Source organism: Lemur catta, chromosome 19 (genome assembly GCF_020740605.2).
Source record: "Lemur catta isolate mLemCat1 chromosome 19, mLemCat1.pri, whole genome shotgun sequence".
Lineage (NCBI taxonomy): Eukaryota > Metazoa > Chordata > Mammalia > Primates > Lemuridae > Lemur > Lemur catta.
Genome location: NC_059146.1, coordinates 10,785,968 through 10,930,146, shown reverse-complemented (window position 1 = coordinate 10,930,146; position 144,179 = coordinate 10,785,968). Strand labels below are relative to the sequence as shown.

The 144,179-nt window shown below is 33.0% G+C and overlaps 1 protein-coding gene and 1 pseudogene across 1 annotated transcript; both read left to right on the top strand.

The window, feature by feature from the left end:
* The first annotated feature begins 75,560 nt into the window (after positions 1-75,560).
* TECRL (trans-2,3-enoyl-CoA reductase like) lies at positions 75,561-143,396 on the top strand. Its single transcript, XM_045532443.1, has 12 exons — positions 75,561-75,863; positions 93,849-93,900; positions 106,241-106,285; positions 109,729-109,832; positions 119,337-119,452; positions 123,719-123,824; positions 125,067-125,139; positions 132,806-132,849; positions 138,712-138,769; positions 141,294-141,379; positions 141,903-141,948; positions 142,804-143,396. The coding sequence occupies exons 1-12, from the start codon at positions 75,630-75,632 to the stop codon at positions 142,929-142,931; spliced, it is 1,092 nt and encodes a 363-aa protein (XP_045388399.1). The 5' UTR covers positions 75,561-75,629; the 3' UTR covers positions 142,932-143,396.
* LOC123624875 lies at positions 86,360-86,456 on the top strand (annotated as a pseudogene).
* Positions 143,397-144,179: the final 783 nt, after the last annotated feature.

Below are 144,179 nucleotides of genomic sequence, written 5' to 3'. Positions count from 1 at the left end.
AAATGGCCTTGTCATAGTAATACGATGTGAAGGGTAATAACTGGAAACATTTTCTACTGAGGGTTCCTGCTCCACAAAGGCCTCTCAGCTCTGGTATTGGAGGCTCAGTTCCAGACAAGAAAATTATCCCTTGAGCAAATATTTGGCACCGTCAGCCTAAGGAATATTCTTTGAATGCAGTTTCACAGTTTGAGCTTGAGTTCCCACCCATAGAGGGCAAACTGTAAAGCCTGGAAGAGTCAGCTATGAGAGTTTGAAAGTTTGAAGTTCTGTGCCATTCAAGTGAGAGCTGATTCTCATAAAATTTTTTTGTATTTCATCCTCATGCTATTTATATTACAAAACATATGTTGTATTCATTAGCCTTTTAAAAATTCCAGAAATAACATATTTAATACAAAGTTGGATTTAGGCGGTTATACTTCTAGATATATAAAAAGAAAACCTTAATATATCTTTTATTTGGCCCTAGAATACGTGCAAAAATAAGAAGTCTTATAAGGAAAGACAAAAAAGTTTATACGTGTATCATTTTTTGAAGAAAAATATCAAAGTAAGATAACACTAATGAAAATGAGAAACTTAACAAAGTTTTTCCAGTCATTAGCATGGCTGGAGCTCTGGATTTAAGAGTATTATTTATAATACCTGATAGTGATTTGTCCAATTACATATTAACATTCTTAATTTATAGAGATAGATAACATAATATTTACAATACTATATCCTATTGATATGTTAAATCAAATCGATTTAGCAGCTAAGAGAAATGATGCTACAGTTGAAAATTTCTCTTTTGGCAGGAGCTTTATCTCCATTATCTTAATGTTGATAATGCTATTTCTCCCCTTCTAGAGCCCCAGAGAGTAGACATTTCTAATATTATTTCATATTCTTTAGCAGCAGAATATCAGGTAATGCACTATTTCTGAAGACACTCTATGGATTTTCATGTGCTTAAAACAAGGGCTATTAGTTTTAGTGCTCTTGAGTAAAGTGATTAAACATAACTCTCAGCATGCATTTTGTGCGAGAACATAAGGAGCAGTGCAGTAATCTTGATAAGGCACTAGACATATTGGAAGCAATAGATATTTTCCTCTGAGCTCAATACAAGGCAATGCAAGAGCATCTACAGAGAGTGCAGTCCATTAAACAGTGATAACCTAATTCACATTCAGCTCAGAAATTGGGTCAGGATGCAATAACTTTTTACAAAATTATTCAATTTTAAATTGAAAAGAGCTAAAAATGCCACTATGTACACACACACACACACACATTCCCATTTTATTGATGTCTGGGCTAAAATGAGTTAAAGATGAAAAAGAAAGGGTACATAATGTGACAATGACAATCTTAAACATTGGGAACTGAAGAAAATTTCACATATCTGTTGTCCAGGCCCCTAATTTTATAGTTGAGATAAAACAAAGCTCAGAAAAGATAAAGGAGAAGCTTAGGATCACACTGTAGATATTGTTCCTAGAGAAGTCTTCAAGTCATTAATGTCACAGACGTTAGAATTAAATTAGTGTGATTCAACTCCTGCCTCAGCTGCTAACTGTATCTATGACTTTCAAACAGGTAATTAAGCTTTTTTGTGCCTTTATTTTCTCATTTGTGAAATGTGAATGACAGTATAGTATATATTTCATAAAAGTGACCTGAAGATTAAATAAGCTGATACATATCAAGTGCCTAATGCAGTGATTAACACACATCAAGTGCTCAATGTGTTTGTATATGTGTGTATGTGTATACACATATAAAATATACACACATATCTACAAATCTATATATAAAGTTTCTAGGGGGTGAATCACTGAAAAATATTTTGTAGATTTTGTAGATATGCTACTTCCTTCCTAAATACCTCAGCTTCATCTTTGGCAAACTATAGCCCTTAGGCCAAATGTGGCCCACCATCTGTTTTTATAAATAAAATTTTATTGGAATAAATCCATGTACACACACTTATGGCTGCTTTTATGCTATAGCTGATTTGAGTACTTGCACATGTAGCACACGAAATTGTGAATATTTACTACTGGGTCATTTACAGAAAAGTTAGAAGACACCTGCCCTAGAACAAGGGTATTCTGTTACACAGTAACACTAACATCATCATATCAAAGGAATTTAACGTTAATATAATATTGACTAATATGCAGTCCATTTTCAAATTGCCCTAATTTTCCACAATATGTTCTTCCAGCTATTTTCCCATGATTTTTCAAATCCTTTCCTTTCTATTCCTCGGTAACCAGTGCTCTGATTCAAAAATTTCACATCTGTTCACAGTATTTTCTCACTTAGAATGGGCCTCCATCTGATATGCAGTCATTTTGTTTGTGTTCCACCCCTTTGAAGGCTCCACATTTTCCGCTTTTTCAAGCAATCTCCACATGACGCATTCTGTTCCTGAGTAGAAACCAAAACTGATTTACTTACATTCAAATTAAAGTTTGTAGTTCGCTACGGTTTGATTGTATAAATTGGAATCTATTGGAATCTATAGGCGGTGGGTTTGAAAACAAAATTGTTCAAACAAAATTGTGATAAACTTAACTAATTTTGATCTTACCACTAGCTTAGCTTGCTTAGCTTCCTCTTTGTTCCCCCATAATTTTGTTACTTTCTATATCCCCATATAACTGCCTAGTGGCCTTTATCCATCCTTCCTTTTTTTTTTTTTTTTCTTTGAGACAGGGTCTCACTCTGTCTCCCAGGTGGGGGTGCAGTGGTGTCAGCATAGCTTTCTGTAACTTCAAACTTCTGGGCTCCTGCCTCAGTCTCCCATAATGAGTAGCTGGGACTACAGCTGCACACCACCATGCTGTGCCAATTTTTTTTGGTAGATACGGAGTCTTGCCTCTGTGTTTCTCAGGCCAGTCTCGAACTCCTGATCTCAAGCGATCCTCCCTCCTTGGCCTTCCAAAATGTTAGGCTTATGGGAGTAAGCCACTGCACCTGGCCCCTCCTTAATATTTTTTCCCTTATTTTTTTTGTGGATTCAGTAACTCCTACTTCATTAACATCACATATTCCTCTTATTTTAGACAATTCTAATATCTCTTATTATAAGTAGAAGTGAGTGTGTGTACAGGTGATCGTGTGTGTTGTGTTTATCTTTATAGTTTCCATTTTTTATAGGAAGGAGAATCATTATTTTTTAGACCTAGACAGAAACTTAGAGACAATCTAGACAATCTAGTATGGTGTTCATAAAATGAGATTCACATACTGGAGTGATGGGAGCAGAGGGGCAAATGGCACCATTAGTGAAGTGTGCTGTGTAATAATTGAGGATGGTAGACATTCATTCTCATCTATGGACCTCAATTTACACATTTGGATATTAAAATATTTGAAGTAACATTCTTAGAGTCTTATGAAAATTTATTATTGAGTCTTTATTCCTTAACTCATTTAATTTGCTTTATAGAAGAATTAATTTTTAAAAACTCCCATTAGAGAGTCTACACTCTATGTAAAGGTAGATATATGCCTTTTTTCCCCAATTTTTCCAGTTTATTGTAAACTCCAATAATACTAACCCCAAAGCTACTTTTGTAGAACTTGGAAGCTCAACTGAATAAAAGGATTGCCTTCTAGGTAACATTCAGGATTCATACTTGTGAGTACTGGCATACAATTAAAAAATGTGTGGTTTAAATTTAATGGCTCCCTAAAGGGGAAAATGATCTCAGCTCTACTAATAGTCCCTATTTTAATATAAAATTTGATAATAAATTCTAATTTTCTCATCCATGTTCCAGAAAAGCTTGATTAAGGAAAATTACCTACAGAAAGATGGTTCCTCTATGTAATCTCATTTCAAGTTTTCCCTATGCTACACAAAAAAATGGGAGTGGGGTACTAGTAGGGCCAGAATATCAAAGCAAAATATCCCAACTTATCTAATCATGGGAAATTAACTTCTCTAGCTACTGCTGATTCATCTGAGCAGCCTGAAATTCCCAAATGAATATCTCACAACTTCTCTACAAACATGTCCTCTTGCTTGGCAACTGTCCCAAACCATTTTTCTTATTTTCTCCATGGGATTTCTTGGTGATGTCTCCTGTTGCTTTGTCCTTAAAAATGGCTTCTATGTGGCTGATACTAAAATATTATTATCAATTTTTTCCTATCCATGCCTTCTGATGTCCACATTTAGATCTCTTGCTACCTTTAAAATAAATAATCATTCTCATCAGTTTTCTGATACCAGTGTTGTAGTCTTTTCAATAGGAAGAGTAATAAAAGAGCTCTTACAATTTTACCTTGCTTTTCTATTACAGTTTCTATGCCCTTAGTCTCAGTCGCAAGTTCATGGATATGCTTTTATGTTCTGGAGATATTAGAGAAACAAAGATTAAAAAAATAAGAAAATGTCCAGCTTTCAAATAAGTTACTGTTTTGAGGCTAGAAAATTTAATAAGTAATTAAAACGAAATATGAAAGTTGCAGTAGGAAAACCAAGAATAACATCATAATATATAAGTGGAAGGGCTAAACTAGGTTAGAGGTCATTAAAGTCTCCCTGGGAATTGACATTTAAGAATTTCAGATGTGGAGGATGAATGAGATTTACGCAAGTTAAAAGAGTATAGCAAGAAAAGGGTGTTTCAGAAAGAGCAAGCATGTTCAAAATCTCAGAGAAGAAACTGGAAGATATGTAGGATTACTCACAGCTCTCTTTTTAGAAGTGTGTGGAGAAATGAGACAGGAATAATAGTAGGGTCAAATTTCCAAAGATCCAAGGAGCCATATTAAAGAATTTATATTTTCCGTCCAAAAAAATAAACTACTAAATGATTTTGGTTTCCTCAATAATATGAATTTATGTTTACAAATAAATTGGTCTGGCTCTAAGATAAAGAATTAACTCTAGAGAAGGACATGTGGAAGCAGGAACACCAATCAACAGTTGTTACTGTACCCCATGTGAGAGAACAGTGCGGCCTGCCACAGAAGTACTGGGATGGTCATGGAATTGGACCCAAGAGATGTGAATAAGAAACATTCATCAATAAAGTTTGATGAATGTTTAAATGTCTGAAAACAAGAAGGTACAGGAATAAGGTATGTTTTTTTTTTAAGTTTGCGGTTGGGTCACTAGGTTGGATTTTGTTCCTATTTAACACAAGGATCCTGGAGGGAAAGGTCACAGGTTTAGGACTGGGCTGGAGATGCAGGATGAGTGACAGTGATGATATATATGTAGGATGTCTAGAATGAGAAGCAAACATTGCCTAAGCTAAGTCCTCTGAAATATAACAAAATTTAAAGGTCGTGCAAAGCAAGAGAAACCTTCAAAAAAGGAAGAGGGTCCCGAGAGATAGGATGGAGATGAGGGGATTACTTGGTCATGAAAACCATCTTCAGATAATGAGGAAAAAGTGGAGGATATGATGCTTTATATGGACGGAGTAATCTGAAATGGCAGAGAGGTGAGAATTAAGGAAACAAATATGTGGATTTCCAAGTAGAGTAGAAGGCATAGCTATGGTACTGGGGATTCTAAATTTAATGCAGACTCAATCTACATCTGTTCCGCTAAAATAGAATGACTCACAGACTAGTATAAGCAATGCAGTTGAAAAACATGCATGTAGCAAATGAAAGGGCTACAAGTACAGCAGATCTGGGTTCAAGTCCAAGAACTGTTGCTTCCTACTTTTTTTTGGGCAAGTTATGTGACTTTTGTGAGCTTCATTTTCTGATGATTACTACATTTCATTAAATTACGTGAACATTACATTAAATCCTGATTTTAAAGTGAGGAGCACTCAGTCAATGTTTGCTGTTTTTATATGCTCTGAATATAAGCCTGGGCCACTTGTTATTTAAAACTGTGTGTGGTCCCACATTCCAAGAGAACCAGTCAACAATCCAAATAAATTTTAAAAGAACTGTAACACTTTCATCTGCCTTACAAATTATCCTATATAACCTACTGTAATATTTTTTAAAAGTACTTTTTAATAATTCATTTTCTCCTCAGTATTCTTTCACTCTCAACTTGCTGTGGACGTCTCATATATGCTAAAACACCCTCGTTGTCTCTGACAGCCTTGATTAACACTGTAGTTTCCCTAGGACCTCTATGCATTACTTACTTCACTAACGTACAGTAATGGTTTATTTCATCCTCATCCTATAGATTTGCTCCATGTGTCTTTTCATTCTAGGACTCAGGCTGAGGAGCAGTTTCAATCTGGAGCACGTTGTTCTTTTGGCAAAATTAAAGAACGAGCTTAGAACTTGTACTCACATTTGATTGGCCAAAGCAGGACACATGGCTAACTCTTCTCACAGGAAAACATTATAAATCACATCGCATTGGGTAGAGATGCATACTCTTACAGGGAAAAAGAAATGAATCATTGAGAACAGTCCCATAATCTAGCACAATCGGAAACAAAAGTTTAAAAAATAAGGTTGGACAAATGTTATAGTCAGCATCCTTCAAACATTGATCAATCTCAGGCAAGCAGAAGTAAGCAATTACCTTATAAAGCAGAGATGTAAATTGGGCAGGGAAAAACTTGGGGACACTCACATTTTAATAAATCTTATTCCTGATATAATTATTACTAATATCAGGATCAGATATTTAAATGACAATGGAAGAAGAAATATTTGGAGATATCGTTGGCCAACATTATCATTCATGGATGTCTTATGTCTTTCAAAAGTTGGATGAGATACTTGAAATTAGCAGAAAGAGTGATAGATTTTGACAAGCAGGCTGCTATAAGGCATTACTGTCCTCTGCTCTGTGTATAGTCTAAATAAAAAGGTTCAGAACTAATGGTTTATTCCATAGATGGAATTAAAATGCTAATTCCTCTGAAGCAGGAAGAACGAAGTCATTACTCAAAATCGGAGCAGATTTGGAATCGCAAGATCTGAATTTGAGCATCACTTCTCCACGTCATGTAACCTAAGCACTAAATGATTTCTTTGTCCTTTACAAGTTTAAAGTTCTCCTGCCCTTAGAGTCAAGGCCATATTTTATCTATACAGTATTTGTGAGTTTTTGATTAACTTCTTCTACAAAGTCCTTGCATTTTCTAAGAACTTTTGCCTATATATTTTCAATCTAATGAGATTCTGTCATGGTTTTACCTTCTGATGAATATTTTCAGTTCCATTTAATAATCAATTTCTATCTTCTAGAAAGAAGAAAACAAAACAAAAACCAGAACATTAAATTTCTACTGCTCTGTATTTGAAACACCTTAAAAATAGTTTGCTGTAAGCTTCAGGTAGTTATATTCAGCCTTCAGACTTCATTGTTTCACCAAATGATATGATAAAGTTTGAATGTAATCTATGTTGAATTATAATTCATGAAAAGCATCAATCATTAAAATGAAACAAATTTACTTTGTAAATTAATTTAGTAAAATCTAATGTCGTCTAGGAGTTATTGAGCTTATGAGTCATGAAATCTTTATATCATAAATCTGTAGTAATCAAATCTGATTCCCCAAAGAAAAAAGACATTTCCATATGTCAGAAAGAGAAAGAAAGAGAAAGAAGAAAAGGAAGGAAGGAAGGAAGGAATTATTTTCTCTGATTGAAAAAGTTAAAAAGTAGTCTGAATTAAAGTCAAAATTTTTTTAAAAATTGATTGGCATTGGATTAACTCTGAGCTCTCTCTTTTTTCTACAATGCTATGGGGAATCACATAAGGATTGGGGAAAAATAGTTCAGATTTTTAAAAAAATGAAATAAACTAGCATAAGTGTCTGTAAATATTTATATTTACCTACCTTTATATTTTGCTATATTTATTTTAGGGAAAAATGAAGGAATACTTGTTTTTATTGCATGATGATAGACATTAATATTAATGGAAAAATAAGCACACTTTATGTAGAAGGAATACTGTAGAAAAAATTTCTTATGGGATTTTATATTTTATACCTTAATTATATGAATTTATAACTTTGAATTCACATGTACAAGTGGGGATACTGGAACACAGTTACTTTGACAAAATATAAAATTAAGCAGCTTTGCAAATCTGAAGGGAAACTTTTTAAAGGAAATAACTGAACTTATATGACTAAGAGATTTTTGCCCTGATCCAATGTCAGCTCTGTTTTTATAACTTATTACAATACTGGATACAGATTAGGGAAATAATCATCCTTCAACATTGAAGATAGATTTAAAAAAATCAAGGTTTTGTGTTTCTAGAGTTATTTAAATTTAGAGTCTTTCAATTGTGCATATTTGAAAAATATTTTGACAGGCTTTGTTCTCAATTTCACTGACATTATGGAGACACTAAAATAATTTTTCAGGTGATGATCTGAATTACTCTACCTTATGCAATCCAATATTGTCCAAAAACTAATTTTAAATCATAGATCTTTTAAAAGATAAAATAGGACTTTTATGCTTTTTTTTTGATAAATGTTCTATACAAATTCATTTTTTTATTTCTAGTTGTTCAGGCTTCCTTTTCACCACTACACAATGGAAAAGTGTCCCACTGATTGGCAAAGAATGCACACTGATGAATACCATTATGCCATACATTATGCAAAAGCCAAGCTGCCTGAAATATTCCTGTAATGTGTTATTGTTCTCTTTGACAAAGAAATAAACCTAATGGTGAATGCTGCTTGATTTTCATAATATTTAGCAAGGTCATGGGATTTTTTTTTTTTTACTGCTTCTGATTTTAGATTTTATCAACACATAAGTTTTATTTTAAATTTTTCCCCATTATATAGAATAACCATGTAAATAGTTTTAATTTATATTTGATTGTATTTCCCTAACACTGTTCATATGGTAGCCAACAGTGTGTAATCTTTTAGACTTTGTAGTCCTTTAAGAACTATATTTTTGCCCTTTGTGCCTTATGAATGAGACAATTTTTAAAATATATATGTGCTTCACTGTAAAGTTTCATGCACATGCTTATTTCATTATTATATGGCATTGAAGCCAGTAATTATTTTTTGTGAGTGGTGAGAGATATGGATCCTGTTTCAATCTTCTACATGTGGCTATCTAATTTTCCCAGCACCATTTATAGAATAGAGATTCTTTTCCCAAGTGTATACTGCTGTCTACTTTGTCAAAGATCAGATGGCAATATGTGGATGGTTTTATATCTGGGTTCTCTGTTCTGTTCCATTGTTCTCTATTTTTATACCAGTACCATGCAACCAAGGGGGCTTCATCCAGGGATGCAAGGGTGGTTCAACATAAGTAAATCCGTAAGTGTGACTCATGACATGAACACAAGCAAAAACAAAGATCATATGATCATCAGAATGCAGAAAAAACATTCAACAAAATTCAGCACCCATTTATGATAAAAAGAAAAAACTCTTGCATAGATGAAAAGTATGTCAAAATTATAAAAGCCATAGAGGACAAACCCACAATCAACATCACACTGAATGAGGAAAAGTTGACAGCATTCTCACTCAGAACTGGAACAGGACAAGGATGTCCACCGTCACCACTTCTGTTCAACATAGTGCTGGAAGTTCTAGCCAGAGTAATCAAGCAAGAGAAGGAAATTAAGGGTATCCAAACAGGGAAAGAGGAGGACAAACTATCGCTTTTTGCTGATGTAAGATCTTATATCTAGAAAACCCCAAAAATTCTGCCAAGAGACTCCTGGAATTGATAAACTCAGCAAAGTCTCAGGCTGCAAAATTAGTATATACAAATTAGTAGCATTCCTATGCACCAACAATAGTTAAGCTGAGAATCTAATCAAATACTCATTGCCTTTCACCGTAGCCACAAAGAAAATAAAATACATAGGAATATATTTAACGAAGGAGGTGAAAGATCTCTACAAAGAAAACTATGAATCACTGAGGAAGGAAATTACAAATGATATAAACAAATGGAAAACCATACCATGCTCATGGGCCAGCAGAATCAACACTGTTAAAATGTCTATATTACTGAAAGTGATTTACAGATTCAATGGAATCCTCATCAAAATACCAACGTCATTTTTCACATATCTAGAAAAAATAATTCTACATTTCATTTGGAATCAGAAAGGAGCCTGAATAGCCACAGCAACCTTAAGCAAAAGGAACAAATCTGGAGTCATTACCAGACTTTAAGCTATACTACCAAGCTACCATGTCACACTTTTTACTACAATTTTTCCCAAACAGCTTGCTGTTATTACAATCTCTAGTTGTAATTCAGTCTTTAATTCTTAAAAAGGTGATTTAAAATGTTAGTATTCATATATTCATCATTTAATATTTTCACCTTATTTATAATAATGATATTTTATCTGCTATTTCTCTTGTCAGTTTCTACACATTTTCTGGTTATTGAAATTGTGAGCTCAAACAATTGTCCAAATGAAAAATAACTCTTAAGAAAAAGATTAAATTCTTTAAAAATAGATTAAATGAGCAAAAATCCTTCCCTATTTTGGCTGAATTATCTGTAAGATTGCTTCAATCAATAAAAACTTTATTTAACCTATACAGGCATAATCATTGACAACTAAAAATGATAAATTTAATGACAAACTAGTGAAGAAATGGGATATAAACAGCACAAAGTCACTCTATAAAGATGATTTTATAAAATATCCTTCCTAAAGGATTTGCAAAATGTTGTTCTTATGAATATTTTTAAACTTTGAACACTACAAATGAGGAAATGGATATTAGAGTCTCATTAACTTGACAAAAGATTTTGCAGTACATGTTTCTTTGCCATGAAAAGAGGGACTGAATTCAACTTATCTTTAATGGTACATTTTTTGTGTGTCTTCCTTTAACTTGATAACAAAGCTACAGAAAGATCAGTGGACTGACACAAAAATAGGAATTGCGAAAAAGGATATTTTATAATAATTGAAATATATAGTTAAAATTTTAATTCATAAACTATGGACATCATTAATTGCTACTGATATATTTTAACTTAAGTGCATTTAAAACCGTGACATTTTAAAATTGTTTTTTGTATACTCTAGAATGACATATAATAGAAAAAGTATTAATCAATTTTGAATAAAAATACAATAGAGTAATATCTATTTCTGAATAAAACTTATTTATTATATTTACAGATAAGTTAGTAACATAATTTTGCCATTTCTGTTCTATTTGTTAGTGACGTTTAATTGTCAGGCCCTTAAGATATTAATGATTCTTTTTGGTTCTTAGCCTACTATCCCCTTTATCCAGGATCATGGTAATTAAGCCCTGGGAAAACAAAGTAAAAAAAAAAAAAAAAATGCTGACCAAATGCCAGTCTTAATTGTTGGGGTATGCATCTACCATATAATTTTTCTAATTTATCATGAAGATGCAAATGAATTTCAGAATTGATTTTATTTTTGATTAAACTCTTTATGCACATCATTATGCAAATGGATGGCCTTGGGTTAAAGGCAATTTGCCAATATAGTACCACTGAAACAGGCAGAAGCAGCATAGCATATTGAAACTGGTTTATGCAGGTATTATGGATATGGCCCTGGGCAATTATCTGGTAAATTTGTCTTTTGCATACAGTCAATTAGAAATTTCAATACCAAAAATAATAGAAAAGTAGAGAGCAAGACAATTACTCAAGTAATCTTAGTTGAGTAAAAACAATTACTTTTGGAAAATTGTTTGTTCTTCAGTTCTAAATTTAACTTAGTTGGCTGGTAATTTGATTTATTGAGCATATTAGATAAGTGGTTCATCCATATTAATTTGAATTTTATATATATGTATATGAAGGATATATATTATATATAAAGAATGTGTATACATATATCAGGGTAATCTTATAGAAATTAGTTTACCATTACATTAGTAGTGGGTGTTCCAAACTGCAGACACTCTAGCAGAGAAGACAACCAGCATCAGAGCACCAGAAAGTGCAATAACTCTGTAAGGGGAGACCCCACAGTGGGGAAGCAGAATAGAGGATCACTTAGCTTCCAACAGCCTCTGAGCCATTCATTAGCTACTTTAAAAAGATACATCATTTAGAAGACAGCTACTCCACTGCCCAGGTCACTGAATCAGTGACCTAACTCTATATCAGTGTTTCTGCCATCCTAATGCCCTCCTACCGAGTTCCCTCACTGATGCAACCTATAATCCCACTTTTTATTTAGAAAATAAAATATTAGGGCCAGGCACAGTGGCCCACACCCATAATCCTAGCACTTTGGGAGGCTGAGGCAGGAGGATCACTTGAGGCCAGAAGCTAGAGATCAGCCTGAAAAAGAGAGAGATGCCATCTCTACAAAAAATAGAAAAATTGGCCAGGTGTGGTGGCATAGCCTGTAGTCCCAGCTACTGGGGAGGCTGAGGTGGGAAGATTGCTTGAATTCAGGAGTTCAAGGATGCAGTGAGCTATGATGAGACCACTGCACTACAGCCTGGACGACGGAGCAAAACCCTGTCTCTAAACACACAAATACATAAATAAGGAAAGATTACTTGAGAAATTTGATCCATCATACAGATACTGGAAATGATTAACTCCATTATATTCTAAAAATAAATTTTAAATATAGAGTAAAAAGACTGCAATGTTCTCACTTGTAATTCAGATGAAACTCATATTTACTGAATCGCTACTTTTGTGCTAAGAATCTTTATTTTGAGAATTTTATTTCATTTTCACAGTAACACTGAGAGACAGAGTCTAATAATTACCTAGACAGGGAAACCCAGTTTCAGAGAAGTTCAGTAATGTATCAGAAGTCATGCAAGTTAGTGAGCTGGGATTTTTTTGCCCCAGGTCATCCGACCCTGAGTCCAGAGCTTCTCTACTATTTCATGCTAAGGAGCCACATGGAACAGACCAGGGTGTAAGTGCTATGGAATAAGGTAGTCCTGGATGCAGATCAGTTTAAAAATCCATTAGCCATGAGACCATGGTGAGCAGCTTAATCTCTCTATGCTTCTGTGTCCTCTATAAAACAGGGAAAATGAAACCTGTTATGAGGAGTTGTTGGAAGTACTATATGACTCTTTGTGACTTAAACAGAATCAGGGAAATACTTTACAGAAACATGTGTTTTTGTACAGTATGATTGCTTTCATAGCCTCAGTATAGAAACAGCCCAAATGCTCACCAAGGGCAAGATTTTCTTTTTAAGGGAATATATTCATATGATAGAGTAATATATAGCAATAAAAAATGAAAAAAAAACCAGCTAAAAGAACAGCATGGATTATCATTAAAAAACACAACATTGAAGAAAAGAAGCAGGACACATAAAGGTATGTATTATATGTTTCCATTTTATAAAGTTTCAAATTGGCAAAACCAAACCTACCTTGTATGAGGATGCATATATAGGTAGTTAAAGGGAGCGAATACCAAAAAGATATGCTATGATTACCCCTGTCAGGCGCAGAAAATGTTAAGACCTGTCAGATACTTTTGGCAGAATCTGCACTTCTGATAATATTTTGTATCTTAATCCAGGAAGTTGTTAAATGAGTGTTTATGATAACTTGTTAACCTGTATATTTATATTTTATACTCTTCTGTATGCCTCTTCTCTGTCACAGTAAAAGTTAGAAAAAATAGAATTAGAAATTGGAAATGTACAATCTTCATAAAAATAAGACACATGACAGAACCAAAATATTTTTCACTGATCATAATCAGTGAGGTAATTCTGCTGGAGTGTCAACTCTAGATATAAAAGTATTAGGTAGAATAATTTTGGCCTTAGTTCTCTTGCAACCTGTATTTGTTTGATAAAGGACTTTTGAATGTCAATGAGTTTATGGAAATCAATTTAATTAGATTCTAATAATAAAAGTACAGCCAGCATTTAAGTGACATATCATATTAACATTTATTAAGTAAGCTTCATAAAAATAGAAATTCAAAATATGCAAATTTAATAGTGCAAGTCATGTTAGTTTTTAACCATCTGGCTTTTGTTTGCCAAAAATGAAAAAAAGAAAGTAAAAAGGAAATAAGTGATGACAGATTGCCAATGGAAAATTATAAATATTGTAAAATATTTATTAACTTTTATTTTTCATTTGGTTAGAGAATAAGCCACTAAATTTAACTTAGAAACTAAACATTCTAAGAGTCCCAACAGCCCTAATTAGTTGAAGAAACTGAACTTTTACCATATAACCTTCAAATCATCTCTTTGAATTTACTCTTTGCTTCTAAATCTTGCTGTTTTCCCAAGTGTTTCATGTGTCTCATTTCATATCGTTAATGAAACAACTCAATCAAGCCAGGTTTGTACGTGAGTAGATTTAGGCTGAGGCAGAACTAAAAGCCAATCACTTCTCCTCTATTTATTTTTATTTTCATTAAAAATAAAACATTTTATCACTTCTGGACAAATTATTCAGTTTGTTTAAAAAAAAATGTTGATTAGAAAGTAGAGATGCTTTAATGAATTTGATTAAATAAAAGGGAGAAATCACTTAGATAATGATAGTAGTATCTATTTTTATAGGATTTGAATTTGAGTGTGGATACATATTATAAAACAGCAACAACAAAAAGAAAAGAGTGGAGGCTGAAAAAGTAAAAGAACAAATTTTTCAAACAGATGGCATCACAGATGTCTGGGACAGTCATTTACAGGCCAGTCTATAAGAAGATGAATGTTAGCTTCCTTCTTAAAAACTACTTAAGTTGAGTGTATGGTAATATTTATGAAACTCAATTATTTTTAACTTTAGGGATGTCTTGTAATTGATTGCAAAAAATGATCACAAATCATATCTTTCTTTATATCCAGGCCTTTTGGTTGTTCCTCCCACACTGACTCTGTATAGGTCATACGGCTTCCTTTGGTCAATGGGACATCAGCATTTATGACATAAGCAGAGGACTGACAAGAGCTATGCACCGGGTCTTGATGTCATTTGAACCCTGAGAACCATGATGAACATGAGGCAGACAGTATGCGGGAGGACGAGAGGTCAACTGGAGAATATCTGAGTGTCCTGTTCTAAAGTCAGCCAGCCCTCACCTGTCCTGGTAGCTGAGGACAGATGCATGAGTCATTCTCAGTTGAGATCAGCTGAATTTGGACTAGATCAAAAGGACTGCCTACCTGAGGCTAGCCCAAATTTACAGATTGCAAAATTTTGACCTAAATAAATGGTGGTTATTTTAAATGTTCATTATGCAGCAAAAGCTAATTTATTTAAGCATTTAAATGTATTCTTCCAAATGTGGTTGGAAAAATAAATTATCTATAATTCCATGTTATTTTCATATTCTCTAGACATGCTTACAAGATGGGTAGAAACAAAAATTGATAGGAAGCTCCTGGCACTTTGTCTATTATTAAGTGAGATAAAGGCCTATGAACACTTTAATGACACAGAGTTATTCATTGAAAGAAAGCTCTGGAGCCTGCTATGCAACTCAAAAATGCCATCTGAACATACCTGCTGGCTCCTCTCGATCTGGAAGTCATGCAACAAAAGTATACCTTTGTTCACACAGAAGGAATCTCCTTCTCATCCCAATTTGGAAGAGGGGCAAGTATGTCACAGCACGCCTTGATGCTGACCTTTGCCAGCAGCTCCAGGTGGAAAAGTCAAACTCTAATTGTTAAGGGCTTTATAATCTTTGAAAGCAGATTGCTCTTTAATGAGTGTCATGATACTGAAAAAGAAACTCACTTTGCATTTTTTTTTCTTTTATGCAAAGAGGTTAGGGCTATTGATGATATATGCAACAAGTAATTTAATTCCTTTAGAAGAGTTAAGAGATAGAGGAAAGAAACTCAGAACAATTTTTTTCCATGATACTTGAGGTGCACAAAAGAGTGATCTCTAAAGAAATTTTAGAGATGAAGAAACAAAAAGGAAAGCACCAAATATGGAACAATTTAGATAGTATTTTGGAAATTGATTTTTGTATATGGTTAAATTTTTCTCTCATATGAGATGATAAACTCACCATTATTCCTATTTACCAATCACTAGAATCAGAGCAGTATATTAAATACAGTGATGGTATATCACATATCAGACATCCTGAAGTAAATGGTTTCTAGAATAAAATTTAAAAGTAAGATGTTTCCTGTTAGATATGTGATTTGGCAAATTTTCTAAATTTATTTGTGCCTATTTAATACCTACAAAATAGAATGTATAGAAGTATTTTCTTCATAAGATTCTTAAAGGGAGTTGATGTTATGCATGTAAATGTCTTAGAACAGGTCATGGTATAATGAAAGCACTCAACTAAAGTTTTGTCTTGGGAAGTATTGTTGATAATTATTGTACTCTCAATCTAAAAATTTAATAAGTGACTTAAGATGCATATTTATTCTTTTGACATATATTAATTTATATATTATATACAAAATCCTTAAAATTAGTTATTAATAACTATGGATAACAATATTATAATTTTAAAATCAATTTTAAAAGACTTTTCCATTAATTTTATGTTTTAATCAAATTTTGAAGTCAGAAAAAACAGCTATATTTTCTCACTCAGTAATTTGCTTTTTGTTAAGGTAAAGCAGTACACTGGAGTAGCTGTAATGTACTGATGCACTGGGTATACAAAGGGAACTATTGTTGCCTGATATTTGTACAAGACTTTTGGTTAGGGTTAAACTATAACTCCTAGCCAGGTGTTTGTCTCTTCATTTACATTAAGGGCAGAAACCCATTAGATGGTTTTTTAAAGGTGACAGCAATTTCAGTCCTTGAAATTTAGGAGAGTCTGGAAGATAGAAGAACCTGATCAATGAAAAGCAACTGGTGACTATAAGGTGACAGTGGAGTGTTGGAGCTGGCTCACACGTGGTCACAAAAACTGATTGTGCTCATCCCTTCCCAATCCAGGTTCTATGACATCAACTTAGCAGCTTTAAATTATCCATCATAAGATTATCTATACCTTGAAAATTGGGAAATGCTACAAATCAATCAAAGCAAACTTCTACCCCAGTAGAACAAATTAGTAAACATTTATGGCACACTACTTAGTGTGTTTCAGTTGGAGTCCAGACAGGAAATGTTGATCACTCTAGATGTTTCAGACAGAGAAAATTAAATATAGGCAATTGAATACACAGGTGATGAACAAGTTGGAAATTAGAATGGGCAATGATAGGGCAGACCAGATATTAACAATAGCAGGAAGTTCTTGTCATACTTAGGGTAAAGCAGACACTGGGAGGAGGAAGTGTTGTCTGTGCCCTCAAACTCAGATAACCTGGAGGAAGCTAGGTCACAACAGTAGCTTTCTGGAGGAGCTGAGTCCACCACAGCAGTGGCTCTGCATCAAGTGCTAAAAACACATCGGAAACACAGCCACTATTTAGGGTGATGCCACCACAAGAAGAGAGAGCAAGAAATACAAGACTTCTCTCTTTAATCTCCCTTAGATTCTCTTGCCAATGCTTTCCATTGACTAAGTCCAAGTGGAAGCCATCTTACAAAGAGCTTTGTGAAGTTGGGTCTTTCAGGTGTTATCCTCCTCGTCTACCTGCCCCAATACAGAGCAGAGTAAGTGTAGAGTGAGAAATGGATCTGAAAGCACACAAATTGTCTGTACAGAGTTCATGAAAGAGAGTTTATCACAAAGAAATACTGAATGAGCACAGTGAGTCACAAAAGTTGAAGTGGATCAGTGACTTGGTGTACTACAGAGCAGCTGATCTACAACATGAGCCAGAGTGTACAATCTAGCAGACCAGGAGCTGTGAATATGTGTGTGTGTGTGTGTGTGTGTGTGTGTGTGTGAAACAGAGTGTACTGAAATAACTATCAAAACAAACTCTTAACATTGCAGTTCCAAAGCAGCCTTTCTATTGAAATACTTTCACAACCACATTTACTACCGGCAGTGGGCTTAACAGTGAAAATATTCCCATTTCATGATGCTTGAGAAAGCTCAAACATCATTAGTTTTCATAGTACGGCTAGAGTAAATCAGCAGAAATTCTCCCCTCAAAGGAGACATAGGCCTTTTCAGGGCAGTCCATACCAGCGTATTTGTCATCAGTAAAAGACCCTAAAGAGCAGTAGTGTTACAAGACATCTCAAGTGTACTAGAGACTCACAAAAGGCATAGATTCCAGAAAGAGTAAAGGAGTTTGAAAGTAAACAATTAGATGGATTTAGGGGTATAGGAAAGATGCCTGTAGGGTTATAACAGATACCTTTGTTTATGATAGAGTCTGTATACAAGGCTACACATTTTTGAAGAACAATATTTGATGCAAATCATGAGAAAACAAAATTAGAGTATTGATAACAATGAAACTTTTTTCCTCCAAACACTAGTGAGGTCTGGTCTTTAGATACCGAGGTTACACTGAGATGGTTAAAAACGTGCATAAGGATAATGCAAATCTAATAACGAGTTGCTTCTAGAATAACAGAGTAATTTCGACAATAGGTTTTGGAATTTAATTGCACTGGAAATCATTGTTTTATATATATTTGAAGTTTTACAGTGCAAATAATTGCTATCATATGCGCACACACACACACACACAAACACATACACACACATAAGCTAAAATAGATCTCTTTAGCCTTGTCTCTGTAGTGGCTAGTATATTTCACAACATTAGCTAACATAAGATTATAACTATAAATAATAATTTCAAGTAAATTCAGGGTACATCTTATTATTGCAATTTATACTGTTGTCAAAAGAGCTGAAATGTGACATACTGTTATAAATGCTAAATTTTTTTTAAATATTTCCAACCTTACAGGAGAATTAAAGGGGATGTGTGGTTTGTTATTTGTTAGGCAATACGAGCCAGATGGTTGGTACTAAACATTTACTCTTGGGTGTTCAATGTGATACCAAGGAAGAGGAAAGCAAAAGACTGTGTCTCTCAAAGAAAAACAAGGTTGAGCACATCCACAAAAGATTGAGATCAGTCTCCTTAAGAGACCCCTTGTTACCCATTTGTGCTGAGTACTACTTTAAAATCTTCAGAGTTAAATTAACCTTGTAGCTGGAAAAAGACGTACAAGTTTGTTTGAAAACAAGAAATGGACACAAAGAGTGCAAATAACCAAGATGAAACTTCTCTCAAAAAATACATTAGCTCACCCACCCCTTTGTAGAGACAAATGGTTCATTTTTTTTCCTTCTCACCTGAATTCTAAAATAGTCTGTTGGAATCTGGTCTAACTCACCACTAAAGATAGTATTTAGTTCAAGTTAGGGTGCTACTACCCCACTTATGTATGGGGCCACTTTATAAATTTGTGCCTTGATATTTCTGGACCAGTTTTATCTGACATTTTGTGAAAGGCAGTCATTTGTGGTATTTTAGCTTGTTGCTTTCACATAGAAATGCCCAATAAGCATATTGTCTAAATCAGTTCAATAAATAATTTTCCTCTATCATTTCACTTTCACTAAAAACTTATTTAGAATTTCTTTTCCAATATTTTTATGATGAAAGTGTAAATATGTATTCAGGCTTTCAGGAAAATGATTTTCACATAAACACCCCTTAATTTATTTTATTGTTTTGGCCTTGCCACTTATATAAGTCATTGACTCCTAACTCCCTGAGTCCCAGTGCTATCCTGGAGATGTTTTTTCCGATATCCAGGTTGCTTTCCCACAATGAGATGTATAAAAAGTGTATGTTTAAGACCCATTCTTTATCTTTCCATGTTTGTTTGATATTGATATCCAAGGGAATATAAAATAATGATGTTTGGTAGAGTTTTGAAACAAGAGAAATTCCAATTTGGAAAGAATCTGCTACAATTAAAACAGGTAATGTAATTTATTAGTTATAATCTGCCTCACCCACCAATGGTGTAATTAGAAGATTTTTAATGAAATGTCATCATCTTTAAAAAGGTGTTTCCCTAATTTGAAGGCAGTAGTGAGATCTGGTGTGGTGAGATATAGAGAAAGAGAGGTTCCCCAGCCACCTGTAGCATTGATAGAGATGTAGATCAACCCAGCTCTGAAATATGGAACTAGATAAGCCTGAAGATAGGAGGCAGATTTATGAAGGTGGAGAAGAGTTCATGTAGTGGATGCCACAGTGTGCTACCAGATTGATGCTTTAATATCTAAATACTCCTTTCTTCAGCTGCCAGGAGTTTTGAGTGCTGAGTCTTCCCTGGGTTACTTGTTCCTACTGAAAAGAGCTTCTAGCTCCTTTACTGATGGCTGTACCCTTCTCTGGGATGACTCATTGAACTCAGACTGCAAAATCTCTTTCCTTTTGCCTCAGTTCTGGGAAACTCAAAAGGACCATTCTAGTTCAAGCAGGATTTTGGATCAGCTGAGACTTTCACTGGAATTGAATTGCAGTTCAATGTCTTTCTTTGCCTATGTTCCCTTTTCTCTAAATGCACTCCCCAGTATACTTTCTATAGGCTACACTCCATCTCAAACTCTGTTCCTTAGTATGCCAACCTAAGTGGGTTCAGGAAGGGGCAGCAGAACAATTCATGCCACAGTGACCAAGGAAAAACTCTGGTTTGAAAAGACGTCTCAGTTTTGGGTTTTGATCTAAATCATTAGCTTTTGGCTAAAAATCCATCCCTACTTCCCCAACAAATCCATTAATGAAATAATGCTTTTTGAGTGAACTTCTTTACCTTGTAAAATGCCAATAATTGCCGATTCCAGTATTGCCTGGAAAGAGAAACTCTGGTTTCCAAAAGATGATAGTCATATTTGGGTTACATACATTTCAGAAACCAGTCTATGTCCAGGCACGAGCATTAGAATTTAGCCCATTATTGGGATGAAGCATGTATTTAAATAATCCCTTAAATACATTTGAAAAAAGTAATCAATAATCCACCTAGTAACCTGATTCAATTACTACTAGAAAAAAGGAAATGATGAAATATTTGGCCTACGAGTTTATAGTCTAGCAAGGGAGATAAGGTTTGTATACAACTAATACAAGGCAGAAGACTGATAAATGTTGCGAAACATAAACAGCAATAGGGTCAGACAAAAGAATGATTATTTCCTGCTTAGAAGATCAGAGGAAGTCTTGGGGTTTCAAAGGTTGACACTTGAAAGTGGTAATAGATAAGCTTGGAGGGAGAGAGAAATATTGAATTTTCTGAATGCTGGATAACAATTTAAATATTAATTTGAAATTAATTAGCTAGAATATGAGCTGGGAAGAGCTGTTGTGGAAGGAAAGATGATTGGTTGTTAAGTTTGTTGTGGGATCTGGCATCAAAGTTAAATATTCAACAAAATGGCTTTCAGCGTTGGGACAGCAGAAAATACATTTCTCACCCTCCTGTTCTGAAACAAAAGGACAGCTGCTACAACCCAAGCAAAATAGTCCCTTCTCCTTAATTTCCAAGTTGTCTTCCTCTTTAAAATATGTTGGTAGAAACCTGTGCCCAGGCACCAACAAAATAGTGCCTAGTCAGCAGCGGTAAGGGAAGTAGTTGCTGATTGTACTCTGGAAGCTTTGGAGAAGGAGGTAGAGCACCAATTTGTGATTAAGACTTCCAAAATTTAGGCACCCTCTCTTTCTGTGTTCCTAAACACTTCCTGCTAAAGAGGTGAGGAAGACCATTTGTCTGTAACAGCATGGGTCAAGGGGTCTTAAAACCCCTTGGAGCTGACTTTATTATTTTAATAGTTCAATTTTTCTCCTTTACATCTGACTCCCAAAATACTTTGTTTCTTATTTTTATATATAAGTGAAATATCATCATTTATATGAAGTGTGCCTCATTTATGCTAATTGATATATAATAAATATAACCTACATCAGATTACCATTGCTATACATTCTGCCTAAATTCAATACTATAATCTATTAATAAGCAATTTCATCTTTCCTTGCATATTTATTACAGTTATTTGCCCATACATGTATATACCACACACTTATCTTCCAAATTAAAATATAGGAACTTAATTTATATTACCTGAATACAATAAATGTGTGACGATGGATAAAACATTTCAAGAGCTAGTATGCATTTTAACTGACATGTTAAAAATATCAGTTATGGATTAAAAAATACATATTCTAGCATCTTAAATGCCTTCTAAGACATAGACCTAGGAACTCATTCCAAGCACAATTGAAAGCAACCTTTCTGAAGTTAAGAACAGTAGCAGTTTAACAGCTCACAATAATGCCTCTTTGGAACAAGGCAATTAACCACCACATCCAATAAAAACTGCCATGGGAATTTAGGTAGGTAAAGTGTAATTAACTAAATTAGAAGTAATGGAAATACTACACTTAAACAGTAGTAACACTGTATAGAGATTTGATGTACTATGGTGGTTTGTGGTCCATTTGAACTCCTACATACAATTAAAAGACATTTCCTCTAAAAAGATCAAGGGAATTTTATCAGGGAAAATTGCTGAAGCTTGCCAGCTCGTCTCCTAATGAGCTTTAAAATGTCTATATTGTACATGTGCCAATTGCCCCATTTTGTCCTCAGGCAGGTGGCTGATGCCATGCTCGTCACCCCATCTAGATGATAACAGTGTTGAAGTGGAAAGTCACATTGTCCTTTCAATCTAGTCCGAGATCCAAACTCTTGCAGTTAGTAAATCTCCAGTAGGTGCAAAGAAAATAACATTCAGGATCTAGTTAGACAGTGAAAGACACAATATTAAATCAATTCCATCCCTTAGAGTTCAAATTAATATTTAGTAAAATCAACATGTATGTTTTAGTTATTCTTGAGGCTAACAATTGCAAAATTATTACCTTTGAATTATAGCCTTTAAATTTATTTTAATGCAATCCATAATAAAAATATATCTAATTCATGCAGAAGCCATATTATAAAAGTTGGACTAAATTTTTTACTACATTTATATTGGGTTTTTCTTTCCACATAGAATTTACTGTGGTTGTTGGAATTATAAAAATAAATTTGTGAAAATATATTAAGGATTTTACTCTTTTAACAAACTTGCATGAGATGATAAAGGATCAGAAAAATAATCTTTTGCATCACCTCATGAAAAAAATCAGTAGAAAATAAACTGGCACAAGAAAGAATCATGCATTTAAGATGATTCCATACGTAGACTTTGCATATTAAATTTATACCAAATTCCGATCCTTTTCTATATTTAGGTCTGGGTCTCTTGTTCAGTATTTAGAGATATTTTCAATGCTTGGAGCTTAAAATTTTTGTTGTGTTTTTTGAATGACAGGTATTACTAACATTGATGTTACACTACTGCCATCTTGTGAGTGCTCAGGATTCTACTACTTCTTTAAAAAGACTTATCAAATCGCACATACAGATAGATTGTAGGGATTTAATAAATTACTTTTGATGACATAATACAGAGGTTAATATCCAATAGTACTGTGAAATAAAAAATAAGGTTTAATTAGGAAGGGCTTTAAATAATTTCAATATGAATTTTACACGGAATTACTCAGCTAATTAGCAACAAATGTTAGTTATCTGTATATATACATACAAAAATATAAATTAGCTTAAATTAATACATGTTACATAAGATTTTTATATGCATAGCCAAAATTTTGAAGAGTACATCTTATGAAAAATAATAAAATAATAATTTTCTCATTTTATTCTAGTGGCACAGTAAATAGCTGGTTGGTTGCAATGAAGATCAAAGGTACATAAAATTGTTTATTGTTGAATATTGTGCATATTTTAGGTAATCTAAAAGGTGTGGTTCTTTGTGAACCAGTCATGTGAATTGTTCATGCAATTCAATTTACAGGTAAATTAAGAAAAAACTTTCAAGCTATAGCTATTAAGAAGCAATAATCTAGCACTTTCCCCAAAAAAGTTGTTCATTCTCCTGAAATATTTGAGCTGCATTGAACTAATAATATTTATCCTTTTAGATCTCAGAATTATCTGATAATATTTATCTTAATATATCCCCAATTTGAACGGAAGACATATATTCTAAATTTTTGTTATATTTCACAAATTAACATACTTCAAGAAAAAAATGTGTTAACATACACAGAATAATCTTTCTTTAGTAGAGATAACACTAAATTAAATCAGGGCATGGAAATTATTTTATGTCTTTGCATAATTTGACAGGACAATCCAGATAATTCAGAGATCTGAACTTTAACTTTTCTCAATATTTGGTCAAAAGTTCCAAATGATTGGTTAGAATCATTGTATATTTGCTTATCTTTAAGATCAGGATATTAACTTACACTAAGAAATCATCAGTTTTTTATTAATGACATTATAAATTATTTTCCTGTATTAAAAAATCAGTGATACTCTTGTCCACTAGTTTTTACTCATAAATTCTGTTTGTCTCAAATACTACATCTTTTTTATAAAGTGATCTTGATTTAATATAAAAAGAAAATTAGGGTTTTAAAAGATAAATTGAATTTAGTTTGTGGTTAACCTAAATTAAAATGCTATTCTTTAGAATAAAGAAATAACTCAACAATCAAGTACATTTATTTACTCTACTTGCATGAAGGAAGAAAAAAGAAAAGAAAGAAAAAATAAGAAATGATGGAAGAAGAGAGAGAGAAAGGGATAAAGAGAAAAAATAGGAAGCCTTTAAAACCATTAACAGAAAGACTCTCATTTGCTTTTTGCCACTTGCATTTAGATTATATTTACATATAATAGTCTAATTACTTTTCAAAATTATTATGAAAATAAACTCTGCATCTAAAACACACTTTTGTTTCACCAAGGTATTTTGTTTTTGTTATTTTTATTTTTCCAGAGGAACATCTAGAGGACTAGAATCAGAGTGAAAAATGTTTTTCTGGAGCAGATACTGGAAATTAGCATTGAGCCAAATGACTTTAGAGAGAAAAGCACAACCACATATAAGGTTGGCTATTTTAAATAAGTGATTTAGAACTAGAGTGAACATAAGGTTTAAACCATTACTAGTATTAGAAAAATTGAGAAAATTTAATGCCATACAATTTTCTCTTATCAAAGGGTGCACCAAAAGTAGTTATCAATGAAATGCCTAGGTGCAAAATTGCCAGAATTGCATCTTACTTTTCTCAGTGTAGGCTTTTTTCTTGTGTTCAATTAGCTAAAATTTATTTCAGTTTTTCTTTCTTTTTCATTAGGCTGTGAAAAATAATGAGTATACACTTCTGGCTCTCTTATTGAACTGTCTTATAATGCAGAGTTCTTACAAAAAGATTAATATAGTTTTGAAGATAGTTATAATTTTTTTACATTAACATAGAAATGCATAAAATTGATTAATATATAACCAGTAACATAACACAACACAAAACCATTGAGATTTCACCTTGCAACACTCAAGAAACAAATAACAGTTGAAAAGAAGCATCACCACATTTAACTACTGCTAAAACCATTTTATTTGTTTATCAAGGAGAAAACCTTGCCTTCTTAAGCTTGTTTTCATTTATAGTTGACAATTAGATAGGTAATTCTGATTTTGTGTATCATATCAAATGTTTCCCATTATATTTCAAATAAATCCCCATTCAGCTAAAATCTGCCAAAATTGAGTTTGTCATTTGCAACTAACGGAGTTGAAGGATTTCTATGCATGACATTCTTGTACTTTTAAAATTAATATTCCTGATTTTTACCTATTTTTTATTATACCGTTATAATTAACAAATTATTTGTAAGAGAGCCATTTAAACAAATAACTTTTTTGGTAGATTCAGCCTAACCTAATCACTACTCCCCAATTTCCTACTGGTTTGTTTTCACTAATTTAAACAATTTTCAAGGAATCCCATTTACTGTGGAAATAATTCCATGTAAATGGCCACTTTCTTCAGCCACTGGATCTGTTTCTCACTATATGAAAACCCCAAGTTGGTAATTTGACCTCTACAATTACAGTGAGGGGCAAGAAAAATATATGGAAGGATAATTTATATAAGATGGAGTTTTACTCTCATTAGAGCCTTTGGAACTATCTGAAAACATTTGAATTAAGCAAAAATCCTTCTTAGAGTACATTACAGAACCTATTACTGTGCCTATGATTGAACAGGCTGATGAGTTTTAACTATGCTCCGCTGCCTGATAACTTCCTTGAATGAAATTTTATCTTATTTTTGCAAAGGCTTGAAATTACTTCCGGTAATATGTGAGGCTCATCAGTTTCTGTTTATACTTCTTTAATATTTAAGCCTGCGATGGGCATCAGTGCACTGAACATCCTACAGAGGCTTACAATCTCATTTACATATTGACTCAACCTGGACTGGCATTTGTGATAATGATCCAAAGACATTTATGTTCTTTGCAAAACTCCCTAATAAAACATTGACATTTGTTTATTTGGAAGGCTGCACTTTATGGTGTTTTAATTATTGCTGTACATTATTGCCTTTTTAATTACTTGAGGGCATATAACTTAGACATGCTATGGTTCTTCATACAAAAAAAAACACCAAATGGCAATTATCATTGTTACTCAAACATTGCAGACATGGATTTTTAATATAATTTACTACCTCCATTGCTGAAAAATTTCTTGATAAGCATTTATAGACACTGCAACTACTTCAATCTTATTTTTTTCCAATGCATTTCATTGAAAATACTAGTCCCTGAACAGATAATACATTCTTCTATGCGATTTTTGCACTGGGTATACTATGGGGAAGTATCATAGTGATCACAAAGCTAATTGCCTAAACTAGCAATAAGTAAAAATAGTTGTTTATGCATGATGCACTCTTTTAAAAGATTTAATGTGATTTTACTACTAATTATATAGGTCAAGACAGATGTTAGGCTTGGATTTTTTGGATACAACTAGTGGAGCAGCGATAAAAAGCTAGGGAAAATAGGAAACATGTTTCCAATATAGGCAAATTAAGTGATTAAATATAAGCCACAATTAGAGTATCAATATTTCATTACTGCTCAAGTCTCACCAAAGGAATAGAAAACAGAAACAAAGGATTGTTGGTCCATTTGGATCATATTACTAACAATTTTTACCCATGTCACTTCATTTGAATTTATATATTAAGAGAGTAAGAGTCTCACAAAATTAAAATACTAGATTAAGCACCCAGTAGCAATAGTACTGTAAACATTGTAGAACATTGAGAAACTCTGTTCAACCCAAAGTTATAATTCACTGCAAAAAAATCTGGAGACATCAAATGCTACCAGAACTGTTTCTGCTAAATCCTTAAAAGTCAACGCTAACTTACAGCATCTGCCACAAGTCCTATAAAGCCATGTCCTTCTGGAATCACAGTGGTTTGTTCTCCAACTTAGAATATCAAACATTATAACCAAAACATCTGTTATCAAAGGCTTCAATTTCCATTTCTGTCTAGATACTGAATGTTCCTACCTAAAGCTGCAATCTTTGCACTGCTTCCTTGTTATGGTTCTAATGGATTTTTGATGAATTAAAACAACTACTATTATCATCTTTTGTCTGTTGATAGTGCTTGCCTTGATGTCTATTTTTGTTTAATGTTAATATAGTCATTCAAATTTCCTCATCATTAGTGTTTGCATGATATAATTTTTCATCCTATTCTTTTAACTTTTCTATGTCTTTATATTGAAAGTGGATCTCTAATGTGGGCCAGGCACCAATCTATGAAAACAGACTTTGGTATGAAGCCCGGAGCAAAGTTTTATTTGTTGAAACATCCCTTATGCAAAAGTAGGAAGATGAGGAAGCAGGAACCTGGACCTGGGGCATTTTCTACTGCTAGTCTGTCAAGGAGAAAAGGCCAGAATAGGAGAAATTCCTTTATTCCTCTTCCTAAAAATGACTTGAGTTTCTAGCATCTCAGTGTGGGATTCTATGTGGGTATGGTCACTGATATATTAGACTATTAAACAATTTGTTTCTATAAAAAAAATTTCACTCTGTCTTTTTATAAATAATACAGTTCAAAATTATCTGATTTTAATCAGAGTGTTTTTCCATTTGCATTTAATATAGTATTTGATGTGGTTGTGTTTAAGTCTGTCATTTTGCTATGTTTTCTATTTGTCTCGTCTGTTTTTATTACTTTTTCTTTTTTTCTAGTTCCTTTGAATCAACCAATTATGTTATTCTGTTTTTTCTTCTTCTAAATTATATGTATTTAATTTTAGTTATATATATTTGTTTTATTTATACATGTTTATTAATTTATTCAGTTATTTAGATATCACATCATGGGTTATAATTTGCATCCTTAATTGTCACAATCTACTTTTACTTAATATTATACTACTTCATTTATAATAATTTTAAATAATATACGTCCATTTATGCTGCTCTTATTCTTTGTCCGTTATTATGCACTTTACTTTTCTCTGAAACTCCTGCTTTCCTCTTACAAGAACCCTGTGAATACATTAGCCTCAGCCAGGTAATCCAGAATAACCTCCCCATTTTAAAATCCTTAACATAATCACATTTTCAAAGTCCCTTTTGCCATACAAGGTATCCTTAGGATTCGGGAATTAGGATGTGAATTTTTGAGGGGGAGGGGATTTGGGGAGTGTGTTTTTGTGCTTACCACAGATTCAAAAAGATAGAAAGATAATATAAAAAATTTACACTTGGAGATATGTTTGAAATGCTTTCCTGTTGTTTCTCTCCAATCAATTTGAGTTATTAGTCATTAAGCCAGACCTCTGTATAGATCTGAAGTTTTTAGGAATTGCCATATAAAACAATCTTAAAACACATTATGTTGCTCAGTTAACAAAGTCTATTTTACTTCTTCTGGATATATTACTAATTGAATGTTTATTTTCAAATTTCATTATATTAATATTGATAAGACCCATCAACTGTACAATTTTATTGTCCTGAAATGACTCATTTTCTTCTAGGTGGTTTGTAAAGCTCCACTGCACAGTAATAGGAATTTAATGGCAGAACACCTCAATTAAATCACCATTATCCCAGGAATATTCTTATCTTACCTTTCAATTATTATTATCTGCAGATGTGGATATGGGCTCCTGATTATTTCAGAGGTGAAAAGAGCTTCATTATGAAACCACAGGTTAAGGGAATAGCCATCAACCTGCTACTAAAATAATTTAAAATAAGTGATTTTGCATCCATGTGTATTACCTTTAATGATGCCATATACCAAAGTAGTTTAGTCTTCAGACCTTTATTAGAATCTTGTTTTCTTCCTGAAAATTAGTTTTAGACTTTTTATAATTTTGTCCTTTATATTTTGCAGATGTTAAACCACTCTTTGGATCACTAGTGTTATTTTGCATATTTAGCAGGATAGTATCTTTTTCCCAGGATTCGGGAAGTCTCAGGCAGGAATATAATTTACTATTAAGCCAGAAGTCAAATTCTGGGCATCTCAGTTAACAACTCCAAGCCAGGAAATGTTGAAAAATACCACACTAAAAGACAGGAATTGACTATCTTTTAAGAGAGAAGAAATTAAATGTCAGAGACAATACAAATTCTTATCAGAAAGAACATTTAGCTCATCAAAATTCTTCTCATTGCAATGTATAAATTTTTCCAGAAATGTATAAGTATAGATTCGACGTTCAAATATTATATATGTGATTAGAAAAAAGACATAGTTCTATGATTTTATAGACCTGACTTTTTTTATTTCAAAATATTATAGGGGTACAAATGTTTTTAGTTACATGTATTGATTTTATCATTTTTGAATCAGGGTTATAAGTGGGACCATCACCCAGATAGTGTTCTTTGTACCCATTAGGCAGGTTTTCACCCATCTCATCCTCTTCCTACCTTGCTGCTTGATTTCTATTGAGTTTTACTTCCCGCTGTGCACACCTGTGATCATCAGTTCTAGTTTAATAGTGAGTACATGTGGTGTTTGTTTTTCCATTCTTGTGCTACTTCACTTAAGGTAATGGTCTCCAGTTCCATGCAAATTGTTTCAAAAGGTCTTAATTCATTCTTCTTCAAAGCTGGGTAGTTTTGCATAGTATACATATACCACATTTTGTTAATCCACTCATGAATTGAGCGTCACTTAGGTTATTTCCACATGTTTGTAGTAGTGAATTGTGCTGTAACTCTCAAGCAAGGAAGTCACATATAAGTGTAGGGGGGGATGCAGAGTGAGCCATGCAGTATTCACTTAAAACTGAGGATCTCAGTATCAGCTCATGTATAGCTTAATAGATATGGATTACTACATACTATAGTAATTCTAGATGTGTGCTGAGATATATGTATATACTATACATATACACATACATAATATATACACATTTGTTTTAGTGTACTCTGTCTACTAATAAAGCCTAAGTGCAGTAACACTTTAGTCATGAAAAGCATACCCAGATCTTGGGTTCTAATACCATTTCCCAACAAAAGAAACTAGAGTTTCTTAGAGAAATAGCTGATTCTAGAGTTGGGGCAGGGAGTACACAAGATGAGCCCTTGTAGTACCATAAAATAAGAAAGATCCCCCCCCCAAAAAAAATAGTGGCATATCAATGGAAAACAGGAGCCAAATTGAACATGTTCTCAGTGGCCAAAGCTGGGGCAATTTGAGAAACAAGTACTGTAGTATTAGATTACAACTTAGACTATAAAATACATATCTTTGAGTTCCTACTGATATAAATAAATAATTTCAGAAATAAATGCATGGAAGAGAAGAGACAGATCTCCTGCCCAGAAGAATTCCAAATGATTTACGTAAATACTCCTTTCTCAGAAAGGTGGAGTTTAATTCTTCACTCCTTAAGTATGGGCTGTGTGTATGGTGACTGGCTTTCAAAAAGTAAAGAATGAGGTTGAAGTTGCCTTTAGCAATCCATTGGGCATGCAGTTCGAGTGAAGACTCATGAGAGATTGTCTGTCTTACTTACTTTTTGTCCACTTATGTCCTAGTGGGTGAGGACAGGCTTCTGTCTTGATTCCAGAAAAGCCATTTGTGGAGCATTACTTTTCTCCTGTATGCAATGCCCCCTCTCTTCACCGCAATCCACAAGTTCCACAAATACTTAGATACTTCATTTCTACTTTCTCTTCTCTACAACTTTTACCTCTGTTCTCAAGTGTTCTCTTTTGTTTCCACATAGTGGATGCTGTGGGTCAACTACTCTGATTTCCTTTAGAGTAGAAGTATTTATTTCCTAAGCTTCCAAATCCCAAGAAGTCTTGGCAGTTACAGCTCAGGGTAAATCTCTCTCTAGGAATTACATTAAAAGAACAGACACTCAGATACAGGCATACAAGCTAACATTGCTGAGAAAACTTTCAGGTTTGACCAGTGGATCAAGACTTCAGCACATTCTTATTTCTGGAAGAATGTATTTTTCGTGAAAACAAAGTTCTTCATCTGTTGCTAGAATCCCATTTTCCACTGGCAAATTTCTCAGCACTGAATCAAGCCCAGGAACACTCTCCTAATTTTCCTTTTATATCGCTGACCCTTCTTTCATTTCCTCAGCCTGCATCTACCAAATGTTTTACTGGTAGAATTTCTCAGAAATTAGACTAAAGGCCTCTTCTTTTCTTCTTCTCCTGATTCTATATATTTCTACTTGGATACAAATTAGCACCTGACACCTGACATGGTCAGTATCCACTCTTACCCTTATTTTTCTTTCTATCTCATTCCAATCCCCTCCCCAATCTTATTCTATACAGGCTGTTGAACTCTATAATCATGTTCCAGCTTTGCTATATATGGCAAATTTGAACACCTTAGTATTATAGTTTCTTATGCAATTTCACTATCTGTAATACCAAAGAAGCAGTATGAATTATCTGAGATTAATACCTATAAATCTCTTTTTTATTGTTCATGTAAAATCAATATTTATTATGATTTCAGTATACAGAATACTGAAAGTAGGCAGGTAATAATAGGTGAAAGAATAAGTTGCAAGAAAACTGAGCAACTGAGAATAAAAGAATAATGGCATTTTGAAGTCACAAATAAGCACAGTGAAATAAAACACATCAGACTGGTTATTAGTGAAATATTTCACAGTATGATTCTATATTGTATTTATAAATATTAGCAATATCAGAACTTACAGAGTCAGAAGCTAAAGATTTACTTCTCAAACCTGAGCTTAAAGGTTTAGAATCATGAGAAATTTAATGCTTTACTGGTCTCTAAAATATAGACATCTGTAAATCTAAGTAATGAGTCTGTTGTTTTTATTGCTGAATACTGCTCCCTGAGGAGACACTTTCTTTACGTGAACACTGTCTGGAGTATATTTTAAGTCTGATTTCGTCATTTACTATCTATAATAGGAGGCATCTAAATAACTAGAATACTTTGAAAGGCAACTATGTTTAAATAATCACTTAAAACCTTTGCAAATCCAGTTTGAGTTGGAGTCTGCAAGAACACCCTAAGAGCCAGTGATTCACTAGAATGACTCATGGGACTCAGAAAATCTGCAATACTGTACTCATGGTTCCAGTTTATTATAGCAAAAAGATGCAAGTTAAAATTAGCAAGGGGAAAAGGTGCAAGAGATAAAATGCAGTAGAAAGCAGCTGGAGAAGTTTGACAAGGATTGTTACTAGATTTTCCATAAATGTTTGGTAAAATTCACCAGTGGAGCCATCAGGTCCTGGGCTTTTATTTGTTGGGAGGCGTTTGATTACTGATTCAATCTCCTTAATAGGTACAGGTCTATTCAGATTTACTGTATCTTCATAATTTCCTGTTGGTAATAGGTTTTGTGTTTCTACGAGTTTGCCCATTTTATCTAGGTTACTCAATTTGTTGGCATACAGTTGTACATGGTAGTTTCTTATAATCCTTTATATCCTCATAAAATCAGTGGTAATGGTCTCACTTTCATTTCTGATTTTGGTAATTTGAGTCATTTCTCTTTCTTAGGTCATCTAGCTAAAGTTTTGTTAATTTTGCTGGGTTTTTTCAAAGAAGCAACTTTTGGTTTTATGATTTTCTCTATTTTCCTGTTCTCTATTTCATTTATCTATTTCATCCCTTTGGCAGCTTCATCCCTCTCCCTTCCAGTTGTTGATGTCATAGAATTATACCTTTATACACTGTATGTCCCAAAACATAAACTAATAATTCTTTTCAATGCATTTTTAAATATTTTTTCTCATAAATTACGTAGGACACAGTATATGGAGTTACAAACCAGTTACAATAATACTAACTTTTGGACTAATAATGTTTTCTAAATGTATTAGTCTCTTAATTCATGTAGGAAACAAAAAGGGAAGTTAAAAACTGTTGTTACAATATGACTGACTGTTATAATTGGCCATATATTTCTTTTATTGAGATCTTTATTTCTTCATATGGCTTCAGGTTACTGTCTAGTGTACTTTTCTTTTACCAAGAAGGACTTCCTTAAGCATTTCTTGCATTCAGATTTAGTGGTAATGGACTATTTCAGTTTTTGTTTATCTGGGGATATCTTAATTTTTCAATATTGTTGAATCAATTTTGTTGATCAATTCAATCAATATTGTTGGATAATAATAATCATGTACCCAGGACTATATAGCTAATAAGTAGAAAACTAGACCCATGACCATGCCTCCTTATTTCTAGCATAATGTATTTTCTTTCTTCCTGTATTATTTTAGCTCTCGTATTTTATTGATGAGGGAACCATAAACCAGAGAAATTGTTTAATTTTCCTATGATCACAAAAATAATTGGTAAAGAAAAGCTAATTAGTGCTAAAGATCAGAATCTGGCCTTTAAATTACAAACCAAGTATAATGCATTACATATGGTCGCAGTTAATAATTTGTTTAAAAACTTAAAACAGGAAAGTTCAACATAACTTAATAATTCAATGTAATTATGAATCTCACCTATTTAGGAAACAATAATACTGTTTTATTTCTCCAACACCTTTTATTTCAGTGATAACTGAACCACTAGCAGGTCATATAATTTTTCTTGAGAATATGTTGCTTCTTAATTTATGGAAGACTAAATATGTACACTCGCCTCAGAGCATGAGTAAAAGGACAGGCCGTAAGTTTGTTTCTTAAGTTAAATTTAAGCTTTTGCCTACATAATTTCATAAGGACTCATTTTAACACTACATAGTAGAAATGTTATATAGTATTAAATAACTAGGCTTTTTGGTATCAGTACTGTGTTTTAAATGTCTTTGGCTATTTACTTAAATAAAAATATTTGATGAATTTCATATACCTATAATTCAGCCCTAAATATTTTTGATAAACATACCTGTGCTTGCATAAATTGTATGTTCTGATCCATTATTTCACTGCTATATAGTTCTCTTTATGGCTCAGCTTATGATATATAGAGCAAAACTTGCAATTTTAACTCTCTTGTTTGGTTTTTATATCACAAATTACTTTTCATGACATATAAAATGTCTTTTAACCTTTGCAAGTTTTGCTTTTGTTGAAAATTTACCATTATTCTTCCAGAAAGTATTTTATGCTTACCCTATTAAATCACTTTAACTGTCGCTCTGTGCACACTCTATCCTATTAAATGTGTCACACCTTCTCTACCTAATGATGATGTAACAATTTAAAGCCTATAGTTAATAACCCTTGTTTTGCTCATCATCTTGATCGTAAGTGAATTCTAAAAGTTTGATAAGCTGCTTTGGTGAAAATACATGCACAAGCAACCTTGTAGCAATACAAAAATATTTTACAAAAACAATAAAACCTAGCTGTATACCTATCAATCTGACAAGAAAAATGACTTTAATTTAGACTCTATTCTTTTCTAGCTCTCCATATCCATAACTAAATTTTATGTAATGATCAATCTATACTTATTTTGAAAAAATTAAAATATGGCATTAAATACTTTGAAACTATATTTTATGGGATTTTATATGAAATCATTGCCATATATTAATTTAGTCAATGTTAATATAATAGAAAAAGATTTCTGATCATCCCTTATCTGTGAAATTTGTCTATATGAAGAGAAGCAAAATTGAAAGTAATATGAACTAATAGGAAAGAGCCAATATATTTCAGTAAGATAACCAAGGTCATGACTGTTCTTGGACACATAACAAACTTACCATGAGACAAAGCCACCAGGAAACTTCTGAAGTATCAAGGGATAGAAAATTATTTTTCCTATCTCTTGGTTTCCAACAAGAAAGATTTTTCCCTAAATTCAGACTTTTCTGCTGTTTGTGTGTCTTTATTCATTATATTTCTGGAAAAGACAGTAATTTGTGTATTGGTAAACTTGAGAATAAGGCACACATGACTCTTTCCTACCCTTTATTCTTCAGGAGAATGAAATCTGGAAGGGAGCAGGAGAACCAGCCTTTTCTATTTATCCTTAATGCCATCTTTCTTTTGGATCATACAAATTTCTTTCTCATAGGTTACTCCCAAGCATGGTAACTGAGTCAACCAAATAATTACTGCCTTCTGAATATTATCTTATCTTGGTTTACCCCTCAGAGCAATATTCCATAAGGTGCCAAAGACTGGTAAGTTTTCTGAGCAATATCTCACCAGGCTTTGTAAAAAATGACAAAGATATTCTGTAATGATATCTATATGGCAATTCAAAGGACCTAGAACAGCTAAATGATTCTGAAAAAGAACAAAGTTTAAAGACAAACTCCTTGTTTTCAGATTACTGCCTAGTATTGGTGCAAGTATAGAAATATAGATTAATCGAACAGAAGTACAGAAATATATATATACACAACTGAAACTTTTTGCAAACAGTGCCAGGTTTATTCAATGCATAAAGGATAGCCTTTCTAAAAAATGGTGCAGGAAAAATGAATATCCATATTCAAAAAGAAAACTTAGATCACTGTTTTTTAGACTTTGTATTGTCATCCTCCTCCCAAATAGTTTTGTAGACTTGTATTCTTAAGTATCCCCCAAACTGCAAGAAATAAAGTATTATTCTGACCCTGCCATTAAACAGGAAGCTCATAGTCTGGTAAGGCTGTACAGATTTGATGAACTCTCATCCCCTATTTAGAAATATTTCTGGGCCTTATTCAAAGTCTCAAAAAAGAAATCTTATTTTAATAGAATCTGGTGCAGAAACTGTGAAAGACTTTCAGATTGTTATGGCTTAGGCCGAATAACTCAGCCAGCCTTACAATCTGTTTGCTCAAATGATTTCAAAAATTTGTGAATCTAGAACACAAGCCTTTAATGTTGGGAAATAAAATACTGTCCTTCAGTGGAGACGGCTGGGGTTTTAAACTCAAAGCTGCTTGATGCAGCTGCTTGATACATACTTAGTGAAAGAAAATTGCTAGATTATTACTAAGTGTGGGAATAGAAGAGACAGCTTTTACCAAGGAAGGGCATCTGATAACGCTGGTTAATGTAAAAAATATAAATAAAACAGCTGAGTAGTGATGAAGTAGCTCAGCAGGATTTATTAATAAATTGGAAATGGCATACTCAGGACTATTTGACGGGGGCTATTTCTGGAGCTGTTCATTGCCCACACTGCCTCACTGCCTGCGTGGTCAGTGATAGAGCCCTTTGATGGTCAGCCTATCCACTTTGCTGTTTGCTCTGAGTCCTGTGCATTTGTCCATGTCAAGCCAGAACATGCTACTTGGTTCACTAATAGGAGTTCCTAAATTAAAAGTTATGAACTGTGATAAACCTGGAGGTGATAAAATTCTGGTGGAAAAAAAGGGTAAATCTATAAAATGGGCAGAGATGAATGTCTTAAATATACTTAGGAATTAGGTGGCTGCCAAAGGAACATACTTGGATATTGACACACCATTTGGCAGAAGTCAATGACTTTGTGGTGTGTTTAAGAAAATGGATTCTAGATATTAAAATTGCTTCTAGGCTGTAGATGAGGAAGTTTAATGATTTAGATGGGAAGGCAGAGGTTCTTCAATGTGCTTCTACATTGGACTTAATTGTTTTTGAAGGTCTTAAAATAATTCCACTCCTTGACAAAGACAGAAAAGTATGTTGGGCAAAAATAAAGATATTATATCCTAATTTACTGATTTGTTAACAAATTACTCATTACCTGACAAGTTAATTTGAATCTTTATGGTCTTAATGAATAACCAGAATTCTTATATCCCTGCTTCTTTTGCTTACAAAAGCACATATACAACTCAAAGATGACAAATTGTCTAAAATGTCACGGTACATAAGTGATACATGCTACTTTTGAATTACTGTATTTTCATAAATTACAGCATTTGAGGACCTGTTCAAATAGTTGTATAGCTATTATCCTTAACCAGATGATCTTTTATATCACCAGTGTTGCTGTTCTACCACGAGGTGGCAGCCTTACTCTAGCACTTTGGAATATTAACAAATCAAATGCCATCCACTTCTGTTCCAGTTAATGTATTTTCCAATAGAAATTTGCCTGGTTAATTGATAATTATGATTATAATTTAAAGGTGTGGTTTTCTAATGAAAGGAACACCATTATCTGGAATAAGAAGAGTATTCAAAATAAAAACTTTGCAAATGGATTTACAAATGCAGTGCCTCCAAACAATATTCTAATATCCAGTTCTTTCTCTTTTACTATAGCTAATGTGTGGTAGAAAATTTCACATATTTTCTGCCTGTGATGAGACAGGGCCTGAAAAATATTATCATTTTGATAATAACAATGAAACTCCATCTATCCATGAGGACCTAAAAGGATGTTTGGTTGTCCTCCATTTTCATGGTCTCTGAAATGCTAAGAAAAGCCAGGCAATACAATCCAATATATCATTCCATTACAGCTCTGCCTATTATTGATTTGGAATTATTCAGAATGGATATAAGCTGCTTTCAGACAAAAGTCATTGGAAGCTGTGGAGACAGATCCACAGAGGCTTAGAAGCTTTAAGCGTTTATTTACCATTTGCCTTTAATTACTTTTCTGGCTTTGAGAAAGGACTGAAATGTCTGAAGTGACATTTCAATAACTGCAATTTTTCTGCCAGGTTGGAGAGGAGAATGATGGATAGCCAAAAGAAGTCTGAAGTATTCCAGGAAATGCTTCAGGATCTTCACGTTTGTTTTGCAGTTGAAAGCAAAACACTATTCAAAGGGATAAGAGGAAGAGACAGAGGCAGGAGGAGTATGGCAGAGCAGTATGACAAGGATTTAGAAAGGGTTTAGACCAATTTTGGCCTTTGGCCTAAACAGTAATTTTCCACTTAGATTTTCCTTTCTTCTAAAGCAATTTGATCCAAGTGGCATAGATGGGAAGAAACTTGTGGAGCTGGAGGGTCAAATACATCATAGACAAAAAGTGCATTTCTTTAATACTAAAAGTGCTTTGATGGTCATCTTTTACATACCACCATTTCTTGATTCCTTCATTCTATCTTGATCAATTTACTAACTTACTTTTCTTTCCTTTTTATTTTTGTCTCTTTTTCCTTTATTGTTAAATTTCCTGATTTCTCCATATGTGAGAAATTATTTTCCTCTAATTTCTTTAGATAAATATACTTACTAATGCTTGTGTTTGCAAAATTCTGGTTTAAAATAAAGAACCATTTGAGGAAAAAAACAATATGGATATATTAGGTCAAAGTTGAACATTTCACTAGCTCATTTACTTGTTATTTGTGAATAAATTACTTTCCTGAGATAGAGTTGTGCACTTTAGGAAGCTACCATTGTTTTCTGCCAGTTGAGGCAAATTTAGTGTCTCTAACAATGGATTTAGTTCAAAATGCACAAAAAATTAACAACTATGATTTTTAAATGGTAATGACTACTATTTTTTGAGAATGTATTATGACCCAGATATTATATTAGTACTTTCCATTTATTATCTTTCTCAATCCTTGTGACAAACCATGAGCTAGGTATGATTATTACCGTCATTCTTCGGCAAATGAAAAATCTGGGAAACAGGAAATTTAAAGTATTTTTCAAACCACACAGCAGGTAAACAGGAAGGCTGAGATCCAACCACACACATTTTTGTCTCCAGAACCTGTGCTCTTTCCTGTATTATACTGCCTCAACATTTAATTTCTAAAGTTCGAAGTACTTAGGAAAATAACAACTATTACACTCTGACTAGAATCTTAAGAGAGTTACCAGTAGTATTATCCCATTTTGTACAAACATCTAAACTTTTTAAGGAACATCTCATGTGCCAGAAGCTGTTCTAATTTCTTTATGACACTATTGTTATCCTCATTATAAAGATGATATGCAAAGAAATTAAAAAGCATTAAATGAAAGGAATTTAATTAGAGAGGGGCCACTTGTAGGATTCAATGCATACTGCTGAAGTCTAAGCCAAAGCAATTCTGTCCCGCAACAACTTCTGGTGAAAATATGTATCTTCTGGGGTCTCTTTATTTTTCTGCCTTTGAGATTGAGATTAAAAAAAAGATACATATGAGTCTATGTTTTTAACAAAAATGGGATATGGGATATACAAATTTTATTTTGTAATAGACTATGCATATAACTGCATAATTATTTGCAAATTTATTGAGATGGTACTATATATTTTTCCAGACAATGAGAAAATGTGATTAAAATAGTTTTAAATAGTTTAAGGTGAGCCATATGCTAATTACCATGGGATGATGGTATACATGTATCAGAACATTACCTTTTACCCAATAAATGTGTAATTATTATGTCGATGAATAAAAACAAAAAGTTAAATGAGCGATGAATGCCTACTATATGCAGTGATTTATTATAGCTATTTACATATATTTCCTTAATTTTCATATTACCACACAATATATTTTTATCCTTTTACATATGAGAAAACTTTGGCTCAGAGAGGTTCACTAACTTGCCCAAGATGACATAGTTAGCAATTGGCAAATTCTAGACTTGAACATAGTTTTTTTTTTTAATTTCAAAATCAATACTTTAATCAACTTGAAGACATGAAAATAGTGATTATGTTAAATCAAAATTCAGTTATATTTTAACTCTCTAATTATACTTTCATGTATAATTGCTACCTTCGTATACACAGTTGATGCCGTTAAAATGTAAACTCACATTTAGTATTTGTAAGCATCATATCCTTATGGACATTTTCATAAACATACAGTTTGTGGAATATTGGGAAAAGCTTAGATGAAAAGGAACAAAAATATTTTTTATAATCAGAAAACACGAAATAATGGATTATATGTTGAATGCCTTTTCTCTCTTTTTAAATAAATAAGTGAATTTGGAGTTAAGAATCCAATTTAAGTATATTATATATTTTTTAATGCAGCTCTCCGTCATTGTCTCCTTTACAGTTCCCAGTTCATATGGCTGCCATTATACTACAGTTTCAAAGTGGGTATGTAAACTAGTCTTACCACTGCAGTACTGACATGTTTGTTGCGCTTGTTTAATGTTATTCTGATTTACAATCTGCTCTTGTAGCTGTAGTTTTATAGAAAGTTCATTTAAAGTTTACTTTTATATAAGTACCTTTAATGCTGTTTTTATGTGTCTAACTTTTTTTTCTTCTAAGGTTTTTCTTAGATGTTTTATTTTGTTGGTGAAATCAATTTCAAGACTTTCAGACATGTTCCAAGTGAAAATTGTCTTTCATTTATAACCTGAGCTTTATTTCTCTTAATGATATAGCTTTATCCAAAACAAAAAAACACAAGTTTCATATACTTGATTTAGATTTTTGTAAAACCTCTCAAATACCGGCTTTTTTTTTTTTTTTTTTTTTTTAGTGCCTTGCTATTTGCATGTTCCCAGCCCAGGCACCAGACCAAGGATGTAAGAAGCTTCTTCTTTTTTATTTTCTCTTTTTTTTTAATTTTAATTTTAATTTTATTTCATTTATTCTTATGTCAGCATATTGTGGGGGTACAAAAGTTTAGGTTATGTATATTGCCCTTGCCCTCCCACCCCCGCGGAGTCAGAGCTTTAAACGTGTCCATCCCCTAGACAGTGCACATCACACTCATTATGTATGTATACACCCATCCCCTCCCCCACCCACATCTGCCCGACACCTGATCAAGAGACAGGAACACTCATACACTGCTGGTGGGACTGCAAACTAGTGCAACCTCTGTGGAAAGCAATATGGAGATACCTTAAACAGATACAAGTAGACCTACCATTTGATCCAGCAATCCCATTATTGGGCATCTACCCAGAAGAACAAAAGACATTCTAGAACAAAGATATCTGCACCCGAATGTTTATAGCAGCACAATGCACAATTGCGAACACGTGGAAACAACCAAGTGCCCATCAATACATGAGTGGGTTAATAAAATGTGGTATATGTATACCATGGAGTACTACTCAGCTACAAGAAACAATGGTGATATAGGACCTCTTGGATTTTCCTGGAAAGAGGTAGAACCCATTCTACTAAGTGAAGTATCCCAACAATGGAAAAAGTAAGCACCACATGTACTCACCATCAAATTGTTTTCACTGATCATCACCTAAGAGCACATTTAGGAATATTGGCTTTTAAAAATAAATTCAGAGGCAATTGGTTTCAAAGTCTAACCTGATTACAGGTAATTAAATGGCTAGAAATAGAGGGCATGAATCACTACCTCTTCTATTTAAGGAGTAGCAGTTAAGCTGGATGGTTAAAGAAACAGGCACAGTGTCCATACTTATTGCCAATGCTTGCTTCCACACATGAATGACTATATACTTTTTTTTACAACAGCATTTAAGCTGTCTTCCTCTGAGTCATCCATCTGTAAAAGGAAAATACAGTTATCTTCCCCTTTCTAAAAATGGTGTGGACAGTCCAGGTAATTAGTATTTTCAAACAGATTTAGAAACTTCAAATTCAATGGAGGTAGGGAAATTATTGTGACTTTTGCATCGCTTAAAGAAAAGATACTAATTTCTCAAAAATGACCAAAACAAAATATTTTGTCCAAGGAAATAAAATCACTTCCTATTTTAACAATTACATGAAATGTTGAAAATAGTTACTATCTAGTAACATAAATGACTAATACTTGTGAGGAAGAGTTTTAGTGTAGGCCCTTTTTATTCATTTCTTTTCTTTCTTTCTTCCTTCCCTTTATTTTATTTTCTAGGTTTACACCAAGTGCTCCTGAAGTGCACAATTTCTGTAAGTTTGTCAATATTTTTTCTTCATTGCTGGCAGCCAGCCATTTGTGTGGTGATTATTTATTATTCTAATTGCCCAATAATCTATGCTCCAGTAATAGCACAACAGCCCTAGTAACAACCACTCAGTCTCTAAAAACCCATTTCTCTTCTTTGTAGGAACTGTCTTTCCCCATTCTGTTATTATGTATGCCAGATGGGAGCAATGTCTTCATTCTCCTTGGTTTAGTCTGTTGCTAATGCTTTCTGCTGTGTTTTGAAATTCCCTATAAATGACTCTTTGATTTCTTTTAGCTCTATCATATCCTTCCTTATGTTGTCTAGCTCTTAAGTGACATTTTTTATTAATTTCCTGAAATCATTTTTTGCCTTCTCTTTGTTAGTTTTCAACTTTCTCTTCAATTCCATTCATCTTATTTGTCATCCATAATCTGAATCCTATTTCTGTCATTGCAACAATTTCCATGTAGTTTGTATTCACCACTGTGGCTCCATTGTGATTGCTTGGGGGTGTTGATCTGTTTTGAGTGTTCATATTGCCAGGGTTCTTTGCTGATTTCTTCACATCTGAAACCTCTTTTCTTGACTCAAGGCTAATAGGCTTTCAGGGCACCTGTTTTTTGCTGAGAACTCTCCTACTTAATTAGGAGAGGGAGAAGTTCCTAAAAGGTGCTTCCCCCCACCCCACTCTGTAATGTTGATGAGGCAGTGGAGGGGCATGTGCACGAGAAGCCTGTCATGCAGCTGTTCTGATTTACTCTGTTTACCTGTGATTGCCTCTGTTCAAGCCTGTGCTGGATGCTGTTTGTGCTATTCACCAGCTAGTTGTAAGACGTTAGAGTCAGGAGCTGGGCAAAACCCTTTTCACTGAGGTTGCTGTTGTGGGGATTTCTGTGTCTGGGGTCTCCCTACAGAGGTGACAGTGGCAGCTGGGAGAGGCAATCCAGGCAGTAGTTATGTGTTCCCAGCCTGTGGTCATTTTCTCACACTAGGTCCCAGTGTACTGGCGGCTCAAGGCTGGGAGTTCCTGGGCAGTGCATTGGACTTTGGAGAACTTCCTGTGACAGTAGAGGAGCATCTGGGGTGGGGTATTGGGACCCAGGTGTAGCACTGAGCTCTCAGGTCAGGGTACTGGGCCTTGTAGAAGCTCTGGAGACACAGAGGCAGAGCCTCGCCTTGGGCTCTGGCATGTGAGCCTCAGAGCTGAGATTGGGGAGGAGCCCAAAGCAGGGCCTCAGAGTTAGAAGCAGGACTGTGGGGGTGGCAGGGCTGATCTGACCTGAAGGGTGGAGTCAGAGCTGAGCAGGTAGTTGGGACCTGGAGAGCAGAGTCAGGGCCAAGCAGGTGGTAGGCTATTCCACACAAGGCTCAGGGACCAGATGCCAAGTCACATGGATGGTGGTCATTTCCAGCATCCCAAGGAACAAGGGGGATCTCTGCATCCCCTAGGACCAACTGAACCAATTGCCCAAAGCCTCCCTGGTTGAAGCCCTTATGCTCAGATCCCTTCGCTATTGGGGAGGGGTGCTTGGTTTCCAGTCCCTAGGTGTAAGGAGGATGCTCTGTGGCTAGCGAGCACTCTGGTGCAGGCTTCGAAAACTGGAGGAAAAGGCAAGTGGCAGCAGGCAGGTAAGGCATGCTCTTTATTGTCAGGGGGTGGGAGGGTGGATACCGCAGTGGCAAACAGCATGGCCAAGAACATGGCACGTGCTTATATATGGCTCTGAACAATAGTGGCAACATCCCATGGGAAAGCACAATCACATGGGTTCACACAGGATATAACACCTTGGTTACATGAGTATGCTGACTGATGCCTCCCCAGAAGGCCAGATGGGGGGGCGGGGCAAGGACAGGCCAGAAAAAACACTGTAGCAGCCATCTTAGCTTGGTCTAAGAAACCTGTTGCCTATACAAATGCAATTTCCCTTACATTCCACTCCCTAGGTAATAGGTTTCACAGACAATACACCGGCCCATAGGGAGGCCCCTTAGGTGCAAATGCCACAACAACGATATACGGAACACCACAGTGTTACCAGACTTCAGCCAGGAGCTCCTAACACTAAAAGGGTCCAATGCCAGAAGGACAAGAGATGTTCCCACTATTGCTGTAGTGGGTCTCCAGTTAACTACTGGAGGGCCTGTACCTCACCATCAACTTCCTTTAATGCAGAGGAAATAGTCTCCTGGTGATCAGGTATCTATACAAAACATTCAATATGTACGACTGCTCATGTGCCTCCTTGAGTTGCAATGAGATCAAGGGCCATGCGGTTTTGCAAAACTACCCCTCTCACCTGAGTGACCTCATCCGTTAGGAAGGCCAAGGCCTGCCAGGTTTGATTCAGGGCCCAAGCACTATGCTCCGCCAGGGCATTCACTTCTATCTCTACCTTAATGGCTCCGCCCCCAGGAAAAAGTGCGACTTCTGGGTAAAACCACCATGGCGTCTGTTTCACATAATGCCAATGGGAGAACATGGCTTACCAGTTATGTGGCTTCTCAGTAAAGGTGGGGAGGACCTTCCCTGGGACATATGGCCATCGTCACACGCACCGCAAGTGCACCTTCCCAGTAAACGAATGGGAAAATAAAGCCACCCATACCAGGTGCCCTACTAGCCAACCTTGGGATTTTGATGTAGGTAACCAGACAGCGAGGCCCTTAAACATGGCCCAGTTATCAGTGCAGACATGCAAAGGGGATGTCTCGTACATGATCACAGCACACAATTCAACCCATTGGCTGCTCTGTCCCTGCCCTATTTCAAACCAATTTTCATTATGATTCATGCCTCCACAGGAGGGGGGACTCCATCCTTCAAGGCATGGGCTCTTTTCCCCAGGTACTACCATGGTCTGAGGGTCAGCATCAGACACAAATTCAACAGGATCCAGTACTATCTGCAACTCTGCAGCTAAAGGGCTGGAGCTGAACTCTGTTTCTTGCTCCAAGTAAGCTCCCCACTTCATCAGAGTGGGCATCTGGGCTATCCCCAGTCATGGGCTGGTTATCCCTGACCTCCCCCATCCTGCTATGAGGTATGTGGTGTGCACTAGCACCTTAGACTGCCCAGTTCTAGCTTCACAGGCCTGAAGGGCAGCATACACAGCTGCCGGCTGTTTTTCCACCAAGGAATAGCGCTCTTGGGGGCCCTTCCATGTCTGCGACCAAAACCTGATAGGGACTTGCCACTTATGCTGGCGTTGCCACAAACCCCAGCCCGTCCCACTTGAGTGGACTGTCACATTGAGGTCAAATGGCTGTGATTAGTCTACTACTTGTAGCATCTGGGCCCGTGCAAGAGCCCTCTTGAGTGCCATGAAAGAGGCCTCTGCCTCCTGGGACCAGTCCCACCGTGCCCCCTTTTTACACAATGAATGTAATGGCCGCAACAGTCGCCAAAACCCGCTGCACATTTGTAGGGGACCAATGAATAGCAAGTTCCATCTGTGGCCTCTGGTCATCCAGGGTCCCCTCTAACCAGGTGCCTTGGCCTAACCTCTAGTCTGTATCAAAGAGGGGGCTTTTAACCATAAAACCTTCCAGCCACACATTGCGGGTCCCTTGGCAGGCAACTCGGTTCCCCGCCTCTTGGGAGCTTTCATGAATCGCAGGTGGGGAGCCAGCTGATTCCACAAAGCCACAACCTCATTAGGTTGTTTTTCTAGCTTCTCTTTATCTACTGCTGCTAGGAGCAAGTCTAGCCTACCTGGGTTCGAGACACCTGCTGGGCCCCTTGTACTGCTGTCTTCTGCAGGAGGCCCTGAGCTTGTGGGCCTTTCCTGGCTCCTTGTGGCACACACACTCACCCCTCACCCCCTGTCCACCCTGTGGCATCGCCCAGAGCCGCCCACGAGCCAGACGAACCCGGGGGAGCCGAGATTAGGCCGCGCACGCGTGAGGAGAAGAGCTCCTCAGGCCCCCACCGGTTATCCACCGCGAAAATGGCCTGGCGCATCCCCAGCTCCCAAAGAGTCTGAATGAAGTCTGTGTAGGAAGTTCATTTACTTACAGTTTTGGGTAGATCTCCGGCGTCATCCCATGCTGTGCGGGCGGCAGCCATAAGCCATTCAAGCCAGGAGCGGTTGCTGTCAGTCTGTGGCGTCCGCCTGGGGGAAGGATGCATAGTTATGGACGCCAATTGCTCCATCTCCCTTGCAGAGCACAGGAAGCTGTCCGTTCCTTCATCCCATAAACGCAACAACCAGGCAGGCACAGTCACCCCACGACGTTGTCTACACGGTTTCCTCAGCTCCGCGAGGGTGTAGGCCGAATAAGAGACGCTTCATTAAGCAGGTGCGCGTGCGCGTGCGCGTGCGCCAGGCCGGGCCGGACCCCACGGGCTGCGCGTGCGCCGTTCTCTGTTTTTAACCACAGGGCGGGCTCTCAGCAGTGGCGTGGGGCTGCCCGCAGTCTCCTGCGTACGTGCAGTGTCCTCAGAGTCCAAGGTTGCACGGCTCCTTAACTCTCTCTCCGGCTCCTGCAGGTAGGCTTCCAAATTTTCCTGTTTCTTGTAACTCCCTTTCCCGGGCTCCTGAACACAGGGCAATCGTATGCTGCTCCTGGAGGCCTGTAAGGAAGAGCCAGCACTCCCTAGGCTGCAGTGACTCTTCCAAGGCCTTTTCCAGGGTGGCAGGGGTACAGTTCACCTCCTCCCACCCCATGGCAGGGGTCCACGCCATGAGGACCACTGCCACTGGCTGCCACAAGGCCACAGGAGGACCAATGTCCTCCCCTGCTGGGGTGGAGGGGACACTACCCCTCCGGATCCTGCCAGACTGCGCTAAGTGCGAGCAGAATGCTCTGTGGGTAGTGAGCGCTCCAGTCCAGGCTATAGGAAATTGGAAGAAAGGGCGAGTGGCAGTGGGCAGGCTAGACAAGCTCTTTATTGTCAGGGGAGTACAGTAGTGAAGAAAAGCAGGGCCGAGAACACGGCGAGCACTTATATATGTCTCTGAACAACAGAGACAGCATGCCATGGGAAAGTGTCTTCACGTGGGTTCACACAGGAGACAACACCGTGGTTACATGAGGATGCTGACTCATGCCTCCCCAGAAGGACAGCTATTGGGGGGTGGGTGGGCGTGCAGGCCGGAGAAAACACTGCGGCAATCACCTTAGTTTAGCCTGAGACACCTGTTGCCTATACAAACGCAATTTCCCTTACACCAGGTACAGCTGAGAAGCACCTCCCGTTGATCCACTCTCTCCCCAGTCCTGTGGGGACAATGTGAAGGCCGCAGCCCCAAACTGAGTCCTCTGCCAGCCTGGTGCTGTGCACGCAAGAACTCAGCTGCCCAGTCCCCACCACAGCTATTCTCTGGTGTAATAGCTCTGCACAGACTCCAGGCGGGTCCCTACTCTGTGGCAGCAAAGAGAGCCCTCTCCCACCTCAGCCAGGTGCGGTGCTCTAGGGCTCTATCCTGCTAATCTCCCTGCACGTGCTTTGATACTATCAGATGTATGCCCCATCACCTTCCCCCCCCCCGCCCCCCCGCGCTGAGAGGCCCACACTGTTTCTCTGTGGTTTCTTAAGGTTCATTCTGAGCACCTGTCCATAAGTGGGCACCTGCTTCCTATTTACTTTCCTTTCATTGGGAGCAGCTGGTTTGTGGGCGGCTTCTAATCCACAATTCTTTTCCCTACTGATGTCTACATCTGATGGTGGCTTCAGGACAAACTCTTCAGTGGTGGTAGCCGAACCCTGCACCTACTCCTGCTGGTGGCCACCGGGGAAACTTTGTTCTAGTGGAGAGGTGTTGACTCTGCAACTTCTTCCCATGGACTCTCAGGTAGGTTCTAGGACTTTTCCCTCAGAATTACACCTAAGCTACGTGGTTTTTTTTTTTTCCCCCCCAATTAAAACTTTTTCTTCGTTCTGAGGTAATGGAGTGACCCATGTCTCTAGTCAGCCATCTTGTCTCCTCCATTTTGTTTCAGGATTATTTTGAAGTGGAGCTTGGAGAACTAACTCTTTCAGTTTCCTTAATTAAATATTAATGGTAGGATTACATTAGTTGAGTTTCACTGGCCATGTTCAGTCTCATCACTAGTACATGTTCACTGTATGCTTCCCTATCAATGTAGATTAAAGATACAATAGAAAAGAGCAAGTAAATACTTAGAAATAAACAAGATCAAGTGATAAAAAGAATCCTGATGGTATTCAAGTCTCTGAAGCTGAAAATCATTGTGTTTTCTACAATTTAGTTATATAAATCAATTAAATCCCAACCACAGAGACCAGTATGTATGTACCTGTGCATTTTGCTTTAAGCTACTTAGTGTTGATTTTCTGTTGCTTATGATAAAAAAAGTATGGTAAGTCTGACTGTACATACAAAATATGAAGGAAAAGAGAACTATCTTTTCTAGTTTACCATCTGTTTTATTCTATTATTTTTTTAAAATACTGGATACTATATCTGAACATGTTGCCCAGTGCTTACTAATTTCAACTCATGTAAACTCATGTAAATCCTGGAATGTCTGTAGTATTCATAATGGGTGAAGGGATCTGAGAAAAAATAAAAAAATATTGTGGAAACATCAAGTAAATTGTATAACAGTGATGTAGGTAAATCTAGTCCTGAATCAATCTATATAGTACAGTAGGATTAGCACACAATGGCAGAAGGCTTTATACATGATTTTCCCCATTTATTATGAATATTCAATAATCTATTTATGACCCGGCTATTACAGGATTAAATGTAAACCTTGTGTTTGATCAATTCTCTCCCTTTCAGACAATATGGGGTTGCCCTATCTCTTGTGGGTTTGACATAAAAGAAAATAGTGTTGAATAAAGTAATTAATTTTAATAAAAGGATATTTATTACAATAAGCATATTTTCTACAAATTGGCAAATGCATGCTCCACTTTATGGCAGCTCTAGCAAAGTCACAGTACAAATTGTGCACATTGTTCTTCTTATCATTAAAAGGTGTTTAAGCATTTCTCACCAGGAAGTAACCTAGGAAAAGAGTTCAGTGCTTGGTGTGATGATAAAGTAACCAAGACTCTAGAACTCTTATTCCATTGACTGCAACAATCTTTGTTGCTTATTTTGGACACGTTGGCATCAATAAAATTGCTAGTCTAACCACTAGCAAGTAAGGAGAAGGGTATAAAGTAAATGTAGCTTTTCCTGATGCAGATACTCTCTGGCATCTGGGAAAATCTGAACTGGGTTCATATCTTTGCATATTATGTGATAGTTGAATTCGTATTTTATTTGAATGTAATATGAAAATTGTCATATCAGCTGGTATCACAGGTGTCTTCAATAAGACAAAGAATTGAGCATTTCCTTTTCCCCAGCTCAGTTAAGGTGTGATAATACCAGAGCAGGTTAGGCATTGGTTAACTAGTTTCTCCTAAGGGCAGGTCTTGTTAAGAATGAAGTGTTCAGCTGTATTTCAAAATGGCCCCTTTTCCCCTCCCTGCTGGTAGCTTGAGGGATTTTTCCTCTGGTATTTACTGTGGGAGTCTGCTCAAGCTCTCAAAGGTAAATCTCACAATATTGTGCATAGTCCCCTTATCACTGGGTCGCCTTGGAGTGTTTAACTCTCAGAATTGTCCACGCTGAGCCTCCAACAACTTATCAATTGCAGTTCAGATTTTCCTGCCCTGGCACTGGCTCCCCCGACAGTTTCTGCTCATAAGTCTCTGCTCCAGTAAACCATGACTCCCTGTATTCACCTGCCTTTCCAATTTTGTGGACAGCTATTTGCCCTATGTCCTCTTCTCTCTTAAGGATCCAAGAAGGGGTTGATTTTTTAATCTCTTCAGTATTTTACTTTTTGTTAAGACAAAATAGTAACTTTCAAGCTCCTTATATGCAGAACCAGACTTTGGAAGTCTATGTTTTTAAGCAGTAAATAAGACATCCTTAGAGACATTCCTGAAAGATAATTATATAATTTAAAATGGTTTATGTCAAGAATCAGAATTATAAGCAAAAAGTTATATGATATCATTCAGAGATATTTGAGGAATTTAATGGACCTCATTTGAAGTAATAAGTCATTTAAAATTTTCTTCATTCCTTTATTGGAGAACTACATACCATTGACTAAATTCAGATGAAGAACTCACTGCGTTTCACTTTCCTAATATCTTCCTGTCTCTCTTAGGTAAATATACCGAATTATTTTCAAGCATTTAATTGCCTCTCAAAAATAAAGAGAAATAATTTTACTTTTTTATGGAACACCTATAATACATTTATCTAAAAATACTTTTTCTTCTTTAGAGTTTCTTGTGTATTGCTATTTCACTAACATTTTGTGACAGATTCCTGTCTGCTAAATCAACTCTTGGAGGGGTAGAGAAAACATAAGGAATCTGTTGAGAGACACCTCGCCTCAATGTCAGTGTAGTGTACACTGTTAATTAGATAGAGAAAGTGTCTTGTCCTTTTTCACTGTGATAAGTTTCAGAGTGTCAATGACATACATCATCCCTCTCCATTAGAGAGACCCGAAGAAAGAAAGGGCATAGATTAGAAATTTCAGTTTCACCCCATAGATTGTTGAAAGTGCTTGAATATCTTTAAAAGGTACACATTATTCTGCTTTCAATTCTAGAAAATGCCTAATATTACATTAATAAAATTAATTGCATGCATGTTTATTTGAGTCCCATATTTCTTTAGCTACTGGCTGCTTTTCCCTTCTTCTGGCTTCTTTTCATTATGAACAAACTAGGCAGTATACAAGTATAGCAAATTTTTCTCATTTTCAGTTCAATCCCCAAACTACCATTTTTAGCCTAAATCATACTAGAGTGAAATTATTTCAAAAGTCAACCAATGACCATCTAATTCTTGATCATTTTTGCAGATTTCACCATCCTTACCTCTTTGGCCTACTCATAAATCCTGCAATTTCCCGTGGTCCTTGCTTTAGACCTCAGTGTTTTACTTTATGAATTTTGTTAAAAAAATCTCTTTAACTCTTAGTTCCTATTCCATGGAAAAGAAATTACAAAAGGAAAAAACAACAAAAAACATTAAACAACTCCCAAAACATTCAGCAATCAAATAACTCACGTAAGATTTTACAGTATAACTTTATTTTGTTATACATTTAATAATTGTCAATTTAGAAGACACATACTAAAAAAATTCGAACCCATGTATAACCCCATCCCTCAGTGAGCACCAACAGTAATAATTAATTGGTATGTCATCTACCAATGTTAATGTAATAACAATAGTTTTTATTTAGTATTTATCATATTGTATTTTATTTTTAAAATAACTTTTAGTAATAAAAATAAGATCCTCCATGTTGCAGATTCTTTTGTTTTTTTAAATTTTGAATCTTTAGTATCTGTCAGCATACTGGTAACATAGTGCTAAGTATATATTTGATAAATAAGTGGAAAAAGAATAAGTAGATTATATCAATTGATCATATTTTAACTATAATATTTATGTGCCTATGATTCAGAAATTTAAAGATTTCAGCTTCATTTATCTGTATAATTTCAAAATCATATTCCTACTGCCAGTTCATTATGAATATAGTTTGTAGAAAATTCTAATTCAACAGATATAAACTAAAGTTTATCTATTTAAGGATAGGATATATTTTATATATTGCCATGGCAAGCTATTTACCTCGTCTACCAAGAGAGAAATAAGAAAATACATCTATGATTCCTTTATCTAATTTTTCATTCATCCTTCTAATACAGTAATTATTCTTTAATGATATCTCTGCAATCTGAAATTTACTCTCCATGTCTTTTATTATGTAATGAATTTCAACTTTATTTCACTTTTGTTTAGGCACTTATAAGGACACAAACAAATTTACTCATTTTTCTTCTTTGCCATCTTAAGTCCCTCCTCTACAATGCACCGATTGTTGCTTTTATACTATATAGATTATAAAGAGCGTTTTTCTTTATGTGACTGAGACAGTGATAACCTGGTCACCAAATAGTTTTCCTTTTTATCTTCGTCATACCAAACCCTATATTTTCCAATTCTTTTGCTGTGTCATTAGTGCTGTGAGTAGTTCTGCTCAATGGTATGTGAAAAGAGATGGTGTATACCAATCCTCGAACAGGCCTCTAAAATGTCTTACGTGAGCTTTTCTGTCTTTTTTCTCTGCTTGTCCATCACACTGAAAGGGAAGCCATTATAGATCTTAGAGAAGTTTGCGGTATCCAGATCCCTGTGTTAACTCTTTCAGGAAGGATGTCTGAGTTGGTGGTCAGGGACCATCTCACCATCATTTGGGCAGTGCTATAAATAAGCAGCAAGAAAATAAGTTAGTCAATATATGTAACATACTGAAACCATCAAGCAACATGTAAAGGATAAAAATGATCATACGTTTTAGTAAAAAACAGCATTATAATACATGCCAATCTCTCTCTTTCTCTTTTTCTCTCTCTTTGAATATATGTCTTCATCTTCATGATTCAGAAATCAGTGTTCACTGAACTATTAATTGCTCACATAAAGTAATAAAAGTGGAAAATTGACAATCATCATGGTAATTATATTAATTAAATTGGATATCTCGATATTCTTTCCTCATTCATATTGAATTGCATCTGAATTATTCAGTTGATTTTCAACATTAGTCAACTCATTGGTTTTGACAGCCTAGCTCACATTATCCCATATGTGGTGTGGACATGCTCTGCTTTGCTCTATGAAAGCACTCTGTTCTATTTTCTGATACAATGTTAGGTACAGAACCCGATTAGCATGTGGTTGAACATTGGAAAGTTGAGCTCACTATAGTTTTTGGCATATGTGTGATGGGTTACGCTTAACACCAGCTGTCTTTTCAGCTGTGACCTGCCATCTAGCTTGTCAAATGGCTCAATCAAAAAATCAGTATGATGCGCTATTCCATTCACTGAGAGAAATGCCTCAAGTCACAAAGTTTGTAATCCCCTCTAGTGAGTTACATAAAGCTGTTTTATATCATATTTTCTTCTCACAGTCATCTTAGACAATGGCAGATTTAGACAAAGCTCATTTTATTTGGCATTAGACTTGTTTCAGTATTTTTCTTATTCAATAGCAGACCCATTATATTACCTCAAAAATGGTACTAAATTATCAAAGGGCCCTACCCTACTTATTATTTACCTTAAATATGTTGGTAAGTCTGTTTAGTTTTAGTATTCAGGTTTAAGAGATTTTCAAAGAAAAAAACTTTTGTTTTAATTTTAGCTCCTTTGCCAGTTCTGTAAACATAAACCTAAAAGTCACAAAATGGAGGAAATGACTCCAGATTTAAAATGACTATCTCAACAAATACTGCAATATGCAAATAACTTTCTCAGGAATGAGAAAGTTATATTCGTGTAACAAATTGAAACAGAAAAGAATGGCTAAAATTAAATGAACAAAGGGATCAAGTCTAACAGCTTAAGTCAAATTTCTCTAACAGTTTTACAGTAGAAGTTGATTCAGATCAGTGGTTATCAAATTTCCTCATGCTTATGGAACTTGTTAAAAATATTTAAAATATTTTCAGTCCCTTTACCCAGCAATTTGGATTTTGTATGCTACTCACCAACTTTTTTTTTTCCTTCTATTCCAAGTACATGGAGAATTATACTTTTCTACCATCTTTAAGTTATGTGAGACCATATGACTGGTTCTTACCAACCAGGTGTGAACAACTGTGATACTCTGGGCAGCAGCATTTAATTAAAAGTGCTCTGTTCTCCCACACATTCAGTTGATACAGATGTCCCCTCTCATTATAATAACTATATTAAACAGTAGGATAAATAGAAATAATTTTTCCCATTTTTAAGCAACTGTGATTTGGACTGTGTATGCCCAGTCCTCAGAATAACTTTGCCCTGATGACACGCTGGCTGTAGGGTTGGACTACAAGTTAGCATGTAAAAAATCTCTCCCCAGTTATATGTTAAGCAGATTGTCCATGGACCACATTTTATGAAACATTATTGGTTTACATCATCTTTTTGCAACTTTAAAAGTTTTGCCCTGTGACACAGGATCATAGTGAGAAATTGTTAACATGAAATGTGAAATCCACTGTTGTTACTCAGGTTTTAATATAACAGTATTAGAGAAATGTAACTAGATTTTTCAGGATAAATTTCTGTATTCATTTAAATCAAGAAATATAACTCAAGATATTCAGTTGTGTTTTAGTTTTTCACAAGAATATATTGGTCTCCCTGCTTTTTAGTGTGCCTATTAATATAACAAGTTAAAATATACCCCTCTTTTTAGTGAGCACATTCATTCATGCATTGACTTATTCCATCAACCCTTCAACATGTTTTTAAAGCACAAAGTGTGTAATAAACCCTGTTATAATCTATGCAGATAGAATAAAGGACAAAGAAATTCACATGTCAAAAAGTTGATTTCAGGTTGATACATGGATTAAATCCCAATTTCTTCTTTGTTCTAAAACACCTTACCAGGTAAGAACTAATAGTCTAGGACAATTACATACTTGTGCACTTTATTTGATAAATGAAACTAATGATTTAGCAGCATGGCCTGGAACCAAATGTCTCATCTCTTCTTTTAGTAGTTTCATTTCCTTCTCTTTGAATACACATTAGTGGCCTGAAGAAGAAAATTCAATTCCTCTTGTATCTTCTATAATTCTTGGAAAAAATTGCCCTTCTACAGTTAGAGAAATATTAAGACTAGATTTATTATTTTTCTGAAAAAAACAATGCTTTTGACATAGTTGAAAAGAAGCAAAGGTAAGCCAGGAATTAAATATTTGCCTTGGTTTATCCATAGAGTTCTTAAAACAGTTTGGGATGATCTTTAAATATGTGTAGAGGGACTTCCACATTCTCTAGTATTTTCTGCTTGAAATTATTTGCTCTGTAGTACATGATAAAAGTTCACTAGGGAGAGTTCACCATTTACTTTTGATAGATGGTTCATCTATATTAGGCCATCTAGTTCCCTTAGCTTTTATCTTCTGTTCATATAAAACTACCACAAAACTATACACCAGAACTATAATTATTAATATAGTTTCCAATGTAGAGGACTTAACTAAATTCCTTTATAGTATATAGACATCATTTTAATAACTAATAAGTACCTAAAATTTCTCAATTTCTTTTATTTGCTTCTTGCTAACAAAAGAATATAAATAACCCTATGAGGTGCTTTTTCCTGCTCTCCCACAGTAACTGACTAGTTCAGTAATTACCATGGCGACAACTACAAGCTGATGTTATCCTGCATTTATCTTAGAGCTCAACTAAATGTTTCATTCTGTCTCCAAGGGACATCCAACTTCTTATGGATGAAAGTTTATTTCATCCTAAAGATTCTGTAGGAAAGTAAGGAGATTCATTCATTCATTCAGCAAATATTTATTAAAAATCCTCCAAGGTTAGGATGTAGGGCTTAACAAAACCACCTCTATCAGCTCATGAAGAAGACGGACAATTCTATGGGGGAAGTCAGACAATAACAATAAATAATAAACAAATATTATATTACAGAAAAGTGATAATAGCTGTGAAAAAAATAAAGCAAAGTGAGAGAGATCACAGTGGGAAGTCCCCCTTGATATTTGGGCAGAGAGCTGAAGGAAATGATACCCGAGCTATGTGGATTATCAGGGATGTAAGATACAGCTGTTACAGTGGGCTCGAGCTGTGAGCGTACTACAAATACTCACAGAATTGTGATGATTCCAGTGTGGCTAGAGCAAAATGAACCATTAGGGAGAATGGTAGGAAAAGAGATCAGAAAGGTAGTCAGGGGTAAAATCATTTATGAACTTTTGGGGCATATTAATTATTTTGAATTTTACTGTAAGAAGGAAAGCCACTTGAAGTTTCAAAGAGTGAAGCGAGGTTGGTTGTTTTTTTCCTTGCTGGTTTTGGCTACAAAATAGAATAATAATAAAATTCCCTGTAAGATGGCCCTGACCTTTTCATGGGGTTTTTGTTTTTGTTTGTTTTTATGTATTCCATTTCTCCTCCAAATCTTATCCCATAGAACCTCTACAAATCCCTTCTATTGTCCCAAGAAATTCCATACTGTTTTTAGCTCATGTTTCCCACCAACACAATAAAAACCCAAAACTGTGACCTTGAAATTATTTTGATTTTAAAGATTAACTTTTGGTTGTTTCACTGAACCTCCTCTGTCCTTCCAAGCGTTTGATTACATTCACTTTCTAAAACAAAATGCAAAAAACAAAACAAACCATTTAAAACTGGTGTGTTCTGTTGGGGCGGTGGGCGGGTATTTTTTTGTTCAGAGAATAATATTCTTTCTATATTTTTATGCTTCTCTCTGCCCCATTTTCTTAGAAAAATTTTGTTAAGTTTCTTGAAGCTTAATGCTTCTATTGGGCTTCTATCTTTTTATCCCTAGCCATTTTATAACTTGGGGATGTAAATGAAATGATTATTGAACTAGTAGCAGTACTTAGCTCAACATTTTAGTTTTGGGATTGCCAAAAATATTAATGGCCAGAGTTTTAATTAAGTTTTATTGATTTCATTGATCTTAATCCACATCAAATAGAGCAGGTTGACCTGTGAATATATTCCACCACTCCTATGCCTTATTTTCTAGGTCTAAATTATATAGTGGAAGTGATTGGATGTATATTTCTATTTATCTTCCAAAATATCATCACCTGTCAAAATATTTGTTCAATAATAAAATGCTAGAATAACATTCTCTGTAATTTTGAGAGACAGGGTTTCATGAATAAATAGTAGCTAGTGTATTTACCTTGTCTGGAGAAGAAGTAACAGAAGCACTTTGTGTCAATCAATATGAAAATGTAATTTAATCCAATGAGACAAAAATCAATTTTCTTTTTTTGAAGTTTCAAAGTAGTTAAATATCACCTTTTCTGCTTAATTAGTTTTTGATATTTGTGCAAACTCACCTTTAAACTTCATAACAATACAGCCTTTTGTTTGAGCTTCAGATTTCCATTCTGTATCCTAATTACATCCTGTTTTAGCTGGCTAGAGAGAGGAAGGTGAAACCATTTCCACAGAGAGCAACTATGTTGTTTTAACTGTGATGCAACAGATTTTCAAGTTCCAATGATCATAATGGTCTTCTGTTTCGTTCTCAACTTATGTAGCCAAGAAATGAAGTTTTGTGTGAAAAATCACAAATTTACTACAAACCCACCATGTACTTTGAAGAAGGTTAAGAGAAAAATTGAAAGTTTGTTTTTTTTTGGATATTGGTGTTCATGAAACCAGAAAGAGGAGTCTTTGACAGCTATATTTGAGTAATTTAAGCATTCAAAACTGATTTGAAATTGCCTGACTATATAGCATATATATAATGAATTTGGTAAAGCTTAGAGAGAAGACAGATTGAGGGGGCATATGGAAATGTGCAGACACGTCATATGATCTGGTACTTCTAGGACAAAATCTACTCAAGTTTAAGAAGACAGAAAAATAAGGTTAATAATTGCTGCCCAATTTAGTTTGAATATCTCAGGAGAAAAATGCATCTGTGATGGATGTGGAGAGGTGTGACCCAGATTCACCTTCAAAAAATAATGCCTTGCCCTCACTGTTAGAATGCTGTCTGTTGACAGCCTTCAGCCATCAGAACTTTCAGGATGGGTTAGGTGCAGAGAGAAACCTTGCTCAAGGCCATGGCCTTGGGATGGCCTATAACTAATGGTTGACAGTTGACAGAGGTTGGAGGGAGGAGGAGTGTGTATAAATAAGGGCTAGCCATTCCTGTTCAACCATTCCTGCTCAACCCAGGACAATTTAGATGGGTTATTTCAACTCCAGACCCCTGAGGGGTTGGCTGGCTGTTATACCTGCCCTATTTAGTTTCCCTTCTGTTTTTTCCTTTTTTTCTCATAGGTGTTGATAACAAGGATTTTCCTTAATGAACATCCTGACACTAAACTCTTCCTCGGATTGGGCTCCCCTTGCAATATGACCTAGTTAGCACCCAAGGACAGCACCATTGTCCAGGCCCCAGAAAAGCATTTGTTCTTGAAAGAAAATGTGCCTTTATTATAATGATTTTTTTGTATTATCAGCCAAATGTTTTATAGCCCAGAAATTGTAAAAAGAGGTGACTATCAGATTCCATGAAGGTCTGTTACTAGCATGTGCTGCCGTCTTTCTAAAACTGTAAGTTTTTTCATCTCTAAATCAGTAAAAACTATCTTAGAGAGCAATAGTTGGGATTACAAAATTAATTAACACTATTTGGGCTCTTATTAGATAAATGGACACTTTAAGAGAGAAAACAAAGCATAGTTGTTACAATTGTGAGCTTTTATGTAAATCCTCTGTTGTTCGAGCAATAGCTATGCCTCTTGACAATATGTGTTCTTGCCCAATTTGTTAACCTCCATTTCCTCTTCCATAAAATTAGGATAAAAGGCAATCAGAAAAATGATTAATTATAATTATGTGGTGATAAATATAGTAAATAATACATACAAAGCTTTATTTTGTTATCTACCTAATATTAAATCCTCAGAACCTATTAGCTTAATTTTTTTATTAAAAAGGAGAGGTGAAATATAAACCCCATTGGTATTAATCTTACATGCATAAAAATGAATACTCCCTGCCAAATAAACACAAACACACATACACACATATTTTTTTAGTCATGAAAAAGATGTCCTTACAATTCCTGGAGGGAAGATTTATCAAGGACATTGACTAATTTATAATAGCAGTCATATAACTACTACTTTTTTATACTTTTTTGCTTGTAGAAAAGTAAATCAGTTTGTCTCTTTATGACACATACTTTCTGATAATACTTATGTTTTTGTCATAAATATATTTAAAAATATGAAGAGTTGTACAAGATACAGAAATATACATATATAATCGTATCTGAAGAGATTCAAAATACAGTTTAGAAAAGATAAAATTAACAGATATGAAATAGCAAGGGACAGTAGAGCACACTGTATATCTAAGCTGGACTATGCCTGTTAGTAGAAACTTCAATTAGAAATAGCCTATTATTTTTCTATTAATAGTTTTACTTTTTCAACTCTTGTGTTCTTAAAATTCAGCTATAGAAAGCAGCTTTACCCTTATACAAAATGATATTTTCCCAGATTGTTCTGGTTATTTCTATTTGCCCTATCCAACCCCTAACCCATTCTCCATTGTTATCCTCCTGTGTGCCTTGGGAGACCGACTCTACAGGACTGCGATCTTTGCCACCTGGCTTGTGTTTGGGTTTGGCAATGGAATATAATGGTAGAAGACTGGAGGGCAGCACGAAAGATAGATTGCTTCACTGATTACGGCAGCATTTGCTGGCCCTAATTATTCCCTCCTGGACTTTAGATCTTGACTGTTTTCGCTGAGCTCTGATACTACTGTTTCTTCCCATTGTCTTACTAGGTCCTGGGTAATAACAACATTGCACGATTTCACTATTAATAGAGAAATAGTAGGCTATTTCAAATTGAAGTTTCCACTAATAGGCACTTGCTGTTGTCACAGTGCATCCCTCTAATATTTAGTGACAAGTCAGTATATCCCTGACTTCCAAGAAATAAGGTGGCATCTTACTGCTTCCAGTAGTGTAGATGGTGGTTATCGGTGCCGTAATTGTTCACTCCTTGAACACAACCTGTGGATACAGTGAAGAAACACATTCAGCAAAATTACTTAAACATAATTTTATATGTGCTTTCCGATACCTTTACACTGTTATTCTAACATCATTTTTCTTCCTTAAAATACATTCGTTTTTTTTACATTTCTAAACAATTATAACAAAAAGAAAAGAGTTTACATTCTAATTGATTAGCAATTCAAACACATAACTCCTAGCCTCCCTTCATACATCCTATGAAGGCTCAATAAATGTGGATTGATAGGCAGCAGTTACAATGATCTTTTTCGTGCAGAAAATACACAATTACTTTTAAAATTATAAGTGTTAAATTCCAATTCTACTTAACATAAACTTACAAATTGCCATGTGACCACATTATCAGAACTAGAAGGGATGAGAAACTGGCACTAATCTTAATTAGATTGTGTTTCCTTTTCTGTATGAAAACCTACCCAAAGGGAACTTGTGAACTCTGCATACAAAACCAAGTACAAACTAGATACAATTATGATTAAGAATATTATTGACATGTAAAAAAGATTATTTTATCTCAAGAAACTCTTGAAGATTTTGCTTTGCATAACCTCAGGCTGTACTATAGTTCTACAAATAAACATAGGCTGTGAATCTGTTCATCTGGAAGCTCGCAACAAGGGCAAATAAAACACACGCATGTGTCTCAGTGCACACACATATATATTTCACAGTGTTCACTTAATATGACAGTTGAATTTAACACTGTATTATTTGGTTATTTGTTTTAAAATTATTTATGAAGGGTGTGATTGTTGATTTTATGTATTCACTTGTTGCTAGGCCACAGTACCTAAATATTTAGACAAACATTATATGCCTCTTTGAAGATATTTCTTTTAACATTTCAATTAGCAGACTTTGAGTAAGCAGATTGCCCTACATAATGTAGGTGTACTTCATCTAATCAGTTGAGGCCTTAATAGAAAAAAGACTGAACTCCCCCAAGGAAGAGGGAATTCTGTCAGTAGGCTGCCTTTAAACTTGAACTGCAGCATCAATTATTACCAGGGTCTGCAGCCTGCAGGGCAACCCTGCAGAATTTGGGCTTGCCTTCACAATCATGTGAGCCTTCATAATAAATCAGTCTCTCTCTCTCTCTCCCCCTCTATCTATATCTATATATCCATCTATATATAGATATATATATTCTATTGTTTCTGTTTCTCTGGAGAACCCTGACTAATACAGAGGGTTTGCTTTATGCCAGGTCCTGGGCATTACAATTTGTCTCTTATCAACTTGATGTCTTTTATATTCTCTTTCATATTCTCTTTTTTGCAGTAGTGGTATCTGGAATTATTTCTCAGAAGGCTCTTTGCTATATAGATCCATGTAATCAATTGTCTGTGAGGGGATAGTAGCATGAGATCTGGAATGCAGAAGAACTAGAAAACCATTATTGTCCACAGATTGCTGGAAGCAGTCCCTTAGAAGGCTGCAAGCATGAATATCAAAGCTACTCTCAGGGGGGACTTCTTGGGAGTCATCCAGTGTTCTACTGCTGCCAGTTGTGCACACTGATGGAGGCATCCCCAAACGTCTTAGAGACTCTCCATGGTCTTTTGGGTAGAACGTGTGAATAACTTGTTTCTCGCGATGACTGTGGCATCTTTTCTCCCTCAACTTTCCAAAAGTTGTGTAAGCCTCTACTCCCTGTATTAAAATCCCCTGGAATACCCAGAGTGGTTCAGTGCTGCACTATGCTAGCACTGAAGATATAAAGGTTAATAGAAAAATGGCTTTTGTCCCTCCGTCTTACCATCTTCCTATACTTCATGTTACCAAGATAAACATTTTATACAAATTTAAATACCATGTGACATATTAATGTATTTATGAGGCAATAGGGTACAGTAGTTAAATCCACAGAGTCTAGAGCCCTATTACCTAGAGTTAGATTCTAGTTCTTCCACTTCACAGCTCTGTTACTTTGGTAAAATTACGTAAACTCTGGGCCTCAGGTTTCTTTTTCTCTAAACTGCAATACTAAGCTAATATATGTAAATTATTTAGAACAGTTCACAGCACATTGAAGTTATTCTATCAATATTATTATATCCTCATTTTTATCATTGCAGTTTATTATTGTTCAACTGGTCTAGTATCTCTTCCATGCAGTTCTGTGAATTGGGGGCTAGTGTTTTAAAGAAGACATATTTCAATAATGAAGTGATATACCACAAATTGATAATACTTTGTATAAAATATTTAAAAATGATAAATGCTTGTAAATAATTTTATAAATAACAAAAATATTTTAAATAGTGTTTATATAAGTAATCGATAATATTTTGAGTCTTTATGAGAAATATCAATTAGAAAGTATAGTTCATTAAGTAAATTTTACTGAAATGTAAAAGTAACTTCATTGAAATATAAAATAATTAGGAAAATTGCATCAAATTTCAAATATCATGAGTACGGAATTTCAAATTTTACGTTGTATAAACTTCTGAGTGAAGTAACTAACTCTAATATAGTTGGTTTCTTACCAAACTTTTCCTGAAAAATAATAAAAATATGCTTTAAAAATTTCTCTTATAATATTGGCATTTGCTGGATAATTTACGTGTACCATTTCATGAATTCTATGAAAAACCTCATGGAAAGCTCTGGAGCTGATTAAAACTCTTCATAAGAGATTTCCTGGCTCTTTGGTCCCATGAAGATTGGAGGCAACAGCTTGCTTGAGTGTGTCTCTGGTGGAGGTCAGCAGAGGATATCTTTACCATGATGGACCCAGAACGCAGAGCAGTAGGCTGAGAGAGAGTGATGACAGGAAATCAGGACAGAGAGGCCTGAGAAGAGGAGAACTGGTAAAAATAGAAGCAATTGAGGCCAGCAGTTACCCAGCCAGAACCAAGTTGTTTTCTGAGCTCACATTAGACTCTCCCTGGAGATTCTCAGTTATTATGCATTAGGGAATTATCAATGGGAATTAATGCTGGAGCTCTCAACTGACATATTCAAGTAATATCATTTGATCTTAGTTGTATTCACACAGTGGAAAGAACTTTGGAGATTTTCAATATTGATATGTTTAATTAGGTATCATTCTAATCTGGTTGCCCAAAATAACAGAATTACAGTATGGATTTTGGCTTCTTTTTAATAAACTCAAAAATTTTTCTAATTATAGTGAATTTATGAACATGAAGAAATTTTTAATGGTATAGGGATGCAAAATAGTGGGGCATTGTAAGCTGCTATTTCATTAGTAACTTTGTAAGATGCCTGTCAAATACTTTACCTATAGTGAGTACTAAGTTAATAATAAATATCCCTTTCATGACAGTCTTTAAAACCAACAAACATATTTATTTAATAATCTGAAAATGAAAATTCTATGAAAAATACAGTAAATGTTATGTTCTATTTTTGAAAAAAGTGTAAGTGATTAACTATAGCATGTATGAATTAGAGTATTATGCATTTAAGAAGTAGTGCAATTTTAGAATTTATTTTACAGATCATTTAGGATATGCATAGTAAAGTTTCTGCTACATTATGCTTAGCTTCTCATATTCTCTTTTATTTAAATTTGTTCTTTGTACCAGAAAGGAGATATTTTTTTTACCCCTCTTTCCAATCAGTGAAAACTGTGATTACTTTTCTTTCCATGCTTATTTAAACATTGTATATTCCATCTTTACCTAATGAATACTGGTGAACTTAATAATTTCAGAGCCAAAAAGAAATCATCTTTACACACAGAATAACTGCAACACAATGTGTTAAGGCATGAATTTCTTATTGCAATCAAATAGGAAATTAATGAGATTAATAAAATGGATGGTTTGGGGTTAAGACTGAGAGACCTAAAGGTAGGATTGTATTGGCTGTAGTGGCTTTGTAATATTGACTTGGCTATGCTGCTCTGCATTTCCCAGGTTTCTTCTCTCTGAACATTTCCATTTAAAATGAGCTACGTAAGAGGTTCCTGTGAGAATTGGAGGGCCAAAATGAAGCAGCAACTGTTTGGTAGTTCACATGTTGTCACTTATAGATTGGTTCACCTCCTTGGAAAGAGGCAGCAGCTGGGTCTGTAACTGCTCCACTGTCCCATGGATCCTTGTTCCATTTTTCAACTTCTGGGCCAGGTATTCAGCATAATGGAGAAAGGGTCCGGCTTCTTCTGCAGTACACCTATACATAACCATCAATGTCAAAGGCAGAGTTCAGGCTGTCCTTATAGGTTCCTATTTGTCTTTGTTCTTCCCAGATTAAACACATCCTCTGTTCCTCACTACCTGCTGCAGACTTCAGGTTCTAGAATCGGGCATGGACACAGCAGCCTGACCAGCTCCCATGTGATGTACAGTCAAGTCTTTGTGACAGATCCCACATCATATCTATATGTACATTCCAGTGGCTCAACTCGGCTGATTGAAACCTGCTCTAATTCTAAAACACTTGTAGTTCCCAATTGTTTCTTTCTTGTACACATGGGCCAGGTTAGGTTCAGTTTTCCTTCAGTGCCATCAGCTTCCATTTTTAGCCATTTACCCTTGTCTTCTGACACCTTTTTATATCCTTTATTCCCTATGAAAACATATGAAGGATATTCTAGTTATTTTCATTCATTATTTCAACTCTCTTCTGTCCCTTGTTAGAACTGAGTACACAAAGAGGTAAGATTCCTGTGATAAATTAAACAATATGAAAGTCCTCAAAAAAGACACATTGCTAACAATGTTTTTGGTAATATGCTCTTGTCCTTAGATAATTGTCCATGACTAAAAGACTTTATCTTGTCAAAGGATTTTCAGACACTGAAAGTGCCCTGCAAAGATAGCCCCTCAACAACTCAGAGGAGCTCTAACCATAAACTCAACACTACACATGGGAATTTGGTGGAAAAAATATATATGTGTGGTAATGTTTTGGAAAATGAATTAAATAAAATAAGATAAAAGGAGGGAATTTGATTATTGCCGAGATATTTTGACACAAAATATAAACTTAAATATGGTTTTCTTTAAGGTAATACAGAACTCAAAGAAAAGACCCTACTAAATGTTTCAGTATCATACATAAGCAATCTATTTCAAGTAACTTATCCATCTTTAGTCTGGGACAATTTTCACTGCTTCAAAACTATAAGAAGTCCTCACACACTGCCAGTACCTGCATGAGTATCAGATTGTTCTTTTTAAATTATATTTTTGTCAATAGAGATGACAACCTTGTCACAGTTGGACAACATAAAATATTCTCTCTTAGCACTTACAACAAAGCATATTATTGGTGCTTAACCATTTCTCTTATTTTCTCAACTGTGTTGTGCTCTATGCTGTTATTTATTTCTATCCCATGCTATATCCACTAAGTGACAAAATTGATCTGAGAAAATATATATGACGAATTACTAAAATGTTTTATTAAATTGGATGAAAAAGTAAATGTTAATAGGATTTAAAATGAGTGAAGAATTTTAGAAGATTTGTTTTAGTATGGATATGCAATAAGTGAGACATAATTCTATACAGATGTAGATTTACTGCAGTGAATTGTGACAATCACCTTTTTGGTCTCTGCACACTATTTTAAATTAATTATACTAAATACTAGCATTACAAAGACCTATCCATGGGTATATCTGGACTCAAGTCTGTATTTAGTGGAGTGCTTTTTATTTTCTGTTCTTATGTATTCTCTTAAGTAAAGTAACTTGGAAAAACAGATACCTCCATGTGATCTCATTTGCTGTCTTAAGAGAGAGAATATAATTGCCTTTTCACTTTCCCTTCTATTATCTCTTATTTTAGCATGGAATCCTTCACCCATTAAAGTAACTGCTTGAAGATGGCATTTCTTGTTGGAAAGTTATAGATACACAAAGTGGAGTGTGACAAATGAATTATATAATTTGAATTATATAATTTGCTTACTAGCTGAATAGTAGCTAGTAAGCAGTAACTCTTGCTAGTTCCATTGACTATTGTAGATACTTTTCATAGCCCATATTCTACAGATACTTTATTTTCAAGTTAAAGCTTGATGTGCTAAAATAAATTCCATATCAGATCTCTTCCAATTGTTATACCGTCACAGAACCATGTCTTCCATAGATTGGTAAAATAAAATATTTCCTGGTCCCTGGAAAAACTACATTTCCTATTGCTAAACTACATACTTGAGTACTAAATCTGGGTATTTTAAATAAGCCAATCTTTTTAGAAAAAATTTTATTTGATAAAATAAGCATAAATATGTGTTAAAGTTTACTTTTATAACTTGGTAAACTCTTATTTTTATTCTGTAAGCAATGATATAATTTCACTTCTAGTTTTCTTATGAATTTCTCTTTAAAGAAGTTCCCGTATTGTAATACAATTCTTTGCATAGAGTTACGTGTTGTCTAATAGCAAATCTTAATGATTTTGATAATTTGAGGGAACATTGGTATATTATACAAAGTTCTTAGAGTTGGGAATTTAACAGACTTTGTTATTTACTAATTTGTGTCCATGACCTTTCAAAGGCCCAGATTTCTCGCAGGTAAACGTAGGACTATGGTGGAGGTTGTAGTAAATAAAATATAACATATTTTGAATAGTGACTGACACATTATAAATAGCTCCTTAATAAATATAAATTATACTCTATAAGTACTTAAATGTTCACATCACTCAATGCTTTTAAATGTTATCAAAACTTCACTATCTCAAAGAAATAAGTATATATTTTTAATTCATATCTTTTCCTCTTATAATCTTACCAAAGATGTGCTTGCTCTCTCTTTTTTTAACTTGTAAGCTGTTTGATTTAAATTCAGTAAACTCTAAAATTATTTTTTAGCAATCATTGGTAAATGTTTGATTCATTTATATAAGGTGATACTAGCATTAGTGCAGAAGTGCAATTTAATTAAGTGCCTCCTCCCTTAAAATTATAAAGAAAAGCTATCTGTTTTTTTATTTTCAATTGAAGCCTTAATAATAAAACAATAGTTTGTATTTATGGATTAAATACTATGGCCTGGGCATCATGCTCAATAGTTTACCATGTATGTACTTTAATCTGCAGCCTTTATGTAGTAGATTCAATTTTCATCCCTAATTTACAAGTTAAGAAACTGATATTTGAAGAATTTACGTAATTTGACCAGGTTAGATATTAAATAATTACTAATGCTAAACATTTAACTTCAAATGTTCTTTGAAGAACATATTTTATCAAATAACTTTATTTATTCTCCATGATTCTGTAAGATTGTATGATTTTTATTTTAAAATTTTATAAGCTATTTTAGGTATAAAAAGAATAATATAGAATATGTTTTCTCTATATATTATATATTGTACATATGGAATTAAATATAGAACAGCCAGGTACCTATCAGTAAGTATAAGGAATAAACCTTTGTAGTAAAAATAAAATCTGTGGTACACACTACCCATAATATTGTCCCCTTCCTCTTGACGCCATGCAAGAAGTAACAACCCATACTCACAGTATTTCTTTAACTTTTACTACATATGTGTGTGCCCCTAAAAAGTGTATATTGGTATTATTTATTGAAGTTGTGTGGTATTTATAGGAAAATTCTGGTAAGTTCTACATATTTACTCTGTATTCTTCCTATCCATTAGTATGTTTCAGCTGTTCATTTCCATTTTTAAGTCCCAATTATGTTTTATTAATTTTCTTCATTAAAGGAAAGTATATTTCAAACAGCAAACATTTGCCATTGATCTCAATACTACATACATTGTGGTCATAAAACATGATAGGATGGTGCTTTTTTGAAATTTATGAAAACATGATTTAGAGTCCAGACTTTAGTTTTTTTTAAATAAATGAATGATATTCAAAGATGCTGTATCAGTGCTTCAGAATTATATACTCTCCAGTTGTCTATACAAAATTTTATATATGTATATGTAAATACATTTATATGAACCTGATTTTTTCATGTTGCTAAAGCTTTCTCTTCCCTTGTTATTACTTGGGCTGATTAACATAATGAATACCAACAGAGCTGTGTTTAAAATCCCCCACTGTGACAGTGGATTTGTCAATCAGTCTGCATAATTCTTTTAATACAGTTTGTGTTTTATCTTGATGCTATATTATTATGTGCATGCATATTTTAAATCATTATTTACTACTGTTGAATTGAGCATTTTGAATTATGTACATACCTAGTTTTCTTAAAAACTATTCATTTAATTCTATATTGTTAGTATCAACATGACATCTATTTTCTTAATCTTTAATATTTTCTTTCCATATTGTTTTACCATCTTTATACTTTCAGTCTGTCCATGTCCTTACTTTTAGGTACCTTTTCTATAAATATGACATACTTAGATTTGTTTATCCAGTTACATAATCTACATTAAAAGATTTTGTGATTATTGTTGACTTAAATCTATGCTTGAATACTTAATTTTCTTGTTGAATGTACTTATTCTGTTCTTTCAGACATTCTTCAAGTTAATTGCAAAATATGTAAGTAGTATAGAAATCGACTTTGTTCTTTTCAAGATAAGCTATAAATTTTAAGGTCTTCAATCATTGCTCATATTTTTAAGACTGTTCTTTATCTATGTATATCTATATTTCTTTTCAACTTGTTTTATGTGTGCCATGTGGTAATTAAATATCCAAGTCTCTGCCATCCATTTTTACTGTTTGCTACTTCTGCTGACTCTTACTTATGGTGCTGTCTAGTCCATACACTTTTCATACACTTTTTTCTCTTTTTCTTTCTAATTCAAAGCTTTTAGAGGTGTTTTTTTTTGTTTTGTTTTGTTTTTTTCTTTGCTATAAATCTGTAGAAATCAGGATAGCCTAGTATGTAGACTTGGATTGTGTCATGAAGTATGTGTTTTTCTTCTACTACCTATCCTGGGATGTTACAAGTACTGTTAGCTTAAGATAACAAATACAGTATGAAAAATGTCTATTAGTGTAGCTAATTTTGGAAAATGAACTAGAAAGAGATATTCAGAAAAATGGAATTGACTCCAACATCCTGATATTGTTCATCATAGCTCTAAAATTCTGGATGAAGCCCTCTTTGGAATATTTTTGGATGGTTACTCCTTTTCTCATTGAAAGTTGGCATATTTCTTGTGTAGCTATTTTTTACACTTACCAGTTTTATTTCATGACCATTGATTTTATTCTACATTATATTTCATTGGCTATTATTCTAATAGTGCCCTCTTATAATCATTTTCTCTTTTATATATTTTTGATACCTAATAGAACAAACCCATTTTATTTGTTCTATATAAAAATTAATTTTGTTTTCATTATGTGATTAGTATTTCAAAAGAATTTTTCAAATGTCAAAAAACTCCAGAGTTTACTTGGAGTCATATGCCAACAAATATATATATATAATATATATGTTTTATTTATATCTATAAAAAATTTGAAAGTAGTTGACCTAATTTTGATGATGTCACTCCATCTTAGAAAAATGGTATATTGTCTGATTTACTGTATTACACTGATTCTAAGACACTTTTGTAAGTAACATTTAAAATTACAGGAATGCATTTAAAATTGATGATGTCACAGCTTCATTAGGTATAGGGTTCTAAAATTTTAGTGGTCTGTAGAATAATGGTGCCTCTCAAAAAATGTCATCATAAATAAAATGAAGTATGTTAGCTTTTGTCTTAATTTTCATAAATTTTTGTAATTTTCTTCCTACCATCTACATATTTTGTTTGCATTTTCCTTGCACAATAGGGAAATAATTATAATACTATTGCTACTATGAATAGGATTTGGATATGTGTGTTTGTGTGTACATGTGTGCTCACGCACGGATTCCTTTTGGTTATAGTTGCTTTTAATCTTTCTAAAAATATTAGACATTTTAAAATGTTTTTCTTTTATTTCAAAAGGATACAGTCTTCTCAGTATTTTAATACAATTTTGAATTACAGCATTTTAAAGTATCTGTTGATTATTTTCTCTGCTACACATACTTAAACAGGAAAATTCGTGTTTATCTAGAGTTAGTTTATTGTCAGGTGGATATTGGCATGTTGTCAGCCGATGCTTTTTTAGTTTCTTTTCAAAACCTTTATGCTAGCATTGGGGTGGTGGGAGAAATATATTAATATATTCTCCTAAATTTACAATATTTGTTTCGAAACTAAGAAATTTGTATTATTATAAGTAGTCACTGTAGAGCTTTATTTTTTGAAACTGTTCTGAATTTGGTATGGTTTTCATGATAAACTACAACAAAAAAACAGTTAATGTCTGGCCTTTGCTGGAAGAGGCCAGCCATAAAAAAAAATGTTAAAACTGGGTATTTCCCTTGATACTGGTGGAAACCAATTGCTACCTCCATAGAGTTAAAGGAAGGCTCACGTAATGACCACCCTGATTTCCCTATGAACTAAGTGAATTATTGTGGATGCTTTCCATTATTTATTCCTTGTACATCACTTTATTACAAAAAGACCTCTTTTATTTTGGTCCCATCTGCAAGCTGTCTTAAAAAAAAAAGTCCTCAAAGATTCTGGAAAATTTATGAAGCCAATTTCTAGTTTCTAGTCATAAGGAAGATTCTTTGCTTGATTTTGTTTTGTTTTCTTATTTATATTTGCTTATTTTGAGGATGACTTCTGTAGAAATTTCAGAGAAAAAAAGGAGATACGCATGTGTTCAAATTGTTATCTTGATTAGAGTGGTCAATAAGAAAGAAAATCATCATCATGCGTTTTCTTTCTTTTCCAGCTTAGAGTTAGTGGTTGCTCTTGTTCTGCAGTTGAATACAATTGATGTAACATCTAATTAAAAGCTCTCATATTTAAAATCTCAGAAGGGTGTTCTGACTGAAAAGCTGCAGTTCTAGTATGGGAAATGTCAAGTGCTCCCTGTTGGCAGGGTAAGCTTGCATATTGGTCTTGGCAACTGTTTGTTACTGTTTTGGTCTCCTAGTACCAGTCTTCTCAAAGTCCTATCACACAGAGATTAATGCAGGAATGTAATCACTCCTTTCCATTAGGTCAATAGGGAATGGAAAGAAAAAAATGGCAAGATGCCCACCAAGGCAAGTTCACGTTTTCTTAGTGAGTAAATTGTATGTCATAAGACCCTTGAAACATTTCCTTTGTTGTTCCTATAAAATTGAAAGTAGATATGATAAAATAAAAGTACTGTGTAATTATGTGGCAATTAAGAGAAACCTTAAGATATAATACATTTCTTATTTAGATGGAAAGTTATTCATTCAGAATCGTATAATGGTGCTGTTATTGGTGATTTATTGATGATGTTACTGTTGGTCCATCATTTATTAATCACTTTGAAAAGTCATATAAAAATTACTTCAATATATTTCAAAAAAACTAAAGAGAAAAACAAATTTACTAAACTAAAAACCAAACACGTCACACTCAGAGACTGTCAAGGACCCCTGAATGCTAATCTAATCTAAACCAAGTAAAATCTATATTTTATGGGCTATGTATTTAAGGGAAACAAGAACATTTCAACTTGGTTCAAGCGTTCTAAGTTCCTTAAATCATTAAAAAATTTCAACTTGGTTTTAATTTGTATTTCCCTGATGATTAGTGAGCATTTTTTCATACGTCTGTGGCAGTTTGCCTATCTCCCTTTGAAAAGCTTATGCACATGAGAGTATCACCTTTACTCCTGTCAAAATGGCTGTTACTAAAAGGTTAAAAAACAGTAGATCGTGGCGTGGATGCAGAGAGAAAGGAACATTTATACACTGTGGGTAGGACTGCAAATTAGTACAACCTCTATGGAAAACAGTTTGAAGCTTCCTGAAAGAACTGGAAGTAGACCTACAATTTGATCCAGCAGTCCTACTACTGGGTATCTATCCAAAGGAAAAGAAATCATTTTATCAAAAAGACATCTGCATTCAAATGTTTATTGCAGCACAGTTCAAAATTGCAAAGATGTGGAATCAGCCCAAATGCCCATCAACTCATGAGTGGATTAACAAAATGTGGTATATGTATATTATGGAATACTACTCAGCCACAAAGAAGGATGACTTAAGGTCTTCTGCAACAATTTGGATGGAATTGGAGACAGTTAGCCTAAGTGGAGTATCTAAAGATTGGAAAAACAAACACCATATGTACTCACTAGTAAGCTTGAGCTAACTGATGAGCACACATATACACAGAGGGAAGAGAAACTCATTCGAAATCAAGGGAAGGCTAGAGGAAGGGATGGGCAAAAAACTAACGGGTACAGTGAGTACTATCTGGGTTATGGGCACACTTATAACCCTTACTCATGCCTAACAAAATTGTTACATATAATCAAAAACATTTGTACCCCTGTAATATTTTGAAATTAAAAAAGAAAAATAATAGAATATTTCTGTGTTACAATACTTCTAAATGAATCGAAGCCACTTTTCTTGATCTGCTAGTAAGACTTTGTATTTAACTAGGGAATATATAATATCATCTTTATTTTCTCCAAGTTATAAAAATTAACTGGTTTCTCATTCACAGCAGAAAGGTGCTAAATCCCTTTCTTTTCTTACAAAATCTGTTTTGTAGTACTAGAGAGACTATTTCATTTGCATGTTAATTGAAAAGAAAGTAGTGAAAAAATGTTAGCAAGATGATAAAAGAAGCCTATTTATCCCACCTAAACTTAAGTGTCATTTATTCATTGCTGTTAGAAAGGAAAATAACGAGACTAACCCATTAATTACTCACATAGATTAGAATTTTGCAGCTTTCTTCTGGCAAAATGAGAAATCTATTAATCAATGAAAATAAAATTAATCATAAGTTTCCCTGTCCCCTACATGCAATTTTAATTTTTGTCTGATACGAGTTGGGAGTTTTGTATAGATTTTAAGTTGAAGAAGCTCATTGCTTTAGTTAGATATCATTCATTAAATGGTTCTATCTATCTCCACTGTTAGGAAATAAAACCACTCTGGATAAAATCTTGGTTAGTTCAAGATGACAGTATTATTATCCATAAAGAATGGCTAGTATGTTGAAAACTCCTATATGACATGTTTATACCTCCTTTGTTTTTAGTATAATTGAGAAAATACTATTTATAAAATGGGGTAGTATTACCTCATGTTTAACAATATTGAAAAATATTTGGTGAAAAATCATAGTAATCTTTATCCATTAAACATTTCCTTTGCATAAGCAAACTAGTCTGGCTAATTATTTTGCTACATAAAACTACCTATCGATTTCTTTTGGTAGGGAAATATAATATTTCTAAGGACATACATTTCTGGTGTTTCATCTTCTAAAGACTTGCATACTCTTTATCTCTTGGAAAACCTTATCAAATGTCTCCCATTCAAATCTGTAGACTTGTAAACATAAGTTCCTTTCAATATTCTACCAAAATAATTAATGGGCATATGCATATATATATATATATATATATATATATATATGACCCATTCTAAATTCATTACAGAAATCATTGTGATTGAAAAAGGAGACAAACAGGAAAATACCATATATATTTCTATGGCATTAAAGGTAATACAATTAACTTAAGCAAACTATATCAGAAGTCAAGGGAAAGAATATTAGTTGCCATGAGATAAACTTAGTATTAAATATTAGTATTAACTTATATTTGTAACTTCATAAAATCTATTAACATTAAGCCTATAAATAGATTTTGGAGGTTTTCATCAAGCTGATTAAAATCATTCCCATAAGATAGGCCTCTGGAACGAGTTTTGAAATTTAACAGCTAGAGAGAAAAATGGAAAGACAATGGACAGTCATTTCATCCTATATCCTTGGAAATGAGTTTTTATTGTGCATGGCCAATGTATGTTGCAAACACGATTTATTCTCTCTTTCCAATTGCGTCACTCAGTCAAGAACCTAGCTGTTGGCAGGAGAGACCATTTTGATAAGCCTTAGGCGACCAAATTCTGTCTGCCAAACACAGTGGTAATGGGGAGGATATATCCCTTTCAGATTCCAGTGTTCATGGACCATAATAGATAATTCCCAAAACTTGTAATAGGGTTCAAATCCTGCAGGCAGGATTTGACAAATGACCATATCACTATGCATAACACAAATAAAAACCATGGCTAGCAAGTTACAATAAAGAATAGCGTAGGAGACAGGAAGAAGTCAAACTGTGTGGTATTTTACTCAAGTATTTTTAATTAAGTTTGCTTAAAACCCAACTGATTTATTCTAATTAAACAGCATATTAAATCCATGTGGTGATAAACTTTTACTCATAAAATTTACAGTAATTAAAAAAGCAATACTAGTATTCAAGAGTGTGAAGGAAAATAGTTACATGTGCTGCTCAGGAATGCATAAATTTGTAAAAAGTGTACTGGAAAGTTACTTGACATTAGATAGCAAAATATTTAAATGTACATGTTTTTTAACATGGCAGTTCATATCCAGGGACTTATAATTTAATGAGTAGATATATCCACAATATTTACCTGTAACTATGACCTGATAGTCCCTTTCTCAGTCTTTATATGACCTTTCTATAGTCTTAGATCTTTGTCAGGAAAAGCTCCCAGTGCACTGGGTTGTTTTGATTCTGTCATCATTTTAGCAAATGCTTAAATCATGTGCTGTGAGATAATGCTTGCATATAACATAGAAGTAGAATAGTTATGGTCTTGATTCAAATTATGCTACTACATTTTTAAAATATATTGCAGAAAGCACATACGTCTGTACACATGTTGCTGAGATATACCAGTGCTGGAAAACAAAGAGCAAATAAAATTGACATACTTTTTGTAAAACCATTTCATATACTTTCCAATAATGTTAGTTGCTTCTGAAACATAAAATCATAGATAATTGCTATACTTTTTATTTATTTATAAAAGATTAGCCTCATATAGATAACAGATTTCCCTGTTTATAAATTTTGTCATTTTTCTTTTCACGTTTTCACTGAAAATAGCATTCTAGGATATTGTCTTTTTTTTTCTCACTATTATAAGCATTTTATTTGATTTTTTTCTTTTTATTTATTTATTTTTATTTCAGCATATTACGGTGGTACAAAAGTTTAGGTTATGTATATTGTTCTCCCCCCACCCCGTGGAATCAGAGCTTCAAGCATTGTCAATAACTCAGAATGATTCTGAGTTACTGAAAATATATTTTGGATTTTTTTTTTCAGTTGTTTCTTCACCAGATTTACATATCTCAGAGCACTTGGAGTCTTTTTCTAAAACCCTTTTGCCAGGTTATCACATTCCATTGTTTATTCTGAGATCATATGTATTTTTTTGTAACTTAACTGTTGTGGAAAATGTCATGTTTAGTATTCATTTTGTATATTAATTCAGTAATTCAAAGATACAAAATGTGTCTAAATGTTAAAACAAGGTTTACTTCTTCCCTAAGTTATAAAATTGCTCTGTATGTATTCTAATCTCATAGTTTGTTATCATTTTGTTCCCTGTATGCAGTGAAGAATTAATCATATTGTATTGTGTAATAGTTATCTTAAGTTACTTGAGATTTATAATTAGCACTGATATAAATAAATATCTCATTTTAGAATGCTTTAAATGCACATGCATATATATATGCCACTAGTCTTTACATTAGGTGGTATTTTAAAATGTTATATAATTACTAGGTTTTTAAAAATTTAATTGTAAGATAACAGTATGCTAATGTTAAATACATCTAAATAAGAATGTGTGTGTAATAGTATGAGTGTGTTTGAAGATTAGTGCATCCAGAATTCAGAGATAATAAAAATGTTCTGTCTATTCTTGCTTTGGAATTTCAGATAAGAGTGGTTATATTAAGAAGCAGAGATAAAAGGAGAAAGCAAGAAATAATTCAAATGCTGGTAAAGTAATACTCTACATTGCAGCAATTCACAATAGTGTGTTATATATAGAAATAAGATCAGTCATTGTTTTCAAGCTTGCTAAATAAAACTAAACTCTTGGAATGGCATGCCATTTGACCTCTCAGGGGTTCTTCTAGCAGTATTTAACTGGTGCAAGGGGAACACATTTGCAAGTGTCTGTGGTTGACATGATAGATTCTCCTGTTAGTTCACACAATGTTCAAAAGGCAGAAGTCCCTTGCTTCCGAACGCAAGAGAGGATTATTTTCCCAGGGAGCTACACGATCCCTATGGAAGAATGATATGAGAAATTTTCAGTATTTGTCACAATTTGTACTCTCAGCGGGCCCTCTAAAGCTAATTCCAGGAGTCAGACATTCAAAAACTACTCACTTTGAGATTGAAATACTTGACGCTCAAACAAGAAAACAGATATGCATTGTGGATAAGGTGAGTTTTATTTGTTTGTTTAAATGTTGCTAAGTCATGAGAAATTACTGAGTTATTAATTATTTATCTCATACATTTAAATTTTATATTATTGAGACTGTATTTGAAGGTAATACAGGGATATTTACGTTTCCAAGAGTTAATTAAATTTCAAAAAAAAATAAACATTCAGAAAACCATCATTCTTTAGAGATAAAGATTTTGCTCAGGAAGCTCATATTTGAAGTGTGACAGTCCTGGTATTTGTATCTCAAGGGGCAAACCATTATAGAGACTCAGTAGGCTAAATAGGGGATTGACTTTGGATGTCTAACCATCCTTTGTTGCACAATCAAACCTATATGATGTGCGATTTACAATATCCAAATCTGTAGAATTGGACTTTTTTTGGTCTTGTTTTAGTTTTGTAATTTGCTAAACTGTTTCATAATAGTGATGAGACATTAAGAGAAAAATAAATCTAGATTAATTTACCTTTCTTTGCTTTATGATTCCTAACAGTTTGTATTTGTAAACATGAGAAAGACTGATTGTTGTTGTTGTTGTTTATGATGTTGTTATTTTTCTTAGACAAATTAAGAGCTATATAGTAAGATCATGTTAAGTGCCGTTCCTTGTAGTGGGCTGTACCCAGGGTACAAAAGTAGTGTTGCTTATAACTTAGTCTCTTTCAGTATTTACTGTGTTATAAATTAGTACAAGTTAAATATCATGTACTTTGGAGCTGAATCCCTGCTTTGTCATTCATGTCTTTCAATGATTGGGAAAGGCACTGCATTGCTGAGCCCCAGGACCCTTAATTGGAATATAGATTAATAAAATCTTATTAAGAAGGTTAACAAAAGCTTATTTTATCAACTTACAGTAAAGAGTAGGGATAATGTATGTAACATGCTTTGAATATTGTCTTGACCCTAGTAGGGAAAAAATTACTATATTTTTACTTCTAATAATCATTTCCAGAGAGAAAGTTAATGTACATAAAAATACAAGAAAAGATAAATGATGAGGCTTTTGATGACTGGCTAAGAATTTAAATTTGACTTCTTGATATTTAATTATCCATTGACATGATTTGTTATAATGCTTCAGTTAGATAAAATATACTCAAATATCTCAATGAGATGTATGTATCTTAGTAATATATTTTGTACCAGAACTTTAGTATTATGTCTGTAACTCAAACTTTAAAATGGAAAAAGTATGGACTCAAAATATTCATAAAACAAAAGTAGAAAAATCCCAGGATTAAAAAATATGTATATAATCATACTCTTCTACTTAATTACACCCACACATACACACACACCAAACAAAAAACCTCCACTATCTTCGGCAGTTTCTGCCTGTTACTTTCCTTACCTTGTCCAAGTATTCATGTTGTTTGCCCTCATTTCTTTCTTCTCACTGTTTCCTAAACCCACTTCATTTGGGCATTTGCCTCCATCACTTGTCAGAGTCTGAGCTTGCTGAGGTCACCAGTGAGGCACGGCAAATACTTTGCTAAATCCAACATGCCATTCTCATGCTTTTATCTTACTTGGTAGGTCAGCAACATTTTCCACTGTTAATCACATCCTCCTCCTTAAATTACTTTTGTTATTTGAGTTCCTGGATAATACACATTTGTTTTAACCTACCTTATTGGCGTTTCCCTTTCCTCTTTGCTGATTCTTTGTCTGACTTAGCTGTGAACTGTCAACAACTCACTTATCAGAACTTCTCCCTATATTCCCATCTACAATAATTTACCTTTTTTTGGAGACAGGGTCTCACTCTGTTGTCCAGGCTGCAGTGAAGTAGCATCATCATAGCTCACTGCATCCTCAGACATCTGGGCTCAAGCAAACTTTCCCCTCCTCAACCTCCCAAGAGCCGGGGACTATAAACGCACACCACAATAGCTGGCTCTTTTTTTTTTTTTTTTGGTACAGACAGGATTTCACTATGTTGCTCAAACTGGTTTCAAATTCCTGGTCTCAAGTAATCCTTCTGCCCTGGCTTCCAAAAGTGCTGGGATTATAGACGTAAACCACCGTGGCTGGCCTAACTTACCTTTTGAGTCCCATAGCTTTAAATATCATCTTCCTATTGATGACTCATAAACATTTAATGGCTATCTATTCTTGACCTGTAAATCCCTGTATTTAATTCTCTATCTCTATCTATCTATCTGGATGTTTACTAGGCATTTCAAACTTGACCACTTGGTCTTCTCCCAAACATCTTCCATAGAGTTACTCAAGCCAGTAAGCGGCAACTGCATCCTTCAAGTAGCTCAAGCCAAACACTTGGAGGGATCATGACTCATCTTTTAATCTCACACCCCACATACAATTCATCCTCTTGCCAATACCTTCAACATACATTCAGACTGACAAATTTTCATCACCTCTACTGCCAGGACTCCTATGTCTTCCCCCTGCTTTTGTCCTTAGCAATTTCTATATATTGCCTGCATAGCAACTAGAACTAGCCTGTTATATTCTGTCAGATAATATCATTCCCTCCTCCAGACTAGGCAGTATCTTTCCTTTGGTTTTAACTGTCAAATTTTCCCGGAAGCTTTTCTTGAATATTTAAAATTGCAAAGAGCCTGTCAACGTTCTCTTTTGGTTTTCCTTGTTTTATTTCTCTACTAGACTTATAACCATGTAACCCACTGTTTATTTTCCTTTCTTCATTTAATTCATTGTTTACCCTACTCTTAGTGTATAAGCTTCAAAAAGTGAGAGATTTCATTTATTATTCACCGGTATATCTTTAGCATTTAGTACAGTAATTGGGGCAAAGAAAGTGTTTAACAAATATGGGTTATATAAATGGACTTCTGTTCAAGAAATATGTAAATTTGACACTGCTAAGGTTTAGTAGTGGTAATTTTACAGTATAGGAATATAATATTTGAACATACTTTTACTGTTTTCTAAATCAAATTATTATTGAAGTAAATGTCCATATATTCACAGAAAGAGACTAAACCATTCCACCAAATGCCCAAATTCCTCCTGGTTTACCCTGAACACAGTGTGTGTGTGTGTGTGTGTGTGTGTGTGTGTGTGTGTGTGTGTGTGTCTGTATATAATTTAACTTTGTATTAGTGTATAATTTATTAGTAGACAGTCATATACTGATGACAAAAGTTAACAAGCTTTTCATAATGCAAATGGGAATATTAGCTAATTTAGTTATTTCCTATGAATGATTGAAATAATATAACTAATCACATATGATAAAATGGAGAGCAGACTTAAAATACATTGTTAAATATCATTCTTATGCATTTATGCATTTTTTGGAACATGAGATATATGAGATTGTAGGAAAAATAAATTTAAAAAATATAACGATCAAGTATTTCCAATTGCTGCCTCTCCTTGTCTCATTTCTACTTAGTAAAATGTCAGAAGCTTATCTAGTGATAAGTCAGTGATTCAAAAGCATGGCAGGAATTCTAGGAGCTAGGGCTAATAAACGTTTCCAATATCATCCCATTCTCTTTAGTCTTTTCACCAAGAAACCTGAACTCAAGAACCCTTTTTTTCCCTATTGTTTTGTTTTCTCTATGTCAAAACTCTAAAGAGCTTTTTAAAAATCTCTCACGAATAAAATAAAGCACTCAATAATTCTCTAATCCCTCTTATGCTAAAAATACCAATTATCAGAAAAGAGTAGAGAGAATAATAGGATAGTAAGACTGCATAGAAATTGTACCTTTAATACTAGAAATTTTGAGAATTCTTAATCTTTGACATTGCCACTTTTAATATTTTTCCTTATGCATACATGATACTTAACATATGTATGCCTCAATCTCTTTATCTGTAAAATGGGAATGACATCTGCTTTAGAATGGCCTCGTGGCAGTTTTCAGAATTTCATGTACATGCAAATGACAATACCTCTTGTGTTCTTCCTCGTCCTCTTGTTTCTTATCTTTTCCTCCATATACTCCTCTGGCTCTGCTTCCCATCTTTTCACCCCTTTTCTTCAATTCTCTCCTTCCTACTTTTTATAATGTAGCATTATATAAGATATAATTCAAAGCTTATGAGTTTTAAATTCAGAAAGACCAGAATTTTAATACAAATCTGAGAATGTGTTTTCTTTTTCCTTGGACATGGTCCAATATTGTTGACCTTTATTTTTCTTTTTTAGGTATTATTATTATTATTATTATTCCCCTTTACAGAGGAAAAAAACTGAGGCACACAGAGAGTTGAAATGAAAAACTTAGTAAGTGATAGAATCAAGCTTTGAATCCAGCCAATGTATGTTGTGTGCCTTGCTTATAAACAAAAGCACTTAATATGCTGCCACTTGAGAAATATTAATGATAGCTATTAGCCAAAACTCTCATGTTCTGGATAATTTTATGATTTGTTCATCTGACTTCTGATTCATATAACCTTGTATCAGGACTGGGGTGCTGTTTTTGAAGGATGTCTGCTTGTAATTCCATTTGAGACAAAGGCTTTTAAAGCATTCTATTTTTTTGATAACATTAGTTAACATTTAAACCTAGAAATTTAACATATGTTTAAAGCCCCTTTAATACTTTAAGAACAAAGTGTGAGATCAAATTTTTTTTATCATTAAAAATTACCTGCATTTCAAATTGATGATTTCTCCCAGCAGTGGCAATGAATATAATCATTTTTGTGACTCCCGAGAAGCCCAATCCTCACCTTTCTTTTGGGATATTCTTAGTAATTCTATAACATAGTGTGCAGTTCTAATTTCAAACAAATCAGTGTTCTTGGTTAAATATTATCCATTTTGACATAGATTTCTCTCCGAAAAAGTAGACCTATTATATTGAAGCAATACATAAGGTAAGGAAAGGCAGTATGGTGTGGTAGTTTATGCCCTGAAGTCAAACATATTTGTGTCTGCATTTAAACTTTGAAAATTATTGTTTTATTATCTTAACATGTTATTTAACTATTCTGATTCCTGGTTTTCCTTTAACAAAACTGGAGTTTATATAGCAATCTTCCAAGATTGTCTAAGGATTCTATATTTATATATAAAATATAGCCCCATGTTTGGCACATGGTTAGTTTTCTGTAAAGGAAAGTTATATTTTACATAGTGGCAATATATTAGAAATATTTATCTGGAAAGACTTACTGAGGTGGGAAAACCTTTCTAGTAATACTTTGCCATTATAATTTAAGTGTTTTGTACATCACTTGTTATCCCTTTCTGAAATGATTAGGAAGCATTCTAGAATTTTCCATGGGGACCATTTTGTAGCATCAGTTCTTAAACTCTACATCCAACTATCATAATGCAAAAATGTGCATATGCTATATAGACCATGAGATTCCATGCATATGGGGATATGAGCATTATACATCAATGGAACAATATAGATAAAATGAATATGTTCTAGAATATTACACATGAATAATATGTACAAAACAAATGTAGACTATATGTCTGTTCATCAAATGATGGCTGTATTTTTTCATTTCAGTATTTCATATAAGAAAATTATTTTTGTTAATGGTTAAGCTATAAAGAAATTGTCATTACTATCTTCTAATCTGTGAGGTGCAATAATACTTCATTTACAAAGTCTACATAGATGAATATATTTTAGAGGATGCATTTAGAAAGAGAAGAGTTGAAATTTACCAGATTGGATGGTTCTCCAATGCTCTGTTTTGATACTTTAGAGGGTTACAAACAATTATTATTAATTCAATGGATATTTGTTGTGATATTTTTCCAGTACTCTATTGAGTGTTTGAAATAATGCATTAACTCAAACAGGTAAGATTCCTATCATCATAGACTTTGTCCTCTCCTGTGGAAGACAAATACTGTTTAAGTGATTTTAGGTGCAAATATATCAACATAGAGAGGAGGAAAACACGGTAATTTGGGGTGGGAAGCAAAAGTAGATAACTTAGTCTGTGGAATAGGAAGACTTTCTTAGAGAAGTGATATTTATTGTGCCCTAGATAGTAAATAGGATGAATATAAGTTAGGAGATATCATAGATACTTGAATGATAGAAACAATAAAGCATGCTGTTTGGTTGTCAAGGGTGAGGGATGGGGAGGATGCTGAATTGCTATCTTGAGCAAGTGCAGACCCTGAGGCTGGAATAATTTACTGAGTTTTTCTTGTGGGTTTTGTTGATTTGTTTGTTTACTTCCTTGCTTATTTTTTGGTGCAGATAAGTAGAGAGGCAGGTAGGAAGCTCTCAGTTTGTTCATTTTAAGTTAGAGATTCTTGTGAGATATCCAAGTAGAGATATCAGTAGATCTTTCGGTGTGAGGATCTAGAAATCAGGAGAATAATCATGGTTAGGTTTGTTGATCTGGGAATTAGAAATGTATAGATGGTCCTTATAGCTGCTGGATTTGAGAAGACAAAATTTATAAAGAATGAGTAAGAACAGAAAATGGAGGCCTGAGAATCTCCAGCAAGTAAATGCCTTAAACAAAAAGGAAATTACAAAGAAAATACAGAGAAAGTGACAGAGAGATAGAGACATTGGAAATGTTGCAGCACAGAAACCTAAGCAAGAGAATTTGAGTGAAGACAGGAGTAGTATTATCATCTATGTCTAAGAAGCATAGAGAAATACAATATGTATCACTTGTATTAAATGCTATAATGTTCATTGAATTGTATTAAAGCTGTGTGAGTCTTCATTGAACTTAATTAGACCACTTTAAGTAGAGTGACCTAGGGGGAAATCAAACCTGGAATGGGAAATGATAATCAATCAATATGGAATAAGAAATTTGAGTTTGCTAGAAGGCATTTCTTTTGTAGATGGTAGATCTTTGGAGAAACTTAGTTTTCATTCTTCAACTTTATACTGTCTCTTATGTACCCTGATTCACATTCTTGGGATTACCTTCTACCTCTTGATTATTCCACGTTTCAGCATTCTCTACTACTCAACAGTCTCTTAATGTGGTTTACAATTTCCACTTCTTGAATTCTGGGAAAATTTGATTACTCTGAGTGCAGTGCCTTCTGTCACAATCTACCAATTCACATTTACTCTATATGGTCCAAAAGAGATAACAATGTCTTTGTGTGCCTCTTATGATTTCCTATAAGCAGATGTATTCCTTTACTGTTCCCAATATCAGTTCAGATATCCATCATTCATTGAATATAATCCCATAATGGTTCAAATATCCATTATTTACTCTATGTAACCCAGTAGATGGAAATGAGCATTCCTACATTATCATCACAATGTGAAATAGTAATTTGTGTTTGTTCAATCTAATGCTGTAATAATAAAGAAGTGGGGCTTATATTTGGTATATCACTATTTCATTTTTTCGTAGTAATTTATTTTCATTGTATTTTACAAATGTGTCAGCCCATGACAAAAATGGGAGTTTAAAAAATGCCACTTAGTTCTACATAGTTTGAGAAGCACTGAATTAGATGACAAGAAATAATCTTTTCAACATTGCCATGATTCAGACACATCAAGTAACCTAAATGTTATTGTACAATAAATATGTCTTGGATGTGAAATATAGAACATGCCGTATCCAGGATCTTCTTGGATTTCATTCTAAGGATTGCATTCTCTTAACAGTCAAGGTAAAAATGACTCTCAAAGGTTTGTTTTGTAAATATAGAAAACAACTTATAGCTAAAATGATTTAATTTTTAGATCAAAGAAAAGTGAATCAATCCTGTTTTCTTTGGAAATTTTCTACTTAAATAAAGTAAACCTGGGAAGATAGGGAGGACAAAGAAATGCTAGCCATTAAAAGAAGAAGATTAAATGGAGCATATTGTGCAATTAGAAGAAAGTTTGCTTTCTATTAAAGCAAGACTGAATGAAGAAAGTTAATACTTGGATACACGTTCAAAAAAGTACATAAAGCTTCAGTAACATTTCTGTATAAGGAAACTAGCAGTGAAATCAAGAGAGACATACAAAGATGAGAGAGCTATGCCTATACGCCTATTCTGTTATTCAAATTAGACAAACAGCTACTTTAGGTGTGGCTACTATACTTTAGATGACATCGAGTTGAAAATGAAACATATTCCCTAGGCCTAAAATGCATAAATCTAATTGGAAAGACAAATTACTTTAAAACAAATTTTAATCTGATAAAGAGCACATACAAGTTTAACAGAAATCTTACTAAAAAGGTAGGGGAAAAAATTCTTTCATCTAAGAGAAATTTAGGTATGAGAATGAGAACCAAGGAATTATTCTGCTGAAGGAGGCACTTGAAAGAGTTTAAACAGTGTGCATTACAATGCATTAACCTGGGTGGGGTAGAAAGAGCATCCCAGGGAAAAGGATTACCACATCAAAGAAAAAGAGGCAGGAAAATAACAAGCAAGGCTCCTTGCTTGATATAATTAAGTACATGATAGGATGTGGCAGAATGGAACAAACAGATTAAAATGCAATGGTTGTGACTGATGAGAGAGGGCGTGAATGCCTTGCTAAAGCATTTAGATTCTCTTCTTTCAAACAAGGTAGTGGTTTGTTTTTTCAGATCTGCCTTTCAGAAGTTCAATCTGGTAACCATGTGGAAGAGAAAATGGGTAGTAGAAAGACTGAGAGAGAGTTCAGTAAACCAGAGAAGCAAATCTTTCAGGAGCCTATTCAAGACTGTCACCTTTGGGAGGCAACATGATATCATGGGATCTGCTTAGGGTTTGAAGACACTCAGCCACATCTCACACTTAACCAGCTTGTGACATTGGGCAAGCTTATTTTCCTTTCACTTATGTTTTTTGACACACGTTAGCTCATTGGAGGCATCTGACAAATATTTAGGTTGATGCAAAAGTAATTGCAGTTTTAATGTTGAAAGTTGCCGTTTGATATTGGCATGCATGCTTAAATAAATGTTATACATCATTTTCATGGGTATTTCTCACTATATATATTTTTTTTTTGCTAATGACTTATTACTCGCTGTTCACTTTATACTTATTTTAGACTATGGAAATGATGTTAGACAAAAAGCAAATTCAAGCAATTTTCTTATTTGAGTTCAAAATGCATTGTAAAGCAGCGGAGACAACTTGCAACATCAACACTGCATTTGGTCCAGGAACTGCTAATGAACGTACAGTGCAGTGGTGGGTCAAGAAGTTTTGCAGAGGAGATGACAAGAGCTTTGAAGATGAGGAGTGCAGTGACGGGCCATTGGAAGTTGACAATGACCAATGGAGAGCAATTATCGATGCTGATCCTCTTACAACTACACGAAAAGTTGCCGAAGAACTCAGCTTTGACCATTCTATGGTTGTTCACCATTGGAAGCAAATGGGAAAGCTGACAAAGCTCGATAAGGGGGTGCCTCATGAGCTGACTGAAAATCAAAAAAATAGTCATTTTGAAGTGTCATCTTGTATGCAGCAATGAACCATTTCTCAATTGGATTGTGACATGCAACGAAGAGTGGATTTTATACAACAACCAATGATGATCAACTCAGTGATTGGACCAAGAAGAAGCTCCAAAGCATTTCCCAAAGCCCAACTTTGCACCAAAAAAGGTCATGGTCACTGTTTGGTGGTCTCCTGCTGGTCTGATTTGCTACAGCTTTCTGAATCCCAGCAAAACCATGACATCTGAGAGGTCTGCTCAGTAAATCGATAAGATGCACTGAAAACTCAATGCCTGCAGCCAGCATTGGTCAACAGAAAGGGCCCAATTCTTCTCCACTACAACGCCCCATGGCCAGTCGCACAACTAAGGCTTCAAAAGTTGAGCGAATTGGGCTACGAAGTTTTGCCTCATCTACCATATTCATCTGACTTCTCACCAACTGACTACCATTTCTTCAAGCATCTTGACAACTTTTTGCAGGGAAAATGCTTTCACAACCAGCAGGATGCAGAAAATGCTTTCCAAGAGTTCATGGAATTCCAAAACACGGATTTTTATGCTACAGGAATAAACAAATTTATTTCTCATTGGAAAAAATGTGTTGATTGATCGAAATGGTACCTATTTTGATTAATAAAGATGTGTTTGAGCCTCGTTATGATAATTTGAAATTTACAGTCTGAAACTGCAATTACTTTTGCACCAACCCAATACCATCTTCCATAAGGAATTTCACCTAGGAAATGGCTGTTGCACAAAACCTTGAATAAATTAATACATCGCTAACAAATTCAACTTTAAAAACTTGTTAATAACATGAAAATTCTCACATCTATTAAATATATTAAACAACTATAAAATGAAGGAATATTTAATGTTCACATTGCAATTAAAGTATTGAAGAAAATTTTTTTCCTTTCATGTATGTATGTATAAACTGTGCTTCAATAAGTATTAACATAAAACAGTTCAAATTAAATAAAGTTATTGGGTACATCTTAAGGATACACTTAAACCTATAAGAAATACATACACAGACCCATAATACTTTAATCTTTACTGACTATCAACCCTGTGTCTTAGTTTGGGCTGCTATAACAAAAATACCATAGACAGAGTGGCTTATAAACAGCAGAGATTTGTGTTAACATCAGCAGTACATTGGAAAAATACAGAGAAGATTAGCATGGCCCCTGTACAACAATGAAATAGAAATTCATGAAGTATTCCATATTTTTCTTCTGATTGAAAAGAAAAAAAGTAAAAGAAATTCACTTCTCATAGTTCTGGAGGCTGGAAAGTCTATAGTCAAAGAACCTCCAGATTCAGAGTCTAGTGAGGTCTGGCTTCCTGGTTCATAGATGGCCACCTTTTCCCTGTGTACTAACATGGCTGAAGGGGCTAGGGAGCTTTCTCAGGCCTCTCTTATAAGGACACTAAACCCTCAGTCACCTCACAGTCTCCACCTCCCAATCCATCACCTTGGGTGTTAGGGTTTCAACATATTAGTTATAAGGGGACATAAACATTCAAATCACAGCACTACATATGTAGTAAAACAGAATAATTACACCACAGTCTCTATCAAATATAGCTTACAACCACATAGGCTAGACAAATTTATACATTCCAAGTGCAACAGAATTTAGAATGTGGTATTATAGATGACAGGAATATGATATTACACTATTTTTTAATTTCAATTAAATTTAAACTAGATTTTAGTGTTATGCAATGAATTAATCTCCCTACATGCAAACCTGAAAGTGTGTACACCATACTAATTATCAAAATTTCAAGGTGAAAGAATTCTTAGTTCTTTTATGATCTGTCACTTCAAATAAAAAAGAATGTTCTTACATAATGTATGCGTGGGAAATAGTCTTGGTTTGCCCTTTTTATGGTTTTCTTTACTTTTTATCTTGGAAATTAAATGAAAATAATGAAGCCTATATCTTGTCTACATTATTATTTTATTTGTATATTTTGGTAGCCTAACAATGAACTATCTAATCATTACCTAATTTTGTTCCATGGTCTCAGTGTGTACTTAAATGTTATCTTTAAAATTCCATCTTTAGCTTGTTAGTTATGTGACCTTGATAAATCATTTGATCACTTTGAGTCATGGTTTTCTTATCTGTAAAATGGAAATCAAATATATCTTAAGCCATAGGGATGGTGTATGAATTAAATTATTTAATAAATGTAAAGGTCTTGGAATAGTACTAGATGCTTATTAATACTCAGTGATGTTAGTTATTACTGCTAGCATTGTTATCAGTGATCCCCAGTGCTATATCTCCATCATATATTAATTTAAAAGAAGAATGAAAACAAAAATGCGACAAATGCTTTGGGTAAAATGACAAAAATACTTAGTTTACAAGGTATTTAAAAAATTATATTAGTTCACTTATCAATTATGTAACAAAACTAGCAAGGAAACTCACTTCTGTGATTGAAAATTCTAATCCCTATCAATGTAATAGGAAATAACATAGTATATATCAGGCATTGAAATTGATCAAGCTTATAGGATTTAATAATATTCACTTTCTTTAAAAGTCTATAGTAACTATATTAGGGCATTTTTTTGTCCATAACAAAAGTTAAACTCTTTCCTGGTGTACTTATTGATAACACTTCTTTTTCATTTAAAGCTGTCTTGTTTTGAACTATAAATTCTATGGTTTCTTTTTTACATTTATGTCTGTGGCATGAATACACTCTGCAAGCCTATGTCCTCTATAACTAAAGATTAATTTTTCTACTTTCAAAAGAGACTGAAAAAAGTTATTTTTTAAAAAAGCTAACTGCATGACAATGAGGATAATGGCATGATAGTTGCCACTTATAGAAGGAGCTTCCACTCCATGAGGAGCAGAGGCTAAATTTCCTGCCACATTGAAGTGGGAAAGAAATTTTTATTCTTATTTGTAATGATGATTTCATGATCACCATACATAGCAGGTTATGTTGGCAGCAGAAGTAACATTATAATTCATATAACAAAATAGTTGATTTTATATTTTTAACATCAAATGAGCTGATTGTTCTCACAAGTATAATCAGTTAAAATTTAGAATTAAATTTTGGTTCATCTAACAAACACAATATACCTTATCTACTTACTATTTTAAGATTCAGTTCCTTTGATGAGAAAGAAATATTAAGAGAATTTCAGGGTTTTGGATGTAGGAATACTTATTTCTCCCTTCTGCACAATTAATTGTGATGTGTGAAAATGTATAAATTATTGTGATGATAATTTGTCCTTTATGCAGTGTTGTAAAACTGTATAAAAAGTAGAAGTTATTATAAATAAAATTTCTATGAAGCTACTGAGACATTAACTTAGTAATCAGAAGGGCTTATATGCTCTGTTAATTATCTTTTCCACTTTTTACACTCTGAATGCAACTAACAGACTGAAGGAGCAGATTGAGCACAGTCTTGTGGCTAATTGAGTAAATGTCTGACTCATTTAGTAGCTAATTATTTTTTTCTGATTTTTTTGGTCTAAAATTGCTTCAGAAAGTGCAGTTCTCAAAGATTGATGGAAATCAGCACTTTTTTTAACATGTAAAAGTAAAATGGAATTAAAAAAAAAAAAAACTTTGTTAAAAGCTTCTTATCCAACCATACTCGACAAGTAGGTTTCTTTTAGAAAAACATAATCTTAGTCTTTAAAGTATGCAAAATCAGAGAAAAATGTGTATGTCAAATTAGAAGATTGTCCTTTATTTTTCATTAATTAATTTCAGAATATTATAGGGGTACAAAAGTTTTGGTTAAAAAATTGCTTTTGTATTGTTTGCGTCAAAGTTATAAGTGTACTTAACCCACAGATAGTGCACATTATACCCGTTAGGTGTGAATTTACCCATCCCATTCTCCCTCTCCTACAACCTGCTTGATTTACTATGAATGTTATTTCCATATGTGCACATAAGTGTTGATCAGTTAGTTCCAATTTAGTGGAGAAGTACATATGGTGTTTGTTTTTCCATTCTTGTGATACTTCACTTAGAAGAATGGTCTCCAGTTCCATCCAGGTTAATACAAGGTGTTAGTTCATCTGTTTTTATAGCTGAGTACTATTCTATGGTATACATATACCACATTTTATTCATCCACCCATGTATTGATGGGCACTTGGGTTGATTCCACAACTATGCAATTCTGAATTGTGCTGCTATAAACATTCAAGTGTAGGTGTCTTTTTTAGAGAATTTTTTTTTCCTGTCATTAAATACCCAGTAGTGGGATTGCTGGATCAAATGGTAGTTGTACTTTTCGTTCTTTGAGATATCTCCATATTCCTTTCTATAGAGGGTGTACTAGTTTGCAGTCCCACCAGCAGTGTGTGTGTGTTTCTGTCTGTCTACATTCATGCCAACACTTGTTGTTCTGGGATTTTTGGTAAAAGGTGTTCTCACTAGAGTTAATTGATGTCTCATTGTGGTTGTGATTTGCACTTCCTTGATGATTAGAGATGTGGAGCAGTTTTTCATATGTTTGTTGGCCAGTAGTCTTTCTTCTTTTGAAAAGTTTCTGTTCATGTGTTTTGCCCGCTTTTTAATGGAGTTGTTTGATTTTTTTCTTTGTGATCTGCTTGAGTTCTTTATAGATTCTTGTTATCAGACCTTTATTGGATGTACAGCATGAAAATATTTTCTTCCATTCTGTAGGTTGTCTGTTCACACTAATGATTATTTTTTTGGCTGTGCAGAAGCTGTTTAATTTGATCAGGTCTCATTTATTTCTTTTAGTTGTTGCAATGATTGCTTTTGGGGCCTTCTTAATAAATTCTTTGCCTAGTCCGATGTGTATAAGAGTTTTTCTAACATTTTTTTCTAGAATTCTTATGGTATCATGCCATAGGTTTAAGTCTGTTATCCATCATGAGTTGATTTTTGTGAGCAGTGAGAGGTGCAGATCCTGTTTCAGCATTCTACATGTGGCTATTTAAGTTTCCCAGCACCATTTATTGAATGAGGATTCTTTTCCCCAGTGTATGTTTCTGTCTGCTTTGTCAAAGATCTGATGGCAATATGATGATGGCTTTATATCTGGGTTCTTTCTTTGGATAAATTGGTCTATGTCTGTGTTCTTGTGCCAGTACTGTGCATCAGTGGTTACTGTAGCTTTGTAGTATAGCTTGAAGTCTGATAAATTGATGCTTCCCAAATTTGGTCTTTTTGCTTAAGATTCCTTTTGGAATACGGGCTCTTCTGGTTCTATATGAAGAATAGGATAATTTTTTCTAGATCTGAAGAAAACGTTGTTGGTAATTTAATAGGGATTGCATTGAATATGTAGATCACTTTGTGTAGTATAAACATTTTAACAATATTGATTCTGTCAATTCACAAGCATGGTAAGTTTTTCCATCTATTTATGTTCTATGCTGTTTCCTTCCTCAGTGTTTTATAGTTCTCCCTGTAGAGGTCTTTCACCTCCTGAGTTAAATATATTCCTAGGTATTTCATTTTCTTGTTGTTTTTGTGAAGATAAGCTCAATCAGGAATAAAAAAGGAGACGTTTCAACTGATACCAGAGAAATACAAAATATCAGTATCTGAATACTATAAAAATCTCTACGCACATAAACTTGAAAATGTTGAGTAAGTGGACAGATTCTTAAAAACACACAGCCTTCCTAGGCTCTATCAGGAAAACATAGAATTGCTGAACACACCAGCATCAAGTATTGAAATTGAAGCAGGAATAAAAAATCTTCCAACCAAAAAAAAGTCCCATAGCAGTTGGTTTCATACCCAAATTTTATCAGATCTACAAAGAGTAACTGGTACTTACCCTGCAGAAATTATCTCATAGCATTGAGAAGACAGGAATCCTCTTCAACACATTTTATGGAGCCAACATCACCTTGATAACAAATCCAGGAAAAGATCAACAAAAAAAGAAAACTACAGACCAATATCCTTTATGAATATGGTGCAAAAATTCTCAGTAAAATCCTAGCAAACCAAATTCAGCTGTTCATCAAAAAAATAATCCACCATGAAGAAGTAGGCTTCATCCCTGAGATTCAGGGGTGGTTCAACAGATGCAAATCTATAAATGTAATTTACGACATAAATAGAAGTAAAAACAAAGACCATACGATCCTCTCAATAGATGCAGGAAAAGCATTTGACAAAATCCAGCACCCTTTTATGATAAGAACACTTAACAAAATAGGCATAGACAGGACTTACCTCAAAATGATAAAACCCATATACTATAAACCCACAGCCAACATCATACTGAACAGGGAAAAATTAAAGCTTTCCTGCTTAGAAGTGGAACAAGACGAGGTTACCCACTACCACTATCTATTCAACATAGTGCTTATAAGTCCTAGACAGAGCAAATAGGCAAGAGAAGGAAATTAAGAGTACCCAAATGGGGAGGAAAGAAGAGGTCAAACTATCTCTGTTGACGATATGATCTTACATCTAGAAAATCCCAAAGATTCTGCCAAGGGAGTACTGGAATTGATAAATAAATTCAATAAAGTCTCAGGTTGCAAAATCATTGCACACAAGTCAGTAGCATTCATGTACGCGAACAACACTCAAGCTGAGAACCAAATCAAAGATTGTCCTTTAAACTGTTTTAGTCTCATGAAAGTCCTACAGCTTTTTCATAGAAATGAATTTGAGAAAGATTTTGCAAATCGCATTAATGAACTTTGATCCTATTCTATTTTCATGTAAGTTTGCACTGGCAGTTTTATTTTTGACTTCTACAAAAGTTAATTAAAATTTTATCATATGCTATTGGTATACTACATGGTGAAACTCAAACTATAAACTAGGTCATTGTTCTCAAGGTCCTTATAGATTGAAAAACCACTGCATAAACAATAATGTACCCTTCATAAAGTTCCAGATGAACACATATCAAAGCCAAATTGAAAGATTATTGATCATAAAATTTATTTTTTTTTCAAAATTGCATGACCTTTGAAATGAATGATGCCAAACATTTGTTACTCTAAGGAGTAGCATGCAGGTTTTAATCCACCTTGTCAGAGAAAGCAACATATAAAAGTGGTGAATAAGTAACATTTAGATAAAACAATGGACACTGCTAAACAACATTAAAAAAATACAATTCAAATATCAAAGGTCTATAACCAAATTAAAATGAAATGTGATATGTGCAAGTATATAAATATACATTGCTCCCTCTATAAACTCTTTTTCAAATAATCCCTAATGTTTTCCACAGAAGAGCAGTGCTATGAAATATTTGAAAGTTTGATACACACAGAACACTTTAGAGTCACTGTGTTGTTTATAGCATAAATCAAGTGGAAATTTATATCATTTTGTAGGGCTTAAATCCTATAACTTTCATATTTAGTAAACCATATACAAACAGGAAATCATAAAAAAAAAATTTGTAAACACTCTACTGAACCCTTGGTCTTGTCCTACTAAGCTGGGAGTAGAATATGGTAAAAATGTATTTGTTATAGTTCTATTATAAGAAATTAAAATATTAAATTTAGTATAAAATATTAATAAGAACTACCTGGAGGATTATTATATGCCAGACTTTTATGTATTTCTTTCCATTTAACCTTTCAAAATAACTGTAAGAAGATTTTAGTGTATCAAAAATAAATAATGTACACATATAATAATAATGTATTTCATCCACATTCCATACCTATTCAGAGAAAGAAAATGTTTTTTGAATGATCATGAAAACATCTTCTGAGCTAGAATTTTAAGGAGATTTGAGTTTTTCATAAGCCAATAAAAAGGATCAGAGGCAGAGGGAAATTTCATAAAATTTGTGAGTTTGATATAAACAAAGCAGAAAATCAAAAAAGTATTATGATGGCTTGAGGTGTTTGGATAGAACTATTGCCCTCAGGAATTTCCCAATTTAGATGGTAAGAATATATTTCATTCATATTTTTAATTTATAAAAAGTTATATTTAGTAGATTAGGATCAAATATTTAGTAAAATCATTATATTCTTAGAGAATCCAAATAATATATGTCACATGTATTTTAATGGACCTTTAGTATTTATAGTTGGGGATTTTAATAATATAACTGGGCTTAAGGTGATTTTGTCTCATGAAATTCTCATATAAACATTCTGTCTCTATTGTTCATGTGAATCAATTTCACATCCCATGGCACGTTTGCTAGATACACCCTTTTACTTGCTTGTGCATAATCATATTTTTAATAAATAGTCTCATGAGATATTGAAAGAGGAATTGATTATTTTGGATAGAGAAAATTCACGAACGGGTTTTAAAGATAAAAATTTCATTGAATTTGCATAAAAACACCATTAATTCTGTATACAGATATAAATTTTTAAGAGCTTGTATTAATGATTGTAATATTTCAACTTTATGAAACAATACTTGCTAGTATCGGGATATCACATGTTCCCTACAAATGTATACAATTATTTACCCAGGATAATTGAAAATTAAAAATCGAAAGCTAAACAAAACAAAAATGGCTCTTTTGTAAGACTTTTATTATTTAAACATATTAACATGTTTTTGTTTCTTAAACAAATGTGTAGAAAAGAAACTAATACTTTTTCCTTATAAGTCTCTCTATTTTCTTTTCCTTTTCAGGTGACACAAACATCTACTATTCATGATGTTAAACAGAAATTTCACAAAGCATGTAAGTTTTATGTATCATTCAGAATTTATATTATGGCGTTTTTCTTCAAGTTAATTCAAATTTATCTGTACATGTAAGTGAAATACAATGGTTGAAAGAGTGTATGGAAACCATATTTTTATATGGAACTCAGAGGTAATATTATACTTAATACTTCTCAACCATAAAGATTATTCCATCTAACTCTCTAGTTGATCCTTTAATTTCCAATTTTTTTTTTCACAAAGTTGTTTTTAGTTCATGCTTGAACTTTCTTTTATGCTAACTGGAAACTTCTTACATATCAAAGCATTAATTGATAAAAATATTTCTTCTATTTGAGAAGAATAAGCACGTTTTTACTTCATGTATTTATACTGGTAAAATTTCATTGACATAGAAATTCTTTACATAATATAATACATTTAAATTATAGTGTTTAATTTTATTGATAGCTAAATTTACCTTATAAACAAATCTCCTACTGTGATTTACTGAGACTTTTATATTTGGCATATTTCAAATAAATGTTTATTTTTACACTTTTCTAATAAAATTTACCTCAAGTGTTAAACATATTAACAATGTTTGTAATTACTGGGCAGCATTTTTTACAGACTTTATAGTTTAGAGCAGTTTCTAGTTTGCAAAATTTATTGAACAGAAAGTACAGAGATTTTTGCATATACCATATGCTCCTACACATGCATAGCCTGTCCCATTATAAACATTCCCCCAACACAGTCGTACATTTGTTACAATTAATGCATCTATACATACTGGCACATCATAATAATGTAAATTCCAAAATTTACATTAAGAGTCACTGTTCGTGTTGTATATTTTATAGGTCTTGGTAGAAGGCAATTTTAATACTTTTTCATTTAGTTGAACAATATTTATTTTGTGAAAATAATCTTTAAAATCACAATTTAATGCATTAAACTATTTGGTAGTACCTGAGAGTAAAATAGGTAGATTTATTGCTTTATTTTCTTTTAGGAAAAATATAGACTATTTACTAAATATTTTCTTAACACACAGCATTATGGTACTAAATATTTTCTTAACACACAGCATTATGGTAGGGATAATGACTAATTCAGTGAAGGTAGAAGATGTGCCATCAGCCATCAAAAAATGGTATCAAAATATACATCTAAAAATATAGGAATAAATTTCAAATGTATTTGGAATGTACCTGAAATTTATGAACATTTTGGGGAAAATCTATTTAGAATTTATAATACAGAAAGTATATCCAGGATGTAATAGAATAGTTTGAAATATACTTACTCAGTTGAAAATTCTTGAAGAAGTTGAGTTCTGATATTTTACCATAAGTACCCCTCAATTATTCTGATTTGATCACTACACATTGATTCCTGTATCAAAACATCACATGTGCCCCATAAAAACATACAATTAAGTACTCATAATTAAAGATTTTAAAAAATCATAAAATCACATAGGATTTGAATATGCTGAAAAGAACCAGAAAAGCATTATAGTAAGGCAAAAATAACAAAACAAAAAAGGTATACATATCTCTCAGAGATTAATTTTCTAACTTTTGGCATGACAATTAAATTCTTTGTATTTTTATGCCAATATTTTTGAAATCATTGAGTTTCTTTTTAAATTTAAATTTGTATAATATCTAATCGCGTCATCTATGTGAGCCATGTTACCCTGATTATTTCCATAAGTATTTCCAGTTTATTTCTATTTTAAATGTATTTCTTCTGAGTTATTTCTATGTTAGCATAAACATGGATCTTATTAAACTAGTAATTGAATTTCCATCTTCAAAATTACTTAGACCAATTCTAATACAGTGGCTTCAGATTGTTTAGATTGTAGTAATAAGTAAGAAGGCCTTTGAAAGTGACTTTTTTACTATTAGGTAGAAGAATGCAACAAAATGATTATATTTATAATAATGACATAATAAATATATTATTTCTATTGTCGGAAAATAAGTACATGAATCGAAGGCTAATCTATGTGTAAAAGAGTGTGTAGTCACCTTGCTAAAAATGTATAATTACTTCTATGATAATTTGTGCCAACCAATAGACACATAACAGTTGCATGGAATCTTAAAATTTTAAAGCTAGAATTTCTTACTTTCTTTGTTATATTATTCAGAGCCTGTTAGGAAAGTGAAGTTAATGGGCTTATAGAAAATGCTAGAAATGACCCTCTGAAAAACTGGAAAATTAGATAATTGACCATTTAAAAATAGTATGGTTGGTTCTAGTAGCTATGTCAAGACTTAAGGATTTGACAAGTATTATTTTATTCACTTTTGTAATCACAGTTCTAAGCTTTAACAGCTGTACATAATTTCTTACCTTATCCACTTTCTCAAAATTACCTTTACTTTCAAAAGTCAATTCAGTTGTACGTTATATTTAATGTGTTTGCCAAATTGTGAAAGACATTAAAAAATATTGCTAACCTTGAAAATCTGTGACCATTTGGACAAAGGAGAAAAAAAAACAACAAAAGTGGTGTATTGATTTCCTTAAGATCTTCTCTTTTTAGCATACTTTAGAACTAGATAACATTGAATACTTATTCAAATACTTAAATATATATAAAAAATAATCATATACATAAGAAGCACAATTGTCAAGTTTTTAGAAACTTACTTCCTATTTTTGACACCACATTAATTTTTTATGCCATTTCTGTGGCTGTTTATTTTCAGGTTCTCGAGTTATAATGGAATTTAATCTCAGGAAAAAAAAAAAGAAAAAAAATCTCTTATCAGAAAACTGTATTTCCTAAAGACTGAATTCTCCTCACATGTCTTTTATCTCTATCCTTTGTTCTCTTAGGTGTTCTGACTCCTGATGCTGATAAATTTTCTTTCTACTCTCTCAGACTTGTGTCTGCTTTACATTTTTCTTAGTTCTATTTTAGTGCTTTCTTTACTGTGATTTTGCTTTTCCTGTGCAATAACTATCTTAATGTTCTTCAAAGTTTCATAATTTTTTTAGTTCTGCTTTGTTATAAGAGTCATCTTTTAGATTATCCTCTTGAAACCTGAGAAAATCATATAAAAATATAGAAAGGGGAGTAAACCACAATTAATGTGTTAGGTGCTAAGGCAGGAGGGAGAGAGAGATAGTTTTCATGAAAAAGAGATAACCAGTAAAATTATAAATTATATATATGCACACACACAAACATAATTTTACCTATTTCTTATGCTTTCCTCATTTAATGCATCAAAAATGCATAAAATGCATTTAGTTGCAAATCTTCCATTGGTTTTTATCTTCACCTGTTTATTCCTTACCCCTTGTAACTATTGTGGTGTGGGTTTTTTTTGTTTGTTTTGTTTTTGCATAGTCAAGCTCCCAGACAGCTTTAGAAATCTTTATACTCACGTTTCTTTATATCGTGCTCTATTCACTTTTATTTCACAAAGTTTACATAGAATAATTACACATTATTGTGAAAACATAAAGAATTATGAGTCCAGGTTACGCTCTAACTAAAACTGTGTGAATATTTTCTAAAGTGTCAATTTCAATTTGTTGCTATAATTTAATATATAGCTTCAGAAAACATTTACACAAATGCAAATTCATGAAGAAAAACCTCAAATTAATTATGTTTCCTATAGAGTAAATTTCAAAGAAAATTTGAAAAGCATCAACATTTCTTTAAAACTGAACAACTTATTAAATTATTTAAGGAAAATAATAAAAACATACTTCTAATACTTTTTTTTCTCTTTTGAAGATTTTACTGTATAAAACTCTTCTTCCTGGAATTTCTTTCAAAATGTAGTTACTTAGTATGAATAAATACACTAAATAGTTAAAAAACAAAGACATAATTTATTTTTCAGATAGTTTGTTGTTAATGTATAGAAACTTTACTGATTTTTGTGTGTTGATTTTATTTCCTGCAACTTTACTATACATTTTATTAGTTCTAAGAATATTATTGGTGGATTCTTAGGATTTTCTGTATATATAAGATCATGGATCAAAAGTGACAATTTCACTTCTTTTCCTATTTAGATGACTTTTATTTCTTTCCCTAATTGCTGTAGCAAGTTTTGCAATACTATGTTGAATAGAAGTGGTGAGAGTGGGCACCCTTTGTCATATATTGCCTTATTGTGTTAAGGTATATCCCTTGTATACCTAACTTGTTGAGAGTTTTTATAATGAAACAATGTAGAGTTTTGCCAAATGCTTTTTCATTTAACTGTAATTCAATTTGTTAACTTTTTACTTTGTTGTATTAGTTTCTGTCAGTGCTATACTACTTAGCTTCTTAAAACAAGAAATGCATTATGTGAGGATTTTTGCAAGTCATGAGTCTGGATGGGCTTGGCTGGTTCCTCTGCTCTGGGTTACAAAAGGTGGAAATAAGATTTTGGCTTTTATCTGGAGGCTCTGGGGAAGAATCTCCTTCCAGTCTCTCAAGAAGGTTGGAAGAACTCTGTAACTTACCAGGAACTACTCTCAACTACTGAAGATGTCCTGCATTTTTCTTCATATCACCCCTTCCATCTCCAAATCAACAACCGCACATCTAGTCTTTCTCATGCTTTATTATTATTTTTTCATTTTTTTTTATTTCAGCGTATTACGGGGGTACAAATGTTTAGTTACATATATTGCTTTTGCCCCACCCAAGTCAGAGCTTCAAGCGTGTCCATCCCCCAGATGGTGTTTCTCATGCTTTAAATCTAACTGCTACTTCTGTCACATCTCTCTGACTCCAGCTGATCAAAAAGACTCATGAGATTAGACTGGGCCTGCACAGATAGTCCAGGATAATCTATGTTTTCAACAATCTTCAAAATCTCTTTTGCCATGTAATGTAACATATTTATAGGTCTGAAGATTAGAAAGTGGACATTTTGAGGGGACCATCATTCAGTCTACTACATATTATGAGATGTTTTTGTGTCCATTTAATAATCAAACATTCCATTAATTATACTGTCATATTTCTGCATTGCTACATCAAATTATGAATGGGAACACAGAATGATGACCCACTCTTTAACTTTAGAATCATGTAAAATAAACTGTGCATTTAATTTCAAGTATCAATTGAATAGTAACTGGCATTTTGTTATTGCTAGTATGAAGTCAAATCTTACAATTTTGGAATAAGGAAGTAACTATATAAATTGTTTTTCAAGCAGCTTTAATTTTATGGAGGTGGTTTATTTTAAACATGGGTGCTTTATTGGTCAGGGAGATTTATTCAGCCAAAATTCATGTGAGAAAGTAACATCTTTGTAAAATACTGGTGAATGTATGTAGCAATGAAATTTTCTTTTTACTGTTTTATTTGGTAGAAAAGTCATTGAAATTCTCTGAGCTCAACATCTTCACCTCCAGGGCAGCATTATTATCAAAGCTGCAGGGCTCCTATAAATTTAGATACTATCTATTTATTTATATTCATCGACTTATCATCCATCTATCTACTTATCTCTCTCTAGGTATAGTGTTGGCATCCTGTAATTAGTTTTTGATGATGACTTAAGGCTCAGTTCGATATTAACTTCTCATCTTAACTTCTCCAGTAGAAATTGTTGGTCTGTCTTAATGTCTGTATAGTCCAGTCATCAGTGTACAAACATGGTATTTGAATTATTTGTGTCTTCATTATTGGTAGACTTTGAAGTACTTGAAGTAATGAACTGTGTATTTTATTAATACTTTATTATTTTTGACACCAAAAACAGCTTACAATAATCATTCAATCAATATTTGTTTAAATATTTGTCTTAGATCTAGATCAAAAATAGTTTTAGCTTAAAGATTGCAAAATAGTAATGAGGTAAACAAGATTAGTCCAATTTTCTTTTTCAAGCTAGGTCAGGCCTTAACCCAGCTGCTTTACAAAAATTCTTATTGTGCAATAGGGTTTTAATGTCACTACTTTGAGCAGATTAATTAATAAAGTTTGATGCATTTAATGCAGTGGTATTAGGCATAATTTTTTCCATTTAATAAAGTTCTGCATTATAGATTTATAAAGAGTGATCACAAATGCCCTCCATAAAATAAAATGTAGCATTTATTATGTGGTTAGATGGCTGTTCTTTTCATTAATAATGAAAAATATCTGTCATACACAATGTTTAAATTCCATTTTAAGGTTATCCACCCTAATACCCCTCTCAGTTGGTAGTACTTCCATGAATAACTAGGTAAACATTTTAACTGTTAAAAGTGATTTTTAAAATCACCAATTTCCAGGATACTCCCCAAATTACCTGACTATACCTACTTCACAAGTTAGGTAAGGTTCTCCAAAGAAACAGAGCCAGTGTAATGTTGGTGGGGTGGAAAGAGACAGAAAAAGATTGATTTAAGGAATTGGCTCACAGGATTGTGGAGGCTTAGTGAGTCCACATGATAGGATACGCCGGCAGGCTGGACACTTAGAGAAGAACTGCAGTTTGAGTCCAAAGGTGGGCTGCTGGCAAGATACCTTCCTTTTTGGGAAAGACTAGTCTTTCAACTGATTGGAAGTAGCCGACCCATCCTAAGGGGAGCAATCTGCTTTACTCAAAATATACCTACTTCAGTGTTATCTCACCCAAAAAAACACTTTCACAGAACATTCAGAATCATATTTGACCACATATTTTGAAATTGTGACCTAGCTAAGTAAACATGTCAAATTAACCTTCATTCCTAGCTATGTCATCTGAATGCCTATTAAAGGAAATAAGGTTGTTTTATTCTATCCACCTCACTCGGGGTTGAGATCCACAGGAAGTTTTCCTGAAAGCATTCCAAAGGAGATTGTAAGCTAAAGCAAATGTGATAACGCTGCTATTCTGCTGATATTCTTCTTGTTGAGAAAATCAAGCTCTGGCAAAATTTTTATGGAATAAAGTGAAACTCGAAGGGCATATTCTAATTCAGTTTACCCCTTCATTAATGTATAGTTTTGTAGGACGTCGCTAACATTTTTCACTAAATGAAAAACCTGCTTCTGTGCAATAGAAAGATGTTGATTCTTTTCTTATATTAAAATGAAAACGAGCACATTCAATATTCTTTAAACATGAATTATTAATGTTAAATATTTCATAATTTCTCATAAGCAGTGCCTTAATTATTTGAGAAATTACATTTGAAAGAAAAGAACACCATTATTTTGAGAATTGAATTAGAATGTGCTGAATTTTGAGAGTAGTCTTTATGTTTCCAATCACATGAATATTTTTCACATGTAAATTCCATTACTCTTCTCCATATATATTCACTATGGCTATTTTTGTAATAGTATTTACCTAGGAGAAATGGGTCTCAATCATATATATCTCTTCAATGATCCCCTTGTGTGCTACAACACAATGTTGTATACCCCTTAGGATTTATTCCATAGTTCTCAATTTACTCATTTATATTAATTACTTAGTGTACAACAACACGATAAATAATAATATTTTCAATTATGCTTTGGGTTATAATTTGTTTATATTATACAGCATTTGCAGTTGTGTAAAAGGTTAGAATATGGGCTCATCTTCAGGGATTTAACAATATTTTCTAAGATTTTAGATTTTCACTCAAGATAAACTGTCGTATTTCGAAGCAAGATCAAAGCAGTGTGATCCCTCATGTGGTGATCCTTAAATGATTTACACAAATTTATTTTTACATTTTATAAAATTATGAAACATTTATGAAAATTCTAATTCTTTATTAAAAAATGTAATTTCCCAAAAAGCTTCTAGTAAGGAAATGAAATTTTAAAACAAAATGAGGTATTTGTAATTTTGTCTCCGCTTGAGTCTGTCCTCCCTGTCAGAGTTTCCAGAAAACTCAGTCCTGGGGAATCCAATAAGCTTCCAAGACTAAGGTAACTGGAACAGAGAGGGAAAATCTCTTTAATGTTCTACTCATGCACTGGCCATTGGATTTTGTCCCTGCCTTTGCAGCATCAGCTTTCTAGAATGTAGAGTGGTCAATCTCAGAGAGAACAATTGAAAACTATATACAAGGAGAGTCACATTTTTGAGCTAGGATTTGTTAAAAAAAATCTGAACTATTGCTCCAGGAAGAACAGAGTGGGAGCAGGAAAGAGAGTGGAAGCAGGGAGATCAGGAAGGAATCTACTAGAACAGACTCCAGGGGACTGCAGTGGGGGATGGACTACCATGATGGCAAGTAGAGGAGAGAGAAGTGACCAGATTCCAGGTCGATCAGGATGGTAATGCTGACACAAATTCCTGCTGTATCAGATGTGGAGTGTGAGCAAATATAAACAGTAAACTATCATTCTGCATTTACTTCCCTGAATATCTGGAAGAATGAGGTGAAGTCATGGGGAATCAGATTTCCGGGGAGATATTGGGCATTAAATTTTGGACATGTTGATTTTGTAATGTCTCAGAGTAAAGGTGTCATATGGGCACCTGGACACATTACTGTGGCTACAGAAAAGTGCCTGTGAAGCCTAGGCAGGGCTATGTGACTTTCATGGATGTGACCCTGTACTTTTCCTGAGAGAAATGGAAGCTTCTTGATGTGACTCAGAGATTCTTGGACCATGTTGGAATGCTGGAGAACTTTGCACTGTGGCTTTGCTGCATTGTTGGCATAGAGTAGAAAAGGAGGAGGTGACTTTCTGAACAAAGGGTTTCTGTCAAAGTATCACAAGTCAGGATTGTCAAAGCAAATGTATTTACCCATAAGGCCTGCTCTTGTGAGATATGTTTCCTGGTATTGAAAAAATATTTTCAACCTGATTGAGCATCAAGGAACACACCATGAGCAAAAATTGTACAGGTGTGGGCACATACAGGCTTCACATTTTATTGTGACTATTACTGGTTTTCTTAGTTGTCGTAATACATAGTTGTAAAGATTTGAAATGATCTTTCTCCAACTCTATAACCCTTGTTATTTTTATACTGTGATTTTCTTCAGGTAAGATGTTTCAGGAATGTACATTTCAAGTCTTAGCAGAAATGCTTGAATATATGCAAAAGAGTGAAAGTTTTTGTTGTTGTTTTAAAACTAAAAGTTAATATTTAATGAGTTCTTAGTACTTTTTGGTCATTGACATATATTATCTCATTTAAGTCTTACAGTGTCCCTAACATCCCTAAAATATTTGTGTAGCATTGTATTTCTATTCCTGAAAAAAAAAGACACAGATAAATCATCATTTATTTGGTAAATTGCAGTAACTTTCCATTTACAGAAGCTTCACAGATTAGGTAATACAGATGGTGATATAATTATTTGAAAGCTATATGCTTTATTTTTGTTTCTTTGAATTTTCTCTGAAATATTTAAGTTTCAAAGGAATGAAGGTGCATGATAGATAAGAGATAAGATGAAACAAAAATTTAAAAATCCCAGATAAATCTTAGAATAATTAATTGATGAATAAAAGTGGCAACATATATTATCTTTCACTTACTAATGCTTTCCTTTTACTCCTCCTTGCTCTGCCACTAATTGATTGAAAACAATCATAAAATAACATGGTATGTTACAAAGGTTAGTAAATTGAAAATACAGAGCCTCGGATACTAGACCAGGCTTAGCTATTTAACCATTGATTTAATTTAGGCAAATAATTTCATCACACTTGGTATTATCTTTCTCATTGTTAAAATACATGATTAACAGTAGATATGTTTCAAACACTTTCATCATTAACATTCTGTGTTAAAAAAGCATCTTTTTTTATAATTCTTATGCCAGTCATTTTTCTTAATTTAATCTACCTAATCAATGATTAAAAATATTTAATATGACTGAAAAAACATCATGAAAAGTTTGCAGGTATTATCTTTTACATAATAAGGAATGATACTTTTTTTGAAAAGTGATATACTTCTTTAGAATTTTTCAGTTCATCTTCCCACCAAGTACAGGAATCTATGTTATGCTATTCTTTAAATATGCACAGTACACATATCTGTTAGAGATAATCAGCTGTTAACTACTTCTACTTTTAATGGAATTCTTACTTAACACAAAAATATTTTTCCCAATTAATGCTATAGCTATTCTTTTGAATAGTACTCTCTTTATTCCACTTAATAATTTTTATGTTATTTAAAAATAAGTTTCATATTCTCCTAATTCTGTTTTTCGTTAGATAAAATACGCACAATATTTCAGAATCATTGCATGAAAAGCTACATTTTTACACAAATTTTTGTGTGTGACATCTTCTATGCATGGCCTCTTCCCTATTATCTTTCTCTTAAAGTGTTGAGTCTAGAAATATATGCAAAACTCAGATCTGGTATCATTAAATTTAAGTACAAGAAGACTATTACCATCTCTTTTCTGGAAAATCAATTTCTTTATTTTACCTTGTGCTTATAATTCCTTTAATTAATTCACATTACACTCTTGGTTTATTTGCTTACCTTACAAGAGTATCCTGAAATGGGATGTCAATTTAAATGCACCTGACAACTATCAGGCTCAGAATTGATTTTCAATTCAACTTGCAATTATTTTGAGTCATTTTAGGAAGTTATTTAGATAAAATCATGTCATTTCATGAGCTGAAGAAAATTTAAAAGAATATATTTATCTTCTAAAGGATTTTAATGGTCTCATAACTATGTTTATTTTAGCATTTATATTATTTATGGCATTATTAATGGTAAGACAAAAAAAAACCCACTGAAGTTGAGATCCACTGTTTTTACTCAAGTATTTTACCTATAGTCTAGAAGGTTTTATAAATAAACTTGTAGACTATTCAGACATGTTAAGAATCCTTGTGTAATATCTGTCCTTTATGTTTTATAAACTTTTTTTCCGCCCTTTTTTCCATTCTAATCCACCTTACCTCAACAAGCAGCCATGCATGCCAGTATTCACCCATCTCGTTCATAGACAGTTTGATTTGCTTAGAATGATAGTTTTTCTTTGGTATTTCCATCATAAAAGCAGTCATGAAGTGCTATTTAAAATGATGTCTTACATGAATATTACTAAAATGGACAGAACTTGAGAGCTTATGTATACCCATCATAAGTACTCAGTTACTTTGTGTTAAATATAAAGGGATTCTTGTAAGGTTTGTATTTCATACAGTACCCACAGTTTGTTCACAAACTCAATTAGAACTGCATAATTACTATTGCATTTGTTTGTATCATATCTTTGACAGCAGGTTTTCACTGTGAATAAGAAGGTAGCTATTTTAAAATACTTTTCAGCAAATAATGTTAGTATACATTTCAGAACAACAAATAGCTTCATAAATAGTTGCAATTATGCTACTGAATACAAAACCAAAAGAAAAATAGATTGTCTTTATCTGCATGTTTCCTAAAAAAATTCTTTTTAAAGTCAAGGTTAAACGTTTATGCCTTATTGACTTGGCATAGTATTCCTCAATTTTGTTTAGAAATAATCCTAAATACCTTTTAATTTTTGCCTTATGAGTTATGTGTCCATGAGAATGTCAATATATAAGTTGTCTTTTTTGGAATACATTCAAGGTGGATTGATTCTAATAGTCTAGTTGTATTACAATATCATCACGTTTGATGACATTTTACAATGTAATATTTTGAAAACAAAGAAGATAATTATGGAACATTCCTTTAAAAATGCCCTTTTAAATTTGTTATATGTCAGATATAAGTTTAAAATTGGTTCTCAAAGATACGAAGTATGTTTTCAATAGATACTGTAAAATAATGATATAGAAATTAAGAGAAAAGAACTATATTCTGGTGATTTTGAATCAGCTCCTCATGATGGCAGCATATAATAAAAGCAATTTGGTTTTCCTATACAGATAGAATTATTTATTCTATTTATTCTTAATGGTAGTACAAAGAGAACAAATTAAAGTGATGTTTCTGCCATAATCAATACATTCATAATATTAGAAGTCAATAATACATATTATTCAGATAGAGCTCTTTACTCCTTATAGGGAAAATAACCCACTCTGAGATGCTAATATTAGATAATTTTAAAATGAGATCAAAGGTCTCCAGTTTTATTTGAATATGTTCAATCGTTTTATTAAAGAATAACTGTACACAGAGTAAAGTGCGCAAGTCATAGGTCACACAGTTTGATATACGTCCATAACCTTAAATCACTTATTTAAATAGTCCAAGATCAAAAAGCAAAATATTACCACCCTTCAAGTTCCCCTTACGATTTTTTTCAGTAACTGTCTAGCACTGCTGGTCAGCTCCCTGCAAAAGGTAATCATTATTTCCATTTCTGAACACTGGATAACAATTTTATTCATTTCCCAATGTCTAATCTGTCTTTTAATGGTAACCATTAGCTTTATAAAATATATATGTATACACTTTCTCTGACAATTGAATATTATTTTTTATTAATAGATCCAAAGTGGTACCCTTCTCGAGTTGGTCTGCAGCTAGAATGTGGTAAGAACCAATTTTATTTTCTCCTTATTTAATTTAGAATCCCATTTCTATCATCAATAGTTGGCATTTATTTACCAGTTGGTAAATATATAGATACTAGTAAATATTATTTCATTTGATTGTGCCAAAAAACACTAGTGTTCTAAATTTATAGGTAAAGGATTTTAGTCTCAAAAGATTTTTTTTCACATGTTCACTATGAGTTTTGGAAGCAGGATCAGAACAAACATCTTTCTGTCTATAAAGCTTTACTGCTTAAAGCCCTCATTCTACTGTACCTTAACGTGTCTCACGTTAAGGAATACTGCTTAGCTCTTTGAATTTTTTAGTCTTTATTTTTTTTGCTCTTATTAAGCAGAATAAGTGAGGCAAGGAGGAACAAAACCTAATTAATTTGAAGAAATATTATATACACTAGTAAACCTCAAGTTTCTCAAAATTTCAAACACTAATTTCTTAGGAGATTTATCAATAGACACCTTAAAAATGGGCAGCATTAAGAATCATTGTGATTGACACTACATCAACTTTATCTTAAATTTGAGATTTTTAATTTTAATGAAAGCTGTGGGTAGCATGAACATTTTTTGCAAGGTATTGGAGGGATGCTTAGTCAAACTGTTTAATAGCGAATCTACAAAAGACACCTAAATTTTTTCATACAATGATGAATTGAATTTTTTTCTAGTTCTTTTACAGATACTCAGGTTGTCCTTTCTCAGATAATATATGCACTTAAAGACAACTCCGAGTCACCCAATTGTGGGTGTGTTGTCATTGCTATCTTAAACATTCAGTCCTTCTCTGAGACCTGCTGGTGAAAACAGGAATTCATGACATTCTTAAAAGTTACATTTTCTTTCTTTTTACCATTTTAATTTAATCATATTTATTTTGTTTTTGGTTTGTTTTTTTTTTTTTAATTTCAGAATATTACATGGGTACACGTTTTGGTACAGGATTGCTATTGTACTGCTTAAGTCAAAGTTATGTGTGCCTATTACCAAGATAGTGTACATTGTACCTGATAGGTATGATTTCACCCATCCCGTCACCCCCCTCCCACCTGCATGATTTCTGTTGAGTTTTACTTCCATCTGTGCACAAGAGTGTGATTGGTTAGTTCCAAAGTAATAGTGAGTACATGTGGTATTTTTTTTTTCCATTCTTGGGATACTTCACTTAGGAGGATGGGCTCCAGTTCCATCCAGATTTTTGCACAAGGTATTAATAATGTTTTTATGATTGAGTAGGACTCCATGGTATAGATATACCACATTTCATTAATCTACTAATAAATTGATGGCCACTTGGGTTGATTCCAATCTTTGCAATTGTGAATCGTGCTGAAGGAAACATTCAAGTGAAAGTGTCTTTTTGATAAAATGACTTCTTTTTCCTTTGGATAAATGCCTAGCAGTGGGATTGCTAGATACAATTGTAGTTCTACTTTTAGTTCTTTGAGATGTCTCCATACTAGTTTCCATAGAGGTTGGACTAGTTTGTAGTCCCACCAAGAGTATATAAGTGTTTGGCTGGGCGCAGTGACTCACATCTGTAATCCTAGCACTCTGGGAGGCCAAGGCAGGAGGGTAGCTTAAGATCAGGAGTTCAAGACCAGCCTGAGCAAGAGCAAGACCCTGTCTCTACTAAAAAAATAGAAAAAATTGGCTGGGTGTGGTAACATGCACCTGTAGTCCCAGCTACTCAGGAGGCTAAAGCTGGAGGATTGCTTGAGCTCAGGGGTTTGAGGTTGCTGTAAGCTGGGTAGATGCCATGGCACTCTAGCCCAGGTGACAGAATGATACTATCTCAAAAAAAAAAAAAGAAAATAAAAAAAGAGTATATAACTGTTCCATTTTCTCTGCATTTATTTACGTGAATCACATTTTATTTTACAGAGAATATCATAGATATTAATATGTTCATCTAAATTCTGTTGAAAGTAAATTCAACAAATTATTACCTTCAAATCTAATATACAGTTGTATATTTTTCATTTTACTTTAAAAGACCTGCAATTATAAATATAAATAGATGTCTTGGATTCTGAAAATCATTTAATGGTAGACTCAAATTAACATTTTCTTATTTCTTTCAAAGATTGAGAATGAAATGACACCTTTTCATGATGAGGATAATATAAATCACAAATAAAGTACCAAAAGTATAATATAAATAATAATAATATTAACAACAATAATAGCACTACATTTGAGAGATTCATCCATTTTGTTACATGTAGCTCTAGTCTGCTTACTTTTCTTTCTGTTCAGTATACATTTGTTTGAATAAAACAAATATATTTATCTGTTATCTCATTAAAGAGCACAAGTTTTTTGAATTTTTTGGTATTAAAAATAGTGCTAAAAAGACATTTTGTACATATCTTCCAGTATATACATTCCAGACTTATCTAGCATTTATTTTTTAAAAAATGGAATCAATTCTGTTTATTTTACCTTTTTTTTTTTGAGCAGCTCCTTCTGAGTAACCTTTGTTGTACCTTCCTCTTACTATGTCTAAAGCCTGGAATGCTGGAGTGCTCAGTTTGTTTTCATTCTCTTCTTTCCAGACTGAATACATAAACAATCTTATCAAGCTCCACGGCTTTAACTATTAATGACTTTCTCCTGTCAACAGACACATATGCCACCTGTCTAATTGACAATTTTCTTGAATAACGAATAGTTCTCACACACGTAAAGTACCTTAACAGAACTCCTAATTTTCAGCCCTAAATCCTGCTCCTTCCTAAATCTTCTTCATGTCAATTAATGAGATTATAGTGCACTTACGTGCTCAGGGCAAAAATCTAATAATTGTCTTTGTATCACTGAATCTTCTCCTCTCAACCAATTTGTCACTAAGTCCAAGCTAGAATATGTTCAAAATATATATAGAATTGATATATTTTACATTTATACTAGTACTACCTTAATCCGAACAAACATTATCTCCCACTTGATCAATTTTAAGTGCCTCTTAAATAATCTTCTTGCTTCCCTGCTTCCCATTTTTCATATAGCTTCCAGAGTGGCCTTTTGAAAAGGTAAATCATGTCACTTCCCTGGTTCTTTGGAGTGACCATTGGAATTCATCCACCCACAAGTAATTTATCCTATAATAATTCATTTAGAGAATAGGTGAGATTTTAGGTCTCCTGACACCCAAAACTATACTTAAAAAAAAAAAAAAAGTCTCTACCTTAGTCCTCATATTACAATTTTTGTAGTCGGAACTTTGGTTAGATGGCACTGGGAAAACATTGTACATTGTAAAGTTGGTAGATGTATTGCATACAATTAGTTTGTTCACATTTTATTTTACTTTGAAGATGTATGTTATAATTTCTATCTAAAATTAATCATTAGTTTTTTCTGATTTCACATTATATCTTGAAATTGGATTAAATAGTATTTTTCTTATTATTTTTATTTTAGGTGGGCCTTTTTTGAAGGACTACATCACCATTCAAAGTGTTGCAGCTTCCTCCATTGTCACACTCTATTTTACAGACCTTGGCCAACAAGTCAGTTGGATCACAGTAGGTGTCAATTTGAAATACAATATACATGTCCTACATTTTACTTTAAATAATTTGATGACAGACACTTTTTTTCAAATGAATTCATATTGAAACAAAATATTGTACTAAAGAATATTTTTTGATTTTCTATGTTTACTGTGATCAGTAGTCAAAATTAAATGTAAGAATTGAAGCAATAGAAATCAACAGTTGAAACAAAAGATAAATTCCCTTTTTTATGTCAATTCACCCTATAACTGAGGACTTCATCTCTGCTTTTCCTATTCTTTATTAGTTAAATGGTATCTTTTTACCTTTTTCTTCTAATATACTAGGGATATCAAAAAATCTCTTGACACTGGAAAGAGATAGGATAGAATACACAGTTAAAAAGAAGGTTCTCAAGCAGAAGAAAATTTTGGAAACTCTGAGAGTGAAAAAACCAAGACTTCTTTCAGCTTGTGAAGGTGTTCTTTTGGCTCTTTGTAGAGGAAAACTGGAGGTCTTTATTTTGAATGCATTTTCAATGCATCTGAATCCAATGGTATCAGAAGAATGAGGACTACATTAAAAGATAGGGAGGTCTCAGAGGTAGTGAAAATACTTGGTACTAGTTCACAAGTTTTGAATTACTTGATAATTTATTCCATTATTGAGCAATAAAATCAGTGGAATAGCTTCAGTGGCAAGTGGAAATACTATATTACATTTAATAACTGAGGTAATTAATCTAATAAATAAATTCAACATTGATATATAAACAATAGTACATTCTATTTCTTTCAGTAAAATCAATCTCCTGTTATGTGTATTTTTTAAACTATGAAATTATTTCCATTTACATTCCATTATCTATTTATGATGATTACTTTAAATATTTTCCATTGAAAATGGCTTTTCTTTCTGCCAGTATTAACATTATTACTCATAGTGTTTTGAGCTTTTCCTTTGCAGTTAAGCAACCAATTCTAAAAATTATTACAAAGGCTGGCTAATTTATATACTAGTACTTAATTCTCTAAAACAAAAATTCAACTTTACATTTATTAATTAAAATATTGCCACATCTGTTAATATTTTTTTTAACAATCTTCCCTTTTGAGGTATATTTACTTCTGTATTTAGACAATTAGTTTTGTATGTGGACGTTTTCTTAGTTAAATAGTTGATTTAGTTTACAAAGTTCATTGAGCTTTTGAGCAGGTAATTGTTGCACTAAAAACTGAGTTTAGATCTTCTGAATTACTGTGAAACGTATGATAATGTTTAGAAAACAACCTGTTGATTTATGCATTGTATAAACAAAGATTTTAATACTGTACTTAAATGTGATGTCCACAGACCTTCACTTGAAGAGATTTTAGACAAGTAGATTTGGTTTTCAAAGGTTAAAGTAGTCAGAGGGTCTTCGTCCACATTTATAATGAAAAGGAATTCTGTTTACCGAAATTTTGTCACAGTGAGCAGCATTAACGGTGAATTCATTAGAAATTCCAGCTGCATCATTTGAATAAGCACTGAGAAGAAAAAGCACTAAGGCAGAGTTCTATAACAATAGCACTAGAAAATTATAGCTTATTTGAGAGGAAAGTCATCTATGTGACAAAGAGAACTCTCGAAATAGGGGAGATATTTTTAAATAAACCCCATGGTTCACGCATCCTTTTGCTCCAAATGAGTCAGTTCTATTGAATGCTAAAAATATACACATTACACTGCAATCACACCCCCTTTCCATCAACTAAATTGTACAGCAAAGGTACTGTTTTACCACACATGATATTCTGTACATTTATAAAATATTAAAATATGTTCCTATAATAAAACATTTTGTAGATTATTTTGGGAAAAAATTAATTTAATAAGGTCAAAATAAAGATTTTAATAGTTTTCACCAAGTAAGTGTGTGTCACAAAATATTGAGAAAATTCTTGCCTCATTTAACTTATTTAAAAAGTTAGGATAAGTTAATATGCTAATATAATAATCCTCATTTTATAAATACCATTAACTAAAAATCTTACTTTTACATTGATTCATGTGCATACGTGTAAATGTACAGTCGTATGCAATTTATTCCTTGTATATATTCCTGTATCTACCACCAAAATTAAGACAGAGAATTGTTTCATTCATTAAATCCTTTATGTTGCTGCTGTATATTCACACACTCCTCTGTTTCCTGGGGCTATCACCAATCTGTTCTTCATCTCCATATTTTTGTAATGTGGAGAATGCTATATAAAAGGAATGAAATAATTTTTTGAGACTGATCATTCTCTAAACATAATGCCCTTGAGATCTGTCTTGTGTGTTGCAGGTGTCAATACTTTGTTGCATTTTGTTGGGGAGTAGTATTCACTTTATGGATGAAATAGAATTTGTTTAACCATTTACTCTTTGAAATGCATCTGAGTGGTTTTCAGTATTCTTCTAGCACAAATAAATCTGCTGTGAACATCTGTGTACAGGTATTTGTGTGACTATATATGTATACTTATATATATTACTTTTCTGAGACAGACTGTTGAGGTTTGAGAGTTCATTATATATTCTAGATACAAGTTTTTGTATATGTGGTTTGGAAGTACTTTCTCTCAGTCTTTGATGTGTCCTTTCAGTGTCTTAACAGGATTTTTCACTGTGCAAAGGATTTTTCTATTTTAATGCAGTCTAATTTATCAATGTTTTCTTTTAAGGATCTTGGTTTTTGCTGTCATATCTAAGAATCTTTAACCTAGTCTTAGGTTCTGGAGTTTCTCTCCAACTTTTCCTTCTAATAGTTTAACAGTTTTATGTTTTAAATTTTAAGAATAGTTTACTTATTGTTATTATAAAGAATTATGCATTTTTAATCTCCAAACTTAATACTCTTTCAGTTGTTGTCATGTGTTCTATAATCCTTATTTCTCTTTTTTTTCCTTGCCTTATTTTAGATTAATAGTGATAATTTCTTTACTATTAATTCTCTGTTATTTTGGTAGTTATGTCTTCCTTTTATTAACTTTAGTAGTTACCAAAGAGATCCAATGAGATAATAGTGTATACTCTTGAAATATTAAACACATATAAATTATTGAATTTTATTTTACTATTGTAAAATATTTCATAAATAGTTGGATGATGTTATTTCAGTCTTCCACATGTGGCTATCCAAGTTTCCGAGCACCATTTATTGAATAAGGATTCTTTTCCCCACTGTATGCCTTTGTCTGCTTTGTCAAAAATGAGATAAATGGCTATATGAGGAAAGTTTTATATCTGTGTTCTCAGTCTGTTCCACTGGTCTATGTTCTGTTCTTATGGCAGTACAGTACTGTTTTGGTTACTATAGCCTTGTAGGATAGCTTGAAGTCTGGTAAATTGATGCCTCACAGTTTGTTCTTTTTGCTTAAGATTGCCTTTGCTTTATGGGATCTTCTCTGGTTCCATACGAAGTGTAGAATTATTTTTTCTAGATCTGCGAAAAATGATGGTGTTTTAATAGGGATTGCATTGAATCTGTAGATCACCTTGGGTAGTATACACATTTTAACAATGTTGATTCTGCTGACCCATGAGGAAGGTATGGTTTTGAACCTGTTTATATCCTCTGCTATTTCCTTCCTCAGTGTTTCATCATTCTCCCTGTAGAAGTCTTTCACCTCTTTTAGTTAAATATAATATATAAATGTATAATTTAAATATGTTGAACCATCCCTGCATCTCGGGGATGAAGCCTACTTGTTCGTGATGGATTATTTTTTTGATAAGCACCTGAATTTGGTTTGTTAAAATTTTCTTGAGAATTTTTGCATCTATATTCATAAGGGATATTAGTCTGTAGTTTGCTTTTTTTGTTGCATACTTTCATGGTTTTGGTATCAGGATGATGTTGGCTTCATAATATGTGTTGGGGAGAATTCCTTTCTTCTCAATGTTATGCAATAATTTCTGCAGGATAGGCACCAGTTCTTTGTAGGTCTGCTAAAATTCAGGTATAAAATCATATGGTCTGGGAATTTTTTTTTTTTAGTAAGTTTTTTTATTGCTGCTTCAATTTTGGTACTTGATATTGGCATGTTCAAGAATTCTGTTTCTTTCTTATTGAGCCTAGGGAGGCTGTGTGTTTCTAAGAATTGGTCCATTTCCTCCATGTTTTCAAGTTTATGTGCATAGACGTTTTTATAGTATAGATTGATGATATTTTGTATTTCAGTGGTATCAGTTGTAATTTCTCATTTCTTATTCCTGATGCAGCTTATTAGAGCCCTTTCTTTTCTGCTTCTCCATAATCTAGCCAGAGGTGTGTCAGTTGTGTTTATTTTTTCAAAGAACCAACTTTTTGTTTTATTAATCTGCATAGTTTTTTTATTATCAATTTCATTTAGTTCTACTCTGATCTTTGTGATTTCTTTTCTTCTGCTAGGTTTGAGGTTGGTTTTCTTATCCCTTTCTAGTTCTTTGAGATAATTCATTGCATTGTTGATTAGTGAGCTTTCTGCCTTTTGGATGTAGACCTTTGTGGATATAAATTTTCCTCTCAGTACTGCTTTAGCTGCATCCCACAGCTTTTGATAACTTGTGTCTCCTTTATTGTTTAGTTCAAAGAATCTTTTGATTTCCATCTTAATTCCTCTTTAACATAGTAATCATTCAGCAGAAGGTTGTTTAGTTTCCATGACTTTGTGTAGAGATGAGCATTTCTGTTGGAGTTGATTTCAAATTTTATTTCCCTGTGGTCTGAGAAGTTGAATGGTATAATTTCTATTGTTTTAAATTTGTTGAGACATGTTTTGTGGCATAGGAAATGGTCAATCTTAGAGAATGTCCCAGGAGCTGATGTGAAAATCTTATATTCATTGGTTTTTGGGTAGCATGTTCTATAAATATCAGGCAGACACAATTTTTCTAGAGTTCTGTTTAAGTCCATTCTTTTTGTTGTTGTTGTTATTGATTTTCTGTTGGGAGGATCTGTCCTGTTCTGTCAGAGGGCTGTTGAAGTCCCCAGCTATTATGGTGCTGTTGTTTATCATTTTGTTTAGGTCAAGTAGGATTTGCTTTATGAATCTGGGTGCACTTGAGTTAGGTGCATATTTAGAATTGTTATGTCTTCTTTTTGAATTTTACCCTTCACCATTATATAATGACTATCTTTGTCTTTGATTACTTTTGTTGAGTTGATGACTAAGTTATCTGAAATCAGAACTGGTACGCCAGCTTTCTTTTGGCTTCCATTTGCATCAAATATTGTTTTCCATCCCTTATCCTTGAGTCTGAATGCATCCTTGTGGGTTAGATGTGTTTCCTGACCACTGCAGATACTTGGCTTGTGTATATTTATCCATTCAGCCAGACTATGTTTCTTTAGTGGGCACTTCAAGCCATGCATGTTTATTGAAAGAATTGATAAGTGGGGCAGATTTCTGTTCATTCTGCTGCATTGAGTTTGTTGCTTCTCTCTTGAGCCATTGGAGTATCTGGCCTTTGACCTTTAGCTTTTGGATGATTTTACCCTGGTGAGTGTCTATTTTGTGTGCTCCGTGTGTAATGTTGTTCTCAGTCCTTCCTGGAGGGCAGATCTTGTCGTTATGAATTCCCTCAGTCTTTGCTTGTCTGAGAAGGCCATTGTTTCTCGTTTGTATAAGAAATTTAATTTTGCAGGATACAAGATTCTAGGCTGGGCATTACTCTGTTTGAGAATGGTGAGACTGAGGCCCCAGTCTCTTCTGGGGTATATAAGGTCTCAGTTGAGAAGTCTGCAGTTAGTCTGATGGGTTTTCCTTTGTAGGTTACCTGCTTCTTTCACTTTACAGCTTGTAGGAGGGCCTCTTTCATGTTTATTTTGGCCAGTTTGATGACTATGTATTGTGGTGTCTTCCTGTTTGCAATGAATCTTCCAGGAGTCCTTTGAGCTCCTTGTACCTGGATATCTAGATTGCTAGGAAGGCCAGGGAAATTTTCCTTTATTATATCCTCAAATAGTTTATTTAACCCTTGTGTATTTTCTTCTTCAGCCTCAGGGTTGCCTGTGATTCTGACATTAGGCCTCTTTACATAATCCCACATTTCTTGTAGGCTTTGCTCTTTTCTCTGATTTCTCTGCTCTCTGTCTGCAACTGTCTTGTTTAATTGAAAGGTGACACACTTGAAGCTCTGACTCTGGTGGCACAAAGGCAAAATATACAACCTAAATATTTGTACCCCCATAACATTCTGAATTTAAAAAAAAATGATGTTATCTTCAATCCCTGAGATTCTTTCTTCTGTTTCATCTACCTTATTTTTGAAGCTTTCCACTGTGTTACATAACTCGTTGAAATAAATTCTTCATTTCCAGAAGTTCTGTTTGATTTTTCTTTAATATTTAAATTTCTTTAGTCAATTTGTCTTTTAATTCTTGGATTTCTTTTGTGCTTTCTTTGTGTTGGATATCCATTTTCTCTTGCATATCATAGAATTTCCGTACAGTCACATTCGAAATTCTTCTTTTTTCATTTCAGTGTTCTGGATTTGGTTGATATCCATTGCTAGAGAGCTGGTTTTCCCATTTAGGGGTGTCCTTTCTGTTTGATTCCTCATACTTCCAGAGTTCTTTCATTGATTCCTTCCCATTTGGAGCAGCTATTGCTTCTTACCTTTGGATTTTCATTTTTTATGGCCCCCTTTCAACAATGTTGACCTTCTAATTCTTCACTTACAGTGATTCTCTGAAAACTGAAAACATTTGTTAAAAAATATCTTGATCATTTTTTTTGCACTAGGATTATTAGTATGTTCTTCCCTAGTATAGATTTTTTTCATCACATGGTATTTATTTATCAGTCAAACTCTGAAAAAGTAAAAAGAAAAACAATCTTCAACTTGTATGAAGCTAAATTCATTAGTATTCATTAAGTACAAAGTGATTTTGCTATACTACTGTTGGGAAATACTCTCCTAATTTCATTCAGTAGCTCTTATCTTTAGGAAATTAAAGTTGGAATTACTTAATTTTTGATGTTAATTTTCAACAACTCTGAAATATGCAATTTGTTTTATTTTCAAATACCAATTGTAATTTTAGAAAACAAGAGAGTAAATCCAAAAACACCCTAATAGTGATAGCAATGAAATGATTTTTTTCAAGATACAATGAAATGCATTAAGCACGGTCTAAACACATGAGTCCTAAACAATTCACAATTGCAACCTCATGTTTCAGTTCATATTTTTAAACATATTATTGCCTTCGTCTCTTTTTTATTTAGACATATACCAAATTGAAGATTCCTCAGAGATTCCAAAGTCTCCCAAATACCTTGCTGGCCTAGTAGAAGTAATGAATTTTGTATTTAAAGCATCTGATTAGTTTCATGCAGAGAACTTTTTAGGAAGGGGAAACATGAATACAATTTGCTAATGGAAATAAATTGGAACTTAAATGTAGTGTGTATCTTCAAAATAAGAATAAGGTGTTTCTACCTTTTTAGAATATAAATTCTCTACTAAAATTTCAGATTATTATGGCATCTCTATTCTTTGTAAGTTCTTAAGTTTTGCTTGGGCTACATCTGCTTACATAATCTGCTTTTTTTATATTTGTTTTTTGTTTTTACATTCTATTTTTTGGTAGAAAAAGAGCAATTTCATTTTCGTAAGGCTGCCTTAGTATTTATCTATCTACCCTTGTTTTCCTTAGTCTGAAACTATTTTCTGATCACTTTCTACATTTAATGAAACATCTTTGCTTCTTTCTTCTGTTTGTACATAAATGTATTTTTTTAAAGAAAGATGCATTGTCCAAAAGCTTTTTATTATCATTCTCCAGTGCTTTAAAGGCATATTCCTCATATCTTGGTACTGTTTTAACCTCCATGTTCAAGCATGAACAATATTGGTAATAAAATATTGGGCTGGCTAAATCATATTTCTGTATGCTAGTAGACTCTCTGAATTATTTTTAAGATATGCTTGAGATAAAATTGTAGTTTAATTTCCTCTGATCCAAAGAAACTTCATATCTGCAATAGCATTTTTATTAACTTAATAAAGAATGACATTGCTACAAGTTCACTACTGTTCATAGCACTTTTCCATTCCTAGGAAATTTGGTCAAATTTGACTTTACTAGATCAAGTGGTGTTGAAATAAATATTCTAAACTTTTTGTTGTTTTCAAACAATCTCCCTCTTCACTCTTGCAGAGTATTAACATTCTGTCATTATACATTCACAAATGGTAAACATTCTCTTTATATCAGCATAATTAGGCATGTTGTAAGCCATAAATTAAGACAGTCTCTAAAATGAGGTTGCTTTTATACTGAGTTAATGAGATACATTGTTTTTATTCATACATACAGTATTTCTTGGCTCATGAGATAATGCATATTTCTAAAAGGCAGAAATATAACTGAAGAAATATTCATATGTAGATAGCTGTTTATATATGTGTATATAATATATATATGGATAAACCTGTACATATATAACTACAAACATATATGTGTTTACACATGTATGTATATAAAACCATCCACATGTATCACAAATATTAACTATATGGCTGTACAAAATTATCACCAGAAATGTGAACATTAATTCCTACTCAATGTTTACAACCGGATATTAGAGCAAAATGTGTATATTCAAGTTTTTTACTTAAAATAATAATGATAACAGTTGAGGGCATACAAAGTTGATAATGGCAGTCAAATTTATTATTATCATGTATATATTTTTATATTTTCTTTGAACAATAAGAATTAAATTATTTTCTCCTCTCTGTCTCTATATTCCAGAAAGAATTTAACTTGGATTTTTCATCAAAACAAAGCCAAATAATTGGCAGTTAGCAGATTCAGAAAACCAGTCAGCTAATTAATCTTTCTGCAATCAAGCATTCTTATTTTCTGTTATCCCTTTGAACCTTGTTAGTGTCTCCCTATAGTTCATATGTCTCTCTCCACACAGATGGTTACACCCAGCTCTAGTATTTATAAGTCAGTTCTTTTAGCTACACAACTGAACTCATTAGAATTAAAGTATAAACTTTCCAATAGAGAGGACTGACATTTCAATTTGAATCAGGGCCAAATCAATTGAGTTCAAGATAACAGGGCCATGAAAAGAAAAAGAAAGCAAAGGAAAAGAAAAAACAAAGGTAGTGTAGCCCATTCCATTCATTGACTGGGACAGTTTATATAGACAGTGGGGTGTGTATTGGGCTAGGGATACATAAAAACATACATTTATAATAATACTTTTTTTACACAAAATCTTGCTTGTACTGTTTGTAAAGAGATCAGTTGATAAGGTGAAATATTTGTTTTCATTTTTAAATTAACTATTCATAAATTAGCCTTTCTCTTTAACTCTTGGCTGGTTCTTTCAAGAAGACTTATTATTTGCATTGGAACCTAGGCTAATTATTTTATAAGAATAAATATTCACCTGTTCATTTCACCAGTTTATGCAGTGTGCTCATGTTCATGGTCAAAAGTAAACTTTAAAAAGTCTATAAAAATGTACTGTTTAATCTAAATCACCTTCTTTCTTTTAGGTATTTTTGGTTGAATACGCAGGACCTCTGCTTATATACCTCCTTTTTTATCTGAGGATTCCGTATGTATATGATGTGAAAGAGAGCTCTAGAAGATTACGCCACCCCGTGGTACAGTAAGTGATTCATGTAGTACATACAGGTTAAGGAGGAGTTGAACTAGTAAGCAGATACTATGTCAAGAAAGGTTGTCTAATTGGTAAGCCAATTAAAGTAGATTCAACTTTATGGAAATATACTTTACATAACTATAAATAGTGTACAAAAACCAGCTTGCAAAGTATACTACAAGGCTATAGTAACACAAACGTCATGGTGTTGTCACAAAAATAGAGACATAGACCAATGGAACAGAACAAACAGCCCAGATATAAAACCATCCACATACAGCCACGTGATCTTTAACAAAGAAGACAACAATATACATTGGGGTAAAGAAGCCCTATTCAATACATAGTGCTGGGAAAATGGGATAGCCACATGCAGAAGAATGATTCAGGATCTATATCTGTCACCACTCACAAAAAATAAATCAAGATTTATAAAAGAAAAATATAAGGCATGAAACCATAAGAAATCTAAAAGAAAATGTAGGAAAAACTCATCCAGATATTAGCCTAGGCTATCAGTCCCCAACCTTCAACCTTTTTTTTGGCACCAGGGACCAATTTCATAGAAGACTGGGGTGGGTAGGTCAAGTGGTGATGTGAGCAATGGGGAGAGGCTGTAAATACAGAAGAAGTTTCGTTAGCTCACCCACTGATCACCTGCTGTGTGCCCCACGCCACCTTTCTAAGTTTTAGGGAAAACAAGTTTTCCACCGATGGGGGATTGGGGCCAGGGAGTAGTGAAAGTTTCTGTACCAGTCTGCAGCCTGGGGGTTGGGGACCACGGGCCTGGGCAAAGAATTGCTGAAGAAGATCTCAATGGCAATCAGAGCAACAACAGAAATATATAAATGGGACTTGATTAAAGTAAGAATCTTCTGCACAGCTGAGGAAACAATCAACAGTGCAAGTAGATAGCCTACAGAATGGGAGAAAATATTTGCATGCTATACATCCAATTAAGGGCTAATAATCATAATCTACAAAGAACTTAAGCAAATCATCAATAAAAAACAAACCACAACATTAAAAAGTAGGCAAAAGATATGAACAGAAGCTTTTTAAATGAAGATAGACAAATGGCCAGTAAACATATGAAAAAGTGTTCAGCATTACTCAGCATCATGGAAATTCAAATTAAAACCACAATGAGATATTACTTTATCCTAGTTAGAATGGCTTTTATTAAAAAGTCCAAAAACAGTAGAAGCTGGCATAGATGCAGAGAGAAAGGAACACTTATACGCTGTTGGTGGGACTACAAATTAGTACAACCTCTATGGAAAACAGTATGGAGATTCCTCAAAGAACTCAAAGTAGAACTACCATTTCATTCAGCAATCCCACTACTGTGTATCTACCCAAAGGAAGAGAAGTCATTTTATTAAAAAGACACCTGCATATGAATGTTTATTGCAGCACAATTTACATTTGCAAAGATGTGGAATCAACCCAAGTGTCCATCAATTCTTGAGTGGACTAACAAAATGTGTTATATTTATACCATGGAACACTATGCAGCCATAAAGGAGGATGAATTAAGGCCTTGTGCAACAATTTGGATGGAACTGTAGACCATTATCCTAAGTGAAGTATCTAAAGAATGGAAAAACAAACACCACATGCACTCACTATTAAATTGGAACTACTGATGAGCACACATGTGCACAAAGGGAAGTAAAACTCAGTGGAAATCAAGCAGGGAAAAGAAGGGAGGAAAAGGTGGGTGAAAACCTACCTAATGGGTACAGTGAACACTACCTGGGTGATGGGCACACTTATAACTCTGACTCAAGCGTAACAAAATCAATACATGTAATCAAAAACATTTGTAGCCCAAAATATTTTGAAATTAAAAAAAAACACACACAAAAACACAAGGGAAATCAGGCAATTCAGGAATATCATCAAAACAAGCTTTAAATTATAAAGTTGAAAGGTCAAGGATAGAACTCAAGATATAAATACTTCTCTAAAACACATTGGCCACATTGCATAGGAAATATATAATGCCTCAACTAATGAAGAAAAAAAAAAAACTCTGCAAATTGTCTTTTGCAAGTCAAAATCCAAAATTAAATAGCGCTTTGAAAAGAAAGAGTAGGGTAATTATAAAAGAAGACTATATAACCATGGTAGTTAGCATATTTTGAAAATAATTCTTTCTTTTCCTATCTCTCTCTGTCTCAGAAAGGTGTGCCACATTAAAGAGAAAGAGAATAATTATTCAAGATGTTAGATTGGAATATAGAGTTAGCAGTTTGTTATAAAAAAAAAGGATCTGAACATCAAGTGAATTATAAAGCAAAATGTAAATATTTAGGTCGTTTGGATACTAGACGATAAAGTATTCATTGGACCCTGAATTTCTCATCTCAAATCAAGCTTTCATACTCTTAATCACTCTTCTCCAGCCATAGTGACCTTTCTTGTCTGTGGATTAACTACAATGCTCCCTTTCACACAGGGGCATTTACACATGCCATTCCCCATGCCAAGTTCTCATTACATCCCCTTCCTCTTATACGAATTTCAAATAGAGGTTCAAACTCTCTTACTTGGGGGTAGTCACTCCTATTCCTTTCAAAATATCCTACTAAAATGATTTTTATTTATATACAATGTGTTACTTTAAGGTTATATATTCATAGATCTATTAGTTTGTCTATTTCCTTCAATAGAGTTTAAATTTTACAACAGATGTACTTTGATGTCCAGTCTATTTCACTGCTTAACACATTACCTGACATACAGGACAAAAAGCACCCAGTAAAAATGCTTGTGATGAATACATAGATGAACCAAATGCATATATATATGTTTTTTTTATGTTGGATGCTTTGAGAGTATAAAAGAAGAGAATCTGACCTGGATGGGAGTTCTGATGATGGCTTGCCTAAGAAAGTGACATTAGAAGTTTTTTGTTTGCTTTCTGCAGGGGTGAGTTAGATTTCAACTAATGAATGAGGAATTTTCACATGGAAATGATCTGTGGTACAAAACAATTTGGTGCATTGTAGCAGTAGAAAGAAAGCTAGTGTAGCAAGGCACAGAAAGGCCAGGGGAGATTGGCTTTCGGTAACAATGGTCAGATCAGAAGAGGTCAAGTTGTCTGGGGCCTTTTAGATTATTAACATTTTTCTCTTTCCTAAGTGAAGGGAATGTCCAATTCATTTAGAAAGAATCCGGGGTGGAAAGTTTGGAAGGAGAATGTAGTAGCTCTCATTTTTTAGATTAAATATGTACTTTTAATCAGACACAACAGCACTAGCATGAAAAAAGAACCATTGTTTCCAGTGATATTCTCAAAGGAATTGACTGACAGTTGGTTACTATTCTTAAATATAAACACAGCATGTTTTATAACATCTCAGTGACAAACATATTAGTGCCACATTATTTCAAAATAGCAAATATGTTAAGTTTATATGAAATCGTTCCAGAATGGATGCACACAAACTGCTTTTGAAATTTAGGCTTCTAGCAGGTATTTATAAAATAATCACAAGCCTTCTAAGGCACCTCAATTTCAGGATGGTGTTGTTTCTCAAGATTAAAAGAATCAGTTTTCTAATATCACATCTAATTGCCATATACACAAATGTTAAGTCTCCATAAATTGCTTTGAATCATATTTTAGAGTCAAAATTATTTTTCTTCTAAGTTCATATGGAAGGCAGATTTCTATATGTGACTCAACCACCACAAAGTTCTCTGGATCTCTTAGAGAGGAATGAGGGCATATCTCCTACAGGATCTTCAAACAAAAACACAACAAAACAAAAGGCTGCATTGTGACTGGATAGAAAATGAAATTTAAACTTTCTCAATCTTGGTACTTGCTAAAGGACAACCAAACAATTAAAAAGTTACTCTGAATATTATAAAATGTCAAATGCATTCTAAGTTGGTTTTAGATATTTTTAGAACTTGTAAATTGCTTCAATGGAAGCATTTTGATATGAACACATTTGCAATTATTATATTTATACCTCTTCCTGGGGCACGTATGAGCGTAACAGTTTATGACTGGTGTTATAAAATATTTGGAATGTCATGAGAAGTAAATTTGCAGAGACTCTTAGTTTTCTTATTCAAAAACTAGAAAATTTCTAGAATAAAATATTAAGCACTCTTGTTTTAGTTACCAGAAACAATATTTCCTAATAAATAGGGTATTGTAGTGAACTAAACAAAAAATTAAATATCCCATGCATAGGGCAAGCCAGGATTTTGGAAGGAAATTTAATGTTTATGTTGTATTTTTTTTTCCAGCTTGGCTTGCTTCTTCCATTGTATGCACTACATCAGATACCTTTTGGAAACCTTGTTTGTTCACAAAGTTTCTGCAGGACATACATCTTTGAAAAATTTGTTAAAGGTAGGAATTAATGTGTTTTGTATTTTTAATTGTTACTGAGGCATTTTGTATATTAGATCCTTTGAAAAATATTCAAACATTTTTTCCCCTCACTTCTAGATTTTCTTGTTCAATTGTGTCAGCATACCTTAAACATAGCTGCTGTAATGCCATTTCCTTGATGACCTATTTCATTTGAGCTTAAGTTAATGGAAAGACTTTTCATGACCTTACGTTTCAAGACAAGCCAGAAGCCTTTTTATTTGGGAAATACTTAGCATTGAATTCAGATTCTTTAAGTGTCACTTGAAGAGGAAGAATCTCACATTTGAACACTACCACAAATATATGTTTGTGTACGACTAAAATGATTATACCATATTTTGTAGTTATCAGTGTGATGCCAGTGTCTTTGCTTTTTCTGGACATAATGAATGCAACTGTTATCAACCATTAAATAACTATCAAGAAAATGGGAAAATTTGTGAAGTGTTGAAGTGGAAAAGTACATTAGGCAACGTGTACTTCAATTTTTTAATCAAATTTAGAATTTATTTTAATTCACTCTCAGTTTAAAATCTATTTTCAGAAGGAATTATGGCCTTACAAAAAATGTTTTTGGCAAATAACTGCTTTCTAAAAAAATTCAACAAAGCAGTCATTTTATTTTGCCATTGTAATAAAACATAAAGCTCTAGAATTCTGAGATCTCAGAAATCATTTAGACTCTTTTCTCTTTTGACAGAAGATATTACAATTTATTATATCAGTTCAGGATCAGCATTATAGCCTAGGAATCCTAAATCCGTGCCATTCTAGTCAATCAGGGTGTGTTACTACTAATGATTTAATAATTCATTCTTTTATCCACTTACTGTTGGAAATGTTAGTATGTATTTTGCAATAGATAACTTATTTAATATTTTAGTAATTCATTCATATTCATTACTTGATAGACAAAAACATTCTTGACAAATCTTTCTAAAATATACTATTACATTTGACTTATTTCCCAAATTCCCATTAATATTAATAAGAATGGAACAAAGAAACGCATTTCCTTGGTGTTATCAAAATAGTGCTTTTAAAATGCTACTTTTCTGGGCAAAGAAGCATTCCATTTATCCAGCTTAGACAATTTATACCATTTATATCACTTTTTATATAAATGCTGCATTGTGTAATATAAATATGTGTGGTGGTTTCAAATGATATTATATATATTATATATATTCCCTAACCTTTATTTTGTTCTGTTTGTAGGGTTGTGCCTTTTACTGGGGATTCACTTCTTGGATTGCCTACTACATCAATCACCCATGGTATACACCGCCAGGTATGTAGTATTTTGTTAACTAACCCCATACTAAATGACCAAAATCAAAAACCTGCTTTAAACCAATAGAAAGTGATGAACAACATGGCATAATTAAAGGAATAAGTAAATAATAAAAATATGTCACTTTTAATTGCTTCTGTATAATATGTGTTAAATGTTTGTGTAGACTTAAAAGACCAGTTTGACTCATAATATTTTCATTTATTTTTCTTTATAAGAACTCTAGGAAAAAAGTATTGGTTGATTGTAAGACACCGAAAGGCCAGATAATAAAATGAAAAAGGCAAAGATTAAGAAGAGAAAATTTAATAAAATTATATAATCATGTATTAATCAGCTATCACATTTTAAAAGTAAGAATAATTGAAAGAATAAATCATGCTCTTTAAAATATGATTCAGTGATAGAAAAGTGGAAATTTTTTTTCTGTGACATATTGGTTTCTACTTATAATTTAATTTATTAAATATGTTGTCCCCTGACTCAGATGGGCAATTTGGTTAAAAGCACACTGCACCAACCCTAAATCCTCAATTATTAATCTTGGGGATAAAAGGCCTGCCATGATCCAAGAATTCCATTTTTTTCTTCAATGTGAACTTTTTCCTCTTCAACTTTTTCTGCATCTCATAAGGCACACAAAACAGAACCCAGTAATTTAATGGTTTTCCATTTAATTGATAATTATTTTGGAATCTATTTCTGGTATTTGTAAAGTTTAAGATAAATGGAGATACATGGTATATTTAAGATCTATTTTAAATTTTAGAAAATAAACTTGATTACTTTATTTGATGAAGTACTGGTAGAGACAATTACCTTGTTCAAGATCTTTGCTAAGATCAAGAAATTTAGTCTGTGAATTGAAGGGTAATTGATTGCAATATATAAAACTTTAACTTATCTAAATATTAACAATTAACCATGAATATTAAAGGAGAAAATTTCCTGACCTCGCATAACTGATTTTTCAAATATTTTATGAGAAGATGTAGTTTTAGAATCTTAACAGACAGGTATATTTGCTCCAGATTATGTTAAGAAGAGCCTCTGAAAAATGTTACATTCCCATATTGGGTACAAAATAATTGTATGTTGATTTTGTTAATATATGCAAAACATTTATTGAAAATATGTGTTTAAAACTCTAAATTTGCTATTTCTTTTGTAATTAGAAACATCATTTTGTAGGTGTTAAAATTTACCATTGTAGTTAAGAAAAATGAGGCCCTGAAAAGTTAATTTCGCTGGGCTAAAGCGAAACCTTATGTGTATAAGATATAAGTAGGTTTCAAATTCTATGAAACATATATAGTAGCATTACAGTACTGATTTTAGGTAGACAGTGAATTTTTTATCCTGTCCACACTTTCCATGGTTCTTCTATACATAGATCTGTTATAACAGTTTATTTAAATATTACCAGCCTCCAGTATCATTATTCAAATGCCACTTACCACAATATGTTAATTGCAATTTTATAAATTGGAAACTTTGCAGCTAGTTCTTCAGTCCACATAACACAGTATAGACAATAGATGCACATCATGATCAGTGACCAATCACATCTGACACTGATTAGTAACTGCATATCTGTTACTGTGATCTGCCCCAACCAGCAAGGTATGTAGTTTTGTTGCTTTCTTATTTCCTAGTAATAACTCACACTTTTCAAATACGTAATTGAAAGGGAAATGAGGCAACAAAAATGAAAGTGTAGCAAAGAAACAAGAAGTGATAATGCTAGAGTGAAATTGTAAATTTGTGGTGATGAAAAGTATAAAATATTCCACATGAAATGACACCAGTAAAATCTTTACATTAAAGAAACTTAGAGATACTTCCTATACTGAAAGTGCAAAGTGTAAAAACGTTAAAGCTGACCTAAACTTAGAAAAAAAGAATTATGACCGTTTGCCAACACATAGAAAAGATTCTCAGAATCGTAAGTTCTGTGACAACCTAGTGCCCATCAATTCATGAGTGGATTAACAAAATATGTTGCACACCATGAAGTGCTGCTCAGCCATAAAAAGAAATGAATTAATGAGTTTTAGAGTAATTTGGATGGAACTGGAAACCATTATCCTAAGTGAAGTAACTCAAGAATAGAAAAACAAATACCACATGTTCTCTCTAATAATTTGGATCTAATCGATGGGCACTCATGGGCACAGAGAGACGTAAAAGTCACTGCAAACCAAGAAGGGGGAGGAGAAAAAGGGGAGGGATAAAAAGGTACCTAACAGGTACAGTGAACACTATTCCAGTGATGGGCACAGTAGTAGCCCTGACTTAAGCATTGTAAAAGCTATCCATGTAACAAAAACATGGATATTTGTACCCCCTTAATATTTTGAAATAAAAAAATAACTTCTATGACAAGAAAGCATGCACTGTTTATACTACCTGACATACTTTTTCATAAAGAAATAAAACATTTTAATTCTCAATAATTCTAATGTTTTATAGTGAACTAAATATTTTTACTATTTTTTCTATTCTTACACATTTGTAATCAATAGTAAGAGAGTTTTTAATGTTTTAACAATGATTTTAAACTTGGAATAATCATAATTTTCTCCATTGATTGCTAGCATCACTTTGTACAGTTTCAGTTTGCAGGGCAGTTTTTACAATCTGTTACTGCCACTCAAAGCAAGAACTGCCTGTGTTTCCAAAATTATCTTGTTTTGTAAAATAATTGAAAGTAAATATTCTATATGTTCTTAAGTTTAGAAAGTCCCAAGCATGCCATTTACAAAGAGAATAGCCTTTGAATGAACTTCTATTACAAAATAGGTTTATTGGGAGATGTTCATATACTTTCTTATTGATACATCATATTTGTACATATTTATGGGATACATGCGATATTTTGATACATGCATAGGATGTGTAATGATCATGTCACATTATTTAGGATATTTGTCGCTTCAAGTATTTATCATTTCTTTGTGTTGAGAACATTTTGAATTCTCTCTTCTAGCTATTTTGGAATATATAATACCTTGTTGTTAACTATAATCACCCTACTGTGCTATCAAATATTAGGACTCTTTCTTCTATCTAACTATATGTTTGTACCCAGTAACTTACCTCTCTTCATCCCCTCCCCAAAATACACCCTTCTTAGCCTCTGGTGACTGTCATTTGAATCTCTACCTCCATTTAACTAGAGGTTAAAAAACCTCAAGTTTTTAACTCCTGCATATGAATGAGAACATGCAATATTTGTCTTTCTTTGCCTGGCTTATTTCACTTTAACAATTCTATCCATGTTGCTACAGATGACAATTTCATTTTTTGTAGCTGAATAATATTCCTTTGTGTATATATACCACATTTTCTTTATTCCTCCATTGATAGACACTTAGGTTGATTTCGAATCTCCTTTTTATTATCAGTGTTATACATAAAATGTAATCACATGTAAATAAATGCATTGTGACTGAGAGAATTTCTCAGAAGAAAACCTCATTGATTATTCACTATTAAATTGGAACTAAACCATGAGCATACATGTGCCCAGAGGGAAGTAAAACTTGGTGGAAATCAACTAGGAGGAGGGGAGAGGAAGGTAGAGGAAAAAAGCAACTTAATAGGTGGGTACTATGAGCACTATTTGGGAGATGGGCACACCTTTAGGTGGGACTCAAACATTACACAGATGATCCATATAATAGAAAACATTTGTATCCCTTAATATTTTGAAATAAATAAAAAAAATCCCAGGGATTTGATGGTTATTAAAGTGGAATACAAAGGAGTAGAATTAGGCATTTCTTTCTTTAACAAATATTCACAGAGCATCTAATATATTCTGGGATAATGGTGGGCACTTGAGAAGAAAAAGCAACTAAAAGCTTTAAATTTAGACCACTAACTTTAGTTAATTCCTCAGAATAAACTTTAATTTTTATATTATTTAATATGATATCCTCATTTGACCAACATATATGCCGTTTGCATTTATCTTGCCATAACCAAAAAAGGGACATGACTTTCAGTTCACATCATGGCATGGAGAATAATAGAACAATTGCAAATCTTTTTGGAGTATGTGTCATTTAAGGGAAGTACTATAAATAGAAACAATGGTGAATGTGACTGCTAAAATAGTACGTGACGGGAGGAGTTGTTTCCTTTTATGCATGTAATAGAGTAGATATGAATTGACATTTATTAGGGCTTCTTAGGTTTCAGGCAGGGTCCTAAGCAATTGGCATGTAATCCTTGTGAAAGTTAACTGTTGGTATCCCTATTTTACAGATGAAGAAGCTAAACTTTAGAAAATATAGGCATAGTTTTTAAGCTTACATGGTAAACTACTGGAACAGAATCAACAATTTAGACACAGAGAGCAGTGACCTGAACAAGAGAACAAGAGGCTAGCCAATCCAAAGCCAGGTGGATATATTATGGGTAGACATGATCATTCAGGGGGAAAAAAAAGAAAACCATTTCAACTTGCTAGTGAGGTTTTTTTTTTTTTTTTTTTTTTGAGACAGAGTCTCAGTCTGTTGCGCAGGCTAGAGTGCCTGGCTCACAGCAACCTCAAACTCCTGGGCTCAAGCAATCCTTGTGCCTCAGCCTCCCAAGAGGCTGGGACTACAGGCCTGTGCCACCATGCCCGGCTAATTTTTCTATGTATATTTCTAGCTGTCCATATAATTTCTTTCTATTTTTAGTAGAGGCGGAGTCTCGCTCTTGCTCAGGCTGGTCTCCAACTCTTGAGCTCAAATGATCAGCCCTCCTAGGCCTCCCAGAGTGCTAGGATTACAGGTGTGAGCCACCGTGCCCGGCCAACTTGCTAATGAATTTTGATCTAGGTAGTAGAGGCTTCTATTTCTTAAATTGATGGTAATGTGGACCTAGGATAATTAGCTCACACTGCCAACAAATAACAGGATCCAATAACTCTAATTTGTCATATGCTTATGGCATTTATTAGGTTTTATTTTTTCCTTAGAATTTCACTCTTTTTGTACCTATGCTGCTAAAGACCTTCACTTACTTTTATTAGCTCTTTCTAAGACTTTTACAAGGTGCATCTCTCCCTTTTGAAAGTCTTTGATTAGAATTCATAAAGTTATTTTAATTAAAAATGGATTACATACTAGATCATGAAATGCAATGCTGTGCTTACAAATCAGAAATAGTACAAACTACATTATCTTTAGTGAATTGAAATAATCTTAAATGTACAATGTAAGTACACAAAAAAATTAAAAATGAAACTGGATACTCGAAAATATTTCTAAATAAATATTGAGTCTAAAAGTTTAAAAATAAGTATTAAGCACAAAAAAATATAAAACTAGATACTTAAAAACGCATTCCTAAATAAATATTGAGTTTAAAAGTAAAAATATAGTAATAATCACAGAACAACTATGACAAGGTAACAAATCAGGAAACAGTACATATTAAAGCTATTTGCACCAGGACTGTTAAAATTTCATTAGCTAAGCATATTTAAGAAACATGAAATAAAACATGACCACTTAAAAAGTCAGAGATTTCTTTTTTGAAATGTATTTTACTCTAATTGTGTGCTTTATTAAATGCATGTGTTTAAAGTTGCATAATAGATAATTGACTCAGTTTTTACATTGTTCTGGAATATTTTTTTTAAAGCCTGTATGCTTACAATGTAATTTTTACCCTCACAATTAAAAAAAATGAAAAAACAACCTGAGTAATTTTTTTGCTTAATTTTTTATCAGTTTTCCATATGTTCACTTTATATACTATATGTTCGTTCAACTTACATATTCAAGTCTTTAATTCAGGATATTTTTTCTTATATTACAGCTATGATTATTAGTTTTCTGATTTGGTTTGTGTCAATTTACACTGCTGTTCTTTGTCTTCTATATCAGCTGTTTTTTTTCTACTTTGTTCTGTATTCTCTGCACTAACAGTGTTTGACCTTTATCACAATCTTCATCACAACCTATTCTCAACAAATTTGACTGCATAAAATTAATAGCGTCTATACATCAATACATACAAACTAACTTAAGGATACATATTTCCAACACATATTCCATTCAAGAGGCCATTTGTTATACTTCTTGAATGCTTTCTCAAGAAAAATAAATAAAATACATTATCAGTATTGAAAACTACCCAGTGGCTTTGGTAGGATTTGGCTTTGTACTTTATCATAAACACATGGTCCAGTGCTTGTCATATGAATTCCTGATGAGTATAGCAGAATAATTCAAGTTACGTTTAGTAGGCAAAAATAAAATAATTATGGCAGATAGGAATACATATCACCAAATTATTAATATTATGTTTTGACTGGAGAAGAATGTTTAATTATATGGCAAACAGGTATAATAGAATATTAAGAGAAAAGGTGATGATAAAATGATTCTATCAAATATTATAAAAACGTACAATAAATTTGAATATGTCAAAGGGGAAAACCAGAATTTTAACTGGTTTTCCATCATTGATAGGATTTTTAGTGCATTTCATTTTCCGTTTACACTTTTCTCTGTTTCCCAAATATCTCCATTCATGAATTTTATCTGACAGTTATATGTATGAACTTTAAAAGACAAAACTTTAAATTCATTTACTTGTTTTATATGTGTATTAGAAAGACATATATCCATGCAGAAAAGCTTATTTAACTTTTAACTAAAAGATGCTTTTACATCTCAGTCCCCCAAAAAAGAACTTCAGTACAAGATTTATATATATAAACATGTTCAGAGCAGTATTACTTATCATACATAAAATTAATGTGACCCTAATTCTGCAGCAATTTGATAGTAGCTAATATTGTAAGAGCTAATATTTTAATATTTTAATCTGCATTTTGATCCAGATTCTATCACAGTTATGACAATAGATGTTTAATAATATTCGGAAAATCTTTAAGTATATTCTTAGATAAAAAATGCAAGTTTCAAAATAAGAGATAGTATTAATCTTTATTTGTAAATGTTTATATAAATAGATACAATTTATGTGCATACACACATAAAACAGGCAGAAATGCAACTGTTAATACACACGATGAGCTTATCAAATAATTGTATTTTTAATATTTTTATATATTTCAACATTTTCACCATAAGCAAGATGCCTTTAGGGACATTGTTTTAAATGCTGCTTTGTGCATTACTCCATGTGATCTTGGAAAATTACATAACCTATTTTTTTAATTTTGGACTAAGACAAATAACACATGCCTCAGATATTTGTTATTTAGGTAAAAATGTAAAATACTTAAAATTGTGCCTTTTAGGACTCATTAATAAAAAATAAAAAATTATTAGTAGCAGTATTTTTCTTTTTATTGTTAAAAATTAAAAAGATATTTTGGGGTGTCATTACATTATAGGCCATACTAAGTACAGAGAGATTAAATATGCCTTCAAAGAGTTTAACCATACAAATTAATATTTCATTTGTATTCTAAATATCATTAGGTTAGTAGAAGAAAAGTACGTGTAGAAAACAAAAATATTTTCAGCACTTCAGATTGCAAAAGTATCATCCCAAAAGGTCAATTACATACCACACAGCACTGCTGATTATAGGATACTTATATCCAATAATCACTGCTTGAATTATGGCTACATATTTGATAATCCAAAATATGAGTATTTGCATGACATTGTCTTTTCCTACTCTCTAGCATTTGGAAACAGGCAAGTCACGGTATCTGCTATCAGTTTTCTGGTATGTATCATATATATTATTTGCTATTCATGCTTTAATTTTGGTAGTGTTAAGAATACAAAACAGATTGCATTTAAGGATTTGTCATGTAGAGCATGTGATCTATCTTTATATCATATACATAATGATATAAAATGAAGTAAATCAAATAACCTCTTATAATCAAGTCTTTAGCTCTATAAATCTTTTAATCAAAATGTAATTATAAAAGATTATTAGAATTATTTGAAATATAATAAATGAAAAAACATACTCAGTAATTCTTCTTACTATCTACACATTTACCAATTTACAAGCCTATAAAGAGCAAAAATTTTTACAAATGTAACAGATTAACATCCAGAAACCACTTTGACAAACTATTAATTTAAGTTGAATACAAAGTTTGCTTATTTTAACAAACATAGCTCTTTCCAAATTGTTCTCAATCCAGTTGTTTATATCATTCTGTGTAACTAAACATACATTTACTTAATTGTATAAAATCAACCTGGGTACACCAGATTCTTGATTATTTCTGAAATGCATTAGTTTTTTAATTAGATATATATTTATTTAGCTCTTATATGCTGTATAATTCTAAGCTTTCATCCTTCATTTATTTCTTCCTTCATCTCTCTTCTTGATAAATTAATAAAATCCCATGATTCATGTACAAGTCCATATCCTTTGTGAAATGTGTATTCAGCAAGTTATCTCCAGTCATTTCATGCAAGGCGTAAATCACCCACTACAACTTGGTAGTCTCTCACATGACCATATCTGTGTGTGTGTGTATGTGAGCTAATAGTTTAGGTAATAACATTCTCTACTGTGTGGGCTTTAAGAAGGGAAGATCGTGCTTTATCTTTCCAGCACCTAGTTTTGCAAAGGAAGAACTCATTACTTGCTTGAATGAATGGCACAAATCATTCATTTATTTAGAATTTCTTTAGTAAATATATCACACAGTCTTTTAATTTTTCCATATTTGTAAATTGTTCATGAACAGTAATCCTGCAGTTCATTTGTTGCAATGACTTTGTTCCTAATCCATATTTTACCTAGCCTAATGTTCTTTTCATATTAACTACTCAGTAAATTTGAGCTAATGAAAGAATGAATTCACGGATAAACAAAATAATAACCACATTTTGGTCCTTAAGTGTGTTTTAGATTAATATCTGATTATTTCTCTGATTTTTATCCTCCTTATTATGTTGTTCACCTTTTTAACAGCTTGTTCACTATAACTTATTTCTCTATATTTATTAACAACACTCCATTTTCATTTAATATTATTGATTTCTTCCCTTTTCTGAAATACGATATGCTATGTATTCCTTCCCTTTCCTCAAATATGTTTGGCATTAGTATAAAACAAATATTTTAATAAAGGTTATAGCTTTTCTTTAAAACTCTTGTTATAATAAATGTTATAATTTTTTTTTAAAGTTAAAGGAGGCATAATTAGAAATAACAAAATTCTAATAGTTTGCAGTTACACTGTTTTTTCTCCAAGACTTTTAAAAACTCTGCCTCCTTTTTAAGCTACTAGTTCTCACTGTTCACATACGTCTTTATTAATCAGTGGTATTTTATACATCCCCCTCAAGCAAAAATGAATAAAGCCCAAGATGCAAAACCGCACAAATATTGATAAATAACAGAATAGACTACATCTAATACAGAAGTAGTAGATAAATTTGATAACTTTAATTCCACATTTCTAAGTACATAACAAGCATTGCTTTTAATTATAGGTAGTACTAAGTATATATGATAACCTTATTTAAAGGTAAAAATACTGAACGTAATTATATTCCATAGAAAATTGAAATCTAGAAATGAGACAGAAGGGCCACTGTGACTCTCTTACAGACATAAATTGTGTTGAGAAATGAAGAAGACCTGCTAGTCCTCAAATTTCTTAATAATGATCAGTGTAAGCAAGGCACTTTTACTTTCACAAATAATATATGATATTAAGATATAAGTTTTAGGAATTTGAATCTAATACCAGATATAATAACTAATGAATTGGTCAAGTTTGCATATAAGCACCTAAATTGAAGAGGCCTACCATTCATTGTAAGTATTACATTTTATAATTCAAAATTCACTTTGTGTTCATAATAACTGAATTTCATAATAAGTGTAGTAATTAGAAATTCAAAATTTAAATAATTTTATGAGCACAGTAATATAAGTTATCATAAGTTAAATATTTATGTATACTTTGACATTGTAATATTGGCTAACTTAGGCTATTGTCAAATAGCATTTCAGTTTAGATCAATATGCACTAAGTACTAAAGTAGAAACTAATTTCCCAAGGTCCCAATAGGTGATAAATTTCATAGTTGATTCTCTGTAATCATATCTTTAGCAAGAATTTTTCTTATTTTTAAAATTTTAAATAATAGAAAATAAATAAAACATAAGCTATCACTAGTTAGTATTATTATAAATCCAGAAAACAAAAATAGCTGAAACTGAAAACGAACCAAAGTATATCAAGAACATTTTAGCAAAATCTATATGTCAATTAAATTAATACAATGACTATTTGTTATTTATTGCTGAAATGATAAAATTATAAGATATTGCATCTTCCAAAATCTATAATACAATAGCAATGCACCTAAACTATTCTTCCAACACCTAAAACTGTTGGGAGAATGATTACATGAAAAGGTAAAACAGATCATTTTCATTCCGATAAAAATATTATGAGATCATATTATAAACATGTTTTTACTGTAGAAACCAATGGGATTTAATAAGACAGAATAACAGAGCCTATTTGATGGCTACAAATTCTATCTTAGAATGTTTGGATTTTGTTCAACAGACAAATCTTTTTCATTTATTTAAGGGAGAGAATGCTTAACTTGATTAGGTTTGTAAAGAAGAGCAATATGTAAATAACATAAAAGTGGATCACTGAAAGTTGCCCTCTTTCTACCCTTGTTTTGGTCATTGGTCGTTGGTATGTTTCCAATGTTATTGCAGGATAATAGAATGTTACTGACCAAGACACAGTACCTAGTCATAAACAATGGACATGTTTTCTACTGAAATGCAAAATACTCTGATTCAAACATGTTTTTTAATCTGAGTGCAGTGGGATTTAATGTGGAATATTTTCAGGAAACTTTGTAGAGTACAATATGATGCATGATACATCACCTCTAATATATTAACCAAAGTCCTTTATGTGTTATTAACTTGACACTCCCCAGTGCACATTGTTCAATATTTAGTAATACTGATTAAAAATAAAATTAAAAATTCAGAGAATGAAAGTACAGTGGGTACTGAAAAAGTAAAAATGTTTTACTTTCTAAATCAAAGCAATTAAGGGAAAATGATTTTCATGTGTGAACACAGTGATTCTTTTAATTATATTAGCTGACAATTTCATATATTTATTCATATGATGATAACCGTGAAGAAGAGAATGGACTATTGAATCATTAAACCTAGCTATCATTCAAATGAATGCTAGTTTGAAGCAAAAGTCGTCAAATTACTCAATAAAGATTACATGATATAAGCAGAAATGAATACATTGAATACTTTTTTTAGGTTATGTTAAGCCACACCTATGAATCCAAATGTAAAACCCATTTAAATTTTCAATATTTACCATTCTAAAGTTCATTTTTACTTAAAACATACATACCTAGTGGCTCTTTTTTAATCATGGGAGGAAGAGCACATAACATAAAATTGACCATCCTACCATTTTAAGTACACACTTCAGTGGTGTTTAATATATTCACATTGTTGTGCAAAATTTACTTTTTAAACCTAGGCTATCTTGTTCTTTATAACAAAGGCAGTTCTTACTAAGTCCCTGAATTGTTTATCTCTCTTTCTGTGAGTGTGTTTAGAAGATATAAACCTTTTTTTAATTACATTAAACTTTTTGAAAAAAGTAAAATTGTTAAAAATGATCAATTTTTATATAAGTAAGCCAAATTTAATGCCTTTAATTCTTTTGTTATACTATAATGTAGGAAAAAACCGCTGCTTCTTGCATATAGCATTTAAATATTATTTCTTTCTAAATATATATGAACAATGTCTTTTTAGTATTTTTTTGCTCTGTTTCTACATAATTATTGTCTACAGTATCTTGGTCATGTGTGTTTATAGGGGCCATGCATAGGTTATAGTAGGTACCATAATATATTTTATTATCTGAGATAATTTAAACATTAAGAATGTAAAATCAAATTTCTTAATAGCAACTACCCCAAACTTTATTTATTAAATGGTCTTGTTAGGCTATAATATACCAAATGAAGACATCTAATTTAGGTAAGAATCATGATAATTTTATTGAGCAAACAATGTGTCAGGTACTTGACTTCATTCAGTTATCATAAAATCCCTAGAGACAGAAATTAATTTCTGCCATTTAGATGAAAAAACAGAATTCCAAATGTATAATTCACTTAATCTGTCATACTTAGTAAATGAAAGACGTGGCATGTCAATATAGGCCCATGCAACCAAAAGCCAACAATCCTACCCACATCCATATGTAAAAAATTACAACTGAAAAATTATCTAAAAATTCAAAATTCAGCTTTGTCTTCATAATGATAACTTGAGAAACTAGAAGCCTTTTATGTATTTATATTGTGTAATTATTTTTGTGCAAAATTGGTCATTGCATTGTTTCCTGGCTTTTCACATACTGTTTTAATATCTTTGGTATATTTGTTACATTATATCCTGATAAAATTAATCTATTAAAGTTGATTATTCCAAGTGACATGTTTGTATAACAGTTCTAGATGATGAGAAATGGATTTTGTTTTTTTTTTTCAATCTATTTCCTAAAATTTAGAAAGTATTGAAATATAAGCCAATTTTTCAGTCTGAGAGTCACCTAGAAATTAGATAGTTCTGAGAATTATTACTATAATTGTCAGAACTATTATAATTACATTCTGTAGAACTGCTATTATATGTGAAGAACTGCATGTAGAAATGGTTGGAAAGAAAAGAAAAAATCAGATATATTTTAAGACATTAATAGCATTAAAGGCACTGAGTTAAAAGGGTGCTCAACTTTTAGAACATATAGTTAAAAGTTGAATAATATTAAACAATAAATATTTTGAATAACATAATCTCTTGTCAATAATGTAGTATTTATCTGTTGAACACATACTTTGTGTTAAATTAAATAAGGTATATATGGCAGGTAAAGGAAGGATTTAACCTTTACAGGATACATGTTCCAAAATGGGAACATTATGTGTCCCAGGAGATAGTAGTTAAGTCCTTGATTTTCAATGGCCTGCTAAAGGGGACAACTAATGGGGTGTATGTGATCAAGGAGTCATATGATACACAATCAGCAAGTGTCTCAGGTGCCTTCGTGGGACAATGACTTATAATAGGTTTTCTAAACTTGGCTGAAACCTGCTGGGAATCAAATGATCACCCCTGTACTAGAAAGGTTGTTATCATGTTAATGAACTGGGAATATATAAACCTATGCCATCGGTCATCAGCAGCATGAATTGTCACTTCATGGTATGTAATCTACCCAGATTAAGAAATACAAAGGAGATAATCTGTACCATCTGATTAACAAGGCAATTTGACCTGGTTATCAAAAGGGGTCAAGAATATCTTTAGAATTTTCAAACTCATGGTAACTAATTATTTTGATTCAATATATACGAACAACTTTTTTCATTGTTACAGTATAAAATTTTCTTTTCTTAGAATGAGTGTAAAATATACCTCTTGAATCTTTAGAATTAATGTACCGTATGAATTTTGTATACCTTCAGAATACATTTTGAAAAATAGAAATGAGTATTTCACACTGAAAAAGTTTAAAATGTTTTGCAGATTTGTGAAGCTGGAAATCATTTCATCAATGTAATGTTGTCTCATCCCTATCACACAGGTTAGTTCCTTGTTACTTTTTATCTTTTCTAGAGTGGATTATGTTAATAATTATTTTAAAAATCCTTACACCATAATTTTTTTAAAAAGGAAAATAGCAGTAGTTGGAAACTCTTAAATAAGAGTATGCCACTCTTTTTGCCCTTTTATGTCTAAGTTTTGCAAATGTTTGCATTAAATCATATTCCCTAATAATATTTTTTCTAAAATGAAGCATGCATGTACACAATCCCCCCCACCATACACTAAACAATAATCTTGCTTAAAAATGTGAAAAAATAAGTCTGGGTATGGTGACTCACAGTACTTTGGGAGGTCAAAACAGGAGGATTGCTTTAGGCCAGGAGTTTAAGACGAACCCGGGCAACATAGTTAGACTGTGTCTCTACAAAGAAAAAGAAAAAAATTATCCAGGCATGGTGACACCTGCCTGTAGTCCTAGCTACTTGGAAGGCAGAAGTGAGAGGATCACTTGAGCCCAGGAGTGTGAGGTTAAAATGAACTATGATTGCCTCCACTGCACTGCAGCCTGGGTGATAGAGCAAGACCCTATTTCTACTAAAAAACAAACAAACAAAACCCTAAACCTAATTATTAAGAAGTAAAGCAAGCAGAATGAAATCAATTGATGAGTATTCAAATAATTTAACTTTCAATTTAATTTGCACAATATTTGATACAATCCCATTATTTCAAATGACTTCTTAACTTTTTTCCTAGTAAGAGCAATCTTGCTTTGAAAAACTCAGTGCCAATAAAATAACAATCCCTGAGAGTGCATTTAAATTTAGTAGTATATGCTAAATATATTTGAACAAGTTTATAGTGCCTATATCATTTAAAGATATATTTTGTAAATCAGTCATCTCCTTTAGGTTCAATTATAGGTAAGGATTCCCAGCTGCTTAGTGTATATAATACATATTTTAGTTAGAAATTCCAAATAGAAATGGCCAATATTTGGACTTCATATTATTAGCAATCCAGCTGAAAACATGAAAGCATATTTATCTTTTTGAGTATTTTTTTATTATTTCAGCATATTACAGGGGTACAAATGTTTGGGTTACGTATATTGCCTTTGCTCCACCCATGTCAGAGCTTCAAGCGTGTCCATTCCCTAGATGGTTGTGCACTGCACCCATTTGGTGTGTATAAACCCATCCCCTCCTGCTGCCTCCCACCTGCCTGACACCCAATGAATGTTCCTACTATATGTGCATGTTTAAGTGTGGAAGTGTTTAAGTGTGCATGTTTAAGTTTTTCCATTCTTGTGATACTTAGTAGAATGGGCTCCAGATCTATCCAGGATAATATAAGGGGTACTAGATCACCAGTGTTTTTGTGGATGGGTAGTACTCCATGGTATATGTATACCACATTTTATTAATCCACTCATGTATTGATGGGCACTTGGGTTGTTTCCACATCTTTGCAATTGTGAATTGTGCTGCTATAAACATTTTAGTGCAGTTGTCCTCTCACGTATGTTTTAACTCCCATCTGAATATCTTAACATTTCCTTGCTTGTCAAATTTCTGGCAGTTGGTGAAACATTAAATACATTTCAGAATAATTGTTATATATAATAAAACATGTAGAATTATAAGGGGAAATTTTATTAGAATATTTGTGAATATATGAAAAAAGCTGTATATGAGATTGTTTCTTATTACAACATTGCATAACATTGTGTTGACTACTCAACATTTTGAGTATTGATCTTTTATATATATGGATATCTAAAAAATTGTATTATGATTTAAAAATATCTGTGCTTTATCTTAGTGAACAAAAATTACATATAATGCCAATGCTATTATGGGCTTTTTGACTTTATTTGTCTTGGAGTAAAGCCTACATTTTGTTAAGAGATTGAATGCCATTTTCATATATGCCAAATACAGAGATATACTGAATTCCCTTTGAAGGTGTCTGAACCCTAAATGAAAAATTTCTGATATACTAATGTGTTATTTTGTTTTGATTTTTTAGTGGAGAAGCAAAACATAATGCCTTTTCACCCTTTCCTGATATAAATGACATCCTTATAATATTCCACATTATTTTCACTAATCTAATACAAAGGGAGATGTGAAGTATTAAATAATCTCTACCAAATATATCTTCTTTGACACTAAAAGAGAATGTGAAGAGGCAAGCAATTATTAAAACACATTTTATAATTTCTATATGTAATGCTGCTACAAATCGTATGATATACAAAACAATGCTTATATATTATTTTATTTAAAAATTTAAAGAATCGATCACCCTTGTGTATTCTGTATTTTTATATCCACATAGCTATAGCTATGGTCAGAAAGTGACAACTATTCTATTCGAGTTAAAAGTTCGCAGCATTTGAAACTGGGTCTCTTCTGAGTAATTTGTGAAATACATAGCTATAAATATGTGATGACATTTTATGTGGTATATAATTGTTCTTGGGAATTTAGTATTATAAGTATATGTTCAGTTTGTGAAATGTAGCATCATTAACATTTTACTTTCCTTTCTAAAAGGAAATAATGCCTGTTTCCCAAGTCCAAATTATAACCCCTTCTCATGGATGTTTTTCCTGGTTTCATGTCCTAACTACACCTATGAGGTATGTTATTTATGTATATAAGTAACTGAACGTTATTTGATGACATAGTAAATACATTTGCTTATGTGTTTACATGTATTGTAAATTAATATATATGATAAAATACACATAGGTGTTATCTGTAGATACGGGCACAGATACAGCTTTCCATTCCAGTTACAAGCATAGGAAAACAGAACATTTCAATTTTCTCTGCAGATAAAGGAATATTTGTACAAAAATTGATCTATGTTTAATGAAGATTTTGCAGTTGTCATATAAAATGTCTTGAGATACTTCAGGATGTTAGTTTTTATAAAATGTTTTAGAACTATGTACTCTATTTTGTTATGAATATAATACTATTTTATGAGATTGCTTATGAATTATAAATGTAAAGTTAAATTATTATTATTTTGGAAATTTATTCGTTTCTAAAGCTGTCCTAATGTTTTAATACTTAAAATTATCTGTTTAAGGCCACAAGTGAACAAATTACTAAATTAACCATAGCTATTTGTTAATTTATGTTTTAATATAACAGATTGGATCATGGATTAGTTTCACAGTCATGACACAAACATTGCCAGGTAAGACCTAGGTTTATTGACAATTAATCAAAGTAAATGTACCTTTAACATAAGTGGTTTCTGAGAATAAGTTACTACAGTACTAAAGTTTGGCATGTTTGCAAATGGATTTTATGTTTTTATATTGATTTTGATTTTTTGAATAGTATTTAAAATATACTGAAACATTATTTCCTGTTTATGTAACTGTTCCTTAATCCAAACTAGGAAATGTTAATCTAAATTTATTATTAAGCGATAAGGTTTTGTTAAAAAGGAATAGTGGTAACAATGCACTTCACTTGAAATTCTTGTGCATGTGCACAGAAATGTGCATGTGCTGTGTCTTCAAATGTCCATGAGAATCTATGAAGGAAGGGCTTGGAGGATGAATACTGGACATTTTAACACTAAGAAGTTGAAATGCATGAACTCCATGTAGTAGAAGAGATATATGTAATATCCATTTCATCCATTCTTTGTTCTATTGCACAAAAATTTTGAATTACAATTAATGTTGTTTATTATATGATGTGCATGCATAGGTGTGGGTGTAGATATTATATGCATATAGACAACTATTGAAAAATTCAAAGATAAAAATTCTTCATTTGACAGTATTTTGTGGCAGTGGGATATAAAAACGTGGCTTTATTTTGAACTTTGCTATATATTTTCCATGTTTACTCATCCATGCAATATTGATTGAATATATGCCAGGCAATGAGTATAAGTAAAGGAAATAGATAAGAAAATATTCAATATATGAGAAATATTTTAGAAGCTATATAGGATAATGATTCTTTTTCTAATATAACTTACTATATCTATCATAGAAATAAGAAAAAAATAATAATTATTTCTTTTTTCTTCTAGTTGGGATTTTTACACTTCTGATGAGTATCCAGATGTCTTTGTGGGCCCGAAAGAAACATAAGATTTATCTGAAGAAATTCAATTCATATATGCATAGAAAATCAGCAATGATTCCATTCATATTGTAAGAAAATATAAGTAGTCTTATATAGAAAAATTCACTAAATCAGACTTAATCACGATGGTTAACTCTTACGTTCTAGTAATACATGAACAATAGCACTTTTACTGAGTGAAAATGTAAAATGGTAGAATTTTGCCAAATTTAGAATACTAAAATTGAGATTTTAATAAAAGTAGAAATTATAAACAGAATTAATGAAGAACACATGGAATATATTTGCATAGGACTGGTCCTTTAACATTTTTTTTATTTCATTAATGTTTCACAATACTATTGGCATAAGACAAAATATCAATAGCAAAAAAATCTGATTAAAAAATGAGCAAAAGTTCTGAACAGACCCTTCTTAAAAGAAGGCATACAAAAAAATGGTCAGCATCACTAATCATTAGGGAAATGTAAATCAAAACCAAAATTAGATATAATCTCATCCCAGTTAAGATGGTTATTATTAAAAAGACAAAAAATAACAAATACTGGTAAGGATGTGAAGAAAAGGGAATTCTTATGTACTGTTAGTGGGAATGTAACTATTATGGAGAATAGTATGAAGGTTCCTCAAAAAACTACAAATAGAACTACCATATAATACAGCAATCCCCTAACTGGGCATTTGTCCAAAGGAAAGGAAATCAGTATGTCAAAGAGTCATCTGCAGCCCTGTGTTTATTGTGGCACTGTTTCAACAGCCAAGATACAGATTTAACATAGGTGTCCAACAATAGATGAATGGATAAAGAAAATACGGTATATATTCACAATGAAATATTATTCAGCAATAAAGAAGAATGAAATTCTCTCATTCGTGGCAACCTGTCTGGAACTGAAGGACATGATGTTAAGGGAAATAAACTAGGAACAGAAAGTTAAACATCACATGTTCTCACTCGTATGTGGAATATAAAAAAAGGGTAATGTGGAAGTAAAGAGTAGAACAGAGAGGATACTTGAGGTTGGGAAGACTTGAGGAAAGGGAAGGATAGGGAGAGATTTGTTAAAGGATGCAAAATTACAACTAGGTAGGAGAAATAAGTTCCAGTTTTCTATAGCACTGGGATGACTGTTACTAACAACAGTATGTTACATAGTTTCAAAGAGCTAGAAGAGAAAATGTTAAACATTCCCAACACAAAGGAATGATAAATGTTTGAGACGCTACATATGCGAATGACCTTGATCTAATCACTATACATTATATGTATCAAAATATTACTATGTACCTTATAAATATGAACAATTATTATGTCATTAA

What these genes read in the sequence shown, in the direction of transcription:
- TECRL (XM_045532443.1), top strand. Translation starts at nt 75,630, where the DNA reads ATGTTCAAAAGGCAGAAGTCCCTTGCTTCCGAACGCAAGAGAGGATTA. An exon ending in TTACGCCACCCCGTGGTACA is followed by an intron (nt 119,453 to 123,718) that starts GTAAGTGATTCA and finishes TTTTTTTTCCAG; the next exon opens with CTTGGCTTGCTTCTTCCATT. An exon ending in CCCATGGTATACACCGCCAG is followed by an intron (nt 125,140 to 132,805) that starts GTATGTAGTATT and finishes CCTACTCTCTAG; the next exon opens with CATTTGGAAACAGGCAAGTC.